The sequence below is a fragment of the Malus sylvestris genome, chromosome 3 (assembly GCF_916048215.2).
Source record: "Malus sylvestris chromosome 3, drMalSylv7.2, whole genome shotgun sequence".
Classification (NCBI taxonomy): domain Eukaryota; kingdom Viridiplantae; phylum Streptophyta; class Magnoliopsida; order Rosales; family Rosaceae; genus Malus; species Malus sylvestris.
Genome location: NC_062262.1, coordinates 15,984,162 through 16,128,340, shown reverse-complemented (window position 1 = coordinate 16,128,340; position 144,179 = coordinate 15,984,162). Strand labels below are relative to the sequence as shown.

The following is a 144,179-nucleotide window of genomic DNA, read 5'->3' as shown; positions in this document are numbered from 1 at the left end:
GCAAGTTTAAACCTTATCAGGTAAGGTTGCTCGTCTTGCAGGTTCCTATCTTTGTAGTTTTGTCAAAGGTCTGAAAGCTTAAAGGGATAGAGAGAGAGAGATTACAAAAGATGAATCGATACTACAGCAAGGTTGAACAAGGTAGCAGAGCTATTACAAAGGGTTGAAGAGAGGGTTATCCCGAGAGGGATGAAGGTTTGTCTTGAAAGGGATGAAGGCTGACTACAGCTTTGTTTTGAAGGCAAATCTGGCTTTGAGCAGAGTTTATGCTTGCATTTGTTTGTTTGATTGAGTGTCCTTATTTCTGGTTTCTCCTTCTTTTTATATAGACAACTCGGCTTGGCTTCCTGTAGCAGCAGCCTTGCCCGAATGCGGTTTGAGGGTGATGACTCATCGGCTTTTTTTTTTACATGTACTGCCATCATAAAGTACTTTATGGGCTGTGTAGCTGATCAGTCTATACCACTTGGCCTTTGGGTAGGTAAGCAAGTGATCTTCATGAGCTGCACCAAGTCAGAAAAGGCCCTTTCTGCCTTCTGGGCTTCGACTGGGCTTCAGCTATCTTCCCTTTCGGGCCTCCTTTTGGGCCAACTCCTTTCTTGAGCCCAAAGTTAACTTTTAATCCAAACAATCCTCCTTCCACTTCTTGTTGTTTGAACCAGTCAAAGTCTCAATATTGTTGAAATTGAGGGATGTCATGTGAGGAGCTGCAAAATCAAATATTAAGTTTCATAGTTGTTAGTCATTAAGTGTCAACAAACAAAAGGAAATATTTCGCATAATCTTTTCCCAAAACATAATCGTATAAGCATAGTATAACCATTTATACTAGATTTGCATAGCCAAAATATTAAACACAAGGGCAATTTACATAACTCCAACACTTTTGAGCAGATGAAGAAAGCAATCTTGTCAATTTAATACTTCACTATACACTGATTCATTCGTTTAACTTGAATAAATAAACACTTTTGAGCAGATTATTATTCACTTGATACAAACAAATCACATGTCCAATTACTTAGACAGCAAGCCAAAATCAACAAACTAAACACTTTTGAGCAAATTAGATGTTGAAGTCCTTGTTTACGATTCAAATCGTATTTATCAGTTTGGTTTTGACAAATAAAATATGAATCCAAGTTCTTCTTGATTGAATTTCCAATATTGTAATTGTTCTTTAAATGATGGTCTCTGCACAAAGTAGCAAACACAACTGGAGGTGTACATAGTTGATTATATATAATGATCATACAAATTTAATTGTTAGTATGCAGCGGAAGCATTTAACCATGTACAAAATCTAAATAAGGAACCCTAGCCATGTTGGGTTGGCTCTAATACCACATGTAAGCAATATATAAATACATGAACTACAGCAATGTAGAAAACCAACTCAGCACTAGGATTACCGATTGAATATCAAATTCACAATAATTGATATACAACAACATGCAATCTGATAGAACGACTTACCTGGAGATATCACCATTGAATAATTAACATAAGAAGTCATCTACTTTCAACACTCAATAATACTCCTCTCTAAGTGAATAGGGTTTTAGATGTTAATAGAGCGTATGTGTGGAAGCAGGGACTTCATCTATTTGTACAACCATACATATGGCTAAAGATTCACTCAGTCCAGCCTATTATCAGAAAGAGTGATAATCCCTATCTCTTTAACAAGTTTAAGTCCTATCATGACTATCCATATTAGTATATACTCAATAAGGATTTAAATAGATCAGCTGCAATATTTAAAACTCCATGACTCTTATTTTACTAAGGCTCTTAAGACTCCTTGTGTTTCACATAACCAGTACAACTAGTAAGTGCCACCCAAGTAATCCAGCTATAATCTCATTGTCATTCAAACAAGGTTTTACAATCATGTCCTACATTGAGCCCTCCTTCCATTGCAGCATCACGATCATTTCCATCAATCCGGCTTGGATACGCTTTAACAAGTGACCTCTCATTTGAAAATGGAAAACTTGATGTTCAGATGTTACCTATCAATTCTTAATTGGTCTTTTCTTTTTCTACATTTCCAAACAAGAATACTTTTCTTTTTATTTGTTACAAAATGAGATTACTTTATTACATAATAATTACAAAATATTTCTCATCACATTAGGATAGATCTCCTAAAAGGTACAACCATATTACCATATATATACATACATACATATATATATATATATATATATATATATATATGTATATATATATATATATGTGTGTGTTTATCAGCTCTTCTTTTTTCCTTCACCTTTTCATGTATGCACGTACCTTTTGTACTTGGTGTATCACTTGACTTCAGAAAACTATACAAAGAAAGCCATGCTATTTTGGCCTCAGTGTCGTACTTAGATTATTTTATATGTATCATCCCCGCAAGAACTCTGGATTGCGTATAAGGCTTTGACATTATTCTTCCAATCCTTACGTTCAGCTTCAGCATCTTCTTCTCTAGGAAGTTCATAGGTGCCTTCGACAATGTCCCAAAGATCTTCAGCCAACAAGTAGGTCTTAATTCGAGAATTCCAATCGTCATAGTTCTTACGGTTAAGAACTGTAAGAACAACTGTAGCTGCCATGTTCAATCTGCCTATTTATTTAATGAGATTTTATGTCAATTAAGAGGAAATAAAAAGGGTGTGATAAAAAAAAAGGGTGTAATATCCACACACCTCATTTTACTTCTCATACACCTTTTTAATTTTCGACCGTTGGATTGGATGAATTAAAGAAGATCAACGAACATAAATTATCAAGGGGTGTGTGGATAGCACACCCCAAAAAAAAGTAAGAATAAAAAAATGAAAGAGAGTCGGTTTGTCTAACAACACTTGAGGAGGGCCTATTCTCGTGCATGTATTGTATGCATATAGATTAGTAAGAGATGACATCCTTTACTTGATTGCAATTGAAAGAAGCACTTATCATTCAGTTTCGATGTTAATAAGTCATGTGAGCACTTTTCTAAGTAAAAAAAAAAGCCCACTAATAAATAAAATAAACTAATAAATTTCAACTCACCTTATTCTAATAAAGAAATAAATAAAATAAAGTATTTTATTCTATGTGCGTTTATATTTCCATTTTTTTACTTCCAATTCAACTCACCTTCTAGCTTGATCTTCAACAAAAGGGTAACAAAGGGGAAGCAACAAGATCCAAGAAGGAAAACAAACCGAAGTACCAATCTGGCAAGCAAGAACCAGCAATCCAAAACATAAATAAATTTGAAATATATGTCTCCAAAATGGTTACAGGTTTTGGAAGATCAAAAGAAAATGAAATCAAATGAGAGAAGTGGAGAGAAGTTTATAGAAACTAGGAAGAATTTTATTCTGACGTGAGATGTGAAATTTGAACAACTACTAAGACAAATAAAGAATCTCATTATAAAGAAAGTTAAAGTTACACCATAAAACCAATTGGCAATATGAGGAGTATCCCAACTTACTTATAAGTCCATGCAAAATTTATTCTTCCATCAATGTGAGATTTATTCTCAACACATTCTTATAAAAGAAAAAGCCAAAGTACAATCTCACCTTTATTTGTTGTCTTTTTATTTTTTTTATTTTTTGATTCTCATCTTTATTATCATATAACACGTGAAATTGGTCGTAGATGTGATATATATACAGCTTTCTCATACACATTTGATAGATTCTTTGCTTCTCCCAACATGCATTTGATTTTCTTCTCTCGAGTAGGAGCATCTTCAAAAGGTCTGGGCAATTGAACATGCTACCATTATCTTTACCATGTATGTACATATGCATTTAGTCCTGTAACCCCACATGTACCTTATGATTAATTACAAGGAAACAAAACATTATCAGGAAATACAGCTTGAATGAAGCTGGTGCTAAAGTTCATAAATCCGATGAGTGCGCGCAAGCACGCCCGGGGGAGGAGGCGTTGTTCATTGGAACCATGTAGGTTTACAAAAACCTAATAGTGTGGTGTGGTAATAAAACAGTAATGAAGCTAATGCTTATAATGTTCTATAATCCTGGTAAGACAGTAGGTTCATTGGACAAAAAGGTTTACTAACTAGTTTCTTCTTCTTCTTGCATTTGTGGAATTTTGGAAACAGTGGTTCATACAGGCTAACAATGGCGCAAATAAGTCAGAAACCCTTAACGTTCAGGTGACGGTATTCAAACAGCATGTTGCAAGTCTGACAAGTATGTGAGTTGTATAGTTAAGTGTTTCAACACGGGCCGAGGGGAATTTATTTTCGGACAGATGCAACAATCACTAGTGATGATATTGGTGAATTGTCTGGGTAACGTGAAGGACCCAAAAGGATCAACCTATACCAACGGCCGAACGCCAAAGATTCTCATTTCAGAAAAAAGACAGTATTCTCTAATGTTGGAAGGATGTGGAAGGAAAATTTGGAAGGACGAACGCCAAAAATTTGCACTTTACTTGTGTCTGTCCCTATCTTTCAGCCATACTGGCAATGATCTTGGGTGGAAGCTCATATGTTATATTGAAGATACAGGAGGGTCGATGTCTGAATACGCCTAAAAACCTTTTTTGAGTCATAAACAACCAAAAATGCAGCAGCCATTGTTGTTCAGGGCCGAACTGGCAACTTTGCTACTTACTGCACCTCCAAACAATGAACCTAAATATAAACAATGTAATGAAATTACAATTGAAAAACAGAGTACCTAGAGATGTAAAACCATTGTTCAAAAAATCCCCACCTAGCGCCGTCTAAGTCCCGTCTAGGTGCTAGGCGGCTGGTCACCTCTCTGATTAATCTCTAGGCATTTGAAAATAAAGAAATGGCACCTAGACCTGCTTTGGCGCCCGCCTAGAGTGCCTAGATGCCTGCCTAGCCCGCCCAAACCAACCTAGGCACCATGCCTAGGTCGCGACTCTCACTTAGACAGAAAATAGATAACTTTCATTTTGCATTTTATTTTATTCTTTATAAATTGTAAGAGACTTGTTGAATACTTAGATTAACACACACTACATGCTTGTCCCCTATGTTTTCGTTATGTTCTAATACTTTATAATCCATGTCATTATATTTTGCAATTTATGCATCCCAATGCAATTATGTATCTTTTAAGTATTATGAAAATAAAATAAAACACTTATTTATACGATATATAATATATTTTACTTAAATCTACCTAATCCGCCTTGGTCCCTGCCCAGATCCTGCCTAGGCATTAGACCCCCAGCTCGCCGTCCGACTAGCGCTTAGCCTTTTTTATAACCATGTGTAAAACATACCTGGACAACAAATTGAAAGCAGCAATCGAGTTTTGTTGCAAAATTTGGTATATATAATGGAGGAAATTAAGTCTAAAAAACATAAGGGAAAAAGGTGAAATTTGCCGCCTGATACACTTTGATAAACTAGGGTTGCTAATTGCTATAGCTACAATCTCATTCCAATGGTACATGATTTCCAGAAAGCTACCAATTGAACTCGAGAATTTTAGTCTCGGTGTTCATTCAACCTCTACACTTCGTAATGCTTCTCAAAGAAGTATATGATTTGGACGCCACGTTGTCCTCATTCAACCTCTACACTCTTTTCAGAGATACTGGATTAAGCATCTCATTGGTAAAGAGTAAGCGTACAATTCTTTATATAAAACGTAAAGGACTAGAATCTAGTACAAATTCTGATGAAAAATATAAAATAAAATAAAAAAATTGACACTTAATGAAAGGGAAACAAAGGATAGGGCAAGATCAAGCCATCAAGGAACTTGGCCTAGTCATGCATTACAGGAAGCTTTCGGGTTGAATGCTAATGTGTAGTGGATGGTTAATTCCGGGGTCTTGGTTTTTTCCAACCACCTTGTGTGGGTTTGGAGAATAAGGTTACTATTGTAGTTTGATGACCAAACTTTATGCGTAATTCGACTCACCAAATCCATTCATCCTTTGATTAAAAAGAAAAAGAAAAAGAAAAAGCTTTCGGATTGAGAATATTAGTTGACTGAAAAAATTCTTTTCATTAAATCCAAATTTGCCCAAGCAGAGATATATACTCCACCTGCCAATAATACTTCCTCCAAAGTAAATCGTAAATCCTCCATGAAATCACCGTAGCCGCACTGTACTTAGGAAGTACTTCCTTTATTAATTCTAGAACAAGCATGGTATCAAAACAAATCATCACAACGGGGAATTGCTGCCATCTGATGTCAGTAGCACCTTGTATAAATCTGGGCGGCGATCACGGAATACTCCCCAGCTATGTCTCTTCCATTTGATTTTGTCTAGGTCAAATTGTGCTACTAGTACAGCTTCCTCCTTATCATTAGCAGTTGCAACAATTTCTCCAGTGGGTCCTGGACATTGAATTATGCAAATCCACCAACTTTTTAACAATCCAAATCAATCAAGAAAAAGACTGATTATATTGGAGGTAGTTTCAACTTTCAACTCTTAAGTTAAAAGAAAACCTGAGAAAAATACCTGCTATGAAAGAGTTACCATAGAAAGTGATCTCACTCTTTCCGTGCTCGGTCTCGATTATCTCCTTTCCTATACGATTTGAAGTTACTACAGGGACCTGTAATTCATCAAAACTGGATTTAGATTACATTCTTTGGCAATAATTCAGTATGAAAAAGCTTTCAATTTGTCCCCATTTATTTGTTGCATCTTTTGGGTGGCGAATATTGATTCAAGGCAGTCGCCACTTTTAGAAAATAGAGACCAGAGGACGAAAAAACACTTCGCTCCGTATATGAGCCACTTAAATGAATAATGACAGACAAACTAACCTCATACCAACTACAAAACTTTCTAAGTCAAAATTGTAGTCTGCTCCTTGGCCCTCCTTAGTACCAAAAAGAGAGAAAAGAAAGGAAAAAAAAACAGTATCCAAACTACACTGAAAACACTTACCACATTAGCCCCAGCATGCCCTTGCATCACTCGCCTCCAGTGATCCCGAGAATCAAGTCCTCCATCTTGAGGTTCGGAACCAATAGCAGTTGGGTAGAACAATATCTCTGCACCTTGAAGAACCAAACACCGGGCAGCCTCAGGGAACCACTGATCCCAGCAAATTGCTGCCACAAAATGAAGTACTAGCAGATTTAGTTTTTAGTCTTTGCACTAAATATTCCGTTTGTCAATACACAACAAATACAAGGCTCCATGTGAATTTACTATCCAGTACAGAAAGATTGCAGAGTTCAAATAAAGCCCAGAGAATATTGTAGAAAAATCGTGAAATTAAAGAAGCATCTAATTAAAGTTTTCTCACCAACTCCAATGGTTGCGAACTTGGTCTTGAAAACCTGCTTAACAACAACATTGCATCATTAATCACCACCAAAATAAAAGCAAGCTAAATAGCATTATGCATAGATTGTAATTGTATTAAGCACCAACCTTGAATCCAGTGTCACCTGGATTGAAGTAGAACTTTTCCTGGTAGCCTGCAGCAGAAAACTAGCGGCTGTTATTAAAGGTAACAGGTGAAATCAAACAAGAAGAACATTATGCTACTTGAATACCAGGTCCGTCTGGGATGTGGGACTTCCTATAAAGTCCAAGATCTGCCCCATCAGCATCTATAATGGCAACTGAATTGTAATGAGCATTATTTGCCTCTTCGAAAAAGCTAACTGGTATTACCACACCCAACTCTTTTGCAAGTATTTGCATCCTACATAGCATGCAATTAAAATATCTAATTAAGTATTACTGCCCGAAAGGTGTGTGCAAGTTCAATTAAGAAGCTTTTCTTAACCTCTTTTTCTACTTTTTTTTTAAAGGTTCTCCTGATATGTTGTAAAGCTACATTGCAGCACTCTCACCTAAGAATGGTTGGATGATCCTTGTAAGGCTTTGCTCGCTGAAAGAAGTCCTCCCTTTGTGCCTGACAGAAGTAATGTCCCTCAAAAAGTTCCTAAAAAAATCATTCAGAAAATGCTTAAAAAATGTACATTCAATCATAAGTTTATGGAAAAATTTCTCCTCAAAGCATATTTATCTGCGTCATTTAAACCCCCACCCCAAAAATACATATGCCTCGGTTTTACCATAACCATATATTAATGGAAGTCTATCATTGCCCAAAACAAGGTGCTAAAAGGCCACAACAAATACATGCACATAATATTTGCAAGCACTGCATGCAGCAGTGCTTGGAACTTCATTCTATCAATGAACAGAAGAAACACCCATTACTGGATGGAAGCACGAATGTTTAATTATAATTTATAACCTTAGTTTCATACTGATTGCAATTGAATATCAGTGACGTAAACCAAGCTTTTTCTACCATTAGGTGGAAAGATTTAATCAGAAACATTGAACTCACATAAATGCTGCATGTCTCTCTAATGATCTTAAAATGAACACATCAATAAATTCATGAACATATGATTATTTTTAGAGCTGAAATGGCAGAATACAAGCCTAGTCGCTAGTCCCTCTGAGGACATTATGGGAGGAAACTATGAGGTACACGAACACCCTTTACGAAGTAATGACACATGTTGACCAGATTTATACACAACACCCATATGAACGTGTAATACATCTAAATCTTACTTACAGTACACAATACAGACTATAAGTAGATACAAACATATCATGCAACAAGTACGACACTACTTACTATACACAATACAGACTATAAGTAGATATATACATATCATGCAACAAGTACAACACGTCACACTGTGACCATCTTTTCTGTCATGGAAAAAATCAACAGTGAAGCCATTAAAGAAATTATTTGATTGTTGTCCAAAGGTTGTGTCAAAGAATTGATCAAAGTATTTACTATCTTAGGTTGAATGCATTGCCTCTTACTCTGCACCTTTTATGCTTAGTTAAGCTCTGCATATATACTTCTCATTTTAATTATCTATTAATACCTTTGAGAATGTATCACTATAATAAGCATGGCAAAGAAAAGAAAGGGAAAAACAAAAGAGTTCAAAACTTAGAAAAACAAAAGAAACATCTTCCAAATTTGAAGTGTCATACCTGTATAAGAATGATGTTTGCACCCTTCGCATGGGCAGCTCTAACCAACCTGAATGGAAAGGATTATAAATTCAACTCACAAGATAATTGCTTTAGAGAAAAAGTTGCAGCATAGGGAAGAGCAAACATAACTTTAGGTCAAGGCTGACCTGGAGAGGACCCTGTTGAGGCAAGAGCCTCAAGACCTCAACTCTTTAGTTTAAATTAGCCCCCATCAAGATCCAAATCCATATATTTTAGGGGAAAAAATGCGTGCTCATTTAATCTCAAATTAAAATGGCCCAAGTTTCGGAAAAAACATCATCCAATACCCAACATCGCATGATATGCTTCGGATACAAAAACATTCCAATGAAGCTGGGACGAAATTAGTTGTAGATCAGCATATCATGTGAAACTCTTGACGCAAACTTGTGTGTTTGTGTGTGTGTCCAAATGAAAACTAAAAAAATTAATTTAGTTGATTTTTTTAAGGGATGATCCTTGAAGAGGACCTAAAGATAGGCAGTTTCGATTATGGCACCAAGCAATGTAATTCTTTCTTTTCTTAAAAGAAGGTCTTCCTCTTTTGAAGCCCTATACAGCCGCACTAGAATGCTCAAATGCATACTCTTTAAGTAATCTAATGAAATACATATCATGCTCTCAGTCAATGGATCAAAATCCAACTGTTAATAGGACAAAAGCTTGGATCATGTAAGCGAATGACACACTTCATATCAACCATTAGATTTTGATTCACATACACATACGAATCTTCGAAAGCATACACTTACGTAATTGATGGGCCACACATCATGATCCAATTCATTGGATCAAAGTTGAACAATTAATACGACGAAAAGCCTACTGACCACAGCAAGCAAACTGAACCTGAGTAAAGCAGTGTCTAGTTGAAATCAAGAGACATCCGCCATAACGCGAATAGAATCCATAGCAACCATTTACTTTTACTCTTATAAAAGGGTTTTCAGTATTGGCCACATTGAGAGGAATGGCAAAACAAACCCACATATATAATTACACAATTGGAGTAATGTTGTGGATAAAAAAAATAATAAAATGGAATGATATTGGAAAAAGAAGAGCTACCCAGAAATCGAACCAGTACAAGAATTGTTCACACAAGGAAAAAAAGCTTATAGCTTTTGTGGGTCTGGTTCTCTAGTTGCAGAAATGCACATAACAAGTTCAAAAATTGCAAACTTTAATATATTGGGGGGAAACAAAACTCAGTAAATTTATTGAACAAATAAGATTAACTGAGTGAAGAGGAAGAGGAAGGAATGAAAAGAGAGACCTTTCGGCGGTGGCGACGTTGGTGGCGACGTCGTCGGTGCAAGCGAACTGCAGAGCTGAGACCACCACCTCCCTCTTGCCCTTCTCCATTTTCTTTTCTCTGTGAGGATTATGTTCGAACAGAGGAGAAAGGAGAGACCTGCGAGTGCGAAAAAATGTGGGGCTTCAGCCCTTCAGGTTCGTCGACCGAACAAGTTAATCATTTCGTTTTTTATTTTTTATTTTTTATTTTTTATTTTTTGAAGTTATTGTAGATACAGAAGCTTTTAAGGGGAAAAAATAGAGATATCCTCTCAACGGGTGTCCTCATTTGGTTTTAATGAAATTATGTGGTTGAGATTCTGTTGCTTGTGATTTAATCTCAACCATAGAATTTCATTAAAGTCAAATCTAATGATTAAGAGGATGTCCCCATTTTTTTTTGAAAAAATAGAATCCATTCCCATAAAAGGCCTGTGTAAATATTTAACAAGATTTTCTTCTTTAAAAAAATAATAATAATAATAATTAGTCTTTAGTTTTTTAAAAGGTGAAAACAACAATTAAAGCTGAAATGATTATCAAACGATCATTTAAGTATTTTTTATTCCGAGTTTTGAAATGAAAAAATTATCGATAGATCTCTGTGATTAGAATACTAAAGGTCCTACCATTTTATTCCACGCATTATAAGATACTTTAGATTTTTAAACATTATATTATAATTTTTGTTTTTTATATAAAATATTAAAATTTTAAAATATCCGATACTTCTAAATATCATAGAAAGTTCACCCCAAAAAAACTCAACCCAACCCACTAGGATGCCTAAAAGAGGTTTGTATGTGTATAGTGATCTTTTTTAAGGAACAAAGCTCTATGGTTCCCATTACATTTCCATCCGATTGCATAAATTTATAGAGAATTGTAGCATCTTTTTGTTTATCCATGACAGGTGGCTCGAGTGCCGAACACAATGATGAAACTGTTTATATGGTTTAAATCACAAGGGCACTGGTACACTCTCAGCATCATGACGTATTGTGTCAAAGATACAAATCATAGACAAAAACTTAGAGAGTACTGACACGAAATGTCACAATGGCCTGCTATGTAAGTCATTCAAAACCACATGCGAAAAATACACAAATTAACGAACCTGCTGTGCCCCGGTAACATTCCAACCTGCTAACACAATCAACAGTTCAACACCCTTTTCTACCCATTTGTTAGCATAATGGAAAACACTGGCACTGGAAAACCGGGTGCTAAACACCTTTCATTTATGCAATATATTTCCCGAAACAGAAAAGGTCATGAGAATATTGCGGAACTGAACACAGTATACATCCGGAACACAAACAGAGAAGGTTCACAGTTTGGATTATTCCTCTGCTCTACCAGAACGAGCGATGACAACTCATTCTTCAATTGTCGTTATCAAATTACATCAATCTCAGTCCTGCACTTCTTCCTTCTTTCCACTAGCTTTGAGGTACCAACCCAGAGAAGCAGCAGCAGTCATAACACCAGCTACAACAGCATAATTCCGGTACTTGTCTGTCGATACCTTGGCAGTTGATGCTCCAGAGGAAGAGGCACTTGGTTTGGCATCAGAGACTGAACCCCCTGAACTTGCAGCTGGTTTCTCTTCTGGTGTAGGGCCCTGAAAATGTTCAGATTATCGACCATGTTAATTGTGGTATCAACTTGACAATACCTTTCCAACTAAATCCAAGAGGCTGGAACCAAAAATAATAACCAGAACGTAAAAATCAAAATTAATTTTGTGATAACCATGATAAATATGTGATCAGCAATGCAAATGAAAAGTTGATAAACCAACAAATTGTATCTAAATCGCAATTTCTGTAGTTTCAGTTTTATCGGCTGTCTCCGAAGGGACACGAGCCGAAAAATTATGTGCACACAAATGTATCATCCCCTAGTTGTATTATCTTGTTTTTCAATTTTAAAATGCTTCATTGAAAACTACAAAAGCCTTCAAAAAATAATTCAATTTTCAAAATGCTGAAATCTGTTCGCTAAAATAAATAAGGAATGCTTTACATTCTAAAGTGATAAGCATCCAAGATTGCCCAAGTCTCAAAGAACATAAAAAGTAAAACATACTGATCATACCTTACGAGCAAGCTTCTCCAGCTTCTCTTGCTCGGTTTTCTGCAAAATAACAAACAAACAATAACAGGGAGAAGATGTACCAGAATAGCATTGCAAATATGATAAGGAAACAGACAAAATCAAAGCAATCATTCACACATCATATAATATATCAACATATTTATAAGTATCTATACATATAGGTTTCTTCACAAATAGAGTACCACAAACTTCCAAATGTGTGGGACTGACAACAACGATGAGATCCTATGGATTTAAATATCTGAAACGGTAAAAATGAATGTAAATTTTATTTAGAAACAGCCAAAAGTCAAAGGAGAATTAGAAGCAAATCAAGATCTTAAAACTGTTGGTGCAGTTGGCTTTCAAACCCAAAATGAATGTAAATTTTATTTAGAAACGGCCAAAGGAATGGAGATAAATAAAAATAATGGGAATCATTCTCAAAGGAAAAGTGGGTAGTATTCTCTCCTCCATTGTCGTCGCAATTGAAAGAATCAAATTCAATCGGACTAACACATTGTTAATCATCACAAAGAAACCCCCCACACCAAGTTACCAACTTGATAATCAAGATTTAGAATAAAGAAAACAAAGAAAGAAATAAAGGTATCTCGAGAATAACTAACAATATTTTATGGAAACCAAACCCAAAATGATTAGCCTATGAACAGTGACTTAAGAATTGAGATCCATCACATGTCACCACTACCCAGTTCATGTGTTGCTTTTATTTGGGCCTATGACGTTCACATGCAGATGTACAAGTTCAAGATATAAGTACAAGATTGATGAAAACAAAATTCAAATCCTTTGGTAGTAGAAAAAGAAAAGTTCAGGATTTAAGCTCAGAGTGGGATGTACTCATCCATTTTGAATAAAAAAGAAATCCATTATGTAACTAGCCGAGCCAAAGAAGAACTTTTTTTCACTAACTCTTTTTCATTGCTTACGAAAAAACCCCTTTCATAGGTACATTGTTACATGAATCTCAACAGACCCACAATACGCTCGAGAAATTCTACAAACAAATTGTGACATCTAATACATCAATTATGTGACATAGAAAAACTAAAACACAATGAACCATCATATACATGTCTAAATTTCTTTTTATTACATTAAAAAAATATATATAGAGCCTCTTCATCATATGTGCTTGTAATTAGATCGACTTATTTAGTATTCCTTTAACTTGGCTCTTGCATCATTTACACCCAACTCTAAAAAGTGCTTACCAACTATATGATTAATACTTAGGTATACGATATACTGACTGATACATTCCTCCAAGTATTTCTTCGGATTCTTAATCAGTTTGTTATTTCATATTCCCAAGACAGACCAGTGATTTACATAAGTTCAGCTCCTAAATAAAGACGTTTCCATCATCCAACAACGATCCTCAGCACTTGATCTATGTCCAAGAGGAAATTAATACAAATGCATGACAAATAAGCAGCCAAACAATTCAAAGGAAAAGCATAAGAGAAATATCCAGGGAATTTAAAAATGACCTTGATGTAAACATTCTCTGCAGCTTTTTCCTCCTCCCCGAGAACTTTTCCACTGCTTGAAAACCTCCGAGGCACAAACCTTGCAGCCATCCTTGATGCCATTGTAGTTGATTATCCTTCCTAAAAATGGTATTATGGATCAAGAAAAACACTTTTACTTTTTTATTCTATAAGCTATATTTTCAATCCTATAACTTCTGAAATACAAAACATAAAAATTGTAAACTATGATACTCAAGATAAATTTTCTGATAAACCCAATTGTCATATTGTTTAACTTGATTAAAGAACCCTTAAATCCATCTATGTGTAACCTATTATCAAGCTGTATTTAAATTTCCATACGCACAATACAATGATCTCTATTGTACCCTCCCCCCACCCCGGTGGAAAAACAAAACTATTAAAGGACCCAATAGCACGTCTTCCGAATCCAATACTAATCAACACCATTTACAACCCACGGCCCTCATCCCCTCACCCAAAAGAAATATAACACAAACAAAGAAAGAAGCGAAATGCCTCGGTCAAAGGCAGAGCCTGTAACAGACAACCGCCTCTCCCAGTGGTCGAGAATATTACATATTACCATCTCCCTTAGGTCTCGAAGGTCTGTTCAAATGCATCACCCAGATTTCATATATTTAACACAAACAAGGGAACGACAGCAGCTTGTACCACACTCCATTAACTTTCGAAAGAATCGAAAATTTTCTTTTCACCATTTATAGCCCATAACTAAACAAAACCTTAATGAACTGTGCCTTGACGTGCAAACAATTTCCTTTGTTATAACCCCATCCATTCCAATAAATTTAAATTACAGAATCACATGCAATTAAATGTGGTATAAATAATTATAAAAAATTTATTAATTAATCGAGCTTCCATTTTTACAAAAATTAAGGAACTGGTGCAGCATATATAAATTAAACCCTAAATCAACGGCACTGAAAAAATTAACGAAAATTGATTCCACGAATTCTATCGGAGTCACACTGGCAGCGGCGGCTGACATCAAACAATTAGGCAACTCGATTACAAACCCTAGAAATGCAAGAAACATACAGGCGATGAGAAATGTTGCAGAGAAATGGCTTACCAGACGAACGCTTGTAGCGATTGAGACGAGAGAAGAAGAATATGGTTGCTTCAGGTGTGTTTGGCTATTGGGCTACCGCAGGGTTTATAAAGGATGGATGGACTGTGATGGAAGTAATTTTGATATTTATTCTTTATTTTTTGAGCTGGACCGGTGGCTCGGTTCATTTACTATTCATAGTTTTTGTCCTCCCACCTAAACCAAATTGAACAGAGGAATTGTACCTGAGAGTCGGGGTGGGCATAAAAACCGTGAAACCACAAAATCAAATTAAATTGAGACAAAATAGTTCGTAGAAAACCGGGTTGACAAAAAAAATTAACCTAGGTTAAAAAACCGGAGCAAACCGGTCATATCCATTTCTGATTTCAATTTTCATGTTGGCTTAGAACCGTACCAGGCCTTAAATATATATTTAATTTAATAATAATAAATCTCATTTTACTCTTGGCGTTCATACGCACAGTGCTTTGCCTATTCTGCCCCTGCATTATTTCTTTTATTTCATTTCTGCCATATGGGATCACACTCCTTCCACCTCTTCTTTCCCACTTCATTTTAATTCCAACCAAAAACTCCTGCTCGAACAATAAAATTTATGTTCCAGCTCTTCAACGACGAACCCAAACATTAACCTGAGTATCGTGTGGGACCACCTTGTATTGCTAACAGTATAAAAATTCATAATCCCGTAGCAACTACTGACAATTTTTGAAGCCACAACTTTATAGTCAATGTCCAATGTAGAGGCTTCAACTGCATGGTTCTTCGCAGTCGATTAAACCAAAAAAAAAAAAAGGAAAAAAGAGAGAGAGTTAAAAAGGTAACGAACAAACAAATCATAAGAAATATTATATTTTGATGCAGACATATTCAATTGTCACCGCAGAGAAATATACTAACTGAAAATAGTTAAACTATCTGAACCAACATTTAAAAAACACTTGACCCATGTAAGAAAAACTGAACACAAAAATTATAACAATTTAAAAGCAAATCAAGAAAGTAATGAATGGGAAAAAACCGCAACTTACTTATTATCGTTATAATCTCTAATCAAAATAATAAGGCAATGACGACTCACCACTTCATCAAGCAAGATAAAGTGCAGTGTGACATTTTTGAACAGTTCCAGGGATGCTTGATTTCCATATCTTGCACACATAGATCTTTATTTTCTCCGCTTTTGTGTATGGAGCAACAGGGGTGACCTCTACGCTTTCCATTTAACCTATCCAAAGCGAATACAAATTTTATAAACATAAGAATTGCACAATACAAATTAAAAAATAAACATTAAAATAAGGACTGATTTGTTTAATTCTTAATTGAGCAAATCATTAAATAATTTCAAACAACACTGTTACAAAACTAACAACCACAATGCAAATTGGCTAATGCAAAGACATGAAGCAGTCCGAAAAGAAACAGGCGAGTTAAAAACAACTATCAAACTAAATTTTGCAAAAAAAAATACACTCGACATGACAACAACAGCATAAACAAATATACGTTAAGACAAAAGATACAACAACTATTATAAACCAAGGTTCTAAAAAACACTAGGCGCTAGTCGGGCGGTGGTCTAGGCGGATTTAGGTAAATTTCTTGTATATCTTGTAAATAAGTGCATATTGACACCTAAAAAAAACTATACTTGTATGGATAATAAAATAATGATAAAATGCAAATTAGGTACACTATTTCCATAAGTATTGGATGAACTTGTAGTAAATCCATCATTTGCAAATTAGATACACCATTTACATAAGTATACCACCATGAAACCAAAAAAGAAAAAAGCACCCAATTAATAAAATATAAATAAAAAAAAACCTCCTAGTGTCACGGGCCATATGTTAAAAACAAAGAAATCGCCCAAGACATCATATATCTAAGCCCATAAAGCCTGGTCTTCATGGAAGCTTCTGGAACATCCCGGAAAAATCAAGAACATGGCGGAGCATTCAAGATAATCTAGGGCATTCCGGAACATTCCACACAAGTGTACAAATTTAAGCCTCACCTAGAACAATCTAGATTAGGCAAGTTGTATCTAGAACTATGCTAGATATTTTTGGATGTAAGTAGGGAATTCTAGAACCCTCCATTGAGGAGGTAACTTAGGCCTATAAATAGGAGGCAAGGCCATTTGGCCAAGGCATCCAAGAATTGTAAGCAATTGTAAAGTTCTCTTAAGTTTCAATACAAAGCTTCCTTTCTCCCATCTTCTAAGTGATTTTAGCATTCTCCAAGCTATCTTAGCTTTCTTTGTGATTCGATCCGGGGAAGCGAGGCTTCGAAGGCTTACTTAGCTTGTTCATCGAGGTATTCAAGTCTAAGTGCCGCACGGGCGGAAGGCTTAAAAAGTCATCCTGTGACAGCTGGTATCAGAGTCTGGTTCGCAAATCACTTGAAGGAAAGTAGGATATGGCAAGTGGAGAGATGGTGTCCGAAGTCTCCGAGCTAAGGGAGCGTACTGCCGAGGTCCAAGATGTTGCCAAGAGCAAGCCAAAGTTAAAGGACTTGCAAGCATCGATGGAGACCATGGAAGAGCGACTCGAGAAAGTGGAACGAACCATACTCGAGTTCGATACTCGACTTGATGAGGACGTTGTCGACAAGGAGGAAATCCAAACCATGGTGGACAATGGTAAGGATGAATTGCGTGGCTTGGTGGAAGGGCTACGAGATGAGCTTATTGGCGCTCTCAACACCATGGCAGACAAGATACGGAGGGAAGTCCAGGTTCACCTTGACAACATAGAGGCAAGGTTTGTGGCGCTTCAAGAAGAGATAAAGGACACAAGGGAACTTAAGGGAGATGTGGCGTTTTGTAAAGAAGCGGTCGTGAAGCAATTCGTGCAAGGGCCGAGGGAAATCAAGGCGTTGGACTCCAAGGTAATCGACTCCTTTAAACCCAAATCCTGTAATGGGAAGAGGGAAGCAAAGAAGCTCGACACATTCGTGTGGAACGTGGAGCGATACTTCAAGTACCTGAAGCTTGAAGATGACGAGTCCAAAATCTCAACGGCAACCATGTTCTTAGCTGACAATGCCCTTATGTGGTGGCGTCGCCGGAGCATGGAGATTGAGCAAGGTACGTTCTCCCTCACCACTTGGGATGAATTTAAGAAAGATCTTATGTTACACTTCTATCCCCAAAATGCCAAGTACGAAGCCAAGGAGAAACTAAGGTGGCTCAAGCAAACGGGGAGCGTCAAAGACTATGTCAACACCTTCGTGAGTTTATTATTCGAGGTGCCCAACATGTTAGAGGAAGACAAGCTCATGTACTTCATGAGTGGACTGCAAAATTGGGCAAAACTCGAACTACAAAGGAGACACATGCAAACATTGTCTGATGCCATTGCCGCCGCCGAATTCTTGATTGAGTTTAAATCAAGCCACCAAGGTGATTCCAAGTCCACGGGGAAGAGGGGTAACCATGAGAGAAGTGGGGGAGAACATAAGCCGAAGGACAAGGCCGAGACAAGCAAACCGAAGGAGAAGAAAGCCGATAAGCATGACAAAAGCAAGGGTAAGTCTTGGCAACCCACTTGTTACCTATGCGACGGCCCTCACATGATGCGAGATTGCCCACAAAAGAAAGCCCTTAAGGCCATGGCTTTCAAGGAGGACAAGGCCGAGGAGAGTAACGATGCAAAGATGGGATGCATCCGTTTACTGAATGCCATCCAGACAACCTTCCCACAACCTAAGGCTCAAGTTGGGGGAGGATCATTGTTCGTCGACGTCAAGACTGGTGACAAGACGACGCATGTGTTGGTGGACACGGGAGCAACCCACAACTTCATGACGTCGGAGGAAGCCACAGGGCTTGGCCTCCGAGTCACAAAGGAGCCTGGTAGCGTGAAGACGGTAAATTCCGCTGCCAACCTCATTGTTGGAGTTGCGCGCAATGTACAAGTAGACATTGGCACATGGAAGGGAAAGATCGACTTCACCGTAGTTAAGATGGACGACTATGGCGTAGTCATTGGGTTAGAGTTCACGGACAAGGTACGAGCCTTTCCCATTCCCTTCTACAATATTTTCTGTATCCTGGCCGACGGAAGACAACCTTGCCTGGTGCCATTGGAAAGGCAAGCCAAGAAGTGTACCCAGCACTTGTCGGCAATTCAATTTGCCAAGTCTTGGAAGAAAGGCGAGGCCACATTTCTTGCAACCCTAATGTTGAATGAAGGGGAGGAGAAGTACGGGCCTTTACCGAAACAAGTGGAAGCCGTCCTTATGGAGTTTACGGACGTGATGCCTAAGGAACTGCCAAAGAAGTTGCCACCAAGAAGAGAGGTCGACCATGCGATTGAGTTGGAGCCTGGTGCTAAGCCTCCCTCCAAATCACCTTATAGGATGTCGCCACCCGAGTTAGAGGAATTGAGGAAGCAACTCAACGAGCTACTTGATGCTGGCTACATCCAACCCTCCAAGTCCCCATATGGTGCATACGTCTTATTCCAACGCAAGAAAGAAGGTAGCCTAAGGTTGTGCATCGACTATAAAGCATTGAACAAGATTACCATCAAGAACAAGTACCCACTTCCGTTGATCGCCGACTTATTCGATCAACTTGGTGAAGCAAGGTACTTCACAAAGTTAGATCTTCGATCGGGATACTACCAAGTGAGGATAGCCCCTGGAGACGAATCGAAGACGGCGATGGTGACCAGATATGGATCGTTCGAGTATAAAGTCATGCCATTTGGTTTGACCAATGCCCCCGCAACATTCTGCACATTGATGAACAAGGTATTCCATCCTTATCTTGACAAGTTTGTCGTGGTTTACATTGATGATATCGTTGTCTATAGGAAGACATTGGAGGAGCACGTCAAGCACTTGCGCATAGTGTTCAAGACCCTTCGGGAGCATGAACTCTATGTCAAGAAGGAGAAATGCTCCTTTGCCACAAAAGAAGTAGAATTTCTTGGCCACAAGATAAAGGAGGGGAAACTTATGATGGAAAAGGGCAAGATCAAGGCCATTCAAGAGTGGGAACCGCCGACCAAGGTACCAACACTACGATCCTTTCTGGGGCTAGCCAACTACTATCGAAGATTCATTAAAGGTTATTCAGCCATAGCGGCACCCTTAACAGACTTTCTTAAGAAGAACAAGGCATGGGAATAGACGGACCGGTGTCAAAAGGCCTTTGAGAGGTTGAAGAAGACCCTAATGGAGGAGCTTGTACTAAGGTTGCCCGACCTTAGCAAGCCATTCGAGTTGCACATTGATGCTTCCGACTTTGCCATAGGAGGAGTGTTGATGCAAGAGGGACATCCGATAGCCTATGAAAGTCGCAAGCTAAACAATGCTGAGAAGAGGTACACGACCCATGAAAAGGAGATGACCGCCATCGTCCATTACCTTAGAGTTTGGAGGCATTACTTGCTTGGTACCCCATTCATCATTAAGACAGACAACGTTGCCACTAGCTACTTTCAAACCCAACAAAAGCTCACACCTAAGCAAGCAAGGTGGCAAGAGTTCTTAGCGGAGTTTGATTACAAGCTAGAGTACAAGCAAGGAAAAGAGAACGTGGTGGCCGATGCCCTAAGTAGACGAGTAGAGTTAATGGCTACGGTACTCAAGCCGCAAAGCTATCTCTTGGGCCGTGTCCGAGAAGGTTTATCATATGACGTCCAAGCCAAGAACATTGTGGAGTTTGTCAAGGATGGGAAGACAAGAAGGTTTTGGCTTGAGGACGGCTTGCTATACACCAAGGGCAAGCGGATCTACGTCCTAAAGTGGGGAAGCTTAAGGAAAGAAATCCTTAAGAAGTGCCATGACTCAATGTGGGCAGGACATCCTGGCACTCACCGTACGTTGGCTTTGGTGGGCGATGCTTATTATTGGCCACAAATGCGGGATGATGTAGATTCATACGTGAAGACTTGTCTTGTGTGCCAACAAGACAAAGGGGAACAAAGGCAACCGGGAGGACTGTTGGAACCATTTCCCACCCCATCAAGACCATGGGAGTGTTTAACCATGGATTTCATCACACATTTGCCTAAGTCTGATGGATGTGGATCTATCTTCGTCGTGGTCAATAAATTCACCAAGTATGCCACTTTCATACCCGCACCTGTAGAGTGCACAGCCGAAGTAGCTGCACGCTTGTTTCTAAAGCACGTGGTGAAGTATTGGGGTGTTCCGAGGAGCATAGTCAGTGATCGAGATGCTCGCTTCACGGGTAGATTTTGGAAAGAGCTCTTCAAGCTACTTGGCTCAAAGTTAGACTTCTCCACAGTTTTTCATCCCCAAACTGATAGACAAACGGAGCGGGTTAATGCATTGTTGGAGACTTATTTGCGGCACTATGTTAGTGCCAATCAACGAGATTGGGCTAAGTTACTTGATGTTGCCCAATTCTCTTATAACTTGCAACGTTCGGAGTTGACAGGGAAAAGTCCGTTCGAGTTGGCTACAGGGCAACAACTCTTGACCCCGAACACGGTCGTGACTGGCTACACAGGGAATAGTCCAGCTGCTTTCAAAACCGCTAAGGAGTGGCAATTAGCCCACGAACTTGCTCGAGCTCATATGGAGAAGGCTTCAAAGAAGATGAAGAAATGGGCGGATCGTAAGCGAAGGAATGTGGAGTTCCAAACTGGCGACCAAGTCTTTGTGAAGCTCAATGTGTCTCAGCACAAGAGTACTCGTGGCTTGCATAAGAGCTTGTTGCGGAAATATGAGGGACCAGTCCCTATCATCAAGAAGGTTGGCAAAGCCGCGTATGTTGTGGAACTCCCACCCCTCCTCAAGTTTCACCCGGTGTTCCATGTGAGCAACTTGAAGCCTTATCATGCAGACAATGAGGAACCAAGCTGAGGTGAGTCTCATCGATCGCCCCTTTTGATGACGGAGGCATTTGACAAAGAAGCGGAGAGCATTGAAGCCAAGCGTGTCGTGGTGTGACCAAGACAACCAAAGCATGTGGAGTACTTTGTCAAATGGAAGGGGCTACCATACTCCGAAGCAACATGGGAGAAGGAGACGTCCTTATGGCAATATAAGGACTTGATTAAGACATTCGAGAGGCAAGAGTTGACGAGGACGTCTACGGCTTAAGTGGGGGAGGATGTCACGGGCCATATGTTAAAAACAAAGAAATCGCCCAAGACATCATATATCTAAGCCCATAAAGCCTGGTCTTCATGGAAGCTTCTGGAATATCCCGGAAAAATCAAGAACATGGCGGAGCGTTCAAGATAATCTAGGGCATTCCGGAACATTCCACACAAGTGTACAAATTTAAGCCTCACCTAGAACAATCTAGATTAGGCAAGTTGTATCTAGAACTATGCTAGATATTTTTGGATGTAAGTAGGGAATTCTAGAACCCTCCATTGAGGAGGTAACTTAGGCCTATAAATAGGAGGCAAGGCCATTTGGCCAAGGCATCCAAGAATTGTAAGCAATTGTAAAGTTCTCTTAAGTTTCAATACAAAGCTTCCTTTCTCCCATCTTCTAAGTGATTTTAGCATTCTCCAAGCTATCTTAGCTTTCTTTGTGATTCGATCCGGGGAAGCAAGGCTTCGAAGGCTTACTTAGCTTGTTCATCGAGGTATTCAAGTCTAAGTGCCGCACGGGCGGAAGGCTTAAAGAGTCATCCCGTGACACTAGGACCGCTTAGGGCCGTCTAGCTCGCCTAGGACCACCTAGCCCGCCTAGCCTGCCTAGGCCCAACCCGATTTTTCAGCGCGATTTGCCCAAAAACGCCTCGGTTGCTAGGCGGTCGCCTATGACGTTTTTTAGAACACTATTATAAACAAGTCAACACTGACCAAAGCAGCAAGATTGTTGTTCCAAAATGGACACCCAAAAAAGCACCGCATAATTTGTGTATAAAACAATAACACATAATTACGTTTTAATTTTGCTTCCGTGATCTTAATAATCAAGTCTTCATTGTTTTGCACACACACCAAACTTGATTTCTTCAATGCAGATCCAGCTTAGTCATGTAAACTTTGACCAGCAAATTACACACAGATATTACAAACGAACAAAGTTTTTTTAAAACAAAATAGGTGTCCAAGGATGGGGTACTATTTACATAGATGTAAAAATTCATTTTCAACCTTATTTACAATGAGGAACAAAATAGTCCAAGGGTAGAGTAATATTCACATGAGTAACAAAATAGATGTCCAAGGGTGGTGTTCTGCATTTCTTGTCACATGAAAGTTTTCTTTTGTCTGTTATATTACAAATTGGAAATTGGAAGTTGTCAATGTAAGTAAATGACAGTCTTAGTGCAAATGAGATGACAAAATATAGGTGTGGTTTGAAGTACAGATAAAAACAACGAAAATAAGTTGAAGAGTATTGCCTTATTTAAGAAAAAAAGTCCTAAATTTTAAATCTTATATGAATCACGTTTATGAAACTATTCATATTCAAACCAATCAATTCAATCATGCTCAACCAATTATGTACAATATGTCAAGAAAATTTATAAATTATAGTTGGCATGTATAAATTAGTTCTAATCATATAGGTTTGAGTTTTTGTGAGAGTTGGATATATCCATTTGATCGTTTCTTAGAAAAAATGCACCTAATACCTCACTCTTACACGTTAAATCTTATGTTTGTACTCCTAAATTGTCCATAACAAAAAAAAAAAAGGTCAAACCTACATGCAAATAATGTTATAATGTGAAGAGTTGATATTTGTTTGTTCACGCTATGTACCACGACAAAGTTACAAATCTTGAACAAAGGAATAATACATGCTGTGAAAAGGCTGCAAAACTTGTATACAAATTAGCAGAAATTAATGAGTAGATACCTTGGACGATGATCTGCAGAGTGACCTTGGGAGTTGATTTAGTATGAAAGCTATAGTTTGCAAAAGTCACTAAAGCCAAATGCTCACTTGATTACATGAAAAATGAAACAAAAAATTGATCAGTATTAAATGGAGAGAAAAAACCCATAGAGAGACACAATTACAGAACCAAAATGTGCCTATAAGAAACTAAGTGGGTTGGTCGTAAGGCAAAGGATCTAGAAAACTCAGGGTTTAAACTTTGGTATTCGGGCACAAATAGAACGAGAAACGGTGTTGGCATCATCGTGGACAAGACCTTGACACAAGATGTTGTAGATGTCAAGAGGGTAGGAGATAGAATCATGGCAATCAAGATTGTAATAGGACAAGAACTTATCAATGTGATTAGTGCGTACGCACCTCAAGTAGGGTTGGATACGAGTTCGAAGGAGAAATTTTGGGAAGACCTTGGAGACTTGGTGCAAGGAATTGCTCAGACGGAGAAGTTATTTATAGGAGGAGATTTAAATGGACACGTGGGCAGGGAGACAGGCAACTATGGAGGTTTTCATGGTGGCCATGGTTTTGGGGAGAGAAACGAGGATGGGGAAGCTATCTTGGATTTTGCAATGGCATATGATCTCTTCTTAGCCAACACCTTCTTTAAGAAGAGAGAAGAACATGTGATCACCTACAAGAGTGGGTTGTCAAAAACACAAATGGATTTTCTTCTAATAAGGAAAGGGGATCGTATAACTTGTAAGGATTGCAAAGTTATACCGGGAGAGAGCGTGGCTAATCAACATCGCTTGTTGGTGATGGATGTACATATTAAAAGAGTGAGGAAAAAGAACAAGACTTGGAAGTGCCCAAGGACTAGATGGTGGAATCTAAAAGAAGAAAAACAAGCCATGTTCAAAGAGAAAGTAATCACCCAGTGTGTGTGGGATAGAGAGGGGGAAGCTAGCCAAAGGTGGGATTCCATGGCTAGTTGTATCCGAAAAGTAGCAAAAGAGGTATTAGGAGAGTCCAAGGGCTTTGCTCCACACCAAAATGAATCTTGGTGGTGGAATGAGGAGGTACAAACAAAGGTGAAGGCTAAGAAGGAATGTTGTAAAGCCTTATACAAGGATATGACCGATGAAAATGGTGAAAGGTATAGAAAAGTGAAGCAAGAGGCGAAGAAAGCTGTGAGAGAAGCTAAGTTAGCGGCTTATGACGATATGTATAAGCGACTAGATACCAAAGAAGGAGAGTTGGATATCTATAAACTAGCTAGAGCAAGGGAAAAGAAGACAAGGGACCTAAACCAAGTGAGGTGCATCAAGGATGAGGATGGAAAGGTTCTTGCTACAGCGAACGCGGTCAAAGACAGATGGAGAGGTTATTTTCATAATCTTTTTAATGAAGGACATGAAAGGAGTGCTTCTTTAGGGGAGTTGAGTAACTCAGAAGAGTGTAGAAACTACTCCTTTTATCGTCGAATCTGGAAGGAAAAAGTGGTTGTAGCTTTGAAGAAGATGAAGCATAGAAAAGTAGTGGGCCCAGACGATATACCGATTGAAGTGTGGAAAGTGTTGGGAGAGACAGGTATAACATGGCTCACTGACCTTTTCAATAGGATTTTGAAAACGAAGAATATGCCAAATGAGTGGTGAACGAGCACATTGGTGCCTATCTACAAGAATAAGGGCGACGTACAAAATTGCATGAATTATAGGGGTATTAAGCTAATGAGTCATACAATGAAGCTTTGGGAGAGAGTTATTGAGCATAGATTGAGGCAAGAGACACGGGTTTCGGACAACCAATTCGGGTTCATGCCAGGACGCTCAACCATGGAGGCAATCTATCTCTTATGAAGATTGATGGAAAGATATAGAGATGGGAAAAAGGATTTACACATGGTCTTTATAGATTTGGAAAAAGCGTATGATAGGGTCCCAAGAGACATTCTTTGGAGGATTTTAGAGAAGAAAGGAGTACGAGTAGCATATATCGAAGCTATAAAGGATATGTATGAAGGAGCAAAGACTGCCGTACGAACTCATGAAGGACAAACCGAAAGCTTTCCCGTAACTGTAGGATTACATCAAGGCTCATCCTTAAGTCCTTACCTTTTTGCGTTGGTAATGGATGAGTTAACAGGACATATTCAAGATGATATTCCTTGGTGTATGCTTTTCGCAGACGATATAGTGTTGATAGATGAAACTCAGGAAGGGGTAAATGCAAAGCTTAACCTTTGGAGAGAAGTGTTGGAATCTAAAGGTCTTCGCCTAAGCCGATCAAAGACAGAATATATGAAGTGCAAGTTCAGTGCAAATGGAGGCCAAAACGAGTTAGGGGTGAGGATTGGAGATCAAGAAATACCAAAGAGCGACCGTTTTCGTTACCTAGGATCTATCTTGCAAAAGAACGGAGAATTAGATGGAGATCTCAACCATAGAATACAAGCTAGATGGATGAAGTGGAAGAGTGCATCCGGCGTGTTGTGTGACCGCCATATGCCACTGAAGCTCAAGGAAAAATTTTATAGGATGGCAATAAGGCCGGCGATGCTGTATGGCACAGAATGTTCAGCGGTGAAGCATCAACACGTACACAAAATGGGTGTAGCGGAGATGAGGATGCTTCGTTGGATGTATGGGCACACGAGAAAGGATAAGATTAGGAATGAGGATATCCGGGGTAAAGTAGGAGTAGCCGAAATTGAAGGAAAGATGAGAGAAAATCGGTTACGGTGGTTTGGACATGTGCAAAGAAGGCCTACTGACGATCCGATTAGAAGATGCGACTATGAGACAGAGGTTCAGGGTCGAAGGGGTAGAGGAAAACCTAGGAAAACTTTGGAAGAGACTCTAAGAAAAGACTTAGAGTACTTGGATCTAACGGAGGACATGACACAGGACCGAGCAAAATGGTGTTCTAAGATTCATATAGTCGACCCCACTCAATGACTTGGATTTTCCAAGTCTCCAACCGAGAAGTTTTCCTCACTCGGGAAATTAAGGGAACACTACCTCAACCTATATGCTCCACTCACAAAGCTTCAACATACAAGCTTCAATAAAAGAAAAATTCAAAGAACTTAGCGAAGAAGGCTTTGGTGTATTTAACACAATACGTTGAAATAAAGCAAAGCTTATTTATTGATATCCCTGATAAGTTACAAATATGTACATATACATGAGTCAAAATAAACAAACAAGAGGGAGCCTTCACAGAGGTTGCTTAGGAGAAGTCTCAACAGTCGGTAGAGCCCCAGAAAGAGAAGGCACCGGAGGGGGATCATTCGGAGCCTCAGTACTGGACAGAACCCTAGAAGGAGGAGGCATAAGAGGTTGATCATTTGGAGCATCATTACACGGTACAGCCCCAGAAGACGAAGGCAATAAATGCCTTTGGAACAAACCCAAAAACCTATGATGATCAAGTAAAACCTGACCATCAGATTCATTCATCTGGTCAAGCTTCCTCTTCATGTTTGTAGCATAGTCATGTGCGAGCCGGTGCAACTGTTTATTCTCATGCTTGAGCCCTCTAATCTCCTGTTTGAGACTCATCACTTCAGCCGCCAATGATTCAACTTGGCGGGTTCGAGCAAATAGGCGTTGGGCCATATTAGACACAAAACCTGCACACTGAACACTGAGAGCCAAAGAATCCTTAACAACCAACTCATCAGACCGTTTGGAAAGTAGTCTGTTATCTTTGGGAGTGAAAAGGTTCCTGGCCACCACCGCAGCAGTCATATCATTCTTCATCACGGAATCCCCAACGGTAAGAAGACCAGTACGGGAGATGAAGGATGGGCGCCATATGTTGTCTGGAGAAGGTGTGGCTGCCTCTTCAACAAGGTTCAAGTCAAAACGACGGTCGGAGAGGCCAGACATTTTCAAAGGTGTTGAAGAGAGAAGAGGTCGGACAAATCAAGATCTTAGAAGTGCAAGAATAGAGCTTCTACTAGTGGAGATTCAAGTGTGCTTTGGAACTTAATGTCAGCCTCTATAAAAATCTGCACTCGACGAAGCTTCAAAAATCGAAGAGGCGCTTGCTCAGAAATCGAAGAGGCGTTTGCTTTCTCAAAAGCTGGGCTGCTCACAAACCACGAAGGCCGATCTCAGAAATCGAAGAGGCGCTTACTTTCTCAAAAGCTGGGCTGCTCAGAGACCACGAGGGCCAATCTCAGAAATCGAAGAGACACCTACTTTTTCAGCCTTGTCAGCACCTGTCACACGCACACTCAACTTTGCGGAAATTACGGGCATTTTGTCGAAGATTTCTGGTAAAGTAGAAAGCACATGAATCTTACTGTTCAATCATCCACTTCCCACACGCAACATTAGCTCATGGGTACCACATATAACTTTGCCAAAGTTCTATGACAAAGTTGAGACACGTGAAGCTTGCAGCTCCCACTACATCGCTCTGACCAAGAAGGGTAAAAGAATAGCAAAGAAACAACACTAACAAAGTTTAGACACATAAATTTTGAAGGTCTAGCTACCATATTATTACCCACAAGGGTAAAGGAACAGTACCACTGCTGGATAATTAGAAAGTTCCTGTGTGTCAACCTTTGTGCTCCGTGGCAAGGTAGACTAGCAAACATACCCAACCTTTACTCACATTCGAGAAAACACTCCCCACAAGATTGCTTGCTCCAAAATCGAAGAGGCATCGCCCTCCGAATCTCGAAAGCCAGACTCCCAACATGATTACTTTCTCAAAAATCGAAGAGACACCGCTCTTCGAATCTCGAGAGCCAGACCCCCAGCAGGATTGCTTTCTCAAAAATCGAAGAGGCATCGTTCTCCGAATCTCGAAAGCCAGATCCCTGACAGGATTGCTTGTTCGAAAATCGAAGAGGCACCACTTTCCCAACTTCGAGAGCCAGATCTCTTTGGATAAAGCTTGTCTGTAATCTTCACACGCAACATTAGCTTTCCAGATACCACAGACCACTTTTTCAAAGTGCTCTGACAGAGTTAAAACATGTGAAGCTGGTAGCTCCCACTACCGTGCTATGACCCAGCAGGGTAAAGGAATAGCATTACTAATTGTTGTTAGGGAGACTCCTATATATGTCGACCTCCATCCCCAACGGACAGGCAGACTTACAAAAATGCTCAACCCTTCCTCATATCTGAGAGGGCACTCCTAACGAAGCCTTTCAAAATATTCAGCTTTCTTTCCCCCCGATAATACCTCTGCAAACAAGCTATACCAGAGCAAGAATATCTCATATCATTAGGGTTAAAAGCAAGAGTATCCCATATCATGCTTTTTCCCTGTCTTTTCCTTTGGCCTTTTTCTAACCTGCAAGACAAGGAGAAAGAGAGCAATCAGTCAGCACTTGGAATCAAGCTTCCAGTTAGGAACTGACTGCCTGGAACCTCTTACCTGATTACTTACCTGACATTGCTCTCGAGTACTCATCTTCAACATCTTATGCTTCCAGGGAAGATACCGCATCTGCCTGAGGAACAGATAGGGCAAATGAGAAGGATACAAGGAAGCATGTGGAGACAAGCGTAACAGCACACGAGCTGATACATCCACTACTCTGTCAAAAGCAAAAGTATCCCATATCAGCAGGGTCGAACGTACTCTAGATTTGATGGACTTGTTTTGTCCCTCAAATTCTTCAGTCGGCCTTATACTCCGGAGGAAACCAGAAAACCCTCCACCTCAGTTCAAGAATAAGCCCGTGGAAAGTTACTTCTTCAAAAGCAAAGGTATCTCATATTATCTCTTCTCATTTTTCTTCTCTTTATCCTTCATGCTGCCTGCAAGATAGGGAGAATGAGAGCAATCAGCCGGAACTCGAAATCAAACTTTTGATTTGGGACTGATTGCTTGGAGCTCTGATTGCTTACCTTGTCTGTCACCTTTTTCAGCAGATCCCCTAGCTCGGCGACTTGGGGGACTCCTACTACATGGTTTGTATCGCGCTTGACCAAGCCTGAAACTACAAGTAAGCTTCAAGTGAAATTGATACATTACCTTGTGCATCTCCACCAGTTAAAGATACCACCCCTGGATGGAGGAAGAGTACTTCTAGAGAAGATGCCACATCTACTTATGAGACAGATAAGGCAAGTGAAGACGATACCACACTTCGGTACTTAGAAGTTTCGTGATTACGAGATCATTCTCCCACAATATTTCCTAATGTCATTTATACTAAATCATTCACTTGTACTCACTAAAGGGGAGCTTGAACCTATGTACTTGTGTAAACCCTCCACAATTAATGAGAACTCATCTATTCTGTGGACGTAGCCAATCTGGGTGAACCACGTAGATCTTGTGTTTGCTTTCCTATCTCTATCTATTTATATACTTATCCACACTAATGACCGGAGCAATCTAGCGAAGATCACAAAAAGCGATCGTTTTCGCTACCTAGGATCTATCTTGCAAAAGAACGGAGAATTAGATGTAGATCTCAACCATAGAATACAAGCTGGATGGATGAAGTGGAAGAGTGCATCCGGCGTGTTGTGCGACCGTTGTAGGCCACTGAAGCTCAAGGGAAAATTTTATAGGACGACAATAAAGCCAGCGATGCTGTATGGCACAGAATGTTGGGCAGTGAAGCATCAACACGTACACAAAATGGGTGTAGCGGAGATGAGGATGCTTCGTGGGATGTGTGGGCACACGAGAAAGGATAAGATTGGGAATGAGGATATCCGAGGTAAAGTAGGAGTAGCCGAAATTGAAGGAAAGATGAGAGAAAATCTGTTACGGTGGTTTGGACATGGGCAAAGAAGGCCTACTGACGCTCTGGTTCGAAGATGTGACTACGGGACAGAGGTTTAGGGCCGAAGGGGTAGAGGAAGACCTAGGAAAACTTTGGAAGAGACCCTAAGAAAAGACTTAGAGTACTTGGATCTAACGGAGGACATGACACAAAACCGAGCGCAATGGCGTTCTAGGATTCATATAGCCGACCCTACTTAGTGGGAAAAGGCTTTGTTGTTGTTGTTTTTTTTTTTGCACAAATTAGGTCATCATACTGTTGAAATACACCATTTTCTTTCTATTTCCTTTCTTTCATTTTGCCACCACTGATGGTGTTCATCACTCACTCAACTAATAGGCTACAACAACACCATATCTTAAACACTTGACATTCATAAAACATGCATCACCTTTTAAGAAGCTAACCACCTCCTTTAAAATCAATTTCTCACAAACAAATATGACTGTAACCTCAGCGTCACCAAACTCATTACCAAGAAAAAACATCTCACATTAAAACATCAAACAAAAACAAAACACAATACTACACACAACTCTCACAACACAGAAAAGCAAAAAATTTGCTCCTGCAGAAACCCCAAACAAAAAAGCCGAAAAGACTTACATTCAACACACTTGGCTTCCAAACCTGCACACAAAAGCACCAAAAAGTTTAGACTTTGACGAAACTAAAAACAAAACGAAACTAAAGATCCAAACCAACCAAATCAAAAACCCACACGACTGAGTTTTAGTATATAAAGATTTTGTTGGAATAAATTCGAAACACTTCAAAAAAATTCAGATCGGACATTTTGCGGTTTGGTGCAGTTTCGAATGAAACCACAACCGAAACCGAAACATTTTGCGGTGCGGTGCGGTGCGGTTTTGAAGCCAAAACCGAAATGAAACCAAACCGTTCGGTTCGGTGCGGTGCGGTTTCAAACGGTTTTGGTTTGGTTTTTGAGAAAAAAAATGTACAATTTAAAATATACACCTATTTATGCATAAGACGGTCTTATTTTCCTCGTATATTAATTAATGAATATGCAGTAAAATTGCAGCAAAACTGCATAAAAAACAGCAGCAAAAACTGCACAACACTGCACCAAAACTGCACCCAAAAATAATGCAGCAAAACTACATTAAAAAACAGCACCAAAACAGCACCAAAAACTGCACCAAAACAGCCCCAAAACTGTACCAAAAAACTGCACAAAACAGAACCAAAAATCTGCACCAAAAGTGCAGCTAACTTGTACCAAAACTGCAACAAATGACAACTACTAAAATTGAGACAACATCCAATGCATCAAAGGATTTAAACTTTAAATCCTTATGCATCACATCTATTAAAATTGAACTTGATCACCAATCACAATACTTTACAATCCAATTGAAAGGTTAAGTTTGCCATAATACAAACCTATAAGTTATAACCTTGTTGAAAAGTTTAAAATATAAGTTATATAACATTTATTTATTATATGGTGCGGTTTCGGTTTCGGTGCGGTTTTGAAAACCCAAAACCAAAACCAAACCGTTTTGTGTGCCGCGGTTCAGTTTTGAAACCGAAACCGTTTCAAAACCGCAAAACCAAACCGTTTGGTGCGGTTTGATTCGATTCGTGTTTCGGTTTCGGTTTTCGGTTTCAAGTGCCCACCCTAGTTGTGAGATACATTCCTATGATCAAAGGGATTGATAACCAAACGACCCTTATGCTGTTTTCTCAAAATTAAGAAAATAAAAATATTGATCTAAGAAAAACCTTCTTAATGCTCAAAAACGCATACGCTACTTAATACCACTACGGTTTAGTAGTATTTATTTTCATTTGTAATTAAGAGATCTTAAAATTCGATTATCGCTAAAAACGAATTTAAATCACATTTTTACTAACCAATTGTGAGCTTTAACCCTAAAAACCCCACCAAGCCCAAACTCTATTTCTTTGCTGTTCTTTTCTAAACCCTAACTCTACCTTCTCCCTCTGAGCCTCTGACGGCTGCATCATACTCCACATTGACTCCAGAACCAGGCAACCCCTGCGAATCCGCGACTCTCCATCGCCATGGTAATTTTCTCTCCCTTCCGACCCCCAAAGTCTCTTCATTTCCCTTCTAATGCTTGCAAAAAATCTGAATGCCACATTTTTGTTCTTTGAGTTATGTAGATTCGTCGCTTAATTTCTTGTACTTGTTGTTTTTACAGGCTCCCAAGAAGGATAAGGCTCCCCCACCGTCCTCAAAGCCTGCCAAGTCCGGAGGAGGCAAGCAGAAGAAGAAAGTCCGTTTGTTTTTCCTATCCAGAATTTGTTTCTACTATTTGGGTCTTTTATTTGATTGTTTGGGATCATTATTGAAAGATTTCAGTACTTTCATGGAGTTTTGTATGTGAAATGTGAGAAAATATTTTCATTTTTTTTTACTTTGTTTGATGGATTAACAGAAGTGGAGCAAGGGAAAGCAAAAGGAGAAGGTGAACAACATGGTTTTGTTTGATCAGGGCACCTACGACAAGCTGCTTTCAGAAGTTCCGAAGTACAAGCTCATTACTCCTTCCATCTTGTCTGACAGACTGAGGGTATGAATCCGAGTTCGAGTTCTTATTCTATGTATGGTTGTTTACATAGGGAGTTGTTATTCTGTATAAATGTCCCTTATTTTCGAAGTCTAAGTATCTGTTTCAGTTAGATAATGCTTAATTTTCAAAATGGATTTATAGTTTTTGGTAAACAAATTGACGAAAAGGTATCGTGGGTATCAATAAAGTGATTGAAATGATGCATGATCTTTACAAGTTCACCCTTTTATCTCTTTGGCACTGTATCTATCTACTTACAATTTGTATTAGATAGATGGTATACTCGTCGTTAGTTCTTAATTTTTTATTTCTTTTATGATTATAGGGTTTGTTCCAAGTTGTTGTTTTCACCCTGCTCTGTTTAATGGCATAATTACTTTCTCACTAAATACACAGTATAGATGTAAATTTGTTGCAACTGTTGCTGTGCTTTGCTTGTATTCACCATCATGATTCACATTTTTACATGTCAAACAAAACTGGCGCAATTACTCAATGTGATTGGATAGTTATGTTGTATTTGTCATGTAATTTGTGCGCATATCGAGATTTTTATTCCCTCAGTTGAGCTTCAGAGCTAGTATTATATGCTTATGACTTCTGTTACTCTGTTCCTGCATGCATACTTAATCTCTTCTAGACGCAATTAGGAAAGTTTTCTAGCTGATTGTTTCCTAAAATAACCGACGCTGATGAATTTAAGCTTTAAACTATTAGGCTTAATTTGGGCCGTGATAATTTAACCTAATGTCCTTTGTTTTAATAGAATATCAGGGAAACTTGTATTATTTTGCGGTAAATCAGTTTTCCTCTTTAGTGCTTAAGCAGCTGCTAATCCTTTTCCAGTCCTCATACTCTACTCCAATTATCTATTCTTCCAATGTTGGGTCTTTCTTTTTGTTCATCTCTCGTCGACTTTTGGACTGTTTATGTCACGCTTTGGTTGGTAGGGTTCTGTTTTTTTTGCAAATCTGGGGACTAATGGAAAGCATTATAAGATAGTTCATTGCATCTATGATTCTTTTCTTCTCACTTTTCATCACGTCACATCACATCCTGTTGTTATTACTGATTGTCAACTGAGAAACTCGTATACTATATATCCACCCATGTTGTACTATGAGTCAAATCGTAATTAAGGATCATCATGGAAGACATAAATTCAAATGCTTTATAAGCATGCATAGGCAGTTAAAGTAAAAAAAATTGTTTTTTTTACCGTCCAAAAGATCGTTCCTGAGAACCCCACTATCCCATTACGCTTAAACTCCATGTATAGCTGTTATAATGATTGGATTTCAAATGAAGGTTTAAGTTCTCCGCATATTTTGCATTGTGTTTTTAGTTGCTGATTATATTACAATTTCCAAGTCTTGAGCCTATTGGTCGATGAAGTGTTCATTGACATTGTCAACTTGATCGTAAAGTAACTGAAGTTAATTTCTTTTCTCTTGTTTCATTGTTTTATTTTTCTTCAGATTAATGGATCATTGGCTCGCCGTGCGATTAAGGATTTGATGGCAAGGGGTTCCATTAGGCTGATAGCTGCTCATGCTAGCCAGCAGATTTACACCAGAGCCACCAATACTTAAACGGGAAAGGTGTTTGTTTTTGGTCATCAAGGCGCAAGTATGCATTCACCTTTTTTGTGGTGATGTTAGGGAAAATCATTGTCTTTTACATTTACTATGGTGACTATATCCATCATTTCTTTTTGTCCTTAAGGGCCATACGTTTGTCTCCGCTATTGTCGACAGTTTATTTTGCACTACTAATGTGGAATCAGATAATGTTATGTGATGTAACTTTGCCCTTTTTGGTCTGATTTTGTTCGGAAACATTGTTGTGCCACTGAAAGTCCCCATTTTTGGTTCACTTGAAGTTCTTATTACAGCGGTTCAAGCGAATTGTTATGCTCTATAGGATTTATGATTTGTTCACTGTATTTGTCTGATTTTGTTGGGTACATGCTAAAGATGTTGAGATGCATAAAGTTTACAACATTGCAAAATATTAGGAAATCATGAGTATGTTGTCAAAGCATGATTGTCAAAGAAATTATCTTGTTGAAAAATGCTCATCTTATTGAAAAGGAAACTTCTGGGGTATCTGTTGCATGAGAAGATTATAGGCAGTGTCTAGGGCTGTTCTAGGTAACTTGTTCAAAATAACCGTTTCCTCTATTGAGGATTTGAGGGATACTTTGTGAAATGCATTTCGTAACTTTTTCAATGATCCCAAGAGTTTATATTTCAATTCAATGTTCCCATATTACTGAGGATTTGAGGGATACTTTGTAGGATGCATTTTGTACATTTTCAATGATCCAAAAAGTTTATATTTCATTTCAATATTCATATATCATCTAAAGCGAAGAGGTAAATTTCTATTCAACATTCTTATATCATATTAGCAAAAATTAGATAATTCTAAAATCATTATAACATTCAATTGCAGTGAAGAAAGTAAACGATGTTTCCAAAAAAAAAAAAAAAAAAAAAAACTAAGTATCTGATATTTAGTCCAACGGTTATATAATTTCTGGTTTGGGTGATTTTTACTAAAATGATTTTTTCAAAGAAAAGCTAAGAGATAGAAGGTTTTGACCTCGTTCCTAATTTTGATCCCTAAATTCTAGATATTAATCATTATTGTCTCTAAAATTTACCACCATCTATTAATCCACAAGGGGTTCGTGTGAAACTGTGAATAAAATTCTTCCAAATCTAAAAATCATGGTGGCTTCTGACTTGGGAATGCCAATTGTGCAGGGCCATGACAAATACTTGGGCTTGCCGATGGCAACTTTCTGGGGCCATTAAAGACCGAGTTGGGAAGAAAATATGCGGGTGGAAAGAAAAGCTCTTCAGTTATTTTCGGATGTCCAAAGTATTGGTGCTCCGAATCAAAGAATGAGAAAGGAATACATTGGACTAAATGGGAGAATTTATGTCAGAGCAAGTACGAAGGTGGTTTGGGTTTTTGGGATTTCGAATGTTTCAATCAGGCGTTGCTCGCAAAGCAAGTATGTTTATCGTGCTGGCTACTATCCGACTAATACAATCCTCCAAGCGGGGTTGCGCGTTCGACCGTCTTTCATTTGGCCGTCTCTCGTATGGGGGAAGGATAATGGGATTGCCTTGTCCGTTTACAATTGGATTCCCAGACCAATGAGGTTCAAAATATGTTCACTACCTATTTTGCCGAGCTATTGTCAAGTTTTTATTTTTTATTTTTTATCTTCTTCTTGATTTTCAAGGTGCCAACAAGATTGACCAAGTGCGGGGCAATGGGGCTGTGGAGGATCGGCGATGGCAGCATCCACCGGGCCCCGGGGGCATATTCAAGGTCAATGTTAGAGCAATATCGTTGAAGGGATTGAATAGAGGTGTATGAGTTGTTATTATAAATGACGATGGGGCTTTGATGGTAGGTTGTGTGATACAACTATATGGTTATTTCGATGCTTTAACAACCAAATTGCTCGCGGCAAAGGAGGGTTTATTATTTGCATACGATGCGAGGTTCACTTCTATAATTTTGAAACTGGATTCCAAAAGCACAGTGGATTTAATTGTTGTAATTGATTTTCATCTTGATAGGGATGATAATATATTGGAGGCGATTGATACCTTGAAGAAGAGATTCTCTTATTTTTCATGTAAATGGAAACAGCGTGAAGGAAACATGGTGGATCATGAATTAGCAAAATTTGGCCTTCACAATGAAGGTTTTCATACTTGGATAGAGGAGGAGCCACTTTGGCTCATTCCTATTCTAGAAGTAGATTTGGTGAATGATAATTGAATGTAAGTGGGGAGCATCTTGGTGAAGTACTCTTTTTGTCCCTCTACACTGGAAATTTATAACGAGGCTTCCCTTACTCTCCCAATCTTCTTGTACTCTGTTATTTTTACAGAAATGAAAACTTAGTTTCAAATAAAAAAACCTATGCTATCTATGTTAAATATTTTATCAATTTATTGATGTAGCGCACAAATAAACCTATATCTCCAATTACACATGGACACGTAAATTATACAGTTTAGCTTTCTATCAAATTTTGTTGTTCAGCTCTTCTTCTTCCTTCATTCTTCTTTGATGCATTTAATATGATATTATTTCAGTCAAAGAAACTTTTTGTAATTTTATTCAGGGGCACATAGTGCCAAATGCCAACATGACGTGCAAGGGCCACTTGTCAAAATATTGATTCCACTTAACAAATTTATGGTTGAAGACAAATGTGCAATGGTTCTCTACTATTTTTATGTGTCCCTTTATCCTTCCTAGTGGGATGAGATATCGCACGAGATGTAGACATTGCTGACCAAATCATACAACAAAATATTTCCACAACAAAGTGACTCAGTATCCAAATTAAATATAAATCAAAACAGAATTCAAGAAGAAGATTCCATTATAATGGCCCCTGCTGGATTGTGGATGAATTTTTTTATTGCTTTTACATGTAGCATGATTATATTTCGAATAATGTTAAGTAAATTAATTTTTAAATTAATTAAATAGACTATGTAATGTGTCAATAATAGAAAATAATTACGTTAATTAATACTAGCATATGGGCACACCCAAAATATGTGAGAAATTTTTTTATATTTGTTTTTGAAATAGAACCAAAGAGGAAGAGATTGATGGACAATGTGAGAGTGAGAAATTTTTATTTTTTATTTATTTTAATTAGAGATATGTTAGGATTACATGTATGTGAGGCTTTGAAAAAAAACAGCAAAATTTGGTTATGTGAAATTACATTTCTGCCCCATATTTCTTATTCATGTTCTATTTTAATTAGAGGGTTAAACTGGTAATTTCATAGGTTTTGGTTGACAATGAGTGTTTTATTAATTAGTAGAGATTTGAGTAATAATCTAATTAGCAACAATCATGTTATATGATTTACTAAACGATGTCTCAAAAAAAAAAAACTAAAATATCTAATATGTAGTCCAACGGTTATATAATTTCAAATTTGGGTGATTTTTACGAGAAATAATTTAAAAAGAAAGACCTAAAAGTTAGAAGTTTCTGACAAAAAAAAAAAGGATAAATGGATGGATCGTTAAAATACAATGTGGAGTGAGCTCCATGAAGGTACTTGAGACATTTTTAACAGAAGCTCCCTATATTTATTAACATTGTATATTAACATTGATTTTTTATTGTGGGTGTAAGATCCCACATCGCCAAGGGGAGTGATCCTTATATGTATATTCCTATCCCTACCTAGCATGAGGCATTTTGGAAGCTCACTGGCTTCGGGTTCCATTGAAACTCCGAAATTAAGCGAGTAGCGCACGAGAGCAATCCTATGATAGGTGACCCACTAGGAAGTTCTCATGTGAGTTCTTAGAAACAAACTGTGAGGGCGTAGTAGGGGCCCAAAGCGAACAATATCGTGCTACGGTGGTGGAGTGAGCCCGGGAAGTGGTCCACCCCGGGTCGGGATGTGACAAATGGTATCAGAGCCTAACCCTGGCCGTGGTGTGCCGACAAGGTCGTCGGGCCCCTTAAGGGGGGTGGATTGTAAGATCCTACATCGCTCATGGGAGTGATCCTTATATGTATATTCTCATCCCTACCTAGCATGAGGCCTTTTGGGAGCTCACTGACTTCGGGTTCCATCGAAACTTCGAACTTAAGCGAGTAGCGCGTGAGAGCAATCCCATGATGAGTGACCCACTAGGAAGTTCTCGTGTGAGTTCCTAGAAACAAAACCGTGAGGGCATAGTCGGGGCCCAAAGCGGACAATATCGTGCTACGGTGGTAGAGCGAGCCCGGGAAGTGGTCCACCCCTGGCCAGGATGTGATAGTGGGTGAATAATAATTGTGTGTAGTTGGGTTGAGTTGTGTGTGTTCGATGCTTCAAATTTTTTGTTAACATATGATTGGTTTTCATTGCAATGAAATGGTTATGATATCATTGTTTTATGAAATAGGAAGGGATTTTGTAAGGAAGATTTTTGAAAGGGTAATGATAGGAGACCAAAATTTTAAACTAAATTTATAAATCAAATAATATGTCACCAATAAAAAACAAGTATATTAATGGACACTTAGTTAATAACCTAATCATCTATGATCACATCATTTGGTTTGAAATTTGATTTAGAAAATTTGGTCTCCCTAACATTATCCTTTTTACAATTTGACCTTGTTCCTCATTTTGATCCCTAAATTCTAGAAATTAATCATTAATGTCTCTAAACTTTACCACCATCCGTTAATTCATATTGTCTATGCTTGTTAAATATTTTATCAATTTATTGATATAACATACATGTAATCTTGTATATCCCATTAAACGCCGACATGTAATTATAGAGTTAAGCTTTCTCTCAAAGTTTGTTCCTTAGTTATTCTTCTTATTGCAAGTGACTCCTTACTACAGTGGTGGAAAAATGTTCAGTTCTTGCATGACGATGTGGATTCAAACTCCATCGATGTCTAATCTAACATCTAATTTAATAAAATTTATTGTTTGACGAAAAAAATTTATTCTTCTTCTTGATGCATTTAATTTGGTATATTCAGCCAAAGAAACTTTTTATAATTTCTTTCAGTGGCACATAGTACCAACTTGGCAAGCAGGGGGCCACTTGTCAGAATGTTGATTCCACTTGCCAGATGAGGATCCTCATCAGATTCTCCTTACGAGGATTCTAGGGATCTTCATATTATATCCGTTCATCATATATTATGCGGCTAATTTTCGTTAGGTATTATTTTTGTTTAATTTTAAAAAATAATTCTAAAAATTTTTCTGATCGCACGATATACAATAAACAGATAATATTAAACTAAACATGGTAAATACCAAAAATATATATAATAATATTTGGGAATTTCTTATATATCCATTAATCTCCAAAGTGGAGTATATATAGGAGCTACAATTGGTATTACATATGTATTTCACCAATTGATAGGATTAAAAGCACACCACAAAGTAGCACACAAATGTCCTATTAATTTTCCTTATTAACACTAAGATTTGTCAATTGTAGCATATGAAAATAAGGGTCTTTTCCACACAAGATTGTTTTATCTAACTATGTAAAATGTCACAAAAACTGGGTTGCTGTCCCTACTGACCAGCCACCGAAAAATAATTATTAGACCGACTTATACTTATCTAAAGTCTATGAAATTTTATATGCAGATACTAGACACATAGAGCTACAGTCACACAAATATTTGGGATTTTTGGAGTTGATTTGCTATTTAAATTAAATCGAAACAAACAGGATAGAAACAGATATTAAGTAGTTCACAAATTAAGAAAAAAAAGTTAGGGGTATTGCTATCCACCACCAAATAATCATGCAAACATGTTATGTTTCATTCAAATTTCTTTTATTTCCGGATGAAGATGCTCAAGTTGGCTCAATGTTAGAACTCAACCTACTACTCTTTCTTACGTAGCATGTTAAGAGAATGGCGTTTTCAACTTAACTTAGTCCCTAGCATGCAATCTAGAATGACGTGTTCATAGATTTAACAAGTAGAAATCATTAAGAACGAAAAGAGTTTGAGTCATCACAAGGCATCGTAAGTATTGGCGTTGTCTTACTTATCCTAGAAATTGGTTCACATGTTAATCACAATTAACAAGTACTACTCTAGAACATATGTAGATCCTCATTCGACAAGGGCAGACACACACATATTCATAGCATTAGAATCCTATATATGCTTACTAAGTATGCATCTATAGAAAACAAATAAAGAATTCATCAATGAGACAAGTAGTGAACCAATTTTCATCCATTCATAAAAGTAATTCAAACAAAATGTCATAACAAACTTGCAATCATATTCGGGGCTTGAAAACAGCCTCTAACTTCTAAAAATTTAGTTACACATAGTTCTCAAATTAAATCAAAAGAAAGACATGAGTTTGAGAAGATAAAACCGAAAGAAGAGAATGCCAAGATTTCCTCCTTCCTTTCCTTCCTTCCTCAACACAGCAGCCTTGCCTTTTTTTCCTTCCTTTCCTTCTTTTTTTTTCTATCTTTTTTTCCTAAAAAAAAACTACTCTTTTTCCGCTGCAACCTCAGCCTTTATGCCCATGCTTGCTGCCTCATTTCTGCTCCATAACTCACCCCACTAACAGCCAATTAGTGATGACAATAAGTGAGAGGAAATGGTAAAACAATTGTAACTCTTTGGGTAGCCTTTATGCCAATTACTCCCACTTAATCCTCATCTTTATTTTCATTTCCTCTGATATTTGAATAGGTATCAACTGGCTTGTTCTTGGCTGCATCAGTTTTGGCTGCTACATTTATTGGGTTTATTGCTTTCATTGCAGTTACAAACTGCCAGTCTTTTGTGAACTTTTCAGTGTTAAAACGGCCATAACTTCTTCTACAAAAATGATATTAACAATCCGTGAAATGCTCTAAAAAATAGACATCCGTAGCTTTCCAAGCATATAAGACTCATTCTCTAATTCATTTTGAGCTATTCACAACTTGCTTCCAAATCAGCTGACCTGCACAGGCAATTTTGACGAATGTGTTACTTAATATCCAACTTGTACTATTTTTCTTTTCTTTGCTTGACAAATCCTAGAAAACACAAAAACAAAGTAAATAGCTCAAAAATATAAGGAACTAACTAAGAAAAGACAAGTGAATTTGATGTAAAGTATATATAAATATAAGCTTATCAAATACCCCCACACTTAGCTTTTGCTAGTTCTCGAGCAAAACAAAGAAAATATGAAAAAGTAGTAGCATGAGAAACAATAGCTTCCCCCTATGTGACCCTCATAGAATTTCATTCAAGAAAACAAATCATCAAGAACCTTAGCTAGCACCAAACAAGTTAATCCAAGCTCATCTTCCTTATTCAAATGTTAGCAGTAACCTTTTAATCATCCATGAAGTGTAGTGTGTGTAATAGCCATACTAATGCAATTTCAAGTTTTTTTTTTTAAAACACCACATGCTAACTAGTAATCTTCTCACGGGACATACACTCAATCACACATATGTTTAGTTTAACGTGTTTCGCTCAAAGAATCAGATGTGAAAGATCTACCATAAGCTTGCATAAAGATCTCATCTCCACAATTATAATTGCAAAACTTAAATCAAGAGGACTTTTATTGGTTGTAATGAGGCTTAGGAAGAGGGTTATAGAAATGAAAGGATAGGTAAACACAAGTTCCAAGCTACATTGCAAGCGATTCTCTTGTTGAGATTTACAAGAACTAAAGCTCTCCAACCACTCTACTAATACCTCCAACCACACCCCTAAACTGAAACTTAAAAAAAACTTTTTATTTGCTTTGTATACTTTTTTTTTCTTCTTTCTTTTTCTTCTTTTTTTCTTCTTTTTTTTTTTGAACTAATTTTGCACATAACTAAATACAAACATGAAATACCCCCACACTTATTCTTTTTCCAAACTCCTTCAAAGTACTTCACAAACATTTCTCATAAGACAATCTCACATTGCTCACTAGCTAGCTTGGAAAGGGTAAGGAAAAATGTTTAAGGTATAAGGGTAGACATATCTGGTGATAAGAAATAAAAAGCTCAACATATACGGTTCAAATTGGCAATCTAATGATATCATTTTTCTTTAGGAAACATGCTTATTTGGGCAATGGTGATAAACCTAATGCCTCTATCATTTTCAAGTTCATGCAATCAAATGATAAACATTTCGAAAGATCGTTATGCAAGTTCTAGAGTTGTAAATCACATAAGTTCATCACACATGAAAAAATACGAGTGTATGAAAAATGCACACACTTTCAATAGGCTCAAAAACTCACATAGGTTGTATATGGTCACTGTATTCACACGCGAAGTTTTAAGTCATACTTTAGTTTCACATCGACAAGGCTATGTGCATTTGGTTTTTCACAGATGATTAAACATGTACAAGGCTAAAAAGAGAATAAGGAATTTCACACAACACATGCTTACTAAATTATTGATCCCTGTAGTTCAAATTCAATCCAATTATATCATTGGGTCGGGAAACTAACAAAAATCTAATTCAAAGCAATAAATAAAACAAGACAATATTTTTTTAAATTTTCAAATTTTCTGAATGTTTTTGTGTTTTTGTTTAGAGTAAATAAAACTAACTAAGAAAACAAAAAGAAACAACATGAAAACAAATCAAACCAGTTCAAATTTTCAATTTGGATTGAAAATAAAATGAAGCATTTGGACTTAAAACTTCCCCAATTTGCAATAAAATCAAGTAGTGACCCCTAAACTCCAATTCTGCAATCAACTCCAATGGTGGGCACGATCAAATTTTCCTACAAAGAAAAGAAATAATTCAGTTTAGCATGCAAGAAAATTCAGAAAACAAAAACAAACAGAAAATTGAAAAATGAAATAAAAAGACAATGAATAGAAATATTGGGTTGCCTCCCAATAAGCGCTTGCTTTTACGTCCGCAGCCAGACGGTACCAAGAGTAATCATCCAAGGGAAGATGGTTTTTGGAGGGGTACAACCTCCACATCATGCTCCGCAAAAGACTCATAATACGGCTTGAGTCTATGCCCATTCACTTTGAACATGTTTCCGGTCTTTGCACTTTGGATTTCCATTGCACCATGAGGAAAAATATTAGTTATAACAAATGGACCAACCCATCGAGAACGAAATTTACCTGGAAATAACCAAAGGTGAGAATTAAATAGAAGAACTTTTTGTCCAATGGAAAAGCTCTTCCTTGATATCATCTTGTCATGAAATGCCTTTGATTTCTCCTTGTATATTCGACTAGACTCGTATGCATCATTCCGGATTTCGTCTAACTCATTCAATTGAAGCTTTCTATGCTGTTCGGCAACACTCATGTCCATGTTGTAGGCTTCGATCGCCCAATAAGCTTTGTGTTCTAACTCTACTGGAAGACGGCATGGTTTCCCATAAACTAACCAAAATGGGGACATTCCAATAGGAGTCTTATAAGCAGTCCTATAAGCCCACAATGCATCGTTTAAGTGCATGCTCCAATCCTTCCTACTAGGACTCACATTTTTCTCCAAAATTTGCTTCACCTCACGGTTTGATACTTCTGCTTGACCACTAGTTTGCGGATGATAAGGTGTAGACACCTTATGTGTGACATTATACTTCCTAAGCAACGCTTCAAATGTTCGATTGCAAAAGTGACTCCCTCCATCACTGATGATTTCTCTAGGTGTTCCAAATCTTGCAAAGATGTTAGTCTTAATAAAATCTGAAACAACTTTTGAATCATTATTTTTGGTGGCTTTCGCTTCCACCCATTTAGAAACATAATCCACAGCTAATAAAATATAAAGAAAACCATTTGAAGATGGAAAATGTCCCATGAAATCAATGCCCCACACATCAAAGATCTCAACAACCAAAATAGGGGTTTGTGGCAATTGATTTATTGGGCCCAAGTTACCTGTTCGTTGACAACGATCACATGTTGCACAACACTCGTACGCATCCTTAAACAAACTAGGCCAATAAAAACCACTATCTAACACCTTCAGGGCTGTCCTCTTTGCTCCAAAATGGCCACCACATGCATAAGAATGACAAAAAGTTAGAATAGATTTAAACTCAGATTCGGGGACACACCTTCTAATCAAATGATTAGTGCAATATTTCAACAAATAAGGATAATCCCACTCGTAGTATTTGGCGTTTTGACAAGCTTATCTTTCTGAGCATATGTAAAATCATCCGGAATCTTTTTGGTGATCTTGTAATTGATAATATCTGCATACCAAGGGTCAATAGCCTTTAATGAAAACAATTACTCATCCGGAAAACTCTCATGTAAAGGGATAAAATCTTCCTCTGTGTTTGAATGCACAAATCTACTAAGATGATCTGCTACAACATTCTCACTTCCTTTCTTATCCTTGATCTCCAAGTCAAACTCTTGAAGCAGAAGTATCCATCGAATGAGTTGCGGTTTTGCATTTGTTTTTGTGAGTAGATACTTCAAAGCTGCATGGTTAGAAAACACAATAACTTTAGTCCCAATCAGATAAGATCTAAATTTTTCTAAAGCAAATACAACAGCTAGAAGCTCATTCTCTGTTGTTGAATAATTCAATTGTGCATCATTGAGTGTTCGAGATGCATAATAGATGACATGTGGCACTTTGTTGACACGCTGCCCTAGAACTGCACCAACAACATAGTCTGAAGCATCGCACATCAACTCAAAAGGTAAACTCCAATCTAGTGGCATGATCACAGGAGCCGTGGATAACAACTCCTTAAGCTTGTTGAATGCTACCACACACTCTTCATTCATATCAAATGTTACATCCTTTTGAAGTAAACGATACAAGGGTCTAGAAATCATTGAGAAGTCCTTCATAAACCTACGGTAGAAACCTGCATGTCTAAGAAAAGAACGAACCTCCCTGACAGTAGTAAGGAGGGGTAAAGAACTAACAAGTTCTACTTTAGATTTATCAACTTCAATTCCCTTTTCAGATATGATATGCCCTAGAACTAATCCATGTGAAACCATGAAATGACATTTTTCCCAATTTAAGACTAGATTAGTTTCTTGGCAACATTTTAAAACTAGAGACAAATTATGTTGGACATGTATCAAAAGAATCACCATAAACTGAAAAATCATTCATGAACACTTCAATTATTTTCTTAATCATATCAGAAAAGATACTTACCTTACACATTTGAAATGTGGCGGGAGCGTTGCAAAGTCCAAACGGCATCCTCCGGTATGCACGGTATGCAAATGTGCTAAATGGACATGTGAAAGTCATCTTTTTTTGATCCTCCGGAGCAACTGCAATTTGATTATATCCAGAATATCCATCAAGAAAGCAATAATGAGAATGAGCAGCTAACCTTTCTAACATTTGATCTATGAATGGGACTGGAAAGTGATCCTTGCGTGTGGTGTTATTTATCTTCCGATAATTTGTACAAACTCTCCAACTATTTTGCACACATGTAGGCACTAGCTCACTAGCTTCATTCTTAACAACTGTGACTCCGGATCGCTTTGGAACTACTTGAACAGGGCTCAACCATTTGTTGTCCGAGATAGGATATATGATGCCAACATCAAGAAGTTTGATAACCTCTTTCTTAACGACCTCTATCATAAGTGGGTTCAAACGGCGTTGAGCTTCCATTGTTGGTTTTGCACCTTCCTCCAGCAGAATCCTATGCATACATGTAGCTGGATTTATACCTTTGATATTTGTAATACTCCAAGCTATGGTAGTTTTGTGATCCTTCAGTACCCGAATCAGTTTCTCCATCTCTTATGCTGTGAGTTGTGATGATATGATAACCGGTAATGTTTCATCCTCTCCTAAAAATGCATACTTCAAATGTTCAAGAATCGGTTTAAGCTCCAATTTGGGTTCCTAAATCACAAAAGGAAGAGTTTTTTCGTTAGAAGTATGAAGAGAAATAAAATAGGAAGAACACTTACCACGAATTGGTGAAAGAGACTCAAGAGCAGCCACTGTTTGGATTAATTCTTCTTCAATGTGCTCGGAATAATTAAGCTTTTCATGTGTAATGCTATGCACTAATGCCTTCTCTAAATTATCTTGTCCACACCTTCATTAAAACAATCCTGCACAAAATAGTCAAACACATCAATAGACAAACAAGATTCTAATTCACTAGGGTACCTCATAGCATTGAAGATTTTGAACTTGACGCTTTCCCCATCAATTTCCATGGTTAAGGTACCATCGTAGACATCAATCTTCGTACGTGCCATTCTAATGAATGGTCTTCCCAGTATAAGAGGAAGTGCAGTAGGCATAGGGTCATGTTTCATCTCAAGAACAAAAAAATCAGCTGGAAAAATGAGCTCATTCACTTGCACAAGTACATCCTCTAATAGGCCTTTGGGATATCTATTTGAACGATCTGCCAACTGGATTACTACCTTTGTTTCCTTCAAGTCTCTAAGGTTCAATGACTCATACACTGAATATGGCATCAGATTGATGGATGCCCCCAAATCACACAATGCTCTCCCAAACTCTTTGCCTCCAATTACACATGGAATGGTAAAGCTACCGGCATCTTTCAACTTTGGTGGCAGCTTTCTCTGCAAAACAGCTGATACTTCCTTGCTCAATGCCACAGTTTCTTGATCACTGAATCTCCTCTTGTTCGTACAAAGCTCTTTAAGGAACTTTGCATACTTGGGCACTTGTTTTATGGCATCTAAAAGAGGTAAGTTCACTTGGACTTTCCTGAAAGTATCCAAGATTTCCTTATCAGTTTGCTCTTTCTTAGACTTCATAAACCTACGAGGAAAATGAACAAGGACACATGAGTTAAATGAATTTTGAACTTCCTTACTTACCTTATTAGAATCTTTTGTGTTCAATTATGTAGCTTTAAGAGACTTTTCAGTTTCTGTTGAAGCCTTATCTTGCTCAAGATTCTTGGTTTGTAGCTCCCCTTGCTCATTTGTGTCTTTTCTAGTCCTCTTTTGCATCCTCGGTTGCTCAAAAACTTCTTTTCCACTCCTTAAAGTCACAACATTCATCTGCTCCGCATTTGGATTCACCACGATTTGGCTAGGCAACCTTCCTGGTTGGTGTTGTTGCCCCATCAAACTTGCTAATTGACTTATTTGGCGCTCAAGGTTTTCAATTGCTTTGTCTGTTTTCTGTTGATGAGATTGAGTAGAGTTAGCTAAGGAAGCAATTAAATCCTCAAGAGACTTACTTGGAGCTTGTTGTTGTTGAGGCTGAAATGGTGCCTGCGGTCTTGCTTGAAAGAAGCTAGGTGGACAGTTATAGTTGTTGGGAACAGATTGTTGTCCGTTGTCTTGATTGTTCCACTTTAAGTATGGATGATCGCGCCACCCTGCATTATAGTTGTTGGAGTATGGATCATACTTTTGCCTTTGTGGCCCTTGAAACCCTCCTAACACATTAGCTTGCTCAAGACCACCTTGATCCATCAATGAAGGGCACATATCCATGGCATGTCCCATCATTGAACATACACCGCACACCTGTTTTGGAGCCACCATAACCTGTTGCACAAGATTAGTCAAGTTAGCTAATTGTAATTTAATACTAGAATTAGCACTTACCTCATTAACTTTCTTAAGAGGTAACTCATCTCTCCCTCCAAATTGTCGTGTATTGCCAGCAATGTTCTTTAGCAATGCCTTAGCATTAGTTGGTGTCTTGTCCATGAATGCTCCTTCACTTGCTGCATCAAGCATTACATGATTAGTACCACACAATCCTTCATAAAAATATTGTATTAAAAGATGCTCTGAAATTTGATGATTAGGACAAGATGCAACCAAATATGTGAATCGCTCATAGTAATCTCCAAAGGGTTCTCCATGTTGTTGTCGAATTGCACATATGTCCTTCCTTATGCTTGCAGCTTTTGTGGCCGGAAAATATTGCTCTAAGAATGCTTGCTTCACCTGGTTCCATGTGTTCATTGATCCCGGAGGTAAATTGTAAAGCCACTCATTTGCCTTGGCTTCTAATGTAAATGGGAATGCCCTTAACTTGACTTGCTCCTCATCCACCTTTGCTGGTCTCATTCCCGAGCATACTACGTGAAACTCCATGAGATGCTTGTTAGCATCTTCTGTTGAGAAGCCATGGAACTTAGGCAAGTAGTGAATCATGCCGGACTTGAGCTCAAATCCTCTGTCTGCATTTGGATAGGTGATGCACAATGGTTGTTGGTCCATATTCGGCGTTGCCAACTTCCTCAAAGTATGGTTATCAGCCATGCCTTCTTGTGGTTCTTCCTCCTCTTCCGAACTCAAATGTAGTGGAGAAGATGGTGGTAAGGTCACCGATGCACGCTTGTGATTGATTTTTCTCTAAAGCTTTTGAAGTGTTTGTTCAAGCTCAGGATCGTACGAAGCTAGATCAATGCTCTTAGACCTTCGAGTATGCATATACTACGAAGAGTACCTGAAATAAAAAACAAAAACAAAAACACTAATGAGACAAGAAAAGAAAATAACAGAAAAATAAGTAATTAGAAATAACAATCCCCGGCGACACGACGCCAAATATTTGATAGTAAAAGCACACCACAAAGTAGCACATTAATGTCCTAATGATTTTCCTTATTAACACTAAGATTTTTCAATTGTAGCATATGAAAATAAGGGTCTTTCCCATAGAAGGTTGTTTTATCTAACTACCTAAAATGTCACAAAAACTGGGTTGCTGTTCCTACTGACCAGCCATCGAAAAATAATTATTAGACTGACTTATACTTATCTAAAGTCTACGAAATTTTATATGCAGATACTAGACACAAAGAGCTACACTCACACAAATATTTGGGATTTTTGGAGTTGATTTGCTATTTAAATTAAATCGAACAAAAACAGGATAGAAACATATATTAAGTAGTTCACAAATTAAGAAAAACAAGCTAGGGGTATTGCTATCCACCACCAAATAATCATGCAAACATGTTATGTTTCATTCAAATTTCTTTTATTTCCAGATGAAGATGCTCAAGTTGGCTCAATGTTAGAACTCAACCTATTACTCTTTCTTACGTAGTATGTTAAGAGAATGGTGTTTTCAACTTAACTTAGTCCCTAGCATGCAATCTAGAATGGCGTGTTCATAGATTTAACAAGTAGAAATCATTAAGAACGAAAAGAGTTTGAGTCATCACAAGGCATCGTAAGTACTGGTGTTGTCTTACTTATCCTAGAACTTGGTTCACATGTTAATTGCAATTAACAAGTATTACTCTAGAACATATGTAGGTCCTCATTCAACAAGGGCAGGCACACACATATTCATAGCATTAGAATCCTAGATATGCTTACTAAGTATGCATCCATAGAAAACAAATAAAGAATTCATCAATGAGACAAGTAGTGAACCAATTTTCATCAATTCATAAAAGTAATTCAAACAAAATGTCATAACAAACTTGCAATCATATTCGGGGCTTCAAACAAGCCCCTAACTTCTAAAAATTTAGTTACACATAGTTCTCAAATTAAACTAAAAGAAAGACATGTGTTTGAGAAGATAAAACCGAAAGAAGAGAATGCCAAGATTTCCTCCTTCCTTTCCTTCCTTCCTCAATGCAACAGCCTTGCCTTTTTTCCCTTCCTTTCCTTCTTTTTTTTTTTCTATCTTTTTCTCCTAAAAAAAAACTACTTTTTTGCCGCTGCAACCTCAGCCTTTATGCCCATGCTTGCTGCCTCATTTCTGCTCCATAACTCACCCCACTAACAACCAATTAGTGATGACAATAAGTGAGAGGAAATGGTAAAACAATTGTAACTCTTTGGGTAGCCTTTATGCCAATTACTCCCACTTAATCCTCATCTTTATTTTCATTTCCTCTGATATTTGAATAGGTATCAGCTGACTTGTTCTTGGCTGCATTAGTTTTGGCTGCTAGATTTATTGGGTTTATTGCTTTTATTGCAGTTACAAATTGCCCAGTCTCTTGTGAATCTTTCAGTGTTAAAATGGCCATAACTTCTTCTACAAAAATGATATTAACAATCCGTGAAATGCTCCAGAAAATAGACATCCGTAGCTTTCCAAGAATATAAGGCTCATTCTCTAATTCATTTTGAGCTGTTCACAACTTGCTTCCAAAGTCAGCTGACCTGCACAGGCAATTTTGACGAATTTGTTACTTAATATCCAACTTGTGTTATTTTTCTTTTCTTTGCTTGACAAATCCTAGAAAACATAAAAACAAAGTAAATAGCTCAAAAATATAAGGAAATAAGTAAGAAAAGACAAGTGAATTTAATGTAAAGTATATATAAATATGAGCTTATCACCAATGTGGGACAATAAACTATTATTTACACTTTAACTAATATATAACTCACAACACTCCCCCTCAAGTTGGTGCAAAGATGTCATGCATGCCCAACTTGTCAAGCAAGTTGGAAAACCCACTATTAGACACAACCTTAGTAAGAACATTAGCAAGTTGATCTTCAGATCTCACAAATGGAAACATAATAATTCCAGCATCCAATTTTTCCCTAATGAAATGCCGATCAATCTCCACATGTTTTGCTCGATCATGTTGCACTGGATTATGAGCAATCCCAATAGCAGCCTTGTTATCACAAGGAAGTTTCATAGCACCCTTGGGTTAAACTCAAAATCTCTCAACAATTTTTTCAACCACAACAACTCACATACACCATGAGACATACCACGAAACTCAGCTTCTGCACTTGACCTAGCCATCAATTTTTGTTTCTTGCTTCTCCAACTAACTAAATTACCACCCACAAACGTAAAGTATCCAGATGTAGATCGCCAATCAGTGATAGAACCTGCCCAATCTACATATGTTTACCCTTCGACATTCAAAGGACCATTCTTGGAGAAAACCAAGCCTCTGCCAGGAGCCATCTTCAAGTACCTCAAAATACGGGTTACTGCATCCATGTGAGCTTCACTAGGTGAGTGCATAAACTGACTTACCACACTAACTGCATAAGCAATGTCAAGGCGAGTGTGAGACAAATAAATTAATCTTCCCACAAGCCTCTGATACTGTTCCTTATGAGTAGGAACTTGATATGGAAATAAGCCCAGACGATGATTCTGCTGAATCGGAGTATCAACAGGTTTGCAATCTAACATACCTGTTTCAGCTAACAAATCAAGAACATACTTCCGTTGAGACAGAAAAATACTATGCTTGGATCGTGCAACCTCAATTCCAAGAAAATACTTCAATTCACCCAATTCTTTCATCTCAAATTCAGTAGCTAGGTACTTTTGAAGGCATTGTATCGCTTTTTGATCATAACCAGTCACTATCATGTCATCAACATATATAATCAATGCAGTTAGCTTACCATTTTGTCGCTTTAGAAACAAAGTATGATCTGAATGACTCTGGATATACCCAAACTTCTTCATTGAACTTGTAAGCCTCCCAAACCATGCTTTAGGAGATTGTTTCAAACTATGCAAAGCCTTTCGTAACTTGCAGACAATACCTTTTCTAGGAGATGTTCCAATACCAGGTGGGAGATCCATATAAACTTCCTCCTTAAGATCACCATGAAGGAAAGCATTCTTAACATCAAACTGCAGCAGAGGCCAATCTTGGTTTGCTGCTAAGGACAGAAGAACACGCACATTATTAAGTTTGGCAACAGGAGCAAAAGTCTCCTGATAATCCACCTCATAGGTTTGAGTATAACCCTTAGGAACTAATCTGGATTTATACCGGTCAATAGAACCATCTGCTTTGTGCTTAATAGTAAATGCCCATCTACATCCAATGACTTTCTTCCCGTTTGGTAAAGGAACCAAATCCCAAGTAGAATTCTTTTCCAAAGCTTCCATCTCAACTTTCATGGCATTAACCCACTTAGGGTCAGACAAAGCATCTTGCAATTGTGTTGGAATTGATACACTATATAAGTGACATATGTAAGATGCATACGGTTTGGACAAACAATGAGTAGACACATAATTATTGATAGGATATTTGGCTTTGGCATGCATATCAGGCTCATATTGTACTTTAGGTTTTCCACGATTAGCTCGAGGAGGCAACTGATAAGTAGAAGAATCATTAGAATTTACCTCATGTATGCCACCATCTTGTACCAAATTGTTAGAAGAATCATCACTGGACGAACCATCATCAGGCAACTCGTTAGACATATTAGTAACAGGTAACCGATTATCAGAAGGTAATTCGTCTGACATATTAACAAGTAACTCGCTGGGCACATCTGATCTGTCGTCAGTAGAAATAGTTCCGGGAATGACAGGTGACCGATCACTATATGTAGCCAACTGATCAGTATCACGCAACATAATAGGTTCTTTTTTCCAACTCTGCCTGTAACACATCATCCACACCATCTCTTCGGATATGCATTTCACTCCCATTCTCCCCCTGAACTGAAGAGTCAGAAGAGGGCTTTACAAAATACAAAACTTCCTCGTAGAATGTAACATCCATGGTAATATATGTTCTTTGAGTCGAAGGATGATAACACTTATAACCTTTTTTATTGTTAGCATACCCAATAAAGACACATCAGAGAGCACATGCATCAAGTTTACTCCGCTGATGAGAGTAGACATGCACATAGCAATACACCCAAACACTTTCGGAGGAGGCTTTGATACAGAAACAAGAGAAACATATTTTTGTAGCACATCAAGCGGTGTTTGAAAATCAAGAACTTTACTTGGAACACGATTGATCAAATACACAGCAGCCAAAACAGCATGACCCCACAAATGATAGGAACACATTTATCCAACATCAAAGAGCGAGCAACCTCCATTATTTGGTTATTCTTCCGTTCGAACACACCATTTTGTTGCGGTATAAACGGAGTAGTCATCTGGTGAATAATACCATGATCACGAAAAAACATGCCAAAGTGTGATTCACATATTCTTCTTCGTTATCAGACCTGAAAACCTTAACCTTGGTTTGAAACTAAGTAGACACCATTGTACAAAATCCTTTGAAGAAGTAACGGAACATCACTCTTATTCTTCATCAAGAACACCCAAGTTAACCAATTACAATCATCAATAAAAGTAACAAACTAACGGAATCCATTAAAAGTAACTTTCGTCGGACCCCACACATCATAATGTATCAAATCAAATGGCAAAGTAGCTTTAGAATCACTTACAGGAAAGGAAGCACGATGACTCTTAGCCATGACACATGTTTTACACTTGAACTTTGAATCACTACAAGTGTGAAACAAAGAAGGAAATAGATGCTTCATATAATTGAATGATGGATGTCCCAATTGCCGATGCCATAACCAAATTTGATGTCTGTCATTCACTTTAGCACTTAAAACTTGATGATTATTTGAACCGGAAACAACTGTATCCTCCATAGTCAAGATGTACAAACATCCTATTCTTTTACCATGACCAATTATCTTCTGAGTTTGAATGTCTTGAAAATAACAATACGTAGGGTAGAAGTGAGCAGAACAATATAAGGTATCAAGAAGTTTTCCTGCCGACAAAATATTGCACTTAACATCAGGAACAAGTAAAGCACGGACCGGTGATAAGGTTGGAGTCAGAGAGATAGGGCCTTCACCCTTCATAGGGGAATGTGCTCCATTTGCACTAGTAATATACGGATCACGAACATAATCACATAACTTATCAAACACTATAGGGTCACTAGTCACATGATCAGTGGCCCCAGTATCAATTATCCATTTATTTGTTCTACCAAGATGCATAACAACACTATGATTATATTGAGCCATTGAACAAAAACATGAACAATAAAGGCACAAAAGATACCCAGCAGAATGAAAACAATTTACCAGAACACTGTAGCAATCATTGTTCATGGCAATGTAGCAGAGCACTATTCATGACACTGTAGCAATATGTTCACAAAGCAGATCAATGTTCACCCACTGTAGCAACGATGTACTGTAGCGAGACACTATTCACTTTTTTTTCCCCTTTTTCAACGAAGGAAATCACGAAAAAATGTGGGCACAAAATTAAAGCACACAGGTCACCAAGAGCTAATTGCTCTGATGCCATATTAAACTAAACATGGTAAATACCAAAAAATATATATGACAATATTTGGGAATTTCTCATGTATTCATTAATCTCCAAAGTGGAGTATATATAGGAGTTACAATTGGTATTACATATGTACTTCACCAATGTGGGGCAATAAACTACTATTTACACTTTAACTAATATATAACTCGCAACAGATAGAATGTGAGATATCTAAAATCATCATAAAGAGAATTTAGATGGGATCTAAATCCTCACTTGCCTTCAATAACAACAAATTTGTGGTTGAAGACAAATGTGCCATGGTTTTGTACTATGTTAATCAGTCGCTTTATCCTTGTTAGTGGGGTGAGATATGGCACGAGATGTAGAAATTTCTGAACAAATCATGCAACAAAAGTTTTCCACAAGAAAGTGCGGAGTATCGAAATTAAATATAAATTGAACCTGAATTTAAGAAGAAGATTCCATTATATGACCCCTAGCGGACTGTTGATGATTTTTTTTAGGGGTGTGATATTCACACACTTCTTACATATTTTTTTAATTTTCAACCATTGCACCGGATGAATTAAAGAAGATCAAACGACAAAATTAATAAGGGGTGTGTGGAATAGCACACCTCTTTTTTTTTTAATTATTTTTTTAAGTATTGCTTTTACATGCATTAGCATGGTTATAATTCGAATAATGCTTAGTAGATTTGTTTTTTAGACTCAATTTATAAATTATGTGATGTGTTATCAATAAAAAATAAATACATTAATTACAACTTACTTAAAAATCTAATTATCAACAACTACGTTGTGTGGTTGATAAAATATGGTACCTAGTGAATACTCACATTCTGATTTGGTTGAATAAAAAAAAACCACGTGTTTTTTTTTTCAAAGACTAAGAAAGCTTAATTACATGTCTATTATTTTTCAAACAAATAAAACATGAGTTAAAACATTATTAAACAAAGTCAAAAGATTAGTAGTACCAAAAAAAAAAAAAGATTAGAACTCAACAGTGAGTACTAAGTATGAAAAAAAAAAAAAAATTGAAGACAAGATATTTTAGAGGAAACCAGCAATCAAATCAGTAAACAACTCATACCACAAAAAAAAAAAAAAAAAGGGTTAGCTCGAAGACTTGACTTTTCATTATTTTATATTTTATAGGAAAGCAACAATCAGTAAACAACTCATGCCACAAAAAAAAAAAAAAGGTTAGCTCGAAGACTTGACTTTTCGTTATTTTATAGGAAAGCAACAATCAGTAAACAACTCATGCCACAAAAAAAAAAAAACAAAAACAAAAAAGATTAGCTCGAAGACTTGACTTTTCGTTATATATATATATATATATAAACATGATATGGTAATATATTGTTCATGATATCATTTATACAAGTTATAAATTGATGTAGCATAATACCTTATCCACATTTTTAAATTGAGATCCCATTGACCATAAAAGATATCAAATCCACCTTATAAGTTTTCATTAGAACTTGCCGGCATTAATTTGTTTAAATTCATGCACTTAATCCTGATGTTAGAGTTCTTAATTTAACACCTATGATTAAGATTAAAAGCCTCATGCGCCAACAATGATTTTTTTTGGGGGGGGGGAGGGGACTTTGGCTGAAGAATCTCCGATGCCAAAGTTAGAATTCTAAGAAGAATGTATTTGTGGGTAGCAAAGAGCCTCTTTAAGGGTAGCTAAAGCTTACATAATTTTAGAGATGAATGGTGTATTAATAGGAGAGATGGAGGAGATGGGCCGACCCTTTAGGGTTTAGGGGTGGTCGGCCCTATGTGGTATTTTAGGTGAGAATATTCAAATATATTTGAGTAAAGAAATATCTTGGAGTAATTAGGTAAATATCCTAAATAAATGAAATTAGGATAACTTACTTGAAAGAGGTCTTCTCTGATTAGTAATGTATTTATGATAAGAATAAGGGATTATTCTATCATAGATACCTTTGACTTTTCCTATGGGCAGGGGTGCCTTGAGAAGTCGTTGATCTCTGCCTGCTTTACCTCAGTTGCGTATGGGGAATGAGATTGCTCCTTGCTCATTTAATAGGGGTAGTCTTGTCTTTCTTGGAAAATAATCCACGTGTCAGCTCCATGATTTTTGGGACTTTTTTTATCTCAACAAATGCCCCCACACCTGTTAGGTTGCTCGCAGGAAAGGGCATGAGGTATAGGAATCCAAAGCTTCAATGGAGTTTATGTCCCAATTTGATGTAGATTCCCTCTTTGATTTGGAATTTAAATTCTTCTAAGAAAAGGAATGTAATTGCCACCAAAACTTATTTAAGTTTGCATCAAGTAGGGGTTAAATAAATTTGGAGTGCAATTAAAACCCCATAAGAAAGAAAGAAAGCCAAAGGATATTTGTTTCCCCTCCTCTAGCAATCTTCTTCAATTGCCCGTGCAAAGAATTGTGTTTTGTTGCTTTTCTTATTCTCCAAGGTAAGAAAAAATTAATTTTCTCCTTCTTCTTGATTGTTCAGAGCTTTGGGGCTTGAATTTTTGGCTTGACGGGGGTCGAGGAGGTGACAAAAAGTGGCAGTCGTGGGGTTGCTATGTTGTTGTAGTGGTAGCCATGCTACTGTAGGTGGCTCAACTAGCCATTGTTAGGCTCGGCGCGCTAGGTTGCTACGCAAGAAAGAAAGGTCGGGCCTTCTAGGTGTTGGCGCTAAGCTCGGGCCCGTGCGCTGAACCTTGGCGTTGGGGCGCCAGTATTGAGCTGCTGGGCTTAACCCGATGCAATAAGGGAGACGTGAGAAGGAGAGATGGAGGTGCAGGGGCGCCAACCCCTTCCATTTAGTTTGGGCCATAAAAGCCTGTTGGGCTGGAGCTTGCCGTGGGAACGTTGGGTTGAGAAAGGGCCTGGCGTGCTTGGGGCAGTGTCTTGGGTATTTGTGCGTTGGGCCGTAGGGCAACCAGCTGGGTTATGGCTTGGCGCGCTGCTCGATGCTAATTTTTTTTAAATTTCTTTTTTGAGCAGCCTTTTAACAATTTTTCCTTACGCCGTTGTTGAATTGTTTCGAACATGTCTTCCTTGAGCTATAAGAATGATGATTTTATTTCGCCGTTGTATTACTAGAGTGGATCTGTAAGTAAGCTAGGCTACTTCAGGGCTGCTCATATCAAGGTAGGTTCTAATGAACAGTTCAAAGACTTCTTCGAGATGTTTAAGCATGTAATTCCGTCTGAGATTCACGTGAAGCAGACCAAGGATGGTAGCAGTCGTGAACTATATGGGTCTAGGAAAGCTATTAAGTTTCCTACAACTTCGTGTTGGGTTCACCTTTCCCATGCCTCGATTCTTCCAAGAGGTGACCTGCTCCATGAAGTGTGCTTTTGCTCGATGCTTACCGAATGGGGTCCGTGTGATGGTGGGGATCCACAACTTGAGCATGTTATTTAACTTAGACCTGACTGCCAACAAGTTTTAGTACTTCTTTAAAATAGGCCACATCGAAGATGTTGGGCAGTTGAGGACCCGACATAGGCTATTTGATCACTCGAGCAAATGGGATCATGACTTGTTTAGAGAGACCTTAGAGATTAGCAGAGAGTGGGAATCCAACTCCTCGCCTAGGTTGCGCGTTTCGACTGCTTTGCTTAGTCTTTAGGCTGCTTTATACTTTTGTTAAGTTGCATTCTAATTTGTTATCCTCTACTTATGTAGATTCAGAATTTGGTTCAACTTCAAAGACTTCTCCAGGCATGAAGAAGGTGCACATCACTTTAGGGATCCCTGCTGAATACTATGAATAGCCTTGGCTGCTCAGTCTTTATGGTAGAGAGAAAGATGTGCTGCCCTCGCAGTAGGAGATTAAAAGGATCAAAGGTGAGGTGTTCGCTTGTTCGATCACTACCATGAAGCCTGTTGCAAGTAAAGGTGGGAGAAAGAGATATTTGTCACCTGCTCGAGATGAAGGGAAATCTATGAGATTCTAGCATGGGATTTCATAATGACTATCATGCATATTCAAATCAAATTTAATATACGAAAGCAGCGGAAGCATTTATAACATATTATCAAAGCTATAGTCATGCAAATCCCCTTCAAGGTTCATAGGTTTATATATAATGCATCAAAACAATTTAAAGAAACAAGAACAAAGTGAAGGTTAGTCTTATACCTCTTGATCTAGACTTGAGACCAAGGATGGACCACCTCCAAGCCTTTTGCTCCTTGAAATCCTTGAGCCTAGCTTCCCTCCTTGCCTCCTCCACTTTGTTAGAATGAGTGCTCCTAGGTTCTCTTCAAGTTTCCAAAGTAGGAAACCTCTAAAGATCCTCACCCACTAGTGTAGTGAGAAGGATGAAGGAAATAACCAAAGGGGTGTAAGATATGTTAGTAAAAACCCCCTTATGGTGGCCGGCCCTTGTGTGGTTAGAGAGCTATTTTTCTTTTGCCTCTTTGTTGTTTTAACACACAAAAAACCTAATGAACTTTATCTCTATAAAGTTCTTTATATAGACAAAAGAAACCTAATCAACAACTTGACTAAATATCTCACCTTTCCTCACCTAAAGTGGCCGGCCCCTTTGTGTTGTTTTTGGGCTTTGGGCTTTTATTATTTCAAGTCATCCAATGCTTGAATAAAAGCCCAATAAGTTTAGGCCCAATGGGCCTAATTAAACCCGAACGTTTCTTTAAGCCCAAAACGATCTTTATCGCTTTTATGATTTCTTTAGACTTTTCTAAATTAATCACAACACATAATTAATCCAATTAATTGTTTCCATCATCCATTAGTTACTCACCACAATAGTGTTTTGGTGAACAATCTTTTAGGTTCTAATTAGCAAGGCAGTGAGGTGATTGGTATCAATCCAATTGCTTATATTTAATTCAATCACTTAGTGAATTAAAACTTCATTTTAATTCACCATTCTTCTTTGACGACTATATTTAATCATCTAGAAGAACTCACAAGCTATGAGTGACATCTAACCATATGTCATAGCTACCCAAGCTAATGTAGAAGTTTATTCGGAGAACCTAGTCAGTTGGAATTACAATGTAATTCAATCCTTCTCTAATACAATACTCTCAATCACATCATTAGGGTATGGATATATTATGTCAAACCCCTAATGTGATTATTCCTTCTTATATGATTCATTTGAGTCGTATAGGAACGCTTTCCTTTTAATACGCTCGATACTTCGGCCGAAGATTCCCGAATCATATCTTAGAGTATTCTTCCTCTCTTATCGAGGATTAGAGATTCCTTGTTGTGCATACACTTGCCTTCATGGCTAAGTGGCTTAACCCCGACTATGCCGTTGACGCTCTGATAGAGTGACGTTTGACATAATCAAAGATTAAGTACTTAACCACAAGACAACGACGATGCCTCAGGTCTAAGGACTACTTTCATTATTCCAACCATTTGAGTTACTTGCTTGACATGTGAGTAGACCTCCATGCAAGTACTCTCGTTCGATTGTGTTTAGTGAACTCATTCCCTTAATGAGCACCTACATACTTGTCTTAGTGTCATAACACGAATGGGATGAGACTTTCCATCCTTCCAATTGAAGCGGACACAGTATGTACCAGTCTACGCATTGTCAGTATCCCTCCGACAATCCAATGACTAGGAACCTTTTGGACATCTGGTTATGTGAAGAAGGTCCATGTAGTCTAACATCATTAGATTACTTCTTCAATCAATCCATTGTCCATGGATACACTATTTAGGACATATATCGTTTATTGAGATAGTCCTAATTCGTGTCTTTGCCATTTGATGTATAAGATTCATCCATACATCCATTCATTTGTCCTGAAAGATTTATTCCAAAGATTGACTTTCAAGGCATATTTCCAACACGAGAGCCGTCGGTGAAGAAAAAGTCAAAGACTTCGTTTGCTGCTTGTGAGGGTGTATAAGCTACTGGGAGGCTCGTGATTGACTTAACTTCTTCTAAGGGGAAGAAAGAGGCTGCTGGATCTGAGCATGTGAAGCCAGCTATTCCGAGGATTGCTAGAACTATTGCTGACAAGATTGTGTAGTGGAGGAGTTATCTGTGCCTCCTATGCCTGTTTTATTTCAAGACAACCTTTCGTGTCCAAGTCCGGTCCTATTCCAAAGGTGCTTGTAGCGGTAAAGAACGAGGATAACGATTTTACTACCAAGGCAGTGTCAGGGCTGGCCCCTCTTGTTAAGAAGGAAACATCTGCCTGTATGAGTAGCCGTGAACAGCATGCCAAACTAGCTTTAGGGGAGTTTTCCGAGATATGTGCGTTGTTAAAGCCCGATCTGCTTGAAGACACAGAAGCTTGTGCCAAGTTTGTTGGTGGCGTAAGTAAGGTTGTTGACTCCAGTTTCTTCATGAGGCATGAAGCTCACTCACGAAAGAGTTCCTTGCTTGCTATGATGTAGAAATCTGTGATTTTGGCAGCTGTGTACATGTGTATAGAGCAGTATGATGTCAAGGTTGCTAGGGAGATAATGGCAACCATGGTAGCAGAAGCTTGCTCGGCTGCTAAGAAAATTAAAGAGTTAAAGTTTGAACTTGCCTTTTTTAAGGGATCCGAGGTCTTGCCTCTACTGCTCGCCAAGAGATCAATGACTTAAAGGCTCAGCTTGTCACGATCAAAGTGAAGTATGGCAGTGCAGAGAAGAAGATTGAAGTTTAAACGTTGCTTATGTAGGACCTTGAGCGAGCCATTTTAGAATTTTGGTCTGCCCGTGATGCCAAGGATATAGAGATGATTGCCATGCATAATGACGTTGTTCGAATTAAGAATGTCATCTGTATACTTGAGTCCAAGGAAGTGAAGCTGTAAGAAACGTTGTCTGCCAGCGAGAACCTGAAGAAAGAACTAGATGAATTACAAAATGCTCGTACTGACTTGATTGAGGAGAATAAACAGCTAAAGAGCGAGAAGTTCAGTCTTTAGGTTGTCCTTGCCCATGGTTAAGCTAACTTCTACAAGCTTGGCTATATAGATAATTTCCTTGGCATGCCGCCTAACTATGCCTTTTTTGATAAAGACCTCGAGTTTTTTGCTATTTCTTCTGAGGATCTACTTAAGTTTTCCTTTGACAACGTCATTGGTAAATCAGCTGAGGATCAAGCTATGAAGGTAGATACTGCCGATGGTTGTGCCGCCCAAGCATAGGCGATTAGTGACAGTGCTGCTCAGGATGGGACAACTGTAAATAAAGCACGGGAGATTGATGCTGCTAGGAGCGATGCAGCTGCTGAAGATGTCCAAGCTGCTAGGGAGTAGTCTTTTTAGATAGACTTTAGGATTTACTTTATTTTCCTTTCCTGCTTTGCTTTTTCCTTTACTTGAACTCTATTGGCCTTCGTGCCAATTTACCAATTTGCTAGAAATTAATAAACTAGTTTTCTTTGTTTTACTTCATCTTTGTCTCTTTGCCTTCCTTCAAACTTTTTCTGTAGAATGAACAATTAAGCAGGTTGCTTCAAACAAAGCAGTTAAGCCTATCTCCATTGCTTTAGGCGCCAACTTCAGGTTGTTGGGCGCAAATCTTCGCTTGCTTAAGGCATTTTTTGAAACTTCTAACATGCAGGGCTAAATGACCTCCATAGTTGCATGTTTCGTATTAGTGGTCCACTAGATCTTTAATCACAAGGTCATTATTGAAGCGCGTTGCTTTTTACTAAGTAGATTGGCTTGCATGACCTTTGTGACTGCCAGTCTAGGCTTAAGACCTCTGCAAAGCTATTAATCAGAGAATCAACAGCTGAGCACTTACTTATAGAAGTAGGCAGGTCTGCATGACTGGTCGATTGTTAGCTATGATCTTTTTGGGCGAACTGCTAAGCTTTATCTAGTGTTATTGCCCTTTGACCATGGGCCTGTATCACAACATACTAAAGATTGCTGGGACATGAAATTCGTTACCTTTTCACATCAAAATTGCATGGTTATATGGAATTTCGTGGGCAGTGGTTTGAAAGAACATTTTGCACTTTATGTAACCAATCTCGTAGGCTGCGTAGTAAGTAGCACAACACTTTAGGAATCAATGTGAACCCAGGGCGTTATTTTGCGCTAGGCAGTGCATATGCACGTTAACCTGTTAACCATTCACAAGATTATGCGGTTGTATAGGTTTATGCAGCTAACTGCTTGAAGGGTGTACTGTAGGCAATCTTTCAAAAATCGTAGGTTGCTCATTGAATTAGTAGCGGCCTTAGGTCCCCAGGGATCTTTCAAAAACCGTAGGTTGCTCGTTGAATAGGCAGTGGCTTTAGGTTCCCAGGTACTTTCCATAAATCGTAGGTTGCTCGTTGAATTGGTAGCGATTTTAGGTTTCCAGGGATACGAAGAGATCGCTAGTTGGTCACATACAAGATGCTCAGCTACTTACGCTAGCTGGTCACATTAAGGATGCTCAACCGCGTGAACCCCGTGCATGTAGCCAGAGCTAGAATTTCGTATCCTTGCAGAGATCACGTATATATTGTACCAATGATGCTCAGCTACGAATGTTAGCTGGTTATATCGTGGATGCTCAAAATGGATGTTCCTTTAACGGGTAGAGGGAATACTATTACATAACATGAAGATCGTTAGTTGGTCACATACAAAATGCTTAGCTGTGGGTTGCTAATAGTTGGCCACATCAAGGATGGTTAACTGCGGTCCATCTTCGTGGGCAACCGTCCAAATGGTGAGCTGCATAGCGTGCCTCCTCCGTCTCTGAGACCCGGGTCTCCATGAATTGAGCCAAATGCCTAAATTCTTCAATCTACCTAAGCCTTGAAAAAGACCATTGTGGCTATTTCTAGGGATATCGACGCAGGCCATCATGGTTTAGTTACACCAGGGCAGCCTGAGCCATTCACGTCTGGATATTTGGAGTGTGTAATTTACCTTCTTTCAGGGAGAGAGCATGGTTGGTCTCCAGGGGGCGCAATTCCTGCTATAGGTCCCTGGTTGGGTACGATCTTCAATAAAAGCAGGAGTTTACAGTTGTTGCAGATACATAATTGAGCCAAGTGATGAATAACTTTAGAAATCTTCGTTGAAAAATGAGAAGAAGGATATTGAACTTAGCTGAAAGATAGAAACAACGTAACAACTGGATTGTCCTCAGCTTGCAAGGTAACGCTTGTCTAGCTGCATGAGTCTTCGAGCTTTATTTCGTCTAAGCATGGCTTAAGGAGAAGTGGGGAGTCATGTGTAATACTTCCGCACGTTGTAGACATTCCACTGCTTGTTGATCTCTTTGTCGTTCATGGTGGTGAGGGTATAGCTACCTTTGCCGCCTGCTTTGCTGACTTTGTATGAACCTTGCTAGATAAGATTAATCTTTTTGGAGCATTCTTTTCGGACAGTGATGAATTCTTTTCTTAGGACTAGATCTTCAGGCTGAAACTGCCGGATCTTTGCCTTTTTGTTGTAGCTAGAGAGGAAATACTGCTGGTAGGCTGCAACACGGGTGATGATCTTCTCACGTTCATCCTCTGTAAAATCTAGATTTATGACCATCTCCTTCTTGTTCAGCTCCAAAGTTGACAGTATGGTGCTGATGCTCGACCCAATGACATTGGGAGGGATGATTGCTTCTGAACCGATAAATGTTCGTCGTTTAGTTGTGCGATGCGCTCATAGGACACAAGGAAGTTTGTCTGGGCACTTTCCCTGCTTGTGTGTGAGGAATTTCTTAAGGCAGTCCGGGATTGTCTTGTTGGATGCCTCTGCTGCCCATTGCCTTGGGGATATCTAGGCTTAAACATGTTTTGCATGATGCTATATTTCTGGAAAAACTTCACCAAGTCTTTGCTTACGAATTACATGCCATTGTTGGTGATGATAGATTGATGGATGCTGAACCGACATATGATGTTCCTCCATATGAAACGCTTTATGTCTGATTGAGTAGTGGTGGTCATGGGCTCAGCTTCTACCCACTTTGAGAAGTAGTTGGTGGCCACGATCATCATGCCCTTGTCCCTATTAGCAAACGACATGGTCCATATCAGCTTAATTTTCTATTGCATGAATGACCATGGGTTTATCTTTTGGTAAAGCAGGCAATGCAAGTATAGGCTTGAAGCGTTGGCAGCTATCGCACTTTTGAACAAATTCATTAGTGTTTTGATGCATGGTGGGTTAGTAGTAGTCGACGTTGAAGACCTTTTGTGGCCTAAAAAAGATATTCGGACAAGAATGTCGTTGTACATGTAATAGTGTGCCGCCTTTCTTTAGAGCTTCCTAACTTCCAATATTTTTGTAGGGAGTGTCCCATTGACTAGGTAGTCGATAATGGGATCTTGCCAGCTTGGGGTTATATTGACTTATAACACCTCGGCTATTGGTTCTTCTTTTATGCTCGGCTTTCCCAAATACTTGATCAAGATGGATCATCTAAACTGGTAGTCCAAAGTAGAGCCTAAGGCTGCTAGGATGCTTGTGTGAGCGTTGTTTGCCTGTGGCACTTATGTGAGGGTGTAAGTCTAAAATGCCTCAAGCTACTTTTGTACCTTTTGGAGGTATAATGCCATCTTTAGATGCTTTGCTACATACTCCCTGGTAGCCTAGCTAGTGATGAGCTGAGAATCAGAATGGATTGTAAGCTTTTTAACTGCCAAATTTTGTGCCATTCGGAGGCTTGTCAATAAAGCCTCGTACTCTACTTCATTTTTCTTATGCTTTGAAGCCTAGAGTGATTGCTTGCTTGAGCATCGAACCATTTGGGGTGATGAGAACCAAGCTTGCTCTAGAACCCATGTATTTAGATGAACCATCGACGTGCAAGCGTCAAAAGTCTTTGTTAGAAACGGTTGGTGTGGCCAGGGTATGCTCGGCTGCTTCGGGGCTGCCTTTGGGCAGTGCTGTTGAGTCTACTACGCCAGGAGTGAACTTTGCTATGAAGTTTGCCAAGGCCTGAACTTTTATCACCATGTGGGGTCGGTAAGCCAAGCCGTATTAGCTGAGTTCTAATGTCGACTTCATCACTTGTTGAGAAGTGTCTGGACCATGTAGGATAGATTGTAGGGGATATTGAGTCAAAACAACGACTGTATACGCTTGAAAGTATGGTTTGAGCTTCCGAATTGCAATAATTGGAGTCAAAATTAGCTTTTCAATCCTCGGGTATCTCGTTTCCGCATCGATGAGACTTAAGAAGTGTATAATACTGGTAGTTGAACCCCTAGCTCTTCTAATATGAGGGCAGAGCTTACTACTACGTCTGAGACTGCTAGGTAGATGTATAATTCCTCGGCTGCTTCTGGCTTGGATAATAGCAGAGGCGATGTCAGATATCTCTTCAAGTCTTGAAATGTTTTCTCGTTCTCATTGTCCCACTTGTCTCTTTGCGCCTTCTTGATGACCTTGAAAATGGGCTCTAATGCCCACTTCATCACTTGTTGAAAGGTGTCATGTAGGATAGATTGTAAGGGATATTGAGTCATAACGACGACCGTATACGCCTGAAAGTATGGTTTGAGCTTCCAAGCTACAACAATTGGAGTCAAAATTAGCTTTTCAATCATCGGGTATCTCGTTTCCTCATTGATAAGACCTTAAGAAGTGTATAATACTGGTAGTTGAACCCCTAGCTCTTCTCGTATGAGGGTAGAGCTTACTACTACGTCTGAGACTGCCAGGTAGAGTATAATTCCTCGGCTGCTTCTGGCTTGGATAATAGCGGAGGTGATGTTAGATATCTCTTCAAGTCTTGAAATGTTTTCTCGTACTCGTTGTCCCACTTGTCTCTTTGCACCTTCTTAATGACCTTGAAAATGGGCTTGTAATGATCGGTTGAGCGCGGCTGCTCGTATGGTCAGACTTTGGATTTTAGTCAAAGTGGTGGGGGATTTCATCTTTAAGATTGCTTTGATTTGGTTGGGGTGTGCCTCGATTCCACGCTGGGTTATGAGGTACCATAAGAATCGACTTGAGGAGACTCTAAATATGCATTTGGTAGGGTTGAGCTTCATCTTGTACTCCTTAAGGATACTGAATGTCTCTGCTAAGTTTCTTAGTTGGTCTGATCACTGTTTTCCTTTTACCATGATGTCGTCGAGTAGACCTCCATGGTAACCCCAATTTACTTCTTGAACATCATGTTTACTAACCTTTGATTGGTAGCTCTTGCGTTCTTGTGGTAAAAAAGCATAACCTTGTAGCAGTAGGTGCTTCGCTCAATCACAAAAGCAGTTTTCTTTTTGTCAAGCTTAAACATGATTATCTGATTGTAGCTGGAATATGCGTCCAAGAAGCTGAGCAACTAGTTCCTTGCGGCTCAGTCCACCAGTAAGTCAATTGAGGGGACAGAGAATGGATCTTTCGGGCAAGCCAGGTTAAGGTCGGTGTAGTCTATGCACACTCTCCATTTACCTTTCACTTTCCTCATTAGCAGCATGATGTTGGCTAGCCATACTGAATGAGCCATTTCCTCAATGAATCTAGCTTTTAGTAGCTTGTCTATCTCTGCCTCAATGATCGCTACTTGTTTTGGAGTGAAGTATCTTATTTTCTAGATCACTGGTTTAGCAATAGGGTTGACATGTAGCTTTTGGCAGGTTATTTTGGGATCAATGCAGGGCATGTCGGAGGGTGACCATGCAAAAAACATCATAGTTTTCCCTAAGGAAGGTTGTGAGCTCTTCCTTTCCTTCGGGCTCAATCGTGAGCCGACTCTAGCCGTCTTTTCTGGTTGCTCAGGATCAAGAATGATGTATTCGATGTCCTTTTCTGGATTTCATCCTTTTTCCTTTGTCGATGTGTCCTCATGAACACCATTATCTTGATCCGCCTGTTGTAGTTGCTATTTGGTAACTGGTTTGTCCTTCTCAACCTTGGTAGCTCCTACGGGGGTAAAAGACTTTTTCTTTAACTCCTTCATCATTTGCACCATGCATCGTCGGGATGCGGCCTAGTCAAACTTGATCTTTCCTACTCCTTATCCTGGGATGCAAAATTAGTTTTTTGGTACTCAATGAAGGTTACGACACCTAGTTTCACTAGCCAGGGCCTTCCCAAAATCCCGTTATAGGGAGACGAGTCACTAACTATGATGAACATCTGCTTTAAAAGTACTGGTGGTGTTCTCACATTAAGTGTTATGTTGCCAATAACAGTTGAGGTGTATCCGTTGAATCCGGTGAGTACATCTGCTTGGTGTATTATCGTGCTTTTTGGGCCCATCTTCTGAATAACGAATAACTGAAGTTAGTTTACTGTGTTGTCATTGTCCACCATCACTTTGTCGACTGTAACGTGTGCCTGTTGAACAGACATTACCAGAGCATCATTGCGTGGAAAGTCAACTCCTCTGGCATTCTTCTTGGTGAAACCAACGATGGGCTTAGGTTTGACGTCGGCTACCTGAACCTAAGAGACTGCTATAGCCTGCTAAATCTTCATTTTCTTGAAGTTGTTTGTGGCCCCAAAGTATTCAGACTCGACGAAGATGCTGTTGATTCTGATGGTCTTGGCAGACGGCTCCTCGTTTGTGTCTGTGTTCCTTCTAGGCTGCGCAACTGGCTTGTCTAGGTATCTGTCGCATTTACCCTAATTCACCATCTTCTTTAGGTAGTCTTTCAAGGTATAACAGGTGTCGGTCGTGTGACCATAACCTCAGTGGAATGCATAGTACTTGGTGTGATCCAGCTTGGAGGTGTCTCATTTGGATTGTCTTGGTAGATTGAACCAAGGCCCATTCTTGAAGTCGCGGAGGATCTGGTTGATTGGGATATAACTTGGTATAATTCTTGGTAGCCTAACATCTTTTTGCCGAAGATTGGTCTTTGCGCTTGGCCCTTTGTCTATTTCGGTCGTTGGACTGCTTTTTGTCCACCTTCTTTTGGGTTACCTTGGACTATTTCTAAGGTTGTTCAAGTGGCTTGTTTGCTTGTCGGGCCTCATCCCAAAGTGCATGCTTATTTGCTAGAGCGAATGAGTCTACCAGAGTCAGGTCATCCTTTATGCTCAGCTCTCTTAATAGGGGTGATCTGTTGGGAGTCCCTTTTGAAAGGCTACGCTGGTGATCAAGTTGTTATAGTCGACTATCTTCGACTGCTCCACCTTGAACCTTTTTACATAGTCGCGGAGTGATTCATTTAGATTCTTTTTTATGATGAAGAGATGATCAGACTTATTCTTGATCAAGCGGTATGATGAATACTTCTTGGTGAAAACTATAGAAAACTTGTTGAAACTCCTGATGGACTGTGTAGGTAGGTATGGAACCAATCCTGTGACTCGCCTTGCAAAGTAGTGGTGAATATTTTGCACATTAAAGTGTCGTTGGCTTTGTAAAGAAACATCGTGCTGCAATAGTACTTCAAGTACCTTTTCGGGCTCCTGTCTCTATTAAATAGGGTGAAATACGGTGTATTGAACTTCTACGGGGGCTTTGTCTACTCGATTTTGTCCTTGAAATATGATCTGCCCATGTGTATCAAGCCCATGCGAAGGGCTTCATCTGTGGTCTCGATATGCTGGAATTCGTGCAATTGCTCGGTCAGGAGCCTCTCTACTTCTTCCTGAATTTGCCTCTACCAGGGTAGTAGGGCTTCCAACTGCCTCTAATCATGACCTGCTGGTCTTTATGCTCGGCTCGTTAATGCACGACTGCAGTGAATGTGGTACATTCTTAGCAGGCAAACAATTACTTGTAAGTTGCTGGTTGAACTTGAGCCAAATTGTGCGATTGCTTCTCTCAGTCTGTCGTGCTGCCTACTCTAATGTGAAGTCAATGATGCTCCTGGCCGGCCTAGCCGTGAATGAACACTTCGCTTGGAAGGTTATCTATGTTGATTATCAGAATGTGGCCTGAACTGTGAATGTATACTAGTCATATGGGGCCTAATAGAGAGTGTATGCTCATTCGCCCATTAAGACGAGAGTATACACTATCTCAGGGGCCCAGGCGAAAGTGTACACTGCCAGAACGCTCGATTCGTGGCTAGTTGATAGGCTGCTTGCCCGGACGGCACTAGAGAAAAACGTCATCGCCTGTCCTTGTCCTACTTCGGAATACCTCGTCTGGGGCACATTGCATCTCAGTGCGCTACAAGAATTGATTCAACAAGGTAGTTTGCTACGCGAGGGCACTTGTCAGTTTTACGACTTGTCGGGATAGGTGTTGTTTACCATTTGAGTGGAAGAGTTGGGATGGTAGATGTTTGCTTGTGGTAGTGTAATGGACTTCGGGTGCAAAGTTTGAGCCAGGATGGGTCAGATCTGCAATAAGATGGGGTGAAAATACCATTGGTTCAACCGTTGGCCTTGGAATTTAGATCTGGGCTGGTTGAACTGGTTTGGGACCATGCTGGACCGTCTAGAAGACTGCAGGAGTATGTTGGGCGCATGGGCGCTAGGCCACCTCAGTTTGTCCTACTTGGCCTCAAGTTGGAGGTGCGCTGGGTTGCAGCTTGTGTCACAGTTGGAGTGGCTTAGGCTGTCTTGGTTTGGGCTGTTCACGTCCAAGTGAAGGTAATAGGCACCAAGGGTTACTTGTGAGGGCAAGTAGTTGAGCTTGCGTTTCTTGGCTGCTTGAACCATGAGCCTCCTGCCTTAGGGTTTCCTCGAGTTGAGTGGTGGCTGCCCCGTGGGCCACTACAGTAGTTGCTGCCGCTGCTGGTATGGGCATGGTACCTTGTGGTGGCAAAGGTGCGGTCCTTGCCATTGTGAGCCTCGAAAAGCGACAATGTGGAGCCATGTCGCGATCTCCATCGGTTGGTCCATGTCCCTCAACGTAGGGGATCCCATTGGTTGTTGTTTTTGAATTTCTTGCCATCGTAGTCGTAGATCTACAAACGTAGGAAGTTGAAAGCGAGAGTCTTCTTTGAGTCTTCGGATTAGAGCTCTTAATGAAACACCAATTTGTGGATGCAAATTTTCGCCTTCCTTTGATTGATGAATATGCACTTGCAAAATAATAACACCTAAGATTAAGGCCAAAAGCCTTACGCGCCCACGATGAATGAGGGGCTTTGATAGAAGAATCTCTGATGCCAAAGTTAGAATTTTGAGAAGAATGTGTTTGAGTGCTTGTGGGTAGCAAAAAGCCTCTTTACGGGTAGCTAAAGCTTACTGAATTTTGAAGATAATTGGTATATTTATAGGAAAGATGGAGGAGATGGGCCGGCCCTATGTGGTATATTAGGTGAGAATATTCCAAGATATTTGTGTAAATAAATATCTTGGAGTAATTAGGTAAATATCCTAAATAAATGAAATTAGGATATATATAACTTACTTGAAAGAGATATTCTTTGATTAGGAATGCATTTATGATAAGAATAAGGGATTATTCTATCATAAATACCTCACTTTTCTTACGGGCAGGGGTGCTTTGAGCAGTCGTTGTCTGCTTTACCTCAGTTGCATGTGGTGAATGAGACTACTCCTTGTTCATTTAATAGGGGCGGTCTTGTCTTTCTTGGAAAATAATCCACGTGTCAGCTCCATGATTTTTGGCTCCACAACACGTATAACAGACTTCTTTATGTGATGGATAAAATTGATGCCGCCCTAGGTAATTTGACAAATGTAATGATAGATGATTAGATCCCGAGATGCCAGATGAGAGATAGTGAAAAACAAGTGACTTGACTCTTTGGGGTTAGCATGAATAGAGCCTTTGAGAAAGAGTCTTGCCCCCCCCCCTTATTATTCCATAGGGAAGCGAGGAGCATGTTGTGGAACTAGCCGCTAGAGATTGGACATATATATAGTCTTTCTTATAAATAAAAAAAAATCTTATTTTTTCATAACAATAAATTTTTTTCTTTGAAATATATTAAAGAGTGGATTTCACAAGAACATGTGTCAAAAGCATTGTCTCTGGATCCTATCTTACGTTTTATCTTTCGAGCGAGCTAAAGCCTTTCCACATGAACTCTTAGGGTGCGTTTGTTACACCTTCTTAAGAGGGACTGGCTTAAGTAGGACTATAATCCTATGTTTGGTCTATTTCTAGACTAGAATAAATGGGACTCGCTTTGACTAACAGTCCCTATGTGCTTCGTTAAAGCTCGTTACTTAGTCTGGAGTTTTCGCTTGGTATTAAGCGGGACTAAAATGGAAAACGAGGTCGACAATTGCTACACCCTGACATCCATTCTGCCTTCTTTTTCTGCTGCATTGTCACTATGGCTAGCTCGTTGGCGATGCTTGCTCTTCCATGGCCCAAGCTTGGGAGAGCTGAAGTAGCATTGTTGTAGGCAAAAGTCCCGAGTTGATGGAGCACCTGGCGATGCTACCGTCGATGGGTGTTGCTAACTAGAAGCAAATCGAGAGGTTGACGATGAAGGTTGGGGACATTTGTTCAACTTTATGCGATTTGATTATTTGGTTACAGGTTGGGGAGATCAGTTCATTTTTCAGGCGATTTGGTTGCTAATAAGATTGAAGGAGAAAATTAATTAGTTTTTAAAAAGTTAAGATAACTATAAATAAGTGAGAGAGATGGTGAGATTGTGGAGATAAAAAGGTAAGTGGAGGAGCTTGCCGGAGAAATCGAGAAGGGGAATAGCAGAGTTTGCCAGGAGAAGGATTGTAGGAAGAAATTAATTTTTTGATAGAAAATAAATAAATTTAATAAAAATTATAGTACTTTTTTGTAGTCCTAACACTACACTAAACGCTTCATTAAGTCAATCCAATTTAGTTTAGTTTAAGCTAGTCCAGCTTAGTCTCTAAAGCTAGTCCAGTCCGATTTAGTCCGATGCAACAAACACACCCTTAGATCACTATATTACGGAATGAATTTCACAAAAAAATATGTCAAAAGCATGTATCTTTGGATCTTATCTTACACTTGACCCTTTGAGCGAGCTAGCGCCCTTCCACATGGAACTCTTAGATCGCTATGTACGACTTTTTTTCTCAACAACACAATCTTAGCTAGCTTGAGCCTACCTTGCTATATAGAAACCTGCACTTTCGGCTCCTTAGTTTTGGCTGATAGTGCATGCAAATGTTTAATCGTTAGGGTAAAGAAAAGAGCATAGAAGGATTATTACTTTATTATATTCAATATTTAATTTTACTCCTTTTACCTCTAGCTAATATTTGACATTAAAGTACCAAGTACTGTAATATTTAGATATTCTCCTTCTCAGGACCATCCAATTCGATCGCATTTTAAAAATAATAATAAACATTATATACATGCAATAAAATGAAACGAACCAAAATTCAAGGACTAATTAGATATTCTGCCAAAGTTGTGCACCAACCATGCATATTACAAGATTCACCAATATTTGAGCATTTGGCTGCGGAGACTTCCCACTTCCACTTCCACCTTCTCTTGTATTTGTTTTGCGATCCTCGTCTCTTTTCGGCACATTGTCGACTCCCTACGCAATGCGGCCGTCGTGGCAACTCCTCGGATGCGGGAAGCCAATTTTATATGCCACCAATGCATTATTATCACCCAAGCATGCGCCCAGAGCCGGTCCAGAGATTTTTGAGGCCCAGGACGACGTCAAAAAAAGTGCCATAACTTCATATAAGAAAATTATTTATTTTCACAAATAAGACATTGAAAAAATTATACTTAGAAAAACACTTTAAACTCAATAATTTAGAAACACAGAAAGACTAATTTATTTTGTATTGAGAGAGGGAAACAAAAAAACTTCGAGCTTACAAGTAGATAGATGATAAGTTTTGTTTTCCATCTGAACTTTGAATGTGTTTTTTAATAAATTGTGAGATTTTTTTTTCTTATTTACTAACCTTGTCAATATAGGACTAAAAATAATGATGTTTTCGAGTCTTTAATTGATATGCATTATTAATGAATGGGCACTAAATTAAATATTTTGATGACACATCATATAATTTGCATATTTGGTCTACGTATTATTCTTTGTTGAATATTAGACTTGAATTAAAACGAATACTTAAAAATAACAACCCACATACCTACTAGCTATTAACTAAAAATAAATTAACAACCAAACAAAAATTTGTAAAAATTGAAAAAAAATAAGCATGCACATAGCATTTCGAACTTAGGACCTCTTGTTAATTTTAAACAACAAAAATCATTGTTTCTAATTAAACTTCTTGATCATTTAACCAAATTTTATAAATTTATACTCTTATAAAAAGAAATTTGTAAAAAATGGAAAGTAAATAAGCACACATGGTGTTTTGAACCCAAGACCTCCTTATTATTTTCAAATGACAAACCACAACTTCTAGTTAAATTTCTGTGTTTTTGAACCAAATTTTATAAATTTATACTCTCATAAAAATATATATAAATATATAACCCTAATAATTTTGGTGCCCCTAATTTTTTTGGGCCCTGGACGGTTGCCCTGCCTGCACTGGGCCTGGGCTGGCCCTGCTTGCGCCTCGGTCTTGCCTACACTTGCAACTTAGAGGTCGAAACTCTTTAATGTAAAAAAAAAAGAAGGGGGAAATTTCCTGCCAATTTCCCTTCAATTATAGGTTACCATGGTTTGTCTCTTACTCTAAGTGGGGAAGCCACTGACTTTATAATATGTCATTTTCTGTTTTATAATCTTTTTGGCGGGCTCCTCCCGCGCCTGAAACCACCGCCTTATTGGCTCCATTGTTTTACTAGTCGTTGGCCGTCCAAGACCACTTTTTCCACTGCCCTCCCCCGGTCGTCTTCACAACACGATACTTAACATCGACATTTTAACAATAAAATAACGCCAAACATGGAGTGAATACAACCACACATTAAGTCTTGAAAGTTTCTTTCTCTGTTGAATGACCCATGTCTTAAAAGTTAATTTCCCCACTAAAGATAAGGTACAAAAGAGTGGAGAGAGAGAGAAGAGAGAGAGAGAGAGAGAGAGAGAGAGAGAGAGATACTGTGACTACCTTGTTCGGCTTCAAACACTTTTAAAACCCTATATATTATTCTTCATGAAGTTTCCTTGATCTAAGCTCCAGAAACCCTAATTAGCTCAGTACAGTATGTTGACTTCTGTCTCTCTACATTTTCGACTAAACTAAATTCCAGAGTCGAGTAGCAGTGCTTCTGTGTAATTAGCGCCACTTGGCTGCTGGAAATCTCTGTAAGTAATATTTTATATATCATGATTTCGCTTATCAAAATTAACGGTCTTCATTAAACAAAACTTACCGTGCAAGTATTTTAGATCTCCATCTCCGTTTACATAATTTTCACACACTCATTAGCTTCACATTATTTGGAATCGAGTACCTTGTCCAATGACCATATTACTTGAATATATATTTAATTCTTCTTTTTAATGACCATATTACTTGAATATATATTTAATTCTTCTTTTTACTCGTCAATCTTGTACGTACACATGATTTAATCAATTAGAAGCATAACAGATTCCCCATGCCATGTATTGTTGTAAGTTCACTAGGTTGTAAGAAAAGCAATTAGGGTTGACCAGCGGTTCTGGAACAAATTAGTGGAGGAAGAAGGAAAATGAAAAGACTACAAAGAGATTGAAAAAACTGTTTTTCTAAAATTAAACAATGATTAACAGATTAAGCTGAAATTAAGTTATTTATCTTTTATTTTTGTTATATATGTAAAATATACAGCGATCATTGACTTGCTCCATTTTTAACTGCTCAATTATTAAAGGATTTTAGTGAATAAACAATTTTTAAAAAAAATGATCCCCACCATTACGAATAGGGTTCCACATATGTTTTTAGTGCCGGACGTATGGCTATTTCATGCAATAGACATTTTGGTAGTTCGTCAGCCTAACGTAGGTGAGTGACGTAAATGGAACCAACCAAATTTGCTTGTCCTTTTCTTGCTCTAGATGACCAATACTATTCGAATTTTTGAAAGAAAAAACACTGAAACTTGCTTTGTAAATAAATTTTAAATTGTCACTCCATGTGATGGTAAGTTTAATTTACTTTTCCAAAGTTAGTCACTATGTAAATGTGAATGAATTGTTTCTCTCGTTATGCTTCAGAAACATATTAGTATATTACAGTATAAGTTAGTTGGTAATTCAGATTTTTCTGTGGAGATGTTTAAATATATTCCACAAGTTTATAGGGAAATATGTCTAGTCCACAAGCACAATTTGTACCTGCCCCAGCTGGGATCCAAATGACGGCAGTAAATGGCGTTCCGGCTGCTGGAAATGTAATCATCGGCACTGCGGCTTCTACGCCGATTCAACCGAGGCATCCTTCTCGTCATCTACTAGAAAATACCAATAGTACGTACGACATCTCTCTTTCATGCACATCACATGCTTGCATACACGTACCATATGATTATATTTAGTCTCCATCTATGCGTTGTATTTGCATGTGTGTAAAGGTTAATTAAAGTGGCAAAAGAGTCTGCAAAATGATTACTTGGGAAAAAGAAAAACAACTAGCGTGGAAAAAATTAAGAAATAACTTGAATTAATATCAATTAATAATACAGAGCAAGGTGAAGTTATATGCTATATATGAATATGAGGTAACTATTGCATGAAAGTATGAAGATCAAAAGTATGATGTATGAAAAGTTGGAATAAACCCAATATCATAAGCATATTTTATGAATAACCCCTTTTTTTTCCGAAGAGTAATGTTATGAAGACCATCAATTTAAACCATTTTTTTTCTCAATGAATGTGTAGTTAATGGCTTAAAAAAAGGGAGTTTTAACGAAAAACCCACGGTACTGTTCACTTTAACGAAAAACCACATTTAACACTAAAAAGTCAAACATTGTACTATTCACTTTACCCTTTATTTTGTCCTTATCGTTAAAACTCAAAGTTTTCAAGCTATTTTCATTAGTTTTCCTTTATTGGATTTGTTGCTAAAATATAACAGGTTTGTTTGGAAATATGCATACCCATATTTTTCCACCGTGGCATGCATTGTGTCATTGCTCGCCACACTTGCTTCTATTTGTCTAGATGTGATCCATGCGGGTTCAAGCGTTTGAAGAGGATATCTACCAAAGCAAATACGATCTTCCATATCCTAATTCCAAAGTTTTTATTTATTCTTGACAACACACAATCAATAATTTTTCCCCTACAAAATTTAAAATTTTTATTTTCTCCTTCCTTGTCAAAATTTCATGTTTTTCACCTCTAAAATTGTATGAATTTCATAGCATTTCTCCTTCTCCTACAAAGTTTATGGTGCATTTTATATATTTACCTTGTTAAAGGTCCAAGTGTCGTAGCCATTTACCTAGCAAAGAGAAGTATTTTATTTTTTTCGGTAATTGTTAGTTTTCTTCGTACTGTCGGTAACATAATCTTAAAACTTTTCACTCATACATGTTTTAATCATTTTGATGTTGTTTTCCCGCCTAGCGCTGCTTAGGTCTTGTCTAGGCACTAAGAGGTTGACTACCGCCTAATTAATTCCTAGACGTTTGGAAATTAAGAAAGGCCCTAGATCTGCCTAGGCACCCGCCTCGGTTAATACTCTCACGTGGGCATAAAATAGATAACTTTCATTTTTAATTTTATTTATTTTTAGTAAATTGTAAGAGACTCGTTGAATACTTAGATGGACACTCATTATATGTTTGTTCTTCATGTTTTCAATATGTTCTAATACTCTATAATCTATGTCATTCTATTTTGAATTTATATATCTCAATACATTATGCATTTTTAAAGTATAAACAGACACTTATTTATATGACGTATAATAAAATTACGTAAATGCACTTAATACGGTTAGGCCCCCGTCTAGCAGCCTAGCATCTTTTAGAATCATGATATGATTTTACGTCAATTAGCAAGGTAATATAATTTATATGTCTATTAACAAGGCATTACAAATATCGTTCCCATAAATAAGATAATTTCAAGAATGTATATGTGTTCTTCATTTTTACCTATTAAGGTTCGAAATTCAAATTAACAATAAAACAGTGGTGATATGCCCATCCCAATGTCTTATTCCCCACCCACCTTATATTTCCACCCACTGTAAAAAGTAAAAAAATGCATCAACTCTTTTCCTACCCACTATTATTTCCAAAATAACCCTACATATTTCTTTTTCAATTTTTTTTCTTTAAAAAATTATTACAAATTAAAAAAAAAATTATCACAAAATAAAAATACCCAAGACTCCAAATATCATCAGCAATATCCCTCTCCCTAGAAAATTCGCAAAACTGTCACTACTGACTCCCCAAATCCCCAACACCAAGTGCCCCTCCTCTATCGCCAACCATCACAGCACCACCACGTCTCGAAAACCGCTCCAGTACCCAATTTCTATCATTTCCAATTTGAATTCAAACCACACAAGAGAGAGTGATTAAATTGGAAGAGATTCACTCATAGTTTGGTGCCACAATGGCTTTCCCTAACATCAAATTCTTCCAAATTCATTATATGGTAGGTATACAAATTGTTCCATAACACAAAACATGATCAGAGTTCAACGAGTGTCAGATCTGTGAGTCCCCTAATGTAATCTGGACTATGAGCTTCTCTCCTCATGTCTTGCTCTACTCTCTGGTGAAGCTTAATCACACCTTCCACAACATGTGCTTTATTACGAGCCTCGAGGTTTTGGTTTGTCAAGTCCGTATTCACCCTCATCCTGATAAATTTAATTTCTGAACTTCCTTGTGGGGTTCATGATATATTTTTTTTTCTTATTTATGATATTTTAGATTTTTTTATCAGTATAACTAATAATTTGTTTAAAAAGAATCAATATAACTAATAATTATGTGGCAAGACATGATTGGTTGGTTTTTAGGTCTTTAAAGGTCATTTTATACTAGGATAAATTTGATTGAAGTTTGTCAATCAAAGTATCATTTTATAGTAGCTGTGAAAATAAGACATTAGGGTGGGCTTAACAGTTAGACCTGACATTCATGTTGTGTTTCTCGTGTTCGTATCATTTTTGTGGCATACCCGATAGCTTAATAGGTTGTGTCGTGTAATACCCGTTAAAGTAAATGGGTAATATGACTCGACCCGAAATCAACCTGTTAATATTATCAGGTAATATGACTCGACTCGTTACCCGTTAAGAAAAATATACTTTAAATCAATAAAAATGAAAATGAAAAACATAATTTGACCTCAAAAAATGTAAAACATAATACTAAATTAGTATATACATACTAAATTTCGGAGTTGACCCCTTCATGAAAGTTTTAAAACTTTTCATTATGAGTGATTACATTTTTCACATTTCAACAATAATTATTATTAATTTTATTTATTTTGCACCCAAATAAGAAACACTGTTCATGAGATTTGGAGGCTTTTAAAAATCTAAATGGCCATGTAACCATCGTCTAAGCATTTAGGATGCAATTGTGAACGTTTATTATGCTTTCACATCTTTCAAACTTATACATTAATGATTATGAATTTTGTTTATTTTGAACTCCTTTAAAAATACTATTCATGAGAGTTTGTAAGGTTTTAAAAATTCACACGATCATATAACCATCCTCAAAGCGTAGAGGATGCGACTATGAGCGTTTGCATATTTTTTCATATTTTTTGCACACATAAATTAATTATTATAATTTTTTTAATGTGTTTGGTATTTTTAAATTACTTGATATTTTTATTTTTAATATGTTTTATGATTTTAATCTCAATCTTTGCCTATAATATACTATAAAAATAAATAAATAAATAAATAAAACTTCAATTTTAAAATTTATATGGAATAATAATAGAATAATAATTAATAAACAATATATACAGATTCATTATATCTATTGTATTTTATAGTAAAGTTTTTTTTAGTAGTTTAAAAAATTAAAATCATCAAAATAACTTTTTTCTTATCGTGTCGAAATAGGTCACCCGCGTGTCACTCTCGTGTAAACCTGTTAAGGACCCATTATTAACGGGTTATTATCGTGTGACCCGATAATGACCCGATTAGTTATCGTGTTGACACAAAACCCGTTGTTTTCGTGTCGTTCAAGTGTCGTGTTAACGAATCGTGTAAGATATTGCCAGGTCTATTAATAGTATTCCAATAAAAATGTTTTAAAATTGAATTTCAAGGATAAAATACGCCAACTAAAGTCAGCACGATGCTTATGTGGATTATTTTTTGTATTGAGTTCTTTCCACATTTTGCACGGTTGACTGATTCTAAATAACAAGAATCTCATTTTGAAAAGTATACAAATGTCATAATCATAATTTTTTACTTTATTATCATTAAAATATTATCTTTGTAAAAGAAATCAAGGGGTTCTAACTTTAATACTTAAAGAAAAATATATAAAGGAGAAATTAGGTTCACATCTTTCTTTTTGCTACTTCATTAATTAAAATCCTATTCATTTTTAATTTTTTATCAAGGTCCTTGGGTATTAATAACATCATTAATTATTTGAATAATAAAATATTTTTATTTTAAAATATATTCTTTTAGTGTTAAAAATGTTACTATTAGTATATTTATATTTATGACTAAATTTTTTATCATATATTTTTATTTTTAGTTGGTACCTATTTTTAATTTGTACCAATTTTTGTTTCATTTTTAATTTGTACCCATATATTAGTTTCTTGGGTAAAAGACTGTTTACCACCCTCATGTTTCGTGGTTTTCAACATTTAGTACATCAAGTTTTTTTCGTCCCAGAGTCATACCTAAAGTGTAAATTTTGGGACAGTCTCATACATCTGTTAGTCAAACTGTTAGTTCTCCCGTTAAGTGATGACGTGGTGCCCTGATTGGACGCCACGTGTCATTAAAAAAAAAAAATTTTAAATAAAAATAATATTAAAAAATATTTAAATAATAAAATAATAATAAAATATTTTTTTTTTCCTTCTTCTCTTCTTCTTCTTCTTCTTCTTCTGGGTTCGGTTCTCTCTTTTTTTTCTTTTTTCTTTTTTCTTTTTCTTCTTCCTCCTCCTTCTCCTTCTTCTTCCTTCTCCTTCCTCCTCCTTCTTCTTCTTCCTTCTCCTTCCTCCTCATTCTTCTTCTCCTTCTTCTTCCTTCTTAAGAAGGAAGGAGGAGAAGGAAAAAAATAGAAAAAAAAAAAAAAAACCGAACCCAGAAAAGAAGAGGAAAAAGAAGGAAGAAGAAGGAGAAGAAGAAGGAGGAGGAAGGAGAAGGAAGAAGGAGAAGGAGGAGGAAGAAGGAAAAAAAAAAGAAAAAAAAAAGAAGAGAAACCGAACCCAGAAGAAGAAGAAGAAGAAGAAGAAGAAGGAGGAAAGAGAAGGAAGAAGAAGGAGAAAGAGGAGGAAGAAGAAGAAGAAGAAAAAAAGAAGAAGAGAGAAATCGAACCCAGAAGAAGATGAAGAAGGAGAAGAAGAAGGAGGAGGAAGGAGAAGGAAGAAGGAGGTAGAGGAAGAAGGAAAAAAAAAAAGAAACCGAACCCAGAAGAAGAAGAAGAAGAAGAAAAAAAAAAGAAGAAGAAGAAGAGAAGAAGAAAAAAAAATATATTTTATTATTATTTTAATATTTTAATATTTTTTAATATTATTTTTATTTAAATAATTTTTTTATTTTTTTAATGACACGTGGCGTCCAATCAGGGTGCCACGTCATCACTTAACGGGAGAACTAACAGTTTGACTAACAGATGTATGAGATTGTCCCAAAATTTACACTTTAGGTATGACTCTGGGACGAAAAAAACTTGATGTACTAAATGTTGAAAACCACGAAACATGAGGGTGGTAAACAGTCTTTTACCCTAGTTTCTTTTTGTGCCCATATTTTTTAAAATTTTATTTGTGTTTGTACTCATGTGTATACTGTCATGTGACATTATATATTTAATCAATGATAGAAAAATTACAAATGGTATATTTATGTTTTATGCCTAAACTTTGTATCATATATTTATATTTTTAGTTTGTACCTACTTTTAATTTGCAACATTTTTTTTTAAATTTGTAATATTTTCTTTTTAGTTTTATTTTGTACCCATGTATTAATTTCTTTTAGCACCTATATTTTTAAAAAATTCATTTGTACTCATAATGTTTTAATCTTTTATCTGTACCCTAATTTATTTACAATGTACCCATTCTTCTTTATTAATGTATCACCTTGTTATATGTGAAATGTACCAATTTTTTTAACACTATGGATACATTCTTTTGCCATTTATTATTCTTATTTTTACATAGTTTTTATCCATTTATTCAATATAAATGTTTGAATTTTTTTATTGTAACAGTTTCTAATAGTATTATAATGAGGGATTTTAAATTTATATGATTATAAATCTCATAAATATCAAACAATTAATGTCAAAACTATAAAAATATAAATATTAATTGTAATCTAATGAGGTTACAAAGTCAAGGGATTTTGATCAAATTTTGAATACCATTAAGGTTTTAGTCAAAGAATGTTAAGGATTAGGGACCGCATCCAAAGTATCTCATATATAAATTTAAATAAAACATAGTGTTAGATTACAAATTAATTATAATTCTTTGACGTATATTTTGATTCAAATTCATATTCTACTTTTATTTAATATACCTAAAATCTCACCATTAAATATTTGAATTGATTAATATGCACATTTTCATTCTTTGACAAAAAATACACATTTTAATTCATTTATTTTGATTAACTTCCTCCCATCATATCGTTAAAAATGAACCTAAATGAGAAAAAATTCAAAAGAAAAAAAAATTAGTTACACATAAGAAAAATATGAGAATACATAAGTGTATTGAAATATTAAAATGAATTGATTTACCTAAATATCTGTATAGAAATGTAGGTATCGAAATATATTATAATGAATTAATTTACCTAAATGTTTGTATCAAAATGTATTATATTAAATCAATTTATCTAAATGTCTGTTTCGAAATCTGTATAGCAAAATATATTTTATAAATTAATGTCTAAATAATATAAATGAGTTTACCTAAATGTCTACAACAAAATATCATGATGAATGAAATGAAAATTAGGAAGAAAAAGAGAAATAAAACATCAAAATATCATTAATATATGAGGTGATTAAATGTATGCTGACATTTACAGTGACTAAAGGGACTAAAATTAGTTTTTAATCTTAATTAAGATTTTAGTCTCAATATGATCTTTTTCAAGGATTAGAATGAAGTTTACTAAAAAGTCAATAAATTTGGCCAAATTGGAGTTCGTTCTGCCATGCATGTATGGAACAAACCAATTTTGTTTTTTTATAACAAGTAATATCCTCTAATGAACTGTTTATTTCTTGAGAGTTTTAACGAAATACTCTCGATACTGTTCACTTTTAATGAAAAACTACATTTTTACTTTTTCCTGGTACTATTCACTACAATTTTATTTGTCTTTTTTCATTAAAACTAAATTCTCTTGGAATTTTCGTTAGTTTTCCTTTATTTCTTTGATGCATATGAACGACTAAATGATACAAAGTATTAGACAATTCATCTATTTAGACAAGAATCATATTCAGAGAAGGATCAATCTAATGTCAAATAGCACATATACATTCTACGTTCATAAATTAACCATATGCTTAGTCTAATTTCATCCCTTGTATCTATCACAGGAGAGGCATACTTGAACTTGTGTATGCCCCTCTACAAAGCTGCAATGGAAGGCAATTGGGAAACCGCCAAAGGTATCTTAAATATCAATCCGGCACTCTTAACTGCTAGCATAACAAACGGATGGGAAACTGTTCTTCACGTTGCAGCTGGAGCAAAGAACAATATTCAGATTGTGGCGGAACTAGTCAAGATGATGGATGAAGAAGACTTGGCACTTCAAGATATTAAAGGAAATACGGCACTGAGCTTTGCCGCTGCAACTGGAACGGTGGAAATTGCCAAGATTTTGATAGGAAAAAATAAGTTATTGCCGACAATCCCCGGTGGTCAAGGAATGACACCACTCTATATGGCTGCTTTGTTTGGACAGTCTGAAATGGCGTGGTATTTATACCCTCAAACATTTGAAATGCTGGATGAAAAGGGCCGCATTGTTCTATTTTTCTGTTCTATCGATCATGGTCTTTATGGTAGGTAATTGGAACTTGTTAAACCTTAAACACATCTTTATTTCTTGACTACTATTCTTTTAAAAATTGTTTGCGTTCTCTTTCCAACCCCTCCTCTTCTTTTAATCTTTGTAAAACTGTGCAGATTTAGCCATCAAGTTGCTACAAGATGATAGAACATTAGCAATGGCTCGCAAAGGCGACAATGAAACAGCCTTGCATGTCTTAGCTCGAAAGTTTTCAGAATTTGGCGACCAAAGTACTCCAAGAATGTGCAGTAGACTTATCAAAGCATGTGAGTTAAAACTTCTAAAATTATGATATCAAAATCTGATTAGTTATATAAAACAAACTTCCGTATTTCATCACCCTACATTAGTATGAAATTTTCCTATTCTTGTGACTATAAACCATTTTGTTTATGTTGTAATCCTTTTAATTTACAGTTAAAGTACTCCCATGCATGAGGGTTTCTTACAAAATAAACTTGAAGCAAACTCAAGCCTTGAAGCTAGTCGAATGCCTTTGGAAAGAAATGTTGAAACATGACGACGACGAAGTCATGCATTTGATAAGAGAGCCTTCAGAATTAGTATTCGACGCAGCGAAATTAGGAAATTATGAGTTCTTATCTGTGCTTATTGACTCTTATCCGGAATTACTATTGGAATATGATGACAACAATCGGACCATATTCCATATTGCAGTCTTGCATCGTCATGCAAATATCTTCAATCTAGTGCATGAGACAGGCTCCATCAAAGATATCATAGCAACATTTACTGATGACGAGAATAACAACATTCTACACCTAGCTGCAAAATTGGCACCTCAAGACCAACTCAATCTTGTGTCCGGAGCAGCTCTTCAGATGCAGCGAGAATTAGTATGGTTTGAGGTATCATTAAAGTTCATCTTATAATCAACTTTAATCCGTCTTGCCTGGAAATTCCTTGCTTCTTTAATTTCATTATCGATCATTGATGTGGCAGGAAGTTGAGAAGATTGTGCAACCTCCCTTTATAGATATGAAAAATACGCAAGGTAAAACACCTCGAGAATTATTCACTAGCGAGCATGAGGATCTATTGCGCAAGGGAGAATCATGGATGAAGGACACTACAAATTCATGCATGCTAGTTTCAACTCTTATCGCCACGGTTGTGTTTTCAGCCGCATTTAGCATTCCGGGAGGTATAGATGATAATAAAGGAACACCGAATTTCATAAAAGAGGAGGCATTTTTAATATTCGCCATATCTGATGGAGTAGCACTCTTTTCCTCCTCAACGGCAATCCTCATGTTCTTGTACATCCTCACGTCGCGGTATGCTGAAAACGATTTTCTCAAATCTTTACCGTTGAAGTTGATGGTCGGACTCACATCACTCTTCGTGTCAATAACATCCATGATGGTAACTTTCAGCACAGCCTTCTATTTATCTTGCCATTATGGATTAAGATGGGTTCCAGATCTTATATTCATATTTGCATTTGTCCCAGTTGCTTTGTTCGCTTTCTTGCAATATCCTCTCTTGTTTGATATGTTCTTTTCGACATATTGTTCAAGTCTTCTGTTTCAGCCAAGGAGGGATATGATTTAATATGTAGAACGCTCTGCTGAAACCTTGCCTCCACAATAATGTATATCTTTATATATGTTCTAGCAGATGAGTTGTGATTAAATTAGAATGATTATCTATATTAAAACAAATGTATGGCACTTAATTTGGTTCTAAACTTTTATAGTTTTGTGCAATTACCACTCGAACTATTTTTTTTACATTTAACCTCCCAAACTTCACATGGTGCCCTTTTAGCCTAACTAGGGAGAATCATTTATAGATAATACTTACTTCCCTCAAGTGGGGATGCGCATCTCCGATTTGCGAAAAATGTATTTTGATCATACAAATTCAAGTATTCAACAATTGGAACCGTTCAATATCTTATAATCTTCAATTGAAAGTCACCTCTACAAAAATTTATTTGAAATGGAGATCATAAATTCATTTAAACGTATCAAATAAATGAACGGTTCATCATGTATATTTTACATGGTACCCACACCATCGATTTGTTCTATTCATATGAATGACTAAATAAGCTCTGATTGAAATGATTTTTTATATAGGTTGATCTGTAAATGAAGATTAAGAAGCTTAACAGTTCCAGTTGCTAATTTATATGGTCAAGATACGTTATACGCAAACGGGAAACATGTGCATCCCCGGTCTAATTTTGTTTTGAAACGTTGTGTGCCACTAAAAGTCACTATTTTTGATTAACTTGAAGTTCTCATTATAGCGGTTCGAGCGAATTATTATGTTCTATAAGATTTATGATTTGTTCACTTTATTTGTCTCATTTTGTTGGGTACATGCCAAAGATGTTGAGATGCATAAGTTTACAACATTCCAAAATATTAGGAAATCATATTAGTATGTCAAGCATGATCGTCAAATAAATTATCTTGTTAAAAAAATAAACTTCAGAGGTATTTGTGACATGAGAAGATTCTAGGCACAATGTCTAGGGCTGTTCTAGGGAATTATCTTGTTGAAAGAAAATATGATCCATATATTGACGGGTAATATGATTTGACTTATTACCTGTTAAAGAAAATATGTTCTAAATCAATAAATAATCAAATGAAAAATGTAGTGGTGTGAAAAAAAAATATGCAAACATTCATAATGACAAGCTCTATAGCTTTTGTAAAGAGGTTAACTCCGAAATTTGCCACCATAATCCTATAATCCATAAATTTAAATTTGATTTTTGCTTGTCGTTTACGTTTATCCTCTATTCTTATCACCTAATTTCGTTTTTTTTCAAATTTTCTTTTATAAAAACATGATATCACTTTTTAAATTTTATAGTTAGTGAACATATTGGTCGGAGTTTATAAAGTCTCTAGAAACTATATAGCATCGACTCATATTTTAGTTAATCGTAAACATCAAAATGTGATATCAACAATCTAAACCGTTCATTTTTTAGCATCGGCTAAAATATCATGTTTTCAAAAGAGAAAATTTAAAAAATGAAATCATGTGAGAAGAATAGAGCATAAAGTACAATCAACGGTTGAATATAAATCTAGGGTTTATGAATTATGGTGTTGAATTTCGAAGTTGGTCTCTTCATGAAAGTTGTAAAGCTTGTCACCACAAGTGACTGTATATATATATATATATATATATATATATTTTTTTTTTTTTTTTTTTTTTACATTTTTCACACTTCTACATTAATTATTATGAATTTGTATTAATTTTGTACTTAAACAAAAAAACTATTCATGAGGGTTTGAAAGGTTTCAAAAATCTAAACAACAATGTAACCACGTCTAAACGTAGAGGAAGCAATCACGAGTGTTTGTATATTTTTCACACTTGTGCATTAATTATTATGAATTTTTATTTATTTTGAACTCCCCCTAAAAACACTACTCACAAGGCATTGTAGGGTTTTAAAAATCCAAATGATGATGTCAAAGTGTAGAGGGTGCAATCACGAGCGTTTGCAAATTTTTTTCACGCTTGTACATTAATTATAATGAAATTTTGTTTATTTTGAACTCCCCCTAAAACACTATTAACGAGGCTTTGTAGGGTTTTAGAAGTCCAAACGGCGATGTACCCATTGTCAAATTATAGAGGATGCAATCACGATGGATTACATCTTTTTTTTTTCTTCACATTTTTCACCCTTGTAAATTAATTATTATGAAATTTTTTATGTGCTTTGGTACTTTTAAATTGTTTGGTATTTTTATGTGAGATTAAACCCTATGGTTATTTTAGTAAGATTTTTTTTAGTAGTTTAAAATTATCAAGCTAACTTTTTTTTAACAGGTTGAAAGGGGTTACCCGCGAGTAAATCTGTTAATAACGGGTTCTTAACATGTTATCCGATTAGTCTACATGTTGACCTGAAAACCATTATTTTCATGTCATTTTAGGTCAGATTAACAGGTCATATAAGAAATTATGAGGCCTAAGAGAAACCCTTATTTATTAACTATTTCTTCTATTGAGGATTTGAGAGACACTTTGTGATATACACTTTGCAACTTTTCCAATGACCTGAAGCCTTTTTATTTCAATTCAATTTTTAGCAAAAATAGACAATCCAAAATCATTATGGCATTCAATTGTAGTGAAGAAAGTAAATGATGTTTAAAAAAAAAAAAAAAGAACTAAAATATCTACTATTAAGTCCAATGGTCATATAATTTCTGATTTGGTTGATTTTTACTAGAGATAATTGTTTGGGGACTTTTAGGTCCAGGTGGACTTGAGCTTTGAAAACGTCCTCTTATCTCCATTGGTTCGGTTTTGTATCGAGTCTTGAGAATATCTCGAAAGAGTTAGCTCGTTTTAGAAAATATCCCGGTTAGATCAATAACTCGAAGATTAGCATGACTAAGCAAATAATGGCTTGATCAAGAGAAGTGTGGTGTGGAAGCTAGAGGTTCATCAGTTTTGTATGAAAGAGAGAGAAATAAGTCACAGGGGGTGGTAACAAGGCTTTTGTTGGCTTGAATACTCAAGAGGAATGTTATGGAAAATACTGAGGTTGCAGAGTGATGCCTTCTAGGTTTCTTTGGCTCTTTGTGTTATGCTGGGATCCTCTCTCTAAGGTTCTTGACCTATATTTGTAGTTGAATGATTCTCTTCCAAGGAATCTCTAGTTATTGCTTGTTTCTTTCTCCCATTTCTCCCTAGTTCTTCTGGTACCCTCTATTTCTGTGCAAGATGGCTAGGTGTTGCCAACCTATGAAACCTACATCATGCCTCTTTTCCAAGGCGCTATTTTCATGAGTCAGTTTTCCACATGCGCTACTTTTGATAGCGCGCCTCATAACTTTCGTGCGTTGAACTTCTGCATGAGCTAGGAAGGGAAAGTCAGCGTCTCTCTTCATTAAATGCCTACTTTGCTGGGGGTTTCATGTGGGCTTAGAGTTAGGACTTGGTTCCTTACTAAAGTGGATTTGTTAGCCTATTCTTTCTCAATGTTTGCCTATGGGGTAAACTAAGTCTGTTCTTTCTCAATGTTTGCCTATGTGGGCTACAAGGGTTATGGGCTTGGATCTTTGGGCCCCAAAGCAACCCAAAGTCCTCCACAATCTTGACTCCACATAGGCCCAATAAACTCCTGTAACCATCCACACAATAATTCATTTGACAAGCCCCTTGCATGTGACTTGGGCTTATTTTAGTGTCACAAATATGCATGGGGGCATGTCGTGATTTATATAAATGTCTGGCTTAATTACTGTAGCATGGTATGGTGGTGAATATATTCCCTCTTTGATCGTGTACCTTTGCATGTGTTTGGGCTTGACTTGGGGCTCTCGTGGCAACTGGGCTTCAAGACTTGGTTGGGTTTGCTCCTAACATTTATGGGCCTCGACAATAATTTTAAAAACAATACGTAAAAGATAAAAGGTTGGGTCGTTGAAATACAATGTACAGTAAGCCCCATGAAGGTATTTGAGACATTCTTCAACTGAAACTCACTATATTTATTAATATTGATTTTGGACTGTGGGTGAATAACAATTGTGTATAGTGGGGTTAAGTTGGGTGTGTTAGATGCTTCAAATTTTTTGCTAATACATGATTGGTTTTTGCTGCAATGAGATGGTTATAATACCAATTTTTTTATGAAATAGGAAGTTTGAAATTTGACTTCATTCCTCATTTTGATACCTCAATAATAGAAATTAATCTGTATTGTCTCTAAACTTTACCACCACACATTAACCTTATCGTCTATTTTTGTTGAATATTCTATCAATTTACCGATGCAGCACACATGTGGCATATACATCTAATTAAACATCGACACGTGAATTATACAGTTAAGCTTTTTCTCAAAATTTATTCTTTAGTGCTTCTTATTCTTCCTTATTCCTTTTTTTTTTGTCAAAAGATAGATTTGTTAGATTAGATGTTATACTAGAGAGCCAACAAGGTTCAAATCTACGCCGTAATGCAACGACAATACTTATCTCCACCACTGTGATAGATGAACACTTGTTTATTCTTTGATGCATTTAATATGGTATTGTTTCAGCCAAAGAAACATTTTGTAATTTCATTCACTGGCATATAATGCCAAGTGCCAACATGACTTGCAAGGGCCAAAATATTGATCCCACTTGCCTTCAATAACAAAAAAAATTCTGGTTGAAAGCAAATGTGCCATGGTTCTCTAGTAATTTAATGTGCCACTATATCCTTCCTAGTGAAGGAAAAAATTTGTCCTAGCTAAGAACAAGTATGAACATTTGAATACACATGCAAGCTATTAACACTTTAAAGTAGGCATGTATCCAAAAACAATTCATAAAACCCATGACTTTCAAAGCCTAGTATATGGTGAACCAAAATAAACTCTTTAACAACATTAAAGAGAAGTAAATATTTAGTGATTCTTTACCCTTGAAGCTCATCCTTGATTACACAAGGGATTCACCCAAGTGGAGGGCCTTCAAGTCACCTCCAAGCTCCTTGAATCCTCCTTGTGTTTTCCTCCCTTTAGTGCTCCTTTGATGATTTGAGAAAAAAAGGATTTGTTCTCCAAAACACCAAAAGCTTGATGTCTCTAAGTCTCTTCACCAAGGTTGTATCTTGTGAAGATGATATGGATGACTAAGGGAAGAAGAGATTGCTAGATGTCCCTCCCCTTAGTGGCCGGCCTCCTTAGAAGAAAATGGAGAAAATGTTTCACCCAATTTCAACAAGAAAAACCCTTGTTTGAAAATAGCTATAAAGTTGCTTTTATAACCTTTTCTTTGGTGAGTGGCAAACTTGTAATTAAGCAAACTTTGCCCATCCACCCTAATGGCTGGCCTCTCCTTGTTATTGGGCTAATTTGCCCATTTTGTTTTTGTTGTCATACAACTCTAACATAATGGGCCTTTTGGACCAAAACGCTTTTGGGCCCCGAAACCCAAAACCAACATATAAGCCCAATACGAACCTTTCGTAAAATTAATTAACTAATTAATTAATCTTGACCATTCTTCAATTAAACCATTTAATTGCTTATCCATTTCATATAATTTCTTCACATACATCCTTACTCGGTGTACGATCCATTAGGTTCCAATTAGCGAGGCAGTGGGCGATGTTACTCTTAACTATCGATTGTGAATTGAAACCACATTTCAATTCTCCCTTTAATGATTAGTGTTACCTAATCATTTGGGCTTCCACAAACCATGAGTGACACCTAGCAGTATGTCATGGTTACCCAAGCTAAGTAGAATTGGTTGGAGAACCTATCCAGTTACAACTACAATGCAATACAGTCATTCTCTAATACAATACTCTTAATCACATTGTTTAAGTGATAGTTGGTTTCATGTCTACTATCCAATGTGATACTTTCCTATATGATTCCCTTGAATATGATTTGGAACAAACTTCCTAAGTCATATTCATTTGCTTTGGCCAAAGACTTTAGAAACATATCTTAGAGTATTCTCCCTCCACCATGGAAGGTTAGAGATCCCTTGTTGTGCATTCATATGCCTACATGACTAGATAGCTTGACCCCAACAATGCCGTGGACACTCCAAAGGAATGCCGTTGACATGATCAAAGATCAAGGACCTAACCATTAGACATCGATGATGCCTCAGGTCAAAGGACTACTTTGCATATTGCAACCTTAGAGTTCATACATGACATGTATGTTCGAACTCTCTTTTGATCGTAGTTCAGTGTACTCGAGTACTCTTTCGAGCACCTATGTGTTTGTCTTAGTGTCCAACACCAAATGACTTGAGACTAGTTATACTCACGATTGAGTCAACATAACACATACTAGCCTTAGCGGATTGTCAATGCCCAATTAGCAATCCTATGGCTAGGAACGTTTTAGGAATGATCATAAGAGAAAGGTCTTGATAATCTAACTTATTAGATCACTTATCTCTTAGAACAAATACATTCCTTGGATTCCCTTATTGCTTAAATACATGATACAATAAATAGTGATTAACAATAAGATTTGCCCTCCATTAAACATATAAAAGTTTAACACAATAAGTATTCCAAAAAGCTATTACATCAAATGAGTGGCTTTGTGGGCATACTTCCAACACCTAGTGGGATGAGATATCGCACGAGATGTAGACATTTCTGACCAAATCATGCACCAAAAGATTTCCACAACAAAGTGACTGAGCATCAAATTTAAATATAAATCAAACCAGAACTCAACAAGATTCCTTTATATGACCCTACTGGATTGTTGATGATTCTTTTTACTGCTTTTACATGTGTTGGGGTTCAAAAATATCACACACCAATCCAATCAAGTCTCAAGGCCCAATTGTCATGCAAAGCCTACATTCAAGCCCAAAAACATGCCAAGGCACAGGATTGACGAGGAATATATTTACAAACATGTCATGCCACGGGGATTAAGCTAGACACTCACACCATGCTCATACCTATTCATCACGCCATGCTTCCTCATGCTAATCACTGCCATCTAAGCCCAAGTTATATATTCAGGGCTTGCCAAGTGAATTGTGGTGTGGATGGTTACAGAAGGTTATCGAGCCAATGTGGAATTGGGATCATGGAAGACTTTGGGCTGCTTGGGAGCCCAAAGATCTAAGCACATACCCTTTGTATTCCACGCAAGCATCACTGAGAGAGAATTAGCCTAGTTTACCTCTTTTCCTAGCAAGCCAACTCCCTTAGATAGAACTAAACTAGATTCTTGCATTAAATGTATGTTAAGCCTAGCAAGTCAGGCATTTAATGCTGACTTTCCCTTCCTAGCATGCACAGACAATTAATGCGTGAAAGCCGTGAGGTGCGCTACTAGAATTAGCTTCTGCAGAAGGTCGCCCAAGGAAGGGTGCGCCTCGGGAAGTAGCAATCTGCAGGTCTTAACAGTGCAGCCAGTTTACACCAAAATGGAAATGATAGGATAGCTAGTGAGAAAGGAGGGGAAGACCAAGCGACAAAGGGATATTCCCTTGAAACCTAGAATAACCCTTCACTTACATAAAGGGGGAACGTAGGAATAATAGGGAGAAGATTCAGATAAACATAAAGAGAGAAATAAAGAAAACATAGTGAGAGGGAACCATCCAGGAAGAGGCCCATAGAGTTCCATTTAGTCTAGAACCATACTCCAAGTCTCAGGCATTACCATCCAGGCAACCATAGAAATTCCCACAACCTTTCATCAAACATCTCAACCATTAGAAGCCTTACTATCACCCTAGGAATACCCAAATCATGTAACTAGGAAAACCCAAATCTAGAAGAAACACTAATAGGAGTGGCAACGCATCAGACGTAGGCGAGGCTACTTCCCAACTCAACAAGTCAAGGCCGGCACCAGGAAAGTAGGAGAACCTGGATGAATACGACATGCCAGACATCATTGCAGCCATTCATGCTTCAGGTGAAGCCTAAAAAGAAATTATTGCGTCTGTAAAAGAGTTAAAAAACTCAATCCTAAAGATAAGCGAGAAAATCAGCGACAAGGACTACACACCCAGGGAAAAGGCTTCTCAGGAGGAGTCAGCTGTTGCTGCTGCTGTCAAGGGTCATAAGAAAACACCATCCTTTGTCACTTAGGAAGACGTCATAGCCATGTTCGAAAAGAAGCTGGACAGGAGCTCAGAGGACTGGAAATATGTTCCTGAGCCACCACACCCAGTCAGTATTCTTCACATGTCGTATTGTAAAGGATACAAGACTCTTAACCTTGTTCACTTTGACGGGAGGAATAGTAGCCTTAAGGAACATATAAGCCATTTCATTGATGCTTTGGGTCGTTATGTCGGCGACTGCAACCTACGTCTTAGGGAGTCCTCGAAAAGCCTAACTGATCGTGCCTATACTTGGTACACCACCCTCGCACAAGGTTTTATCTAGACCTGGGAAGAGCTAGTGGGCAAGTTCTGTAAAAAATACTTCTAGCATGAGGAAAGGGTCACAACAACTCAGCTTAGTAATAAACGCCAAAAGCACATGGAAGATCCGATTATTTTAGTCAAACGTTTCCAGGACCTCGCCCTTGATTGCCATGATAAGAAGGACGATGAAACTCTTGTGGAGATCTGCATCAACAACATTGTAGCTAACTACATGGTGTACTTGGAAAACATCGGTATTAGCCAGTTCACGATGTTCCTAGAAGCAATAAGGAAGACCAGCTTGTCAGTGAAGCCTTCCACGGGGAGATCCTGGAAAACTGACAAGAAGAAAACTTATCATGCCCTAACCATGGATGATAGATTTAACTAAAACCTACGGAAAAAGAAGGAAATGAAGAGCAATAGGGAAACATATCCTTCATTAGCATGCAACAATGAAGAATTCTAAGCCATCCTCGATACCATGCTCGCAAATAGGGCCATCAAGCTACCTCGGCCATACAAAACCTCTTACATGGAAGATAGAAAGGGTCTCAAGCAAGGTTCTAAAAAGCGCTAGGCGCTAGTCAGGTGGCAGACTAGTGCCTAGGCGGCTAGGCGGGAATTAGGCGAAGTCTAAGTGGTCTAGGCGGATTTAAGCAAATTTGAATAAATTAATTAAATTTTACTACATAAAATATAATAACATCAAATAATGTATATATAAATATAGTAATTTAAGATAATTTGACATAAAAGAATAAAAATATATAGTTTTATTTTTTATTTTAGAAAGAAAAACCTACATGGTTACAACTCCACCCCACATTTCCCACACCAATCCCATCGTTGGAGCCCATTCACCTACCTCTCTCTCATATTACCCAAAGTTCCAATTGCAATATCATAGATAAAATAGTGTTAAAATATTAAAGAAATCAATTCTTGCTTTGATGATAAGGCCTAGTGGTAGACATGACTGTAAAGAGTGTGATGGGTACATGCAAAACCTTTTGACGTCTTGAAAATCGGAAAGCCCTTATTTTGTATTATTTTTTTGTTTCCTCTTCCTTTTCTCTCTCACTTCGTCTTTTTCAATTTACCTCTCACATCGTCTTCTTCAATTTTCTTTGTAACCTCTATTGTTCTTCGAGTTCGGCATCGCGAGATTTCTAGACGAGATGTCACGATTTAGAGCAGAGCAGAATATGATGACGAGAGAATTATGCATAGAGCAGAAGACGGGAGTTCAGATGGTGAGAGTTGCAGAGCCAACGATGGAAAACGACCAGATTTAGTCCATATAGAGATGTAGCTGAGCACCACCTTAACCGCCTAGGAGGTCGTCTTGGTTCTCACCGATTTTGTAATCGATTTTTCCTAAATCACCTTGGACAACCATCACCTAACGCCTAGGCGGCCGCCTAAAGTGATTTTTAGAACACTGATCTCAGGTACTATTGCTACCATCAGTATGTGGGACATCCCTCTATTGTATGCCAAACTTTGCGAAAAATTCTCCATGACAAAATTCATGAAGGAATGCTAAAGCTGCCATGCAAGACGCAAGCCATAGACACTGACCCTCTGCCAAAACGCCGAGGGAAAGAGATGGCAGTTGTCATCATATGCTCTGGAGATGACAATGTTTACCACCCATTGATTAACGACCCCAAGCCACCAGAAGCCATCTAGGAATCTTCCAGGAACATGGAGAAGGCTTACTGGTGCAAATACTCCAAGTTGCAGAGCTATGATACTCCATGGCCTCAAGTTGAAGGATGGGGAAATGAGGATGCAAATCTCATAAATTTTGCCCCAAGCCACAATGACGAGGTCTTCACCATTGATATGACTGAAGGATACAACAAAGGAACCTCGAGATAGCAAACTGTTTAACCAGGAAATAATGGATGTAGCTTTGTATAGCCTTCCTGACATGGAAACCGACGCAGTTGAGACTAAGGGCAATGGTTCACTATGTCATAGGTCCTCCAAGAAAACACAACGTTCAAATCCCTCTTTCGACCAGCTTGAATATGGCCCGGAAGCAATAACTGTTATTGTTAAAGCTCTCATGCATGTTTCCAAGGACTATAGCCCTCAATGCTATGCTGCCTAGCCACATAGAGCTTTCTTTAAGAAAAACAATGCCATCATCTTTATTGACGAAGACATGGAAGTGGTTTTCCTTGATCATTAAAGCTTAATGTTTTTGAAAGGACAAATCAACGACGCCTTCATCAGACAAGCCTTGGTTAATACCATAGTTTACCATTTATAACAGGTTAGGGGCCTAACTATATTATGTAGAAAAGCCTTGAGTATAGAGGCACTGCACACTAAGCAAGTGAAGTTCCCAAGAATTTAAAGACATGCCTGCATTTGTTGCCGAGGACGGATTTCTGCAGAAAATCATGCATGCTCCAAATGCATGCAAGATAGATCCATTGCAGTGGTAAAAAAGCTTGAAGAGCTACAGCAGGAGAAGCTGGTGTTGTACTTGTCAATCCAGAGGGCTAAACTACTACCATATCCTTCAAGCTAAGCTTTCCATGCATAAATAATGGAACCGAGTATAAAGCTTTCATCATGGGCCTTTCCACAGCCAGGGAAATGAGCACTAAGGAAGGCAGAAGCTACACAAGCAATTGCTAAGCCTAGGATACTACCAGCCAACCATGAGGGAAGACATGGATATCATGGTCAAAAGATGTTATGCATGTCAAGTTTGAGGAAACTTAATCCATAAGCCTCCAACACTACTGCAAGACAGCGCACCCTATGACCATTCCATACTTGGGGTTTTGATTTAATATGAACAATCAATTTAGCTTCTGAAGGCCACATATGGATCCTAGTAGCCACTGAGTACTTCACAATGTAGGTGGAAGCAATCCTTATCAGGAAAGTAATAAAAGTTGCAGTACCTAACTTCATCAAAGAAAACAAACAAGTAGGTATCACACTCAATATTGCAGGATCAAGCACCGTCTCTCTACACCGTACTAACCCTATGGAAACGGTCAAGCCAAAGCCACAAACAAGACACTGCTAAGAATCCTAAGCAAGATGGTACACAACTATGCTAGGGGCTAGAGAACATATATCCTAGATGTTCTGTGGGTTTATCGCATGTCTCAAAGGAATACCACATCCTACGCAGAATGGAGGTGGAGAGATCTCGAGTCACTTAAGGAAAAGAGAGTGAAAGAAACCTTATACCACCAATAGGTTACCAGAGCCTACAACTGCGCAGCAAGCCATGCAATTTCAAGGAATGAGATCTCATCCTCAGGATAACTGAGCATACAAGGAGCCAAATCTTTGAACCTTTGAAGTTTTCCCCACAATAGGAAAAACCTTTTGTGGTCAAGGAAAGCTATCAAAGTGGTTACTACTACTTGGCTTCAGTCAAGGAAGGTATGCTAGCAGGACCTGTCAATGCAAAGTGGCTATAGTCGTATTACTGCTAAAACACTCACACCTATTTTAGAAGAACAAGCTCTTTTTAGGCAATGATCATTTTGCTTACTCTATGAGACATTGTAAGGCCATACAATGATTAATGTAACCTAAATTTTTATGAAATGAACAAGCATTTTGTCAAAATCTTTGGTACATTCGTTTCCTTACATTGGCAAGAGTAACTAAAAAGATTTCTTCTAAACAAGCTATAGCAATAATCATGCTAAGGCTATAATAAAAGTCCACACCAAGCAAGTCGCCATAAGGAGCAAAACATGCCAAAGCCTATCAATGCAAAGCAAGTTTATGCAATATGCCAAGCCAACATGCCATGCAAAACCATTGAGTCAAGCAACTAAAGCTTTTCCAAAAGCTATACTTATGCAATATGCCAAAGCCTATAGATGCAAATTGATTCCAAGCCTATCGATGCAAATCAATGCTAAGCCTAAGCCTATCAATGCAAATCAATGTTAAGCTTATCGATGCAAATCAATGATAAGCCTATCGATGCAAATCGATTTCAAAGCCTATCGATGCAAATCAATCCTAAGCCTAAGCCTATCAATGCAAATCAATGTTAAGCTTATCGATGCAAATCAATACTAAGCCTAAGCCTACCAATGCAAATTAATACTTAGCAAGTAAAGCTTTCTTAACATACTCTACTTCCCCACAGAAGCTGCGACATCTTTTCCATGTTTCGTCAGGGAAACTCACTAGCAAAGTGCCAAGTAACAGGATTAACTATTTCCCCCAGGAAAGCATGCAGAAGCTCAAGCCTGTGTCTCAAAGCCTAAACAGAAAAAGCCAATTTCATTGCAAGATTAAAGACATCGCACGCATTATGCTAAGTTCAATATCAGCATCCAAGCCAATGGAAGAAGTCAAAGGCAAATAAGCAAAATACAAAGCAAAGCGGCCCCATGGCCATTGTTCGGAAAACAATAAACTAGTTGTCTAAAAGGAAATTACAACTAAAAGTAAAGGTGGAGTGGGCAAAGTAACTTCCTTTATAACATGCTACTTCAGCATCTCAAGGTTCATGTTCCGCTAAGAAATGGGAAGCGAGGGTAAAGTAAAGTAACAGCCAAGTGACATGTATTGCCTGGGACAAGCAAAAGATTGACCATAAGGGACTAGCTTTCCAAATGAACACTAGAAGTATTAGCCCCTCATTTGACATGCCGTAAGATGAAGGCAATTACCCATCTCTTTTAAACTCCCATGAAACATCTTCTTCGACTTGGACTTCCCATGCTCCAACTCATTATGCTTAAGCTCATAGGCACGTTCTATCTCCCTTACCTTGGCAAATTGCCCTAAAATGCCTTTGTCTTTCTCGAGGCGGAGGCCAAACATTGTGTCGCAGAGATTCTCCAATATCTCAACTAATAAGTTTATAGGCATGCCCAGGGTTGCCATATCACTAATCATATCATGCCAGCATAACATCTTATGTTTTGTAAGCTCTAAGTAGGGCACGTGCTCCATGTCTAGTAGCAGAACCTCTAGTTCCTCAAGCACCATGCCACGCAAATAGGGTGACAGGTGTCTCAGGTTTCCATCGGCGTCACCCACCTTCTTAAAGAACATGCCTGGGATGTGGAGCAAGCCTGAGCAAACCGTTACACCTTTGAAGTCTACACAAGAAATGAAGGTCTCTCCCTAAGGAAGCAATTTTTTGATCGAATTCAGCACCCTTGCACCATTTTTAAATTCATTCTTGAAAGCATCAAAAGCCTCGTGCTATGATGCCTACTCCCTGATTGAAGCCTGCTCTTTTGAAGGAAGAGTTTTTGGAGAAAACGCAACATTTGAAGCATGGGCATCACTCGGGACAACTCCATCATCCACTACCATTTCCTCAGGGAAAGCCACAGGCTCGGAAGGAACACCACTAGGGGCTTGAGGACCCAAGGAAGCCAATGTAATGTTTGCATTGACAGGAAAGACATATGCCCCAACACTCCTTGCATGGATAGATGATGAAATCACCATATATGGGCCATCAACATTCACCTGTGAAGAAAGCATAAAATGTGCATCGTGAAGGGATAAATCGGTAAGCAAAAACATGTAATATCATGAGCCATTAAACCTATGTAAGTTAAAGCCTCAATGAGTTAACATGCCTATACATGCACACATGTAACACGAAGAAAGACATGCCGATGCTCAAATAAGGATTAGTAACTTTGTAACACAGATAAATCCACGTGGGCAAGAGAGAATAGGCAAGCAGCTGCAAAAATTCAAGAAGGCTTGCAAAAGACAAAGTGCGGAGGAACTGAGAAGCGAGCAAGAATCTCTTAGTCATAAACGAAAACGAAGAACTCAAAGTAAGGGAATAGAAAAGTACAGAGAAAAGGTGAATGACAAAAAGGAAAAGCAAGGACTCAAAAGGTATAAATTCATCCTTCTAAATCTTTTTTTCTTTGGTTTCTCTCGACTTTGCAAAAAAAGAAGAAGAAGCAATTTGCTTATTCAACCTCTCTTATTCCCCCGAAGCAAAAATGGAGGTGGTTGTCATAAATTTTTAATTGGTTCAGTCCACTCGACGGAGCACAAGATAAAACTTTATGGCCACACGCTCTTCATTCCTTGTCGCTGCCATTAGTCCCATGAACTTCTTCAGGGTGGTCTAAACGAACCCGTGAAGTTCCAATCAAATCTAAGTGATCCATGCTCGCCGTCCAAGAAAGAAATGACCAGTCGGTGCCACTCACTGCCGAGCGGTCGACTCCGATGGTATTCCAGAAGGTACTTGCTCTCTGCATGCAGAATCAGATAAATCTACAGCCAATGTCGCCGTTTCGAAGCTAAAATCGGAAAAGAAGACTGCGGAAAATGCACCAGAAATTGTGCAAGCTGCTGCAGACAGCAAATACCAAGCTTGGTCTCTGTAAAGAAAGACAACAAGGAAGCAACATATACCAAGATGCAACTCGAGAGGAAAGAACTTGTTCTATTTGTTAATCTTTGGCGTTTTCTTTGCTACTCACGGGTACAAGACATGGAGGATGCCTTTGCATAAAATTATATGAAAACCCACTTGGGATAAGAGTCCAAGAAAAAGGAGAAATTAAAAATGATAATGTCTCCCATTACATTCGTAAAGTTCCAGAAAAGTATATTGGGATGATGTTTGCATAGTATTTCAAAGATGGACTAAAGTTAAAGCATGGGACAAGAGTATAAAAGAATGGTAACAAAGTACGTTGATGTTATCTAAAAATTGCAAGTTCGGTTGTACAAAAAAAAAAAAAACACAAGTTGCTGGAGAAGACGGATGGAAATAAAATTTCTCATTTTCAGTGGCAGCAAGTAGAGGGCGACTTCAAGTTTAGTCATCGATCATCGTTCATGTCTTGAGAAAGCTCGCAGAAATCTACTGCACAAAAGATTTTGGTTTCCTACTGTCCGATGAAGTTCGTCACCTTCACAAGTAGGTGCAAGCTTCAGACACGGCCCTTCCACAAGAAATTAGTAGCGATAACAAAGTCTTTCTCACATGATGATCGTTACTCCAACTAAACAAGACATGTTGCTGAATCGAAATTGATGACATGCTGTTGCAGTTTTCTTTTCATCAAAGTCTCTGGAGCTTTCACAAGGTCCATAAAGGAAGGAAGTACGAGTGTGCAAATATCATGTGATGAAGAGTAAAACAAATTGGGATGCCATGGATGTGGTTCCCTAGAAAAAAAGGACAAGTTTGATGCATACCAAAAATTTGCCAAAGAAAAATTGATATAGGATTTGAACCCCACCAAAGAAAAATTGCAGGAGAAAGAAGAAAAATAAAAAGAAGGGGTGGCTTTATCCTTTGTTGAGTCCTACTTGGATTTAGAACGTTCAATTCCTAAGAAATAAAAAAAGGCTTGATTACCAAACTAAATGGGTGAGCCACGGCTACCTACATAAGTTCATATAGGTTTGGCAAATTTAAACCCTATGAGTTGGAATTTAGGCCAAGTAGTAGAGGACAAAAGGACCAACGATGTCACTGAGGCGCACCGATTCCAAATTGGTTTAAAACAAAAAGTGTTGAGACAATGGTGATGGCATCAAAGTTTATATGTCTTGGACGCAAACCATCTCAAAGCACAAAGCTTGATAAATTTACCACCTCAAATTAGTAGACTCAAGCCCCATCAAATTTAAATGGCACAAAGCTGCATAAATCTCAAATGGCACAAAGCCAAAGGAAAATCTCAAATGGCATGAAACCATATCAAGTCTCAAATGGCATGAAGCCATATCAAGTCTTAAATGGCACGAAGCTGCATTCTACTCCAATGGCTCAAAGTCCTCGCCCGCACGAGCTAAAACTGCATAAGGCATCAAATGCTCCAATAACTCAAGGTCCTCGACCGCAAGAGCTAAAACTGCACAAGGCATCCTCCAATGGCTAAAAGTCCTCGCCCGTATAAGATAAAACTGCATAAGGCATCAAATGCTCTAATGGCTCAAAGTCCTCCCCAGTATGAGCTAAAACTGCACAAAGGTACCAAAAGCTCCAATGGCACAAAGTCCTTGCCTACACGAGCTAAAACTGCACAAGGCATCAAATGCTCCAATGGCTTAAAGTCCTTGCTCGCATGAGCTAAAAACTGCACAAGGCACCAAAAGCTCCAATGGCACAAAGTCCTTGCCCGCACAAGCTGAAACTGCACAAGGCATCAACTTATCCTTGCTTACATAAGATAAAACTGCACAAAGCATCAAATCCAAACAAATACCAAATACCAAGGAATTACGAGTAACTTGATCTCTCAACGAGAGTACATAGGAAATCTAGGCTTGACCTAGGTGCAGTCGCAAATCAAACACGCAAATCCCCAAGTCATGATTTATTCATATTGGAATCAAAGGGTTTTTCCTTTTAATGAAGAATTGTAATTAATAAACAATAGTCTAGAATGGGTCGAACTTGAATTGATAAAACCTTCTTCGGAAAAATGAGCAAGGGTGAAATTTATTTGTTAACATATTGTGTACAATTTTTGCTCAATAGTCACTATGAGATAACATGCTACATTCGCTTAGACATCATCATTGAGGAAAACATCAACCTCATTGAAATTACCATCACCAGTCACCTTGCTATCACTCCTGTCACTTGGCCCTGCATCACTATCCATGCCGACTGCACCCTTCTCCCTAAGGGAAGCCTGAGGACACCTTCTATTTCCCAGCTTAGAATCGACACTTGAATTGCTAATCTTTGTAGCTTCCAAATCTTCACTAGACTCATTATCATCAGCAGCACCACCGGTACTCCGATCCCTTTCACTTGAACTGGAAGTATCGAGCTACCCTGCATGCTTAGAGACACCAAATGACGCAAAAGCCCAAGAACTGTTGGTTCTACAGGCTGGACCTGCAGAGGCGACTTCTTTATTAAATATTACAATGAAGAGACATTGTTAGCATGTAATTGTAAAGGCGTTGAGGAATAAGAAAGGAAAAGAAAGACAATGTTTGAAGATCCATTCCCCATCCTCGACTTTGCCGAAACACTCTTACTCTTTGGTTCTCTGGGAATACCAAAAGCGACACATTTCCTACTGTTGGGAGGACTGTCTTTCACCACCTTAGGCCTAAAGTGCTTCACCTGGCCACTTAAGTCACAAAATACAAGATTCCTGAAACACGAGCCAAGTAGATAAAGAAAAGCAAATGGTGTTTTGATAAGCAGCATACATGAAGCTACCCTCTCCTTCTGCTTACTAAATTTTCCCCTGTTATCGTAAGATGCCTTGCTATTCTTGATGCTTCGGGAATAATCATTGGGAACATTATTGTCCTCAGCCGTAAAAGGACATTGTTGTTTCAAGCCAAAAGAGACATAAGCATTATCCAATACTAGCCTCAGATGGCTGAAGATACGAGCATGCAACCTTTGTTGCGTGTCTCCATGAAACTTGGCGATAACCTTAAAGCACCTCATCCAGTACTTCATATAGGCCTTGGAGATGCAACCCACTCGGGTCCTGTTGGCAATATAGTGGGAAGGCCGAAGGTTGTCAGACAGCAAATAGACGGAGCTTTAAAATAATCGACTGACATAGATATTTTCTTCGGCTAGGAAAGACCATGGTATCCCTTAGTCAAAATAGAATTGTCACCTCACTTGAAAAGAAGCATAAACTACATTCATTTCCTCACCATTTTCTCTAAGGAACAGAATCGACTGAGCCAACAAAGCCAACAAATTCTCATTAAAGGAAAAGAAACCCAAGTTCTTCAATAAGGGAATTTGGGTCATGCTACTGTCTCCCCCACAAATGGCATCAATATAAAATATCATCGACACAAAACCTTTAGGGAGTGCGGTGTAATGGTGAAAAATGAAACTGTTCACGTCATCAAGAAGCTCTAGGAAGTTTCGCCTTTTCTCGGGAACCTTCTTGAACCAATGGCATGTCAACGGAAGTTTGTCAAGCGTATAGGATGACTAATCAATTACAAAGCAGCTCTTAGCGGCCCTGCAGAGGTTAGGACTAATCTTTAAGCATGTCAATGGAAGTTTCTTCATGTTGCAAAATATAAAGCGACAAGCCACAAGCACAACATGGCCTCAAACCTACAGTTTGGCTCCTGACTCTTTTGCTATAAATTCTTTATCCATTCATTAAACCAGAGGGCTTTGCTCTGCGATATCGGAGTAACTTTCTTCAAGATATTATACACTTCAGCATCCGTGGGAAGGATATTGTAGTGGAAGGGGTCCACGTTCCCTGCGATAGTAAAATGCTAAATGTTGGCTACGTCTTCCAACGTGGGGGTGAACTCTCCCTAAGCACAAATAAAGGTATGAGTTTTTGTGCTCCACCTTCTAACCACATGCCGGAGGAAATCAAACTCTACATGGACGACTTGCTCCTTAGTCAAGAATACGGTGTCCAGGACTTTTGCCATCTTTAAGATGATGCATTGGTTAGCAAATCCTAATTCAGTATCAACCCAGTTAGCCCAGCCAGTGGCTTCAGCATAGGAAAAGTCAAAATGGATTGGAACCCTAGGGAACCGTCATTTCTCTATGTAGCACCTGGAAACGCAATTGGGATTTACGAGAGGAACCACGTCTAGGGAAGGCTTTTCTCCCTTGAAAGCTTTGTTTTAGAAGCTGAGACGAGGCGATGGTTTACCTCGATAGAGTTGATCAGCAGTAGAACAGTAGAAAAAGACTCATCTACTATGCCTAAGTATTTTGGAGAAACCGGAGCCATAAAATTCCTATAGGAAACGAGCAATGAACAATAAGGGTCGCCATACAACATATCAGGCAATGCAAGATATACAAGCATACAAAGCGAAACATAACAAGAAATCTACCGCAGGAAAGCAAGCAAGTGCACCCTGGGAAAACAAGCAAGCGTGCCCTAGAAAAGCAAAATGGTACATGCATAAACTTCAAAACCTTTCATGCAAGAGTCTAAAACTTTGCCATGAGACTATTTATCCCTACATGCTATCACGTAAAACGCATGCATCTTTCCTTACACATGCCATGCTATCAAAGCCTAAAAGTCTAGCCCGGGAAATCATGCTATATGTGTATCCAAGAAAAATAGGTTATATGTAATCAAGCTAATCATGCCAAGTGGATCAATGCAATTGATGAATCGATCCCGCTCAAGCATGCATCAACATGCAAAAAAGTTAGGCTAAATGACAATCGCACAATGCACATGAAAAGCAAGAAGAAACCTTCAAAGGGCAAGTGTGGATGCAAATTTTTGCCTTCATCTTCTTGGACGAAAATGCACTTGCAAAACAACTAACACCTTAGGTCAAGGCCAAGAGCCTCACACGCCCACAATGAATGGGAAGGGGGCTTTGCCCAGAGAACCTTTGATGCCAAAGTTAGAATTTAATGGAGAAAGTGTCTGGAGAAATTTGGAGAATTTTAGAAGAGAATTGGACTTCGGTTTTTTGGAGAAATGAGGGCTATTTATACGGGTGTGGCCGACACTCTTTGGAGAAAATGGGTCCGGCCACTTATGGTTGTTTTTGGCCCAATTGTAAGATATTATGTCAAAATAATATCTTGCAATCAATTAGGAAATTAATTAGAAAATTAATCAATTAATTAAGAAATTAATCAATTAATTTTGGTAATCAATCCTAATTTGAAAGAATAATTTGGGGTTACCTTGAAGGAAATTTTGTGAAAAACATGTTCATTTAAGCAACATCTATAACATGCAATTAACAATTAAAGGCGGAATCATGCTTGTATGCACTCAAAACAAAACATTACCCATGAAATTCAAAGCCTAGTAGTTAGGTGAACCATGACTCAACTCAAGAACAAAGTGAGTTGAGAAATATTATACCTTTGTTGATTCCTCTTTGCATAAGCAAAGACTAATCACCCAAGGAGAGGGCCTTCATTCCTTGCTTCTTAGATCCATCGATTTCTTGGAGAAGGATGGTAGAAAAGATTCTCCAAGTTCTCAAAATAGAGAACCTTTAATTTTCCACACCAAGGAGAGACTTGAAGAAGAAAGGAGTGACCTTGGAGGTTGAGAGATTGCTAGCTAATCTCCTCCAAGGGGGCCGGCCTCTTAGAGAGAAAGGGAGAGCATTGTGTTCTCATCCTTTCCCTAAAAGAAACCCTAATGAAGAAATAGCTATAAAGTCATATTTATACCTACCTTCATTGGAGTGGCAAACTTGTAATAAGTCCAAAACCCACTCCACTATCATTATGGCCGGCCATAGGGTTTTATTGGGCTTTTTGGGCCTTTGTGAATTATTAATCATTAAGTTGTCATACAACTTAAGTCAATGGGCTTGACGTTCGAAGCCCATTGGGCTTTGAGCCCCAAAACTAACCCGTGGTCTTTTAATGAACTTTATTCGTTTGATTAATTAACATATTAATTAATCCTTGCCATAAATAATTAAACCATTTAATTATCCTTACTCATCTCCGTTGTTTCTTCAATCTCTACCTTACACGGTGTACGATCCATTAGGTTCCTTTTAGTGAGGCAGTGGGCGATTAAAACTCTTTCAAATCGATTGTGAATTGAAACTTACTTTCAATTCTCCCTTTAGTGATTATACACGTTTAGGGCTTCCACAAACCATGAGTGACACTTAGCAGTATGTCATGGTTACCCAAGCTAATCAGAAGAGGTGGAGAACCTATTCAGTTTAGGATTACAATGCAATACGATCTTTCTCTAATACAATACTCTTGACCACATTGTTTGGTTTAATAGTTTAATCATGTCTACTATCCAATGTGATTCATTTACTTATATGATTACCTTGAATATGATTTGGAATGACTTCCTAAATCTCATTCATACTCTGGCCAGAGATTCTTAATCATATCAAAGAGTATTCTCCCTCAAACGGTTTGAAGGTTAGAGATCCCTTGTTGCGTATTCACTTGCCTCCATGGCTAAGTGGCTTAACCCCAACTATGCCGTGGACACCCTCTGACAGAGTGACTTTGACATAGTCAAAGATCAAGGGCCTAACCACAAGACAACTATGATGCCTCAGGTCAAAGGACAACTTTGCATTATCCCAACCATGAGTTCTCATGTGACATGAGTATGAGAACTCCTCGTTGATCGTGTTCAGTGGACTCATTCGCTATTGAGCACCTACATGCTTGTCTTGGTGTTAATCACACCAATGACTCAAGACCAGTCACTCTCCCTGAGAGAAGACACAACACGTACTGATCTTAACGGACTGTCAATGCCCAATTGGCAATCCTATGATCAGGAACGTTTAGGATATATATACGAAAGACAATGGTCTCATGAATCTAACTTGTTTAAATTACATTCTCCTAATTACATATTCCTTGGACTTATCGTTTAAGCATATAACATTTATATGAGACAGCTTAAAACAATAATTTGTGCCCTTTATATTAAACTAGATAAGTCTAACATGTGAAATGTCCATAAAGTATCATCATATGATTGGTTTTTGGGAACATTTCCAACAATCTCCCACTTGCACTAGAGCCAATCAGCTTGGTCATCAGTGATGATACCTCTTCTGTAGTCATTTCAAAAATGGCTGAGTAGTAGGCCTAGACAATGGATATCTATATGTTATCCATATAAGCAACCTTGAGAATAACGACGTCACCATTATACATGATTCTCAATCATGTGGTTTAGTCTCTCATTTAAGTTCGGATCATGATGAGACCTTGATTGCCTAGCTTGAGCTATCGCCCCATTAGTGTCGTAGTGTCGGTACACTAGAGACACTTTCTGGTTGGAACTGAATAGAGAGTTCATGAATGAACTTTCTCATCCAAACAACATTGTTGTAAGCTACTATATGGCAATATATTTTGCATTCATAATGGAACACACTAAAGTCATTACTTTTAATGTTTCCATCCAAATATCTCTTTAGTCATAATAAAGACTTTAGTGTGTTCCATTATGAATGCAAAAGTAATGAGAAATCTAGTAAAAAAAAGATTCATTTACATCTTTATGAGAAATCAAACAATTTGATCTTTCTCTCATAAGACGCTTATAGCTCCCACTAGCTTGCTAAGATTCATGATGGATGGATCTCTACAACTTACATGTCTTGTGATTCATAGTTTTAGACATATATTATCAAGACTATCTTAATAATGGTTTCGGAAACCCATATCATGTCCAAACATTGAAACACCTTTTAGTTGTAGCTAGCAATCTTCGAATTAATTGAAACCAAGACTACGTCAAAGATGGTTTCTTCAAAGTCAACCAATCTCTTTGATTGTAGTCACCTTAAGCTACCAATTAGCTATAAAGGTTTCATTATTTCGGGTCAAATGGTACTTTACCATTTCCTTGAGTATATGTCGTATATACACTCAATGTAGTCATAAGGATTTTCATTCTTATTTCTTTCGAATTAAGAGGTGTAACTCTATGACATAGTCATAAAGTTCAAACCATTCAACTGAGACATTTTATAAATCCTTCTCGACTACCTTGGAGCTTGTGGTGTAGGAACTAGGTTGTTATATTTGTTGATTATCATCTTGTTTCTCAAAGAACCCATTCTTTGAGTTCTATCTCTCGTTCATTTGCTCTTAGGCAAATCATATTGTAGGATTACAATGAACTACCCAACAAAATAACATTTGTTAGTTGGTTTATAGAAGTGATACCCAAAAGTTAATTTAAGGATACCCACAAGATAATTCTCAAACAAATATTGCTTATTAGCACACAACCCCAAATCTTAACATGATTAAGATTTGTCTTTCTTTCCAACTACATCCTATGGAGTCATGAAAATTTTGGAAGATCTTCTAATTGACAATCATATTGTCTTAGAAGTATATATCCTATATATATGGGTAATTGATAACATCCAACGAGCTAAATCTTATTCGAGTTTGTTCTTCTCTTAATGGAGAAATCCATTATCATATGATGCTTCTTTCCTTGATATCTTTCAGGGAAACTGTTCTAAAGTGTTACATTTTCTTGGATCAAATCTAAGAAGGTAAATACTTTAGACATCTTACTCATCAACTTACATTTCTTGAATTCTTTGAAACCTTTTGCAAAGTATTCGGACTTGTGTTTATTCAAAATAAATGATAGTCCAACCGAGAGCGATCTTCGGTGAATGTCATACAACATGAGTAGTATTATGTTGTGGACATGTGCCACTAACATCTAAGTGAAGTAACCTCAACAACTTTGTGATTCTTTCTTCCTTTCCAAAAGAATAAAGATTCAAACATTTTGCCTCTATACAATTTTAACAAGAAGACATTGGATCCGGATCTAACGATCCAAAGCATCCATCTATGACCAACTCGTAATTTATGTTTTAGAGGTACCACAACTCAGTTGGGATTAGTCACTACCTTGTAACCTTTTGGGTTTTAAGCATCGTTATATTCTAAACAGTTAACACTACCATATCATCTCTACTATAGAGATAATCAATTAGATTACAATAATCTAATCATTCATTAATAAAGAGCAATGTTTTGTCAAACAAAACATTTATCCATCTCTCATAGTGACGGAATTAAGTTCCTTAAAATTGGAATGTAAAGACAACCTTTGGTTTTTCCAATTTCTTTGGTAGTTCATATGAGGAAGTAAGTACGATATGCTTTCGCAGAGATCTACATTTAATTCACGTTCCGAATGTGAAGTACTTTCTCTTCTCTCATTAATCTTCTACTTCTTATTAGCCACACTTTTACAACGATTGTAAAACATAGTTACTAATATGGAATCAAGCATTCAAGTAGAAGAACCAACTGTTTTGAACTTTTCAAGAACAATTTACAACACATTCGAAAGGTGTGTTCTTGACACTTGCAAGACATTTCTTGCAAATACCCCTTCCAATGTCCATCCTTTCATAAAGAAAGTTTGTTCCCTTGGAGTTATTTTGTCTTCTTCATTTGACTTCTCCTTTGACTACAATAGTCATGGTCCCTAAACTCCCACTATCTCTCTTGAAACTTATTTCAATTATGTTGTACACATCAAACGATTTGGAGAACGTGTTATTGTTCACTATATAGTTTACAATAAACTTAGTGAACCATTTGGATAGGGACACAAAGGTGAAGTCCTTGCCTAGTATCCGTCTCTAGAAGTGGTTTAACACTTCAACACTCAATGATTCAAAATCATCATAAGTCCATGTTGATGGACTATTTTTGTCAACCAACCATTATGTTCTAAACATAATTACAAACTTTCAAGAGTTGTTCAAGTCAACTCTCATTTCTTCGTACAACAATTTGTAAGTGAAGAATCATGGCACATAAAGTGTCCATGCCCTTGTGCTTACTTCTAAAGTTCCTTGTTCATGTAACAAAGAAACAAGCACTAATGTTTGCGTTAGCTAAGGGTTGTTCAAAGCAACTCTTATTTCTTCATACAACAATTTGTAATTGAAGAATTATGACATTAAAAGTGTTGTTCTCTTTATGATAGACTTATCTAACATGTTCTTCCAATGATAGATTATCAATAGGAAGATTGTGAGGATGAGACTACTTAGGTACATATACAAGCCATTATAGACAATCTATGGGATTGTAGTACCAAGTCCGGAAACTAAAGCTTTCGGCTTTTTCTTTGTCAAGTTTTGGATAGCATTTGCAAATATATTGGTAAATAAATACATAATGAATATAAATTGATTGATTTTAAGCCATTTGATCCGGGTCTTTAAATCAAATAGCACCACCCACTATTTTTATCAAATTCCATATCCCTCATCGGAATTCGAGAATTTTGGAGGAAACTCTTAGTAGGGTATGGGAGACTCATCATTACCAAGCCCACCTCACAATGATATGATGTTGGCTAGCATCAATAATAATGAGAGAGTATGCTTACTCATTTGCATCTCTTGCAAGTACCCATCTTATTTGGCCTCTTGAGAATGAAGCCTCACAATGATATGATGTTGGCTCCATTGCACTTAGTTAAGTCATTCCCACCATGCAAGTTCGAGTAGGGGTTCAAGAACAACCTCACAATGATATGGTGTTGGCTATTCTCGTTGCCTACCTTCACAACATCATGTATGCATATAGAACTCCTCCTGAGTGTAAGCACGCACTTTGTACTCCCCCGTGATAGGGTGAAGTCGGTGTACGAGTCACAAACGATCGGAGCCTACCACGGTGGAAGGCCACGAAAGAGTGTTCATAGCATTTTCACGCTTATCAACTTAATAATGGTTTGGTTGAGGGTTTTAGGTCTCATCACATATAAACATACATTTTAATCTTATTAAAACAACTTGGTCCTATTACAACTATTGGTCCATGTGATTGATTTAGTAGTATATAATACTCCCACTAAGCTTGTAAAATGGTTTTTAAAGCAAGAGTATATGGTACTACTAACATAAGGTTTGCATTCATTGATGGACTATATAGTTGCCTTAGGGCCTTAGGATGACTATGAACCTTTGATTAGATCCAACACGAGCCTAGTGTTGAATCTCGGTCTAGGGATGGTGATTGATTTTAGTTACGCGTTTAATTATATTAAGGCGTGTTTTTCTTATTGGGCGTTGGACCCAACTACTCCAATTTCATGCATATCAGATAAAACAAGAAATGAGTACTTCAAAGTAAAAAAGAGCTTATGCTCTTTTACAACATTTGATCAAAACAAATTACTTTAAAGTAAAGAAGAGCTTATGCTCTTTTACAACATTTGATCATATCAAATTACAACCAAAATCTAATCTACACATTCCCATGGTTCAGACAAATTTGAGACAGCCTTTCACATAGCTCAATTATTGTAGGCTTAGGTTCATAATCACCCTTTAATTAATTAACGCTTTAACTAATTAAACTTGAATGCAACATTGTCATTTGGTTTTTGTATCCATAGAATTGATTTAAATGGAGCTAAATGAAATGAAAATCCAATTCTCATTTAAAGAGACAAAACCATTTTGTTCTCAACCTAATTTGGGCCGAAAAGCAATAACCTCAACTTTTTGGGCTATATTGCAAAACATAAACTTTTGAGGTCACTTTGTACAAACACAAAAGTCCACTACTTCATGTAATTACAACTAGAACCTAAAAATTTCAACAAATTCAAAAACTTCATTAAAGGAACAAAACAATTTGTCCTTTAGTGATTTTGGGCCTTTACGTAAAAACGTAAACTTTTGGGTCAAACTACAAATACACAAAAGTATCAAAACTTTATGTAATTGCATAAAAGCCTCAAAAGTACCCTACTTGTAGGGTGGCCGGTTTTGGAGTAGTGTGAGTGATGGTGTGTGAGTTGATTTTTGATGAAAAACAAAGACATAAAGTCATGCAAGTTGAACAAGTGGGTGATGGGTTGGTGTGTAAGAGAAGTACCAATCATGTACAAAATTCAAACACATTTTCAAATTTCAAATTTTCAAATTTCAAACACTTTTCAAAATTTGAAAAAATCACACCAACCAACACAAAACAAAGACTTTACGAAATCAACCAAAACTTTGAATCAAAACACCAAACTTTTTGTTCTTGGTAAGAACATCAAGAACAATGAAGAACATCCATGAAAACCCATAAGAGTTCCATGAACATTTTCACTCAATAAAACTCAAATTTTCACTACTCTAAATGGGGTTAACATCCTAGGGTACTTAGGGGTTCCAAAAGTCCCTTTAAAACACTTTTAACAAGACAAACATGAACCCAAAAAATCACCCTTTGGATTTGGCCGAATTTCCCCAAAAACATGGCACCAAATTTTAGCTCCAAAATTCATGCTCATATGAACTACATCTACAACATTTGAGATGACAAATTTTCTAACAAAATTTACATTCAAAGAAGCAAGAATAAAGCTTGTAACAATTACAACATTCAAATCATAAACTATGAAATACAAAACCCAAAAGGATTCACCAACTACTAGACCTAGGCTCTTCATACCACTAGAAGGAAATTTTGTGAAAAACATGTTCATTTGAGCAACATCTATAGCATGCAATTAATAATTAAAGGCAGAATCATGCTTGTATGCACTCAAAACAAAACATTACCCATGAAATTCAAAGCCTAGTAGTTAGGTGAACCATGACTCAACTCAAGAACAAAGTGAGTTGAGAAATATTATACCTTTGTTGACTCCTCTTTACATAAGCAAAGGCTAATTACCCAAGGAGAGGGCCTTCATTCCTTGCTTCTTAGATCCATCGATTTCTTGGAGGAGGATGGTAGAAAAGATTCTCCAAGTTCTCAAAATAGAGAACCTCTAATTTTCCACACCAAGGAGAGACTTGAAGAAGAGAGGAGTGACCTTGGAGGATGAGAGATTGCTAGCTAATCTCCTCCAAGGGGGCCGGCCTCTTAGAGAGAAAGGGAGAGCATTGTGTTCTCATCATTTCCCTAAAAGAAACCCTAATGAAGAAATAGCTATAAAGTCATATTTATACCTACCTTCATTGGAGTGGCAAACTTGTAATAAGTCCAAAACCCACTCCACTATCATTATGGCCGGCCATAGGGTTTTATTGGACTTTTTGGTTATTAAGTTGTCATACAACTTAAGTCAATGGGCTTGACGTTCGAAGCCCATTGGGCTTTGAGGCCCAAAACTAACCCGTGGTCTTTTAATGAACTTTATTCGTTTGATTAATTAACATATTAATTAATCATTGCCATAAATAATTAAACCATTTAATTATCCTTACTCATCTCCGTTGTTTTTTCAATCTCTACCTTACACGGTGTACGATCCATTAGGTTCCTTTTAGTGAGGCAGTGGGCAATTAGAACTCTTTCAAATCGATTTTGAATTGAAACTTACTTTCAATTCTCCCTTTAGTGATTATACACGTTTAGGGCTTCCACAAACCATGAGTGACACCTAGCAGTATGTCATGGTTAGCCAAGCTAATCAGAAGAGGTGGAGAACCTATTCAGTTTAGGATTACAATGCAATACGGTCTTTCTCTAATACAATACTCTTGACCACATTGTTTGGTTTGATAGTTTAATCATGTCTACTATCCAATGTGATTCATTTACTTATATGATTACCTTGAATGTAATTTGGAACGACTTCCTAAATGTCATTCATACTCTAGCCAGAGATTCTTAATCATATCATAGACTATTCTCCCTCAAACGGTTTGAAGGTTAGAGATCCCTTGTTGCGCATTCACTTGCCTCTATGGCTAAGTGGCTTAACCCCAACTATGCCGTGGACACCCTCTGATAGAGTGACTTTGACATAGTCAAAGATCAAGGACCTAACTACAAGACAATTATGATGCCTCAGGTCAAAGGACTACTTTGCATTATCCCAAACATGAGTTCTCATGTGACATGAGTATGAGAACTCCTCGTTGATCGTGTTCAGTGGACTCATTCGCTATTGAGCACCTACATGCTTGTCTTGGTGTCAATCACACTAATGACTCGAGACCGGTCACTCTCCCTGAGAGAAGACACAGCACGTACTGATCTTAACGGACTATCAATGCCAAATTGGCAATCCTATGATCAGGAACGTTTAGGATATATATACAAAAGAGAATGGTCTCATGAATCTAACTTGTTTAAATTACATTCTCCTAATTACATATTCCTTGGACTTATCGTTTAAGCATATAACATTTATATGAGACGGCTTAAAACAATAATCTTTGCCCTTGATATTAAACTAGATTAGTCTAACATGTGAAATGTCCGTAAATTATCATCATATGATTGGTTTTAGGGCACATTTCCAACATACCTTGTGGGGAGGATTTAATGAGGATTGATCAAATTTGTTTTAAATAAATACCTATTTTGATGACCTTTAACCTTGATTGAGCCGTTATTGTCCACTGCATATGCATGGGAATCCTGGTGTGCCTTAAGGTTAATTTTGTCTTTTTCACCCAAAAATCTACATGTCGCCTGCATATTTTTCTTGTTTATTTTTTGCTCCACAAATGGCCTTACACATGTTGGGCTGCTCGCAAGAAAGGGCAACAGGTGTAGAGATCTTCTCTTCAAGAAATATAGGATTGCTTCCTATCTTGACGTAGATTCCCTTTTTATTTGGAAATTAGATCCTTCTAGGAAAGGGAAATAAATCACTTCCAAGGTCTATTTAAGTCTACCTTAAGTAGATGATTAAATCGACTTCAAAAAGCAATTTTTTCTACCCTACAAGAGAGAGAAACCTAGAGGATATTTATTCCCCTTACCTAAGCAATCTTCTACACTTGCCCGTGTAAAGGATCGGTTTTTGTTGCTTTTTTGGTTTTCTCCGCGCCGCACCGAGGTAAGAAAAAATTAATTTTCCTTGTCTTCTTCTTGGATAGTGTTGTTACGGGGCAGCTGTCAGGGTAGTGCGGAACGTTGGCTTGCAGAGGCCAGGAGTCGACTCAGCATAAGCTGAGGAAGTGTTATGGCCTGAGCTACTGCTTGGGTTACTCAGCTTGGCTAAAGCCAAGAGTAGCTGTGCGACTGGGGTCGCGATTTGAGACACTGGGGCGTAATGCTAGGCAAGCCACATGGCTCATGTCCTTTGGGCTCTTGGACTTAAAGTTGGCCAGGCCGACGATTAAGAGAAATAAGGAAGTCGCAGGTCTCATGGGATGCTGGAATACTGAGCATGCAAGCCTCCTGTCTGCTGGTTCTAGAGAAAAAAAATAAGGGAAAAACCAATATGGGTTGAACTCCCCTACTGAGTACCATGAATGACATTGGTTGCTTAGTCTTTTTCACTGGGAGAAATGTGGGTTGCACCAAAGAAAAGAGATGAAGAAGATCAAGGCGAATGCATTGGCTCATCTGATTATTGTCGTAGAGCCTACTATAAATGAAGGTGGAAAGAAGAGATCTTCCCCTCCTGCTCAAAAGATGCCAATTGAGATTTCTCCATTGCTTGTGAGGGTCTGCATGTTGTCGAGAGGCATGTGATTGACTTGACTTCTTCTAATAAGAAGAAAAATAAGGCTGCTAGATCTGAGCATGTGATGTCTACTATGCTCAGAATGGCTAGTATGATTACTGATAAGATTGCTCATTGTAGAGGTTCTGTCATGCCCTAAGTGTCGAAGTGTGTACCAAGATGTCCGTTAGGAGCTCATATTCACCTTTGGAAAAGCTTGCTACTATGGAAAGTGATAATGTGGGCTTTGCTGCTAAAGTGGCGCCAAGGCCTATTCCTCTTGTTCCTGAGATTGGTTCACCTCCTGAGAAAGAGAAGACTGCTCGCATGGGCAATTTGTGAGAAATCCACCAAGCCTATTTATGGAGAGTCTGTTGAGATTTATGCACTTTTGAAGCTTGATCTGCTTGAAGATATGGACGTGTGTCCCGATGGCGTCAGATGAGTTGTTTGCCCGAGTTTTTTTGTGAAGCATATGACCCAATATAGAATGACTGTTTTGCTTGTTATGATGTAGAAAATGGCAAGTATGGTAGCCAAGTCTATGCTCTTTGACAAAGAGGATACAATGGCTACCAAGAAGATGGTAAAAACTAAAACAGCTGAAGCTTACTCTTATGCTGAAAGGATAAGAAAGTTAGAGTCTGAGCTCATCGCTTTGAAGTGGTCTAATATCTTTGCCCCCACTTCTCTGGAGCTTGAGACTGCTTGCCAGGAGATCGTTAACTTGAAGACTAGACTCGACGCGATCCAAGTTAAGTATGAAAGTGCAGAGAAAGAGATTGGCTGTTACATACCTCATAGTCAAGATCTTGGGTGTGTCATTTCTAAGCTTCGTTCTGCTGCTTACCTAAAGGATGAAAAGTTGATTGCTACTTATAATCAAGTGATCCACTTCAAGAAGGTCATTGATAGGCTTGAACCCTAATGTTGTAACTCCAAGGTGCATTGAAGATTAACGAAAGTCTGAAGAAGGAAGTGGATGAGCTGCAGCACGTCCGTGTTGGTCTGCTCGAGGAGAGTAAACTGCTAAAGGGTGAGATGGCTGGGCTTGAGGCTTCGTTTATTTAGAGTTATGCTGATTTCTACAAGTTGGGTTATGAAGATCATTTTCTTTGGTAAGCTATCTAACTTTGAGTTTGTTGGGAAAGACTTCGAGACCTTCTTTATTTCTTTGGAATACTTACTTGCCTTTACTTTTGAGGCTTACATTGGTGAAGTAGTTGGAGAAGTTGGTGCCCAGCTTGGGGTAGCCGGGGATGAAGCGTTGGATGATGCCGCTGCTGAAAGTGTTGTGGCTGTTGAACGTGTGGTAACCGAGTAGTCGTAAGATGTCCAAGATACTGAAGAATAATCTTCTAGGTAGCATTTAGGATTTTCTTTGTTTTCCTCGTTGCTTTTTGCTTTCCTTGAACTTCTTTGGCCATTTATATTTGGTTATCAATTTTGCTAGAAAATTTAATAAACTTGCTTACTTCGCTTTTCTTCATTTTCGTTTCTTTTGTTTACGCCCAACCTTTGACCTTTAGACCAACGGTAGGCGTGCTACTTTTCTATAAGCAGATAGGCCTGCATAGCCTATGCAACCGTAGGTGTTGGTGTAGAATTCTTGTAAAGTTGTTAGTCATAGGGTCAGCAGCCAGACGCGTTACTTACAGAAGCAGGCGAGTTTGCGTGACCACTTGGCTGTTAACCTTGGCTTTCTTCAATCCTTTGAGCTGTGTGGCTTACTTAACAACATACTAAAGATTTTTGGGTTATGAAATTCGCTAACCTTTCATATTAAAAGCCCACGGTTGTATGGAATTTTGTAAGCAAAGGTATAAGGGAACTCCTTGCTTTTTATGTAACCAATTCCGTAAGTTCAAGTATCACAACACTTTAGGAATTAGTGTAGATCTAAACGATCATTCCGCGCTGGGCAAAGGTGAAGATTATCGATTGCACGCTAACTTATTTGACTTTTCACAAAAATGTGCGATTGTATAAGTTTAGCGCGGCTTACTGCTTGAAGGGCAAGCCGTAGGCAATCTTCTGGAAATCGAAGGCTACCTAAATGTACTTGGTAGCAACTTTAGGGTTCCAGGGCAACCGTCCATAGTTCGTATTGCATAATGTGCCTCCTCCGTCTCTGAGGCCTGGTTCCCTACGGATTAGGCCAAGAGACCAAAAATCCTTAAGTTAGCTAAGCCTTGAAAAAAACCATTGTGGCTACTTATAGGAATCCCGGAGCAAAGCCATCGTGCACCTTGTTACACTAAGGCAGCTCGATTCATCCACGTCTAGATATTCGAAGTGTAAGTTTATTGTCCCGCATTGGACAGCAAACCCATGTGGGTGTCGGGGAATTGGTTTACCCTCTCGTACTGGAGAGCATGGTTAGCCCCTAAGGGGGTGTAATTTCTGCGATAAGTCTCTAAGAAGAGCGAGGTCTTCTTTTGAAGTGCAGGAGTGAGAAGTTGTTGTAAGCATGTAGCTGAGCCAAGTTGTAGATTATTTATGAATTCTTCATTGAAAAACGAGTGAAACGAATGGAAACTTAGCTATAAGGTAAGAACTCCATAACAATTGGATAGTTCTCAGCTTGCGAAGTGGTGCCCGTCAAACTGCTTGACTCTTTGGGCTTTGACGTAGTGGGAGATCACATATGGTACTTCCTCAGATTGTAGACATTCTACTACTTTTTGATATCTTTGTCGTTCATGATGGTGAGGGTGTAACTACCCTTACCGCCTACTCTGCTAATCTTGTACAGACCTTCCTAAATGTCATCCATCTTTTTGGAGCCTTCTCTGCGGGCAGTGATAAAGGCTTTTATTAGGACTAGATCCACAAGCTGGAACTACAGAATCTTGGCCTTCTTGTTATAGCTAGAAAGGAGTTGTTGCTAGTAGGCTGCGATGCGAGTGATGGTTTGCTTCGCTTTTCCTCTGCCAGATCTAAGCTTATGGCCATCTCCTTACTATTCTGCACTATGCTTGGCAGTAGACTGCTGATGCTTGGTATGATGACATTAGAAGGGATGATTGCTTCTAAACTAAATGCCAAAGAGAAATGAATCTCACCGGTGGATCGTCGTTTAGTGGTGCGATACGCCCATAGACATCTAGGGAGTTCGTCTAGCCATTTTCCCTTCTTGTCAGAGAGGGACTTCTTGAGGCAGTCGAGAATTCCCTTGTTGGATGCTTCGGCTTGCCCATTACCTTGAGGATATCTCGACGTGGACATATGCTGCTTGATGCCATAATTTTGGAAGAATTTCGCCAAATCGTTGCCCACGAATTGTGGGCCATTGTCGATGATGATGGATTGAGGGATACCAAATTGGCAAATGATGTTCCTCCATATGAAGCGCTCTATATCCGTCTGAATTGTGGTTATCATTGGCTCTGTTTCTGCCCATTTGGTGAAGTAATTGGGTGCCACGATCATCATGCATTTGCCCTCAGTAGCGATCGGCATTGGTCATACAGAGTCGATTACCCACTACATGAACGACCAAAGACTCGTATGCGGGTGTAGTTTGCTGGCAGAGAATGCTGGTACCCGTTTGTAGTGTTGCTAACGGTCGCACTTTTGTACTAGTTCCTTAGTATCTTGGTGTATGGTAGGCCAGTAGTAACCGGCGTTAAGAGCCTTCCGTGCTAAGGATCGGCCTCCAAAGTAATTTCCAAAACACTTTCGTGGATCGAGCTTAGAATCTTTAGGTCGTTAGGAGGCACTAGATAGCAGAAATGTGGTCCGGTGTAGAATCTTTGGACAAGAATGTCGTTCCACATGTAGTAATGAGCCGCTTTTATTTGGAGTTTTCTATACTCCAATCTTTCCATAAAGAGTGTGCCATTAACCAGGTAGTCTATAATGGAGCTCTGCCTGTTTGGAGTTGTACTAACCTGTGACACTTTAGCTGCTGGCTCCGCCTCTACACTTGGCTTATCTAGATACTCCACCGAGATAGAGCGTTTAAGTTGATGGTTGAGGGCTAAGCCTAGTCTGACTAGCGTGTCCGCGTAGGCGTTGTCTGCTCGCAGAACTTGAGTAAGGGAATAAGTCTGAAATTCCTCAAGTTCCTTGTGTACCGTCTCTAGGTATTGCACCATCCTTGGGTGTTTTTTCATGTACATCCCAGTAGTTTGGCTAGTGATTAGCTGGGAATCAGAATGAATTGCGAGCTTTTTCACCGCCAAGTTTTTTACCATTCAGAGGCCTGCTAGTAGGGCCTCGTACTCCGCTTCGTTGTTGGATGCTTCGTCGTTGGGTTCCCTAGGTTAGGCGTGAAGGCGCGGTAGTGAGCCGTGGAGCTGGGTCTACGTTACACGCAACAGGAGATGCTTAACTACCGATATTGGGCCACTCTAAAGCTAAATTATAAAGCAAGGGTCAGCTAGGGCCGTATGACGCACAGTAGAATGTGGTGCTCAACTGCTGTACATGTTACTCATATGTAGAATCTTTTGGGGCGACGAGGACAAAACTTGCTTTCAAGTGTGTTTTTCTAATGTTCGTCTGCCCTTGGCATGCTTTTTGGGATGAGTTGTTACGTTCATCAGAAAACTTTTTATCTGCCAGTGTCTGCGCCTTTATAGTCATACATCTGGTTTGGGCAGAATAATGCATCATGAAGATGATTGCTTGCATCTAAAAGTATAACTTAAGCTTCCAGGTTGCAATAAATGTCACCAAAGTTAGATTTTGAATTTCTGGTAGTTGGTTTCCGCATCGAGAAGAGCTTTGAAACTATGGAATACAGGTAGTCAAGCCCCCATTTTTCTAGTATGAGGGTAGAGCTTATTGCTACTTCAAATACCGCCAAGCATGTAAATAAGTCCTCCACTACTTTTGATTTGGAAAGTAGAGAGGTGATGTCGGGTACTTCTTGATGCGAAAATTATCTTAACACACAAATTTAACCCTCTTTTATCAATTGTAGTAAAGAACGTAAGTAGGGATCGTTCTGGACCGGGGATTAAGAGGGCTTGTGATAGGAGCATATTTATGCGACTGAGTTAGCTTGTTCTCATGCATTTATGTTGTTATTTCTTAGTTAATTATGTATTTTAAGCTATTTTCGTGTGTTCGTAGGTCCATAGGCCTTATAAAGCAATAAGGTACATTTTGGTGCATTTTGAAGCAGTTTTGGGCTTGGAATGGATAACACATGCATGGAGCAAGGTGATGGATGAAATTGAAGACTAAAGAGGCTTGGAATGTGTTAAAAACAAAGAATAATTAATGACAAAGAGCTCAGCAACCAAAGAGGAAACATGAGTCAAGATTACCTTATTTTGATTTAATCTTTCCTAATCCTCAATGTCCCTAAGTTCCAACAACATTCCTTGTCTATTTCATTCACTCATTGCCTAGCACCACCCTTGTGCCCTCCATCATTCCAAATTTCTTGCATCAATCATCACTCCACCTTAACCCTTGACTCATTTCTACACCATTCCACCTCCATTTCCTTTCTCTACCATGTGCACAATCATTCATGTTCCCTACTTGCATTCATTGTTGCAACACCACTCCATTTTACCCCTCATGCTTTGCATCATTACTTCACTTTCACCTTTGAATCATTTCAACACCACTCCATTTTACCCATGCATTGCATCATTACTTCACTTTCACCTTTGAATCATTTCAACACCACTCCATGTCCCCCTCCATTGCCTTGCCCTTCCTCTATAAAAGGAAGTGTGTGTAACATAAATTTAGTTCATATATTTTTTAGATCATTCACTCCCATTTCAATACAACATTCATCCAAACACATCCATTCTGTTGGAAGTATGCCCACAAAGCCACTCATTTGATGTAATAGCTTTTTGGAATACTTAATGTATTAAACTTTTATATGTTTAATGAAGGGCAAAGCTTATTGACAGACACTATTTATTGTATCATGTGTTTATGCAATAAGGGAATCCAAGGGATGTATTTGATCTAAGAGACAAGTGATCTAAGTGAGTTAGATTATCGAGACCATTCTCTTATGTTCATTCCTAAAACGTTCCTAGCCATAGGATTGCCAATTGGGTATTGACAATCCGCTAAGGTTAGTATGTGTTATGTCAACTCAAGTTTGAGTATGACTAGTCTCAAGTCGTTTGGTGTTGGACACTAAGGCAAACACATAGCTGCTTGAAAGAGTAATCGAGTACACTGAACAACGATCAAAAGAGAGTTCGAACATACATGTCATGTAAGAACTTTAAAGTTGCAATATGCAAAGTAGTCATTTGACCTGAGGCATCATAGATGTCTAATGGTTAGATCCTTAATCTTTGATCATGTCAATGGCATTCCATCGGAGTGTCCACGGCATTGTTGCGGTCAAGCTATCTAGTCATGTAGGCATATGAATGCACAACAAGGGATCTCTAACCTTCCATAGTGGAAGGAGAATACTCTAAGATATGATTCTAAAGTCTTTGGCCAAAGCAAATGAATATGACTTAGGAAGTTTGTTCCAAATCATATTCAAGGGAATCATATAGAAAAGTATCACATTGGATAGTAGACATGAAACAAACTATCACTTAAACAATGTGATTAAGGGTATAGTATTAGAGAATGACCGTATTGCATTGTAGTTGTAACTGGATAGGTTCTCCAACCAATTCTACTTAGCTTGGGTAACCATGACATACTGCTAGGTGTCACTCATGGTTTGTGGAAGCCCTAATGATTAGCAAACACTAATCATTAAAAGGAGAATTGAAATGTGGTTTCAATTCACAATCGATCGTTAAGAGTAACAATCGCCCACTACCTCGCTAATTGGAACCTAATGGATCGTACACTAAGTAAGGGCGATAGTGAAGAAATTAAATGAAATGGATATGCAATTAAATGGTTTAATTGAAGAATGGTCAAGATTAATTAATTAGTTAATTAATTTTACAAAAGGTTCGTATTGGGCTTTTAATTTGGTTTTGGGTTATGGGGCCCAAAAGCGTTTTGGTCCACAAGGCCCATTATGTTTAGGTTGTATGACAACTAAAACAAAATGGGCAAGTTAGCCCAATTACAAGGAGAGGCCGGCCATTAGGGTGAATGGAGCAAACTTGGATTAATTACAAGTTTGCCACTCACTTGTAATGAAGTATAAAAACAACTTTATAGCTTTATTTTCATTAAGGGTTTTCTTTGAAGAAAAGAGGTGAAACATTTTCTCTCTTTCTCTCTACAAAGAGGCCGGCCACTTAGAGAGATTAATCTAGCAATCTTTTCTTCTCTAAGTCATCCATTTCATCTTCACACTTAACCCTTGGTGTGGAGACTTAGAGACACCAAATCTTTGGTGTTTTTGGAGAACAAAAGGAGAAGGAAATCACAAGCAAAGGAGAACAAAAGGAGAAGGAAATCACAAGCAATATCCAAGGAGCTTGGAGGTGACTTGAAAGCCCTCCACTTGGGTGAATCCCTTGTGTAATCAAGGATGAGCTTCAAGGGTAAAGAAACTCTAAATCTTTACTTCTCTTTAATGTTGTTAAAGAGTTTATTGGTTCACCATATACTAGGCTTTGAAAGTCATGGGTTTTATGAATTGTTTTTGAATGCATGCCTACTTTAATGTGTTAATAGTTTGCCTATGTATTCAAATGTTCTTACTTGTTCTTAGCTAGGACAAAATTTTTCCTTCACATTCATCTTCACATCCATTCCTCCATACAAACAAACCTTCAAACACTCACCAACACCTTGTGCCGTAGCAAAGGAAGGAGAGGAAAGTGCTTGGATGTGCGTGCTGTCAACTTGGATTGTTGGAGCGTTTAGGTGTTTTCTTTCTTTTGTTTCCAATGTTAAATTCATTTTCTGATTTTGTTGCAATTATGAGTGGCTAAACCCCCATTTAGTTAGGGGGAAGTTTGAAGCCATGAACATGCTTGAGATATGAATTGATTTCTTCCAATTGTGATTTGATAAGTTGTGATTGCAATTCAAATATCTATTTTATTCATAACTGATTCTTGTATGTTTATTAAGGATGCATACTTAATTTTCATGCATGAATTAGATGCTAGAATATAAATAAGTTTCACCTAATCGTTACAAGTTTATATTCATGAGTAGTGAAGGTTGTTTATTACAATCGCGTTAATTGAATTCTTGGCAATTGTATCATGCATTCATAGTTATAATTGCCTCGTCAACACTTATGATTTTCATTGAACGTAATGATCTCTGATTGTATCTCTATTATGCATTCATATAGGGGACTTTTAGAGAATGATTTGGGTTGTCACATGCATTCATCCAATTCAATGAGTAAAGGAAAATATGAGGGTTAATTTGTGCATCACGGTTAATCTGGGGTGTTGAGCATTAGAGTTTATTGAAAAGCAATTGGAAATCGATTCATGTACAAGAGTGTCATGTGTGAAGAACAGACCTCTAACTAATCCATCCATCATTTTATTTCTCAAATTCATTTTATAATCTGCCTAGTTTTATAACTTGCTTGTTTATTTCAAATTCATCCAAAACCCAATCCCCCTTTACTTTAGTGTGTCTAATTAGTTAGAATATGTTTTAGTTTGTGTTTTTAAGTGTTTTGAGTCTATAGAGTCTAGTTAAGTGTTTTTTAAGTTTCTTTTTGTAAGTCAGTTTAGTTTAGATTAGCAATCCCTCCTAATCCCCGGTCCAGAACGATCCCTACTTATACATATACTACAATTGTCAAAAGAGGGTTTAATTTGAGTGCTTAACTTTCATCGCATCATCTTGCTAATAACCTCTAAACTGACTCAAAAACATAAAACTAAACTTAAAACACTTACCAAGACTCACAAGACTCAAAGCCAACTTAAAATACTCAAAACAGCTTAAAACAACCAAATAAACTTAAACTAGACACTAGGAATGACTTTGGATGAAAATTGACTTTTACTTGAATCAAAACACTTAAAAACACAAACTAAAACAGATTTGAAACACTTTGAAACAAGAAACTAAAATGGGGGTTTTGATTTGGATGAAGTTGAAACAAACAAACAAGTATGAAAAACTAGACGGATTGTAAAACGAATGTGAGAAATAAGATGATGGATAGGATAGCTAGAGGCTTTTTCTCCACACATGACATGTATGCAAATAACTCGATTTCCAGCTACTACTTCATTGAATTATGAACGACAATGCTCCAAATTAACCGTGACATCACTAGTTAACTCTTAGATTTTCCTTGTTTTATTGGATTGGATGACATCATTCGACAACCCAAAACATTCTTCTAAAGTTCCCTACATGACATCATAATAGAGATACAATCAAAGATCATTACGTTTAATGAAAATCATAAGCATTGACAAAGCACTTTCAACTATGACATCATGTCACTCATGCTAAGAATTGAACTTAACGCGATCATTTATAAGCGACCTTCACTACATGTGAATATAAGTTTGTAACGATTATGTGAAACTTCCTTATATTCTAGCAACGGATATATGCATGTCAATTAAGTGTCGACCCTTAATTAACAAATACAAATAAGTTATCAATCAAATAGTTAAGCCAATTGCATTCACGATTCAAGAGTTCATAACTGGAATTTATCAAATTATATTGCACACATAATCATGGCTTTGAAATCACCCCTAGCCAAAAGGGGTTTGGCCACTCATATTTACAACAAAACGAAAGGAAATGAATTTAAACATTAGAAACAAAAGAAAGAAAACACCTAAACGCTCCAACGATCCAAGTTAGACAGCAAGCACGTCCAAGCACTTTCCTTCCCTTCCTTTGCTACGGCACAAGGTGTTGGTGAGTGTTTGAAGGTTTGTTTGTATGGAGGAATGGATGTGAAGATGAATGGATGTGTTTGGATGAAGGTTGTGTTGAAATGGGAGTGAATGATCTAACCAAAGCATATGGAGTTGTGAGATGTGATTGTAGTGTCTTTGGATGGATTTTTTCTCTCCCTTGTTATGGTGAAGGGTGGATGTATTTATAGGCTAGAGAGAGGACCACCATCTAATTAAGGTGGTAGTGGTGTATGTTGTGGTAATAAGTGAATGTAATGGGTGTAGTGGGTGAATGTTTGGTAATGAGTAGATGTAATGGGTGTAATGGATGGATGTTTGGTAATGAGTGGATGTAATGGGTGTAGTGGGTGAGTGTTGTGGTAATGAGTGGATGTAATGGGTGTAGTGGGTGAGTGTTTGGTAATGAGTGGATGTAATGGGTGTAGTGGATGGATGTTTGTAGTTGTAGGTCAACACACTTGCACACATACATGCTGATTTCTAGCCTTCAAATCTTCAAAAACGTCCATCCTCATATCTCCATGCTTGCACTATCCAATCTTGGCCCAAAAATGCTCCAAAATGCTCCAAATAGTACTTTGTTGCTAACTTTGTTATTTGAACCTACAAACACACGAAAATAGCTTAAAGTACTAAAATAACTAGAATTAAACTACGTAAATGCCAAGAAACAAGCTAACTAAGTTGCATAAATATGCTCCTATCACTTCTTCAAGTTCTCAAATGTGCATCAATGAGTCTCATCCCAAAGTACATGTTTCTCTACCAGAGTGAAAGAGTCTACCAGAGTTAAATCTTCTTTCATGGTCAACTTTACGAATAGTGGGTGGCTGATGTGAAAATTAACTTGACACATAAATTAAACCCTCTTGTTGACAATTGTAGTAGAGATGCAAGTAGGGATCGTTCTAAACCGAGGATTATGAGGGGTTGCAAAAGCACTTGAAATTGACTCAAAAACGTAAAACTAAGTTTAAAACACTAAACTAGATTAAAAAAGACTCAATATAAACTCACAAGACTCAAAACTAACTAAAAAGACTCAAAACAACACAAATCAATGAAACAGACACTAAACTGACTCTAGGGAGTTATATGGGCGAAAATAGGTTTAAACTTCACTCAAGACACTTAAAAACACAAATCAAAATAGATTTTAACTAATCTAACACTTCCAAGTAAAGGGGGATTTGATTTTGATGAATTTGAAAACAAAACAAACAAGTTGTAAACTAAAACAGATTTTAGACGAATTTGGGGAATAAGGTGGATGATGGGCTAGCTAGAGGGTTCTTCTCCACACATGACACAGTTGCACATAAACCAATTTTCAGTTGTTCTTTCGATAAACTATGAAACTCAACACCCCAGGTTAATTAGGTACGCTTAAATTAACCTTCAAGTTCTCCTTAAGTTATTGAATTGGATGGGAAAACGCATACGACGATTCAAAACATTCTCTAAAAGTTCGCTACGTGAAAAGCACAATAGAGATACAATCAAAGATCATTATTGACGAGGCAACTGTAACTACGATGAGCATGAAACTTTTGCCAAGAATTCATTTAACGCGATTGTTTATAAGCGTCCTTCCCTACTTATGAATATAAGTTTATAACTATTAGGTGAAACTCCCTTATACTCCAGCATCATATTCATGCATGCAAACTAAGTTGGCCACCTTAATCAACACACAAGAATAAATTATCAATCAAGCAGTTAAACAAATTGAATTCACAATTTATGAAATCACAACCAAAGGTAATCAATTCATATTGCAAGCATGTTCATGGCTTTGAATCTCCCCCTAGCCAAAAGGGGTTTAGTTCCTTATAATCGCAAAGCAAAGATAAACATATTTATTCATTGAAAACAAAAGAAAGAAAACATCTAGATGCTCCAGCAATCTAAACTGAACAGCAAGCACGTCTACGAACTTCCCTCCTTCCTCTTTGCTGCGGCACAAGGTTAGGACTTGGACTTAGCAAAAAATAGGGATTAGGGCCCAAACAATCAGAATTTAAAGGGAAAAGGGGCTAAGAGGTGTGGCAGATTAGATAGGGCTTCTAGAATGACTTGCAAGGCAAGGACAAAGGATTCTAGAAGGGTATAGGTGCGGCAAAGGATGTGTGTGAGGGGATAGGGCTTTTAGAAACCCTAAAATACAAGGAAAGGCATGGCAAGGGAGGGAAAAGTGTCTAGAACCTCTACTTTGTGTACAAAAATGCTTGGGAAGAATTCAATGTTGCTGGAACTTAGGCCTTTTAGGTTTAGGAAAGATCAAACCAAAATAGGAAACTTAGGCTTAACTTTCCTACTTCAAGTAGGAAACCTTGTTTGAGTACGAATCTTCATTCTTCTAGGAATCCATCTTCAACTAGGAATCTTACGTCGATTAGGAATCCTTCTTCGATTAGGAATCCTTCAAATCTTCAAATCTTCAATTTCGTCCATTCCTTTCGCTCCAAGCATGTGATATCCAATCCAAGCTCAATTTTGCTCCAAAATGCACTACTTTGCATACTTTGCCCTTAAAACCTGAAAACACATGAAAATGGCTTAAAAGACTAACTTAACCAAGAAAACACAACATAAATGTATAAGAACAAGCTAACTAAGTCGCATAAATATGCTCCGATCAAATTCCCCCACATTTAGCTTTTGCTAGTCCTCGAGCAAAACAAAACAAACAAAACAAAACAAAGCGAAACAAAACAAAACACAACCTAAACCTTCTAACATTTGCCTCAAGGATTTCCAATGCACATGACATGTTAAAAATCATCATTCCCACAGATTTTAGTCATCTTCACACTTAAGCACATACTTAATCACAGTCACCACTTACTAGTTCACATTTAACCAATTAAAACGATGTTTTGAATGTAGCAACATGCCTTAGAGAATTTGCTCAATTCCTTGCTAGATATGCACTCAATTTTCACACATATTTTCTGACTACACACCCTACACTAGTTATATGTGAGAAGATTTCTGTACACATGAAAGACTAGTACTCACATATGTTATAACAAAGAAAGCAATTTCTGGAGTTAGTAAGCATGTTTAGATATGATCTCATGAATGGAATGCTACTACTTAGATGCGAGAACCAGTGACACCATATGCTCATACCAAATTCAAACTCCACAAATTGAAACACACAACACTCAAGATTAAAGTCAAGGGTTGTAACGGGGCTAAGGGTAATGCTAACAAAGAAAGGATAGGGATAACAACGGTTCTTAAAGCAATAGCAAGCAAAGCAATGAAATCGAAACCTAGACTTCATTTTAGAGTGCAGAAATCAACTTTTAAACACAAAGAGAAGATTCATGCAACACTTAGGGCCGAATTCTACTTTTTGGACCCTGTCTTCAACAAACAACACTTTAGAGCTCTTTTTCACATCTTTTTCGTACTTTTCACAACTTTTCTTTTTTTTTCCACAAATTTTCTTTTCCTTTTTTTTTCTTTCTTCTACCCGTGCCTTATTATGGGCTTTGGCGCACACACACACACAAGAATCACTTCCCCCACACTTGTTTTCTACAATACATTGAGCAAAAGGAATTCATTTTGAGTCATGCTTTACTATGCTTCAAGAACAAGGGTATGGATGGTCCTAATCTAGGCTAGGTGGGGATAGTGTGGGTTAACAAAAAACATAGGTTACACAAGGCTCAACGGGGTTAAACTTAAACACATAATGAAATAGGGGTTACGACAATTTGGCTTTGGTGGTCACTACACAACTTCATCTTGAATATGCGTTATGCAAATCAATAACATGCTTTGAATGAAATGGGCATGAGTTCTAGCATTTGGAACTAAATAATGAAACGCCTTCTAAGTAGTAACCAAGCAAAGAATAATGAGATCATGCAACGACTTTAGAAAACAACAATGCACAGATTATTAACTCTCCAAATAAACATTTAGGCTCAAGTCTCTCAGGGTTGTAGCGTTAATTTGAGTTCTTTCCTTCAAGCATGTTACAAAAACTGATTTTTCCCTTATGATTACATGTGAATTCATAAGTTATAACCACAACCAAGCATAAACCAAAGAGTAAATCAAACTTTCATCCATGTTCATAACTCTCTTTAACAGCCATGCAACTAAAAACTGAATCCTCATCATTGTGTTTGAAGGTACCCTAAGACACAAACAAACACACAAAAACAACTCTTTTATTTCTCAAATTTTTATGAGATTTTCGGATTTTTATGTCAAAAGACATTAAAATGCACCAAAATAGCTTAAAAACACTAAAAAAAACAGCAAGGAACAACATTGGAAGTTATGGGTGATAACATCCCATGAATTTGCTTCAAAAGCACTTATTTACCCCCCCCACACTTAAATCAAACATTGTCCTCAATGTTTCAAGCATAAACTCACATAAAAAAAAAAACAAACAAACAACACAACTAACTAAGCAAACTAAACATGGCAGAACATAAACAACAAAGAAAAGGGTTTAGGAACGCAAATCTAGAAGTGGAGTGATTCCTAGGTCTTCCTTTGTTGAATGCATGGGTTGCCTTCCAAGAAGCGCTTGCTTTAACGTCGTGTAGCCAGACGATACTCCTTTGAAACTTTATTGGACCCCACAGCATAGAGGGGTATTTCCTCTGCAACCTGCCTTACGAATCACTTCATGCTTTAGATCTTTGAATGGAAGGGGATAATGATCCTTCCTGATGTTGGTGTTTTGCTTCCCTAAACCAACATGAACTATCCCACCACATTGAATGCACCTAGGTACTTGCACCAAACAAGGTAACAACCTATTATTCAAAATGGGAATTGAAATTGGAGAAGATGGCTCACCCATGTGCTGCAATGAAGTGGCAGCACATTGAACAGATGCACAAGGGATACTCTTAGCCAGATTTGGTAATTTGAAGGTAGGGGCGTGCTCTATGTGCTTTACTCCAAGTCCCTCATTGATTATGGTGCGAGAAACATCATTCTTGATTAGTGTTGAACATTTCTGCCTTATATTTTCAAGTACATCAATGGCACAGCAAGAACAAACATCATTAGTATTCTCAACAGATTCAGCAATATTAAAGTTAATCATGTCACCACCAAATGCCATAGTTACTTCTCCCTTCGCCACGTCAATCTTGGTTTGAGCCATTTTCATGAAAGGTCGTCCAAGTAAGAATGGTGATGGTAGAGAGTGGGCTGAATCTTCCATATCAAGCACATAGAAATCTGCAAGAAAAATCAAGTGGTCTACCTACACCAAAACGTCTTCCAACACTCCTTTTGGATATGCATTAGATCGATCGGCTAATTGAATAATCACACCATCATTTTTTAGATCTCCTAAATTCATAGATGCATACACAGAACAATATGGCATGACATTAATTGATGCACCTAAATCTAGCATAGCATGCTCAAACCTTGTATTACAAATTACATAAGGAATTGTGAAACTACCCGGATCTTTGCATTTAGGTGGCAGCTTTCTTTGTAACATTGCAGAGAAATTCTCGCTTACATGTACCACTTCTTTCTCCTGAATACGTTTCCTTGTTGTACAAAGCTTCTTCAAAAACTTAGCATACTTCGGGATTTGCTTTATAGCATCAAGGAGTGGGATATTGACATGCACATTTCTAAACGTCTCCAAAACATCTTTTCCTCCTCTTCGTTCGTGGCTTACAAATATCTGCTAGGAAGGGTACATTGGGTGGAATATGGTTAGTATTAACCGAAATTGGACCCATCTTACCTGATTTGGACAGATTAGGATGTGGAGAGGGTGTAGTGGGTTGCGGCATGGATTACTCAATCCTTGCCATGGTGTTGTCTTAGCTTTCCTCCTCGAATTGCAACTTCTCATCCTCTTTTTCACTTGATTTGGATGGTCTATGGTCAGCTCCAACTTCTTTGCCATTCCTTAGCATGATTGCCTTAGCAGATTCAAAGCCTCCTTTCGGATTCACAACGGTTGAACTAGGAAGTTTTCCTTGTTCTCTAAACTGCCCAACAAACTCCGCAATCTGCCCAATTTGCTTCTCCAATTGATCCACCCTTTTGTCTTGGTTTTGCATTGCTTTGGCTTGATTTTCTTGCCCCTGAGACAAATTGGTGAGTAACTTAAGAAGTGTATCATTATCTAGAGATGTAAATGAAGTGTTTTGGGCAGATTGTTGTGGGGCATGTGTTGGTGCGTATAGCTTGGTGTAGACGCCCGGAGGTTGCTGCCTAAAGCCGCCTTGTTAGGCAGGTTGTTGTGGCTCTCTCCACTTGAAATTTGGATGATCTCTCCACCCCGGATTGTAAGTGTTGGAGTAAGGGTCATTATGTTGCTGATTGTGGCCTTGGAAACCCACGACATTGAGGGTTTCCCACCCTCCATTCTCAATCAATTGAGGGCATTGGTTATTGAGATGTCCTTGCATAGAACACACTCCTCATATGGCTGCATTTTGCATTTTTTATCCATCCACGACTATCTGCGAAAGAAGAGTAGTAAGATTAGTCATTTGAGTTTGAAGTTCCGAAATAACACTTCCCTCATTCACATGTTGCTGCCGTTGAACCTCCATTTGCCCAACTCCTTCATATTGTTGTGCGTTCAAGGCTCGATTGGCAATGAAAGTTTTGGCAGCCACCGGAGTCTTATCAACCAACGCACCACCCGCCAAGGCGTTTAACATTTGGTGTTCAATAGGGAGGAGTCCTTCATAGAAGTATTGAATGAGAAGCTCTTCTTTTATTTGGTGTTGTGGACATGATACAACAAGGGTCTTGAATCGTTCATAGTACACTGGAAAGGATTCTCTTTGATTTTTTTCAATGCCACTAATTCTCTTCCTCAAGAGAATGACTCTTAAAGTAAGGAAAAATTTCTCCCAAAACGCTATTTTCATGCTCTCCCAAGAAGTAACCGTTCTGGGTGCCAATTCATACAACCAATCCTTAGCCTTGTCCATAAGTGAGAATAGAAAGGCCTTCATTTTCAATATGTTGCCATCAACATTAACGGGGGTCATGCTTGAACAAACCACTTCAAATTCCTTCAAATGCTTGTTTGGATCCTCCATAACCAACCCATGGAATTTTGGAACGTGGTGCAACAAACTTGACTTCAATTCAAACTCCTCGATCTTGCCTTGAGCTGCCGTGGGGTATTGGATGTATAGTGGTGCGGCATTGTCCAATCCTGAGGTGGAAAGTTCTTTGATTGTACGATTGTCCGCTGCCATGACTTCTTCTTCTTCTTCTTCTTTTTCAAATTCAGATTCAGCCTCTGAACTTACACTAGGTGGATCAGGTTTTGGTTGCTTCCTCTTTCTTCTCAAAGTTCGTTCAAAATCATTGTCAAACTCTAAAATGTTTGCACGAATAGGTTGAGTACTTCAAATCATAAACTAGTACCTAAAAACAAGAAACAAAACAAAATCAGAAATACACACAAATTGAAAGAAACAAAAACAAAAGATCCAAGGGATTAGCAAAGTTGCTAATCCCCTGCAACGGCGCCAAAAATTTGATGTGAAAATTAACTTGACACACAAATTAAACCCTCTTGTTGACAATTGTAGTACAGATGCAAGTAGGGATCGTTCTAAACCGGGGATTATGAGGGATTGCTAAAACAATTGAAATTGACTCAAAAACGTAAAACTAAGTTTAAAACACTAAACTAGATTAAAAAAGACTCAATATAAACTCACAAGACTCAAAACTAACTAGAAATACACAAAACAGCACAAATCAATGAAACAGACACTAAACTGACTCTAGGGAGTTATTTGGACGAAAATAGGTTTAAACTTGACTCAAGACACTTAAAAACACAAATCAAAACATATTTTAACTAATCTAACACTTCAAAGTAAATGGGGATTTGATTTTGACAAATTTGAAAACAAAACAAACAAGTTGTAAACTAAAACAGATTTTAGACGAATTTGGGGAATAAGGTGGATGATGGGCTAGCTAGAGGGTTCTTCTCCACACATGACACACTTGCACATAAACCAATTTTCAGTTGTTCTTTCGATAAACTATGAAACTCAACACCCCAGGTTAATTAGGTACGCTTATATTAACCTTCAAGTTCTCCTTAAGTTATTGAATTGGATGGGAAAGCGCATACGACAATTCAAAACATTCTCTAAAAGTTCCCTACGTGAAAAGCACAATAAAGATACAATCAAAGATCATTACGCATCAAGAAAACTATAAGTATTGACGAGGCAACTGTAACTACGATGAGCATGAAACTTTTGCCAAGAATTCATTTAACGCGATCATTTATAAGCGACCTTCACTACTTGTGAATATAAGTTTGTAACTATTAGGTGAAACTCCCTTATACTCTAGCATCATATTCATGCATGCAAACTAAGTTGGCCACCTTAATCAACACACAAGAATAAGTTATCAATCAAGCAGTTAAACAAATTGAATTCACAATTTATGAAATCACAACCAAAGGTAATCAATTCATATTGCAAGCATGTTCATGGCTTTGAATCTCCCCCTAGCCAAAAGGGGTTTAGTTCCTCATAATCGCAAAGCAAAGATAAACATATTTATTCATTGAAAACAAAAGAAAGAAAACACCTAGACACTCCAGCGATCCAAATTGAACAGCAAGCACGTCTACGAATTTCCCTCCCTCCTCTTTGTTACGGCACAAGGTTTAGGGTCAGGTTTTGGGGGTTATGAAAGGTGTAGAAGGATGGGGTTAAGGCTAAGATAGGTGTATGGTGCGACAAGAAGTGTTTTAGGTCAGAAATTATGGAGAATGGTGATGGATATATGGGACAGAAAGGGGAAAAGGGTTTCTGGTGTGAATTGTTAATATGGGAGGTGGTGTTGTGGCATAGAGTTAATATGAGTATATATAGGCACATAAAACCCTAGGGAAATCAGGTTAGGACTTGGACTTAGCAGAAAATAAGGATTAGGGCCCAAACAATCAGAATTTAAAGGGAAAAGGGGCTAAGAGGTGCGGCAGATTAGATAGGGCTTCTAGAATGCCTTGCAAGGCAAGGAAAAAGGATTCTAGAAGGGTATAGGTGCGGCAAAGGATGTGTGTGAGGGGATAGGGCTTTTAGAAACCCTAAAACACAAGGAAAGGCATGGCAAGGGAGGGAAAAGTGTCTAGAACCTCTACTTTGTGTCAAAAAATGCTTAGGAAGACTTCAATGTTGCTGAAACTTAGGCCTTTTAGGTTTAGGAAAGATCAAACCAAAATAGGAAACTTAGGCTTAACTTTCCTACTTCAAGTAGGAAACCTTGTTTGAGTATGAATCTTCATTCTTCTAGGAATCCATCTTCAACTAGGAATCTTAGGTCGATTAGGAATCCTTCAAATCTTCAAATCTTCAATTTCGTCCATTCCTTTTGCTCCAAGCATGTGATATCCAATCCAAGCTCAATTTTACTCCAAAAGGCTCCAAAATGCACTACTTTGCATACTTTGCCCTTAAAACCTGAAAATACATGAAAATGGCTTAAAAGACTAACTTAACCAAGAAAACACAACATAAATGCACAAGAACAAGCTAACTAAGTCACATAAATATGCTCCTCTCTGTGGCCTGTTAGAAGTCTTTTTTGGAAAGCAGCTCTAGCTATCGAGTCATTGTATCTGATTATCTTTGCCTTCTATGTTTTGAACCTCTTTGCATAATTGCAAAGTAACTCCTTTGGGTTCTTCTTGATGTTGGACAAATGGCTGGATTTCTTCTTGATCGAGCGGTATGATGAATATTTTGTGGTAAAAACCAAAGAAAGTTCATTGAAACTCCAAATGGATTATGGCAGCAGGGTGTCGAACTAATCTTGGCCTCACCTTGTAGAGTGGTAACGAATATCTTGCACATGAGAACGTTGTTGTTTCGATAAAGGGCCATTGCACTTCGGTAATGCTTCAAGTGTCTCTCTTATGGTCTCCATCTCCTTTGAAGGATGTAAAATATGGCATGCTGAACTTATGTGGAGGCTCTACCTGCTCGATCTCGTCCATAAAGGGTGGCCTGCTTATGTTGGTCATGTCCCGTTGGAATGCCTCGTCAGTGACCTCGTTGCATTGGAAATCATGTAATCATTTGGTCAAGAGCCTTTCTACTTTTTCTTCAATTTACCTGTGTTGGGGTAGCAGAGCTCTTAACTGCCTCTAGTTGTGACCTACTGGTCTAAGCTGTTCTTCCATGTGTTCGGATCATCTATGTCGTGGCTGCGATGCATGTAGTATGTTTTTAGCAGGTGAGTGAATTTTTTGTAACCTGCCGGTTAAACTTGAGCCAGATTGAGTGACTCCTTCTCTCTGTTCGTTGTGCTGCCTACTTCGATTTGAGGTTGAGGATGTTCCTTGCGGGCCTAGCCATGAATGAACACTTCATCCGTGGGCCTAGCCGATAGTGTAAGTTCCTCTGCGTGCTAAGATGAGAGTATACGTTATCTCGGGGGCCCAGTCGGGAATATACATTGCCCAAACACTCGATTCATGGCTGGTCGATGGGCTGCTTGCAGGGATGCTATTGGAGAGGTTTGTTATCTGCTATTGTCGTACTTCGGGACACTTCTTCTGGGGCACGTTGCATCTCGGTGCACTGCAAGAGCTGATTCACCAAGGTTGTCTGTTGTGCAAGGGTGCTTGTCAACTCTATGACTTGTTGAGACAAGTGTTGTTCTTTATTTAGGTTAAAATAACTTGGACGATAAGCATCTCCTTGAGTAGTGGAAGTGTAGTGGACTCCGGGTGCGAGATTAAAGTTGGGATACGTTGAATCTGTGGAGAAATAGGGTGAAAATACCCCTGGTTCAATCGTCGGTCCAGAAATCTAAAGTCAGGATGGTTGAACCAGTCTTGGATTGCTTTGAGGGCCACGGGAGTAAGCTGGATCTAAAATTGGGATGCAGGAGCTAGTCAGATTGCTAGAGCAAGTCGGGCTGCTGGAGTGGTCTGCCCCGCATGATACACATGAGCGCTAAGTCTGGGCTTAGGTTGGGAACACGTTGGGTCGCGACTCGAGCCGGCTCATCTTGGGCTTGAGCCTGTGTGGGCTGGAGTGATGCAGCTTGGCTTTGGAGCGCACTGGGCTTGCACTGGCCTTGAGCTCGCGAGGTCAGGGCTGCTTCAATTGCTACAGATGCTTGAGCCCGTTGAATTTGGAGTGGCTGCCTTGTGGCACTGGCTTGGGCCTGCTGCTACGAGGTAGCCTACTCATCATGGGCAGTGGGCTCATCGAGGGTCGCTACCGTGGTTACTACCACGGTGGTGCCATGTGGGGCTGGTATCACTCCACTAGTCGTAGCGTTGAGCCTCATAGATCGTCGTGGTAGGGTTACATCATGATCTCCATCACTTGGTCCAAATCCTTGAACGTAGGAAGTTCTGTTCGTTGTGGCTTCCAAATTTGTAGTCATTGTACCTTTCTTTTACATTTATTCAAAGAATTTTATAAAAAAAATTCTAGAAATAAGAATGTACGAAAAATCTACAAATGAACAAGAAATGAGAAACTTTGAATGCGAAAGTCTTCTTCAAGCGTGCGAATGACGCTCAATGAAAGCACCAATTTGTGGATGCAAATTTCCCCTTTTTCTTTTTGGATGAAAATGCACCTGCAAAACAATTAACACCTTAGGTCAAGGCCAAGAGCCTCACACGCCCACGATAAATGGGAAAAGAATTGGACTTTGGTTTTTTGGAGAAATAAGGGCTATTTATAGGGGTATGGCCGGCCCTTTTTGGAGAATAGGGGTCTAGGCACTTATGGTGGTTTTCGGCCCTAATTGCAAGATATTATGTCAAATTAATATTTTGCAATCAATTAGAAAATTAATCAATTAATTAGGAAATTAATCAATTAATTTTGGTAATCAATCCTAATTTGAAAGAATAATTTGCGTTTACCTTGTTGGGAGGATTTGATGAGGATTGATGGAATAGGTTTTGAATAAATACATATTTTGATCACCTTTGACCTTGATTGAGCCGTTATTGTCCAATGCATGCGCGTGGGCATCCCAGTGTGTCTTAAGGTTAATTTTGTTTTTTCGCCCAAAAAGTCCATGTGTCACCTCCATACTTTTCTTGATTATTTTTTGCTCCACAGCAAGCATACAGAGACCTAAGATTGAAAGCCCGAGGGAAAGATCATGCCCCGCATCTATGAAGATTAAAACCCTAAAGTACCTCAAGTGCAAGCAAAATACCACAGCATGCTCGGATTCACCAGCAAGATTGTTAGCGAAGACAAGGAAACAAGAATTTTTTTTAAGAGCAAGGTCAAGGAATTCTTCCTTACCTAAAAGAAGGTCTCGATGCAAAACACTAAAGAACCCAAAAGCACAGAAAGAAAGAGTTGCAAAAGAAAGAGGAACTATGGATAATAAAGGAAGGGCAGAAGCCCAAAAGTATGAGCTACTATGGATAATAAAGGAAGGGCAGAAGAAAGAGTTGCGGAAGAAAGAGGAACTAAGGTGGAAAAGAAGAAAATAATACAAATACCTATCCTCTAAAAGAGAGGAGGTCCCAGAATTCTTTTTGGATCATGAAACATGCACGAGAAGCAATGAATCACATTGTCCCTAGGTCATCAACATCCACATGGAAAATAAAGAAAGAAATGATAAGAGTCCCATAAAAAAACTCATGTTAAAAAAAGGAATCCCTTAGGCCTGGGGTTGATTATTTAGCCCACTCAAGGATTCTCATAGCCCAAATAATCAAGGGGGCTAATGTTGAGGCCCAAAAATGTCACACACCAATCCAAGTCTCAAGGCCCAATTATCATGCAAATCCTACATTCAAGCCCAAATACATGACAAGGCACGGGATTGACGAGGAATATATTTACAAACATGCCATGCCATGGTGATTAAGCCAAATACTCACTTCATGCTCATACCTATTCATTACACAATGCTTCCTCATGCTAATCATTGCCATGCTAAACCCAAGTCGCATATTCAGGGCTTGCTAAGTGGATTGTGGTGTGGATGGTTACAGAAGGTTATCGAGCCTACATGGAATTGGGATCATGGAAGACGATGGGCTGCTTGGGAGCCGAAAGATCTAAGCCCATACCTTTTGTATTTCACGCAGGCATTATTGAGAGAGAATTAGCCTAGTTTACCCATTTCCTTAGCAAGCCAACTCCCTTAGTTAGAACTAAACTAGATTCTTACATTAAATGTATGTTAAGCCTAGCAAGTCAGGCATTAAATGCTGACTTTCCCTTCTCAGCATGCACAGATAATCAACACGCGAAAGCCATGTTGACACACCCCGATCCAGAGGATCCAGGTGTGCTGGCCGTCACGAGAGCGTGACGTAACCATAAGTGCGACATGGAAGCGAAACAACCACAAACATAAGCAGGATTTCGAACCAAACTCTAACAGAACAACCAACTAGGATAACCGGACAAGTTATAAAGTAAACACATAAGTTCAGAGCATAGGTTCAATTGCAGTCAAGTAGGACTAAAATAGAAATACATCACCCTCAGGTGAGTCCTACATGTCGAGAGTTTGTCAGAAAACCGAAATAAGACCTCGAGAGCCACCAACCGCTAAACTAGAACCTGGAGGGGCGCAAAACAAAATGAGTGGGTCAGTAAAACCAAAGAGTTTTCCAAAACAGTTCATTAAAACAATTTTAACCCCTCACCGTAAAAACCTGTATACTTTCCCAGAAAATAGTATATATACATATATATATACGCAACATCATAACTCAGCACATATCCATCATCATAATATCTCAGAAATGATATGCCATACCCAAAATATAATCAGAATGCATCAATAATAGTCAGGTGAAGTAATAAATCAACCGGAGACCCTACAATGGTCCTGTACGGCTGATTCTAAAGCTCAACATCCAATCTAACCGAAGTCACCTCGGTGACCTGTACGGTTCAACTCTGCACGTCACTCGAAACTACATATAGTAGTTTGTACGACGACAGGTGTATGAATACGTTCTAGTGCTTCTCTCATCAATCATCGGCGCGCATAACTAAGGCCACCCACTAGTTGGAATCACATCTAGTGATCTGTACAACTAGCATGTCGGAACCCTCACATGGTCTGTACGACATCCACCTACTTGGATCCAAGACGAGCGTGCGGTGTGGTGAATAACAATATAAGCACTATCACCTAGGTGCAGGTTATGAGCTTTCAATGCAATTCATGATAAATAGCTCAGCTGAAAATAAATAAACTCACCTGAGCATCCACCGCGTCATTTCAAGTACATATATATCAATTATAAAATTAAATATCTCAATAATTTCATGCATGGCAATTAAATTCACAATTTTCATAAAAATGTATTTTCTGGGAAAAATAACTGTATATAGGTAAATACGAAATCAAAAATGCCCACTCACTGATAAGTCGACGGGTCGTAACCCCCGTGGCGTCCCTGGATACGCTCGTCCTCGGGATATGCGTCACCTATATGCGAAACAACTATAAAAACGTTAATTTTAAACACATCACCAGTATTTCGAAATAACTTCTCATATGATGCTCAATTTGGGTATATGAATATACCATATCGACCTACTCGACGTCACGGACGTCACACAATTTTTAGAAAAAATTTTGGAGGTCCCACGTACCCCCACGCGCCGTGGGTGGCACGGGTCCACGCGCCCCCCACACGCATCATCTTCCTCCTTGGCTCGCCGGACTCGTTTTTCCGGCGGCCGGTTTCCGGCGAGTTTTAAAACTCTTCGTTCTCCTTCGTTTTTCACCCATTTTCTTCGTATTTTATACCAAATTGAAGCCCCAAACATGAAGAATCACGATAGACTAGTTTAAGGCTCTAAAAATCAAGAAATCTCACCGGGAAAATTCCAAGAAATTGGCCAACTATGAATCTCACGATCCCGACGTCCAAAACTTCCCAACGAACGTCCCCGAGCTTCCTTAGGACCTCCTAAAGCTCACTGTGAGCTTGGATTGTCCTAAAAATCATCCAACATAAAGTTCATGAATAGTGTCACTTTCGGTCCTCGGGTTTTAAACGTGAAAACGAAGGAGTTCTTACCTGAAAATGGTATCTTTGAGTTCGTAGGACACTCACGATCACGATGGTACTATTCTCCACGTCGATCCATGAAGTTTGGGTTGGATTTGGGTGTCGTCCGTACATTTTGGGTGAGAGAGAGTGAGAGAGGGTCGTGAGGGAGGAGAGAGAGAGAGGTTACGGGGATGAGAGGGAGAGAGAGTGAGAGTTTGGGGTCCAAAGCAATCCCCACCATCAAAAAAATCTCTAACCAAATTAACAAAAAAAAAATTCAATTTTAATAAACCAACTTACTTATATATATCTTCCAAAACTTAAATAATATTTGAACCAAAATAATGTCACAAACACTAACGTACCTTAATACCCGTCAAGGGTAAAATCGTCCATTCACGCTCCCGATATATAAATCCCAGGACGGGCTGTGACAATCTCCCCTCCTTATAGAATTTCGTCCCCGAAATTCCCATAACCAAATAACGCACTTAATACCCATAGAATAGCCTTGGGTACAACTCTCTCATTCGATCTTCTGTCTCCCAGGTAACTTCCTCCACAGAATGGTTCCTCCACAACACCTTCACCAAACTCACCGTCTTGTTCCTTAGAACCTTATCTTTCCAATCCAAGATAGTGACTGGTTCCTCATCATATGTCAAATCCGGATTAATCTCTAACGGTTGAAGAGGGATCACGTGAGAAGGATCAGAAATGTAATGCCGAAACATAGAGACATGGAACACATTATGGACCTTAGATAACTCCGGAGGCAACTCTATCCGGTAGACAACTTCACTAATTCTTTCAGTGATCACATAAGGTCCAATGTATCTCGGGCTTAGCTTTCCTCTTTTTCCAAATCGTACCACACCTCTCCAAGGTGACAATTTCAAAAACACCCAATCACCCACATCATACACTCGATCAGTAGTATGCCGATCCGCTAAACTCTTCTGTCGATCCTGGGCTGCTTTCAGGTTTGACTTAATTACCTGAACATTTTGAGTTGTCTCATCCACAATCTCGGGGCCTTCTAATACCCTTTCACCAACCTCAGACCAACATAATGGCGTTCGACACGCCCTACCATAAAGTGCCTCAAATGGTGACACACCAATGCTCGAGTGAAAACTGTTATTGTAAGCAAACTCCATCAAGTCCAGACGATCATGCCAGGAATCACCAAATTGTAATACTGAAGATCTTAACATATCCTCCAACGTCTGAATGGTCCTCTCTGATTGCCCATCAGTTTGAGGATGATAAGTTGTGCTATAAAGCAATTGTGTACCAAGAGCTTCCTGAAAAGCCACCCAGAATATAGAAGTAAATCTCGGGTCTCGATCAGAAATAATATTTACCGGAACTCCGTGATACTTTACAATCTTCGTAATGAACAACTTAGCCAATTTATTCAGAGGGTACTTCTCCCTAACTGGAATGAAATGCGCTGACTTGGTAAGTCGATCCACAATCACCCAAATACCATCAAATCCATTTCGTGTACGAGGAAGTTTATACACGAAATCCATGGTTATATTTTCCCATTTCCACTGGGGAACGGGAAGTGGCTGCATTCGCCCAAATGGCTTATTTCTTTCTGCCTTCACTTGCTAGCAAATAATAGATCTACTCACATAATCTGCAATTTCCCTTTTCATACCCGGCCAATAATAAAATGGTCGAATGGTATGATACATTTTAGTTCCTCCCGGGTGCATCGCATAAGCTGAACAATGCGCTTCATCCAAAATTTCCTTCTTTAATTCTTCACTATTCGGAACATACATTCTGTTTTCCTGCATGAGCATACCATCTGATTCCCGAATTCTAAGATCTTTCTTTTTCCCTTCATTTCTTAATTGAACCAACTCCTGAATTTCCTCATCCACCATCTGAGCTTCGAGTATACGATCCACCAAAACTGGCCTGACTTGAAAACTAGCAAGAAAAGCCCCACTTCGGTTTTCAAACTCCAATCTTACTCCAGTTGCCCTCAGTTCAGCAAGAAGAGGAACACGGCAAGCATATAAAGCATTGAGTCGGCCTTGAGGTTTCCTACTCAGCGCATCAGCTACCACATTAGCACGACCCGGATGGTACTCAATAGTGCAATCATAATCACTTAGCAATTCCATCCACCTTCGCTGACGAAGATTAAGATCATGCTGAGTAAACAGATACTGAAGACTCTTGTGATCAGTGAAGATCTTACACTTCTCACCATACAAATAATGCCTCCAAATCTTCAAGGTAAAAACAATTGCTGCCAATTCAAGATCATGAGTAGGATAATTCCTTTCATGATTTTTCAACTGCCGAGAAGCATAGGCAATCACCTTATTATGCTGCATCAAAACACATCCCAAACCATTTAAGGAAGCATCACTATAAATTTCAAAATTACCGCTATCATCCGGAAGTACCAACATTGGAGCATGAGTGAGGCAATATTTCAATTGCTGAAAACTCCGCTCACAATTTTTATCCCACTCAAATTTAACATCCTTCCTGGTCAACTTTGTTAACGGCAAAGCAATCATAGAGAAATCCTGAACAAACCGTCGATAATAACCTGCCAAACCAAGAAAACTTCGTACCTCAGTGACGGTTCGAGGTTGCTCCCAATTCTCCACCACTGCTATCTTTTGAGGATCAACTTGAATTCCTTGAGCCGATACAACATGCCCCAAAAATGCCACTTCAGTCAACCAAAACTGACATTTACTGAACTTAGCATACAACTGATGCTCCCTCAATTTCTTTAACACCAAGTTAAGGTGTCGAATATGATCTGCTTGAGATTTAGAGTATACCAGAATATCATCAATAAAAACAATAACAAATTTATCAAGATATTGCTGGAATACCTCATTCATCAACCTCATGAAAGCTGCAGGTGCATTAGTCAACCCAAACGGCATAACCAAAAATTCATAATGTCCGTATCGAGTTCGGAAAGCCGTCTTGGGTACATCCTCCTCTTTAATTTTCAACTGATAATACCCGGATCTCAAATCAATCTTAGAAAATACACACGCACCTTTTAGTTGATCAAACAAATCATCAATGCGAGGCAATGGATAACGGTTCTTAATCGTTACCCGGTTTAATTGCCTATAGTCAATACACAATCGCAGAGTTCCATCTTTCTTCCTCACAAATAATACTGGGGCACCCCAAGGTGACGAACTAGGTTGAATGAAACCCTTATCAAGTAATTCTTGCAACTGGATTTTCAATTCTCTCAACTCAGCAGGAGCCATTCTATAAGGAGTCAGAGATATAGGGTCAGTACCTGGAAGCAAATCAATAGCGAATTCCACCTCTCTGTCTGGCGGCAACCCCGGCAAATCATCAGGGAATACATCCGGATAATGTCTGACCACACCAACTTCTTCTATACTAGTAGGAACAACATCGTTTAACACCATATGTGCTAAATATCCCTGACAACCCTTCGATAATAATTTCCTTGCCCTTATGGCAGAAATAACACCATGTCTCACCCCATTTCTTTCGCCCACAAAAGTAACCTCAGGTAGTCCAAGATGATAAAAAGTAACTGATTTACCATAACAATCAATATGGGGACGATTATAATGCAACCAATCAGCTCCTAGAATCACATCAAAATCCACAATATCTAACGGAATAAGATCAGCTGACATAACCACGCCCTCTACCATCACTGGACACCCAAGATACACACTATCAACATAACATTTATCTCCTCTAGGCATGGCAAACTCTAAATCAAATCCCAGAGGTGAAGGGTGAAGTTGGGTCATTTGAGCAAACGTATGAGAAATCACAGAATGCGTAGCACCACAATCAATCAAAACCTTAGCAAAATGACCATGAACATTTAACGTACCCATGATCAAGTCTGGATGGTTTTAAGCCTCCTACAGTGAAATATGATTAACTCGCC

General features: G+C 38.2%; 7 protein-coding genes across 9 annotated transcripts; 3 read left to right on the top strand and 4 right to left on the bottom strand.

The window, feature by feature from the left end:
* Positions 1–6,007: 6,007 nt before the first annotated feature.
* Positions 6,008–10,509, bottom strand: LOC126615388 (N-carbamoylputrescine amidase). Its single transcript, XM_050283209.1, has 9 exons — positions 10,316–10,509; positions 9,016–9,064; positions 7,836–7,927; positions 7,533–7,684; positions 7,408–7,454; positions 7,280–7,313; positions 6,916–7,082; positions 6,481–6,577; positions 6,008–6,353 (listed from the first exon to the last, which is right to left on the bottom strand). The coding sequence occupies exons 1-9, from the start codon at positions 10,402–10,404 to the stop codon at positions 6,178–6,180; spliced, it is 903 nt and encodes a 300-aa protein (XP_050139166.1). The 5' UTR covers positions 10,405–10,509; the 3' UTR covers positions 6,008–6,177.
* A 1,032-nt stretch (positions 10,510–11,541) lies between these two features.
* On the bottom strand, positions 11,542–15,211 carry LOC126615389 (uncharacterized protein At2g27730, mitochondrial-like). The gene is made up of 4 exons (XM_050283210.1): positions 15,055–15,211; positions 13,953–14,072; positions 12,436–12,474; positions 11,542–11,959 (listed from the first exon to the last, which is right to left on the bottom strand). Exons 2-4 carry the CDS (start codon positions 14,052–14,054, stop codon positions 11,750–11,752), a joined length of 351 nt encoding a protein of 116 aa, XP_050139167.1. The 5' UTR covers positions 14,055–14,072; positions 15,055–15,211; the 3' UTR covers positions 11,542–11,749.
* A 2,273-nt stretch (positions 15,212–17,484) lies between these two features.
* LOC126617021 (uncharacterized) lies at positions 17,485–20,220 on the top strand. Its single transcript, XM_050285104.1, has one exon. The coding sequence runs from the start codon at positions 17,485–17,487 to the stop codon at positions 20,203–20,205; it is 2,721 nt and encodes a 906-aa protein (XP_050141061.1). The 3' UTR covers positions 20,206–20,220.
* Positions 20,221–32,515: 12,295 nt separating this feature from the next.
* LOC126617284 (40S ribosomal protein S25-like) lies at positions 32,516–35,067 on the top strand. Its single transcript, XM_050285312.1, has 4 exons — positions 32,516–32,683; positions 32,821–32,895; positions 33,058–33,192; positions 34,671–35,067. The coding sequence occupies exons 1-4, from the start codon at positions 32,681–32,683 to the stop codon at positions 34,782–34,784; spliced, it is 327 nt and encodes a 108-aa protein (XP_050141269.1). The 5' UTR covers positions 32,516–32,680; the 3' UTR covers positions 34,785–35,067.
* Positions 35,068–43,665: 8,598 nt separating this feature from the next.
* On the bottom strand, positions 43,666–44,145 carry LOC126617020 (uncharacterized). Its single transcript, XM_050285103.1, has one exon. The coding sequence runs from the start codon at positions 44,143–44,145 to the stop codon at positions 43,666–43,668; it is 480 nt and encodes a 159-aa protein (XP_050141060.1).
* A 2,627-nt stretch (positions 44,146–46,772) lies between these two features.
* LOC126617018 (uncharacterized) lies at positions 46,773–48,962 on the bottom strand. The gene is made up of 3 exons (XM_050285102.1): positions 48,297–48,962; positions 47,599–48,236; positions 46,773–47,496 (listed from the first exon to the last, which is right to left on the bottom strand). Exons 1-3 carry the CDS (start codon positions 48,960–48,962, stop codon positions 46,773–46,775), a joined length of 2,028 nt encoding a protein of 675 aa, XP_050141059.1.
* A 25,539-nt stretch (positions 48,963–74,501) lies between these two features.
* Positions 74,502–85,405, top strand: LOC126614403 (ankyrin repeat-containing protein At5g02620-like). Of its 3 annotated transcripts, none has more exons than XM_050282058.1 (6): positions 74,502–74,777; positions 75,761–75,926; positions 83,216–83,686; positions 83,811–83,960; positions 84,112–84,563; positions 84,658–85,405. In XM_050282058.1, exons 2-6 carry the CDS (start codon positions 75,767–75,769, stop codon positions 85,267–85,269), a joined length of 1,845 nt encoding a protein of 614 aa, XP_050138015.1. In that variant the 5' UTR covers positions 74,502–74,777; positions 75,761–75,766; the 3' UTR covers positions 85,270–85,405. The 3 variants fall into 3 exon arrangements, with proteins under 3 accessions (XP_050138015.1, XP_050138016.1, XP_050138018.1); XM_050282059.1 differs by having other exon boundaries at positions 75,754–75,926; XM_050282061.1 differs by having other exon boundaries at positions 75,732–75,926.
* Positions 85,406–144,179: the final 58,774 nt, after the last annotated feature.

Excerpts from the sequence above, each read along its gene's own strand:
- LOC126615388 (XM_050283209.1), bottom strand. The coding sequence starts at position 10,404 with ATGGAGAAGGGCAAGAGGGAGGTGGTGGTCTCAGCTCTGCAGTTCGCT. Across the intron at positions 7,314-7,407 it reads CAGGTGACACTGGATTCAAG|GTTTTCAAGACCAAGTTCGC; the intron begins GTTGGTGCTTAA and ends GTTGTTAAGCAG. Across the intron at positions 7,083-7,279 it reads GTTCGCAACCATTGGAGTTG|CAATTTGCTGGGATCAGTGG; the intron begins GTGAGAAAACTT and ends ATTTTGTGGCAG.
- LOC126615389 (XM_050283210.1), bottom strand. The coding sequence starts at position 14,054 with ATGGCATCAAGGATGGCTGCAAGGTTTGTGCCTCGGAGGTTTTCAAGC. Across the intron at positions 12,475-13,952 it reads CAGAGAATGTTTACATCAAG|AAAACCGAGCAAGAGAAGCT; the intron begins GTCATTTTTAAA and ends GTTATTTTGCAG. Across the intron at positions 11,960-12,435 it reads TGGAGAAGCTTGCTCGTAAG|GGCCCTACACCAGAAGAGAA; the intron begins GTATGATCAGTA and ends GAACATTTTCAG.
- LOC126617021 (XM_050285104.1), top strand. The coding sequence starts at position 17,485 with ATGGCAAGTGGAGAGATGGTGTCCGAAGTCTCCGAGCTAAGGGAGCGT.
- LOC126617284 (XM_050285312.1), top strand. Across the intron at positions 32,896-33,057 it reads GAGGCAAGCAGAAGAAGAAA|AAGTGGAGCAAGGGAAAGCA; the intron begins GTCCGTTTGTTT and ends ATGGATTAACAG. Across the intron at positions 33,193-34,670 it reads TCTTGTCTGACAGACTGAGG|ATTAATGGATCATTGGCTCG; the intron begins GTATGAATCCGA and ends ATTTTTCTTCAG.
- LOC126617020 (XM_050285103.1), bottom strand. The coding sequence starts at position 44,145 with ATGTCCCCATTTTGGTTAGTTTATGGGAAACCATGCCGTCTTCCAGTA.
- LOC126617018 (XM_050285102.1), bottom strand. The coding sequence starts at position 48,962 with ATGGCTGATAACCATACTTTGAGGAAGTTGGCAACGCCGAATATGGAC. Across the intron at positions 48,237-48,296 it reads CTCTTAAGAAAGTTAATGAG|GTTATGGTGGCTCCAAAACA; the intron begins GTAAGTGCTAAT and ends CTTGTGCAACAG. Across the intron at positions 47,497-47,598 it reads GCTTCAACAGAAACTGAAAA|GTTTATGAAGTCTAAGAAAG; the intron begins GTCTCTTAAAGC and ends TTTTCCTCGTAG.
- LOC126614403 (XM_050282058.1), top strand. The coding sequence starts at position 75,767 with ATGTCTAGTCCACAAGCACAATTTGTACCTGCCCCAGCTGGGATCCAA. Across the intron at positions 75,927-83,215 it reads TCTACTAGAAAATACCAATA|GAGAGGCATACTTGAACTTG; the intron begins GTACGTACGACA and ends TATCTATCACAG. Across the intron at positions 83,687-83,810 it reads TATCGATCATGGTCTTTATG|ATTTAGCCATCAAGTTGCTA; the intron begins GTAGGTAATTGG and ends AAAACTGTGCAG.